Source organism: Furipterus horrens, unplaced genomic scaffold, assembly GCF_987537825.1.
Source record: "Furipterus horrens unplaced genomic scaffold, mFurHor1.1.pri manual_scaffold_16, whole genome shotgun sequence".
Classification (NCBI taxonomy): Eukaryota; Metazoa; Chordata; class Mammalia; order Chiroptera; family Furipteridae; genus Furipterus; species Furipterus horrens.
This window is the reverse complement of record NW_028327186.1, coordinates 11,019,453-11,141,348: the sequence shown is the minus strand read 5'-3', so window position 1 is coordinate 11,141,348 and position 121,896 is coordinate 11,019,453. Positions and strand designations below refer to the sequence as shown.

General features: G+C 55.8%; 2 protein-coding genes and 1 pseudogene across 2 annotated transcripts; 2 read left to right on the top strand and 1 right to left on the bottom strand.

Moving 5' to 3' along the window:
• Positions 1–2,288: 2,288 nt before the first annotated feature.
• Positions 2,289–38,669, top strand: ALPK3 (alpha kinase 3). The gene is made up of 14 exons (XM_090263702.1): positions 2,289–2,433; positions 5,861–5,899; positions 9,281–9,402; positions 19,105–19,222; positions 19,802–21,005; positions 28,971–30,993; positions 31,651–31,798; positions 32,133–32,260; positions 32,387–32,422; positions 34,657–34,937; positions 35,387–35,475; positions 36,160–36,380; positions 37,170–37,218; positions 37,798–38,669. The coding sequence occupies exons 1-14, from the start codon at positions 2,291–2,293 to the stop codon at positions 38,141–38,143; spliced, it is 4,947 nt and encodes a 1,648-aa protein (XP_090119828.1). The 5' UTR covers positions 2,289–2,290; the 3' UTR covers positions 38,144–38,669.
• A 5,780-nt stretch (positions 38,670–44,449) lies between these two features.
• Positions 44,450–44,898, bottom strand: LOC149992119 (pantothenate kinase 3 pseudogene; annotated as a pseudogene).
• Positions 44,899–49,452: 4,554 nt separating this feature from the next.
• SLC28A1 (solute carrier family 28 member 1) lies at positions 49,453–72,966 on the top strand. The gene is made up of 17 exons (XM_090263563.1): positions 49,453–49,558; positions 50,385–50,473; positions 51,284–51,375; positions 51,946–52,129; positions 54,633–54,774; positions 55,393–55,506; positions 56,547–56,624; positions 61,056–61,136; positions 62,360–62,440; positions 63,468–63,593; positions 66,897–67,027; positions 67,982–68,150; positions 68,250–68,447; positions 69,222–69,303; positions 69,997–70,095; positions 70,224–70,335; positions 70,527–72,966. Exons 1-17 carry the CDS (start codon positions 49,463–49,465, stop codon positions 70,597–70,599), a joined length of 1,947 nt encoding a protein of 648 aa, XP_090119689.1. The 5' UTR covers positions 49,453–49,462; the 3' UTR covers positions 70,600–72,966.
• The last annotated feature ends 48,930 nt before the right edge of the window (positions 72,967–121,896 follow it).

Here is a 121,896-nt window from a genome sequence, read left to right as displayed (position 1 = left end):
GAGGGTGTTCCAAATTCACCCAGGGGGTCAGTCTAATTCTTTAGAAGTCCCTAGCACAGTTCCTCGCATTCAGCAGTGGTTCAGAGAGTGTTGGAGTAAGTGACTGAATGAATGCATGAATGGAAGAATCAGATTTTCTCAGGGTCTCATCTGAGCAAGACAGGATCTTCCAAATTCTAAGACATGCCCACGTGTCTTCTCTAAGGGATTCAGGTCATTGTTGACCTTTTCTACCATTTGACAGCAGCCTTAAGAACTGAGAGCAGGGATCCCAGGTTCTAAGTATGGGATCTCTTTGAGGTCCCTATTTAAAATTACTTTTTCCCATTTGAAATGATACAGAATCATTAGAGGAAATTTTTAAAACCATGCATGTTTATAATCCCATCTTTGCAGTTTTCATTTTTGCATATCCCTTTTCAATTCTTGTTCAAAGCTAAATTTATGATAGGATAATGACAGTAGCTAACATCAAACATCTGTATATGACACATTATTCTCACATTCATTCTCTTATTTAGTCTCATAATAATCTTATGAGACAGATACTATTATTATTCCTTTGGAGGCTGAGAGTGGTTGAATAATTCTCCTAAAGCCACAGAGCAAGTAAGGGGCAGAGCTGGGATTCACTCAGGTGTGAATGAAGTCCATTACACTTCACTGCCCCGGATTTTGTACCCCACTTTTTTCTATTTGACATCATATCTGGACATTTTCATGTTTCTCCACAGTCTTTTAATCATCATTTTTAATGATTGTAACCGTTTTCAAGCCAACATAATTTACTTACTCATTTCCTGTTTACATGGCAATGTCCCACTTCATCACTGCAGGGAATAGTGCGGCGCATATAGATGTTTTCCTTCTGCAGATGTAGCTCCTCAGTATTGGTTTCTATTTCTCTCCACTGAACTCACTGGCAGTGTGATGGAATGACGAAATCAGAAGCGAGGTTCCAGGCTGGGCTCTGTAACTGAGTCATTTGATCTCTCTTGGCCTCAGTTCTTGCATCTGTCAAATGGGGGGGAGGGTTGGTTTAAATCTCTGAGGATCTTGAGCCTGGCTAGATTTTATCTTATAGTTCTTGTATATGTTTATGTCAAAATAGAGGACACCGTCTCAAGGGCAAGGACTCTTACTGAACTTCCATTTTTTGCTTGCCTTATTTATTTATTGGCCTAGATATATATATATGTATTTTTAATGGGAACGATCCCTCTTTCTCTGCTCCCTCTCCCCAAGCCAGTATCACGTTTATTTGCATTTATTTATATTCCCAATTGCATGAGATGTATGCTTTTTCAGATCTAGCTTTTTATGAGCGCGTATTTCTTTGGGCATTTGGTCAAGCCTTTCCAAGTTTGAACTACCTGTTTACTGAAGATTCCCAAACATCTTCAAGAAGAAGACTTCTTATTTCGACCCTAGACCGGTTCTGGGGAGGGCTCTGAATATGATTTTTAAATGGTGACAAGGAGAGGACAGCTGGAGGGACGGGGAAGATTAGGGTTAGGAAAGGGTTGGAAAGTTGGGGGGAAACAGCACTTGGGTCCCTGCCTCAGACACCGGTGGACGCCTGTCTTTCTGGGCTTTTAGGCCTCAGCCCCGTTCCCCCTCGGGCGCAGGGAAGGGCGGGGGAAGGGGCCGAAGGAGGTTCAATGACTCCAGAAGCGTTTCGGGAGCCCCTCTCTGCTAGGTCACGGGGGGAAGACACCTACCCACTGTACTTGTGGCCTCCTAGGCGACTGAGGTCGTTCCCAGGGCTGCGGCGGGCTGGCCCAAGGGCAGAGCGGGCAGCGCCGAACAGGCGAGGGTCAGTCAGGGCTGCTGCCTGGAAGCGGGGTCGCGGGTGCTCCGACCGGCGTCCCGCCCCGCCCCGCTCTCCCGGCCTCCGGTCTCGCAGGGGTGCGCCTCGCACCTTCCACGCGGCCCGTGGACACTTGGGCCCATTCCGCGTCGCTCGGGCCCCGAGCCGCAGCCTCCGCGTCCGCGAGGCGGGCCGGCAGGGCCGGGCATCCCCGCAGCGGCGCCCCTGGCCCTGGGGCCGTCTGCGCACGGGGCGTCCCGGCGTCGGGGCAGGGGCGCGGACGTCGCGCGCACGTCGGGCGTCGCTGGCGGCCCCTCAGGCAGCGCCCGGCGCACAGGCCGGCCGGGGGAGGGACAGCAGCAGGTGACAGCCGCCGCAGGCTATAAATAGGGGCGCGCGTCAGCCGCGGGCGGGAGCGGCGACCGGCGCGGGGCCGGAGGGCGCGCGGGGCCAGGGCCGGGCAGCGGCGGCGGCGGCGGCATGGGCTCGAGGAGGGCCCCCAGCCGGGCCTGGGGCGTCGGCGGGCGGGCCGGGGTCCGCGGCGACCGCGAGGACGAGGGCCCCGTGTGGACCCCCAGCCCCACCAGCCGCAGCTACCTGCTCAGCGTGCGGCCCGAGACCAGGTGAGTCGCGCCCTGGGGGTCGGCGGGCCGTGCGCGAGGCCTTTGGGTGGGGTCCCGGCCTCTGAGGGCCCGAGCCTGGGGACAGGGCCGGGCCGCAGTGGCCTTCACGGCCCCTCGCGGCCCCTCGCGGCCCTCACGTCCCTCACGGAGTCCCACGGCCCCGTCCGCCTCGCGCTCGCCCCTCGAGGCTGCTCACGGGGAGAAAGGGCCGCCATGGGGCGAGGTCTCCGAAGGGCCCGGAGCCCCCTCATCTGTCCCGCCGCGGCCCCTCACCCCATACCGGCGGCTCCGTGGCCCCGGATTCCACAGCGAGCGATAAGGAAGCCGAGCGCCTGAAATTCCTCCGGGCTGCGAGGGAGGGGGGGCGGGCGGACACCGGGTGGGGGCCGGGGCCGCGGCTGCGGGGCTGCGGGGGGGGGGGGGGCGTCCCGGGAACAACCAAACCTCCGCCGGGGAGGCCCTTCCCCGGCCCCAGGACCCGGGCTCGCTGGGGCCTTTGAGGGGCCGCTGAGGCGACGGCTGGGCGGGGGCGCTGGCCGCAGGTTCCCAGCGCGTGGCTCCCACGGGGCCAGCCGCCCTGCCCAGTGTTTGGGGGCGCGGGCTGCCAAGGGAGCGGCTGAACTGACGTGCCCTTTGCTCCTTCCTCTTCCGAGAGTTCCCGAGGCCGCGGGGGCTTTGTTTTAGGCCCCGGGTTTTCCCAAATAGAGAGACACGCAGACGGACGGGAGGGAGAGAGGCAGACAGGCCCCGGGAGGCGCACGGACGCGCGGGGACGCGCGCAGGGCCCTGGCGAGGGACCCTTCCCGGCCGCTCCCCAGCCTGTTGTTCCCAAAGCCACCGGCGAGGCTTGGCTGCCGGGACCGAGGTTGGCGTCCCAGCCCCGGAGCCTGGCTTGTCGCAGCGCAGAAAACAGCCCCTCGGAGACGCTGTCTGGACACCTCTTGTCCTCAGTTCCTAAAACGGCACAAAAATAGGCATCAAGGGCATGGAGGAAAAGTCCCAGGCACTTCCTCGTGAATTGGCTGAGTTCTGTTGACCTTGCAGTCGGAAAAGTTCAAATGTAACCGGAACCTGTTTCTGCATAAAACTCGTCAAATGGTGTCACGTGTCTGGGGCCGGACTGAGGGCTTGTGTTAGTGACTGAGTCAGACTGGACAAGGCCCCCGGCTGCCAGGGCAGGAGGCCCCTTGCTCCCAATGACCGGCTCTGCGAAAAAAGCCGGAATGGAGTTGGGCCCTTTATTCTGTCCCGGCCGCAGCGCAGCTGGTGGCCTCGTAGGGGGGACCTCACACTTGTCTCACGCTTATCACGGCGACTTCTCCAAGCTTGGCCTCCCACGTCTGGCCTTTGTCAGTACCAGTGGGACCCGCAGGAGAGAGAGAGAAGCAGGGCCTTTCTTGGAGACTGTGGCAATGGAGGGAGGGAGGAAAGGGGGGCTTGGAAACCAGGCTGAATGGGGAGGTTCACTCCCCAGCTACCTGGCCGAGCAGGGGTCTTGGCCCAGGGCTAGTGCCTTGCCCACTTGCAGGTGGAAGCTGCGAACCTGTCCCTTTCCTCTCTGAATTAGCTGATTCTCTCCCTCTACTTCCCAGGGAAGAAACCCAGACCCAACAAAGGAGAAATCTCTCGATTCTGAGGAGAAAGGCAAAGGCAAAGGAAGTTCATGGTCAGGAAAGGATGGAGTTGGCCAGTGCTGTGGGACCGTGGGAGGTTCCACCCAGGCTGCCGCGAGAGGACTGTTAAAGCTCTGAGCAAAGGCAGCCGTGTTCTCGCTTTCTTCTTTGCATCTTTTCTGGAGCAGCCGTTCCTTCTGGGGGCGGGCGGGACCCTTCCTGTTTGAAAGATGCACTTCCCTTCCTTCCCTCGCTCCTTTTCCTTCTTTCTGTCTCTTTATCCTTTCCGTGAAGCAGCCATTGAACGCCCACTGTATGCCCAGCACTGTGCTGGGGGCTGTAGGGGCTATGAAAAGAGCAAGATTTGAAGGCTGGGTGGACAGGATCTCGTTGAGCAGAAGGAAGGAGAGAGGGCTCAGAGGCCAGGAACGGATGCGTCGTGCCACTTAGGGACACGCCTGGCTCCGGTTGAACTTGAATGTTGGGAAGCAGGGAACCATGGTTGTAAGGCGAGTGTGAATAGATCGAGGGCCTTGCGTGCCCAGCCAAGGAGTAGAAACTCAGTACAATATATGGTGGGGGGACGGTAACATTTTTTTCAGAGGAGGGGTGTGATGTGAGGGGTGAAGGAGAAGGGGTTGGAGTTGGTCATCAGCTGTGGAGCCATGAGGGTCTAGATCAGAACACGATAGCGGGAATAGACGGAAAGGCAGAAAGAAGGGCCAGGAAGTGTTGATCAGCTGATCCTGGGGGCTGGAGAGAGGGTGGAGTCCAGAATGGCAGGGAGACCTTCAGAGTTCCGGCGAGGGCTGGTGGTATCCACAGAGCCACTGGGGCAGAAGCCACGTTTTGGGGTAGAGGAGGAGTTTGGGCTTTTTGGTTATAGAGAGAGAGGCTGTCAGTGGAGCTTTCTCGTGGTTAGACGTGTAGACCGTGGGTGCCCCTGAGCTAGTCCCAGGGTGGGGACAGTGCAAGGAGTGAGTGTGGAGGGGCTGGCGCCTGACGTCTCCCAAAGGGCTGTGGGAGATGGTGGCCCTAGACCCCACTGAGGTATTTGTGTTAGGAAGGTGGAGTGAAAGGTGGGCTGGGTCTCCACTACGGGGCCGCCCTAGGTGGTCCTCTCACCCCCAGTGGCCTACACAGCCCTGGCCGGTGCCCACTCTCAGCCGCCCGGGGCAGGAGGGGTGATCAGGGCTCTAGGCGTAACGGGCCTTGTGCGGGTCTGACCAAGCTGGGCGCCTCCTGGCTCCTGCTGAATTAACTGCTTCAGTTTCCCCCTCTTCTCCTCTGTCCCAGCTGGTGTGTCTCGTGTGGCCGCTTTAACCGAACTTTAACACATTAATGGGTGTTCTTCAAGTCACCCGTCTCCTTCCCAGCCTCCTAGGGGATTTCCAGGAATGGGGGGCTCCTTCCCCGCAAAGGGCTGAGGGTGGAAGCAGGATCTGCCCCCAGGCTGGTGTGCTGCGGGCTCGGGAACCGTGCCAGGCAGCCCTAAGCCCCCCTCGTGGGGGTGGGGACTGCATTGCCTGGGACACACCTTTCTCAAAGTGCAGCCCCAACGGGCCTCCTTTCTGCCTAACCGTTTCCCTGGACTCCGCTGCATGTAACAAGCTCCCGGTTTCCGATGGTCTGGTGTGCAGGGGTGAGGCCACTTGCTAACCGGAGTAGGCCAGTAAGACAGCTGGTCCCTTTTAATAGCAAGGCCTCTGGGCCCCAGATGATGGCCGGTTAATACTTTGCAGACTGTTGTTGATTTCACCGCCTCCTCTCCTTGCTTTTCTGGCCTAATGGTTCCATTTGCTGTTTTTGCTTAGCTTATCAAGCAGCCGGTTGTCTCACCCCAGCTCTGGAAGGTAAATGCACTTTGCATTACGTTTCTCTGACTGCCTTTGTGTCGGGTGTGGACACGGAGGGGCCTTTGGGGGACTGCTTGTGCACTAACCAGGCTGCATGGGGCGGGGGGAGGCTGGAGGGCGGGTGGCAGAGGGCGTGAGAGGCACTCACAGGAGCATGGGTATCATGGGGGCCACACCTGATGCTTGCATGGACCACTTGAAAGGGGTGCAGGCACCCAGAGATAGGCAGGGGTTCTGAGATGCCTGCGCTCTATCTCTGTGCCCCTGGGAGAGGCATCAGGGGACCGGAAGAGGGGACCCATGGTGTTTGTAACCACATGTCCAGGTGTGATACCTTACTGTCTTATCTTTTAATCAGGGTTACTGCCTTCACTTTTTTTTCTTCAGTCCCCTAAGTTCTGCTCCCACCTCTCACTCTGACTTTCCCTTTCCTTTGGCTCCTCTGCACCCCTGCAGACTGATCTCTGAGGTCAGGGGCCGCCGTGTTCATGGATTCCTGCATTTGCTTGTCCTCTGAATCTGCTGCAGGGCCACGGCAGGGCCTGAGCCGGCCACAGGGGAGTGTGACGGTTAGGGTTAGGGTTATGGCCACGGCAGGTCCTGAGCCGGCCACAGAGGAAGTTCGCCCATCGAAGGACTGTCCCTTTGCATCTTGAGCTGGGGACAGCTCTCTATGCCTGGCTGAACTGACTATTATAATCAAAGTTGGGAGCATTTCCTGTTTGCTCCTCACCTCAGACTGGTCGATTTGGGGAGAGTTGGCTATAGTTTCTTTACACAGAGAACGATTTCTAAGTGGCTAACTGGTCTCAATAGCTAATAACATCTACAGACGGGAGTAGCACCTACCATGCAGGTTTCCTCTGACGGGGAGAACAGCAAGGAACCTTGTTCTGCATGGGAGAGAGGCTGTTACAACTCGTTCAAAGTGGAACATGGTCAGTGCTGAAAGAGATGATCTTGGAAGTTCATTTAAAGCAAGGTAAAAATAACCAAAGCCAAGGGCAAGGTTGGGTTCCTTGGAGCATCATGTAAACCAGCGACTCTGGTGCTTTCTAGAGGACACGTGACGAGGCTGTGATAGCCCTATGAGCTCACGGAGCTGGAAGGACTTGGAGGTGTCGGGGTGGGAACAGACCATTTCCAGATGTGAGGACTTCCTGACTTTCCTGGGGACTGGAAGCAAGCAGCACACTGGCTCTGTCCCATGTCCAAGTGGCTTGGAGGATGGCGACAGGAAGCATGTGGCATTCAGTGGAACATGACAGTGTAGGCAGTTACTGTCCCCTGACATGCACCCCAGGCCCACTCCTCCTAGAGGATTCTCGTCCAGGCCTGGCGTTCAGCAGCTACCATGATTTTCTAATGTAAACGTTCTTTTATGGTACAGCTTAGGACCTAGTGTGGACAGTTTGAGAAGATAAGGGTTCTTTCCCATTCAAAACAGGTAATGAAATAAAATAACTACCTGTTATTGAACATGTAGCCTGAGCACTTACCTCTGCAAATTTTCTTGAAGCTTGATTTCCATGTTTTCTTGCTTACCCAGTAGTTTAAATTATTTTCATAGAATTGCTCAAGCAGCTTAGTCCCTAAGAGCCCAAGATGAGTATTAGATCCGGGCTCGTGTTCACGAGTAAGGTAGGACTCAAACTAAGGAGGGAGGGCATAATCAGGAATGTTTTGCAGTCATTGCAAAATTACAGAAGTTTGATTGCTTTTGGCATGGCGGTTTCCGCTGGAAACTGTGGGTTGGGATTCAGCATTCCCCAACGTGAGAAACTGCTGATGGCGTGAGAGCAGCGAGAAATGTTTTCAGCTGCTGTATGTCCTGAGTGTCAGGGGTTGATAGTCTCGGTCCCGAAGGACCCTCTGTTTCTGAGTGGATTAAAGGGAAAGGAAAAGACGCTTATGGACAGATGAGTTGTCGGTGCGAGGGTTTCCCGGAGCGTCCTGGAAGTCTTAACTGCAGACCTCGCTCAAATATTCAGTTATGGGAGAGGTCAGGATCCCCTTTGCAGGTCGTCCTTGTCCTCCCCGAAGGCCCAGGCATCAGCATTCCTGCACAGAAGCCATGGCTGCACCCCTCTCAGTCCAGAAGTCTTTCTTGCTTCCAGATACTCTTCCTGGGGTGCGGCTTTTCTCCTCAAACTCAAGTCCAGAACGAGACCCACGACGATGCCACATTGAATGTGGACTGTGTAGAGCTGTAGTTCCCATCTGCTTGTCCCACTGACTCTTGCCCTGCTCGTTCCTGGTGGAGCAGCCTTGGAGAGACATGCACAGCCCGTGGGCGACCACCCCCTCCCCCGAGGCACAGAGAAAGGCAGCCTTGAACGACCTGTCTTTCTCCTCACGGTTGCCCCTGCTTCTCTTCACTTCACCCCCTCAGTCCTCCCTGCTGCCCGTAACAGCGTGTGTGAGTTGGGAGTGGGAGGAGGGCTGGGCACGGCTTATGCACCACACGCTTCACGCCTGGGGACGCACCGAGTCTCTGCTGGCCCCTGAAAACGTTTGGCACTGGTTTATCTCCTGTGCCCAGGAAGGAGAAGACTGTAAAGGCTGAGCAGTGTTGCTGAGTCTCTGCTGGACTCAGTGTGCCCACAAGTGCCTCTGAATTCTGGGAGATGGACTGTCACAGGGAACTAAAAGTCCCGTTTGTAGTTTGGCAGTCCTGTGCTCACTTGAGCATGTGGTTTCCAGGGGTGGAGCAGGGGGCCGTGGCCGGCTTCCCACAGCAGGTCCACAGCCCTGCTTAGGGTCAGAATTTGAGTCTCCTTTCCAATACCCCCGGGACCTTGAGTCTAGAGCCCTGGCATTGGCTGGCTTATTCTTTATCTGCTATGGGTCTGTGCTCGCAAATGCAGGGTTCTTTTTTGTTTGTTTTTGTTTTTTTTCTGAGCCTGAGGGTTAGGCGAGGCTCCTGAGCTCCTAGACCTATGTATCCTGAAGGGTGGACCCGCTTTTCCCTCTTTGGCATGAATGGAGGCTCTGCTATGCTGAAGTCTCCCTCTCTGAGGCCGGGTCTCTCCATGCACGAGCTTCCCTGGTGCTGAAAGGGGGAGGGTGAAGCGAGGCCCCTAATGAGGCTGGGATCGGGCCACCAGGCTGGCCTCTGGCATACCCAGGAGCCTGGCCTGTGGTCAGAAGCCTTCCTGCTGTAAAGGGTCTGGGTCAGGGTTCCAGTCAGCTCCTCCGTGCCACAGCTGTCAACACCTGGCCAAGGGGCCTGGGCTTCCTTGAAGAAAGACTTGATCAGGTGCCAGCCATGGCCCCAGGGTGACTGATGGACTCGGTAAGATTTAAGCTGCCTTGGACAGCACCAGGCTCTGGTGTACGGAGGGAAGGCTGCCCTGACTCGTTCTTTGCCTTTCCTAGGAGCACCTTCTGCTCCATCATTGCCCAGCTAACAGAGGAGACCCAGCCACTATTCGAAACCACGCTCAAGTCCCAGGCTGTGTCCGAGAACAGCGACGTCAGGTTCACCTGCGTCATCACAGGTAATGAGGCCGCCTCTGGGGTCCATCCGTGGGACAGGGTCCAAGGCAGCCGTGCACGTGGGCACAGAGCGGGGCGGGCTGTGGACGCACCGCTGCTCTCTCAGCTTTCTCTCTCACTCACGCTCACTTGTACCTCCCATTCTGGAGCCACAGACCCACCCTGCTCTTCCTCAGAACCGGTCTTCAGTAAAGGTTCCTCCCCCTCAGGCACACACTCGTGACTGAGGAATCTTCATTCCAAGATAAGGAACAGTTCTGTTGAAAGACGTTGGGGACGCCATCTCCCCAAACATCCCCTTTTTACAAGTCGAGGAGTTGGAGGCTTGGGAGTCTCAAGCCTGGAGACAGTGAGGCACAGTGATTCTGACTGCCCACCCTGGGGACGGGCTGCCTGGCTTGGAATGCTGGCTTGTCCCCTTTCCAATTCTGTGATACTGAGCAGGTTAAATCACCTCTCAGCGCCTCATCTGTAAAGTGAGGATGACAGTAGCATGAACTTCATAGGTTTATTGTGAAGCTGGATGCATTAATATCTGCAGAGCATCTGGAATAGTCCCCAGCATACAGTATGGGCCATGTAAATGTCAGCAAAGAAGCCAGTAGTATTTGCATCTCACGGAGCCCCGTGGCAGAACTGGGAGCAACAGTCTGGCAGAGCAGGAAGCAGAGCCCTGCTCCTTGGAAGGAGAAGGTAGAGGAGTGAGCGTCCTGGAAAGCGGGGCCCAGGCGTTGCCCCTCCCCCAAGCCTCCCCGCAGCCTCCCTTCACACCAGCCCAACCCGACTGGCTTCAGTCCTTGCAGGACTCCCCAGTGGGTTCCTGCGCCTCCCAGCTGTTTCACGGGCTCCAGGTCACAAGTGCCCTTCACAAGCCCGTATTTTATATCCAGGGCCTTGGTGGTTCCCAGCTGTGCCATGCCCTGGTTCTGGGGGACTTGTCTGCTCCAGCGAGCTCTACCACTCCTCTGGGATTGGGTTCCTCTGGGCGGTTCTCACCCTTATCCAGGGCCCTCTGAGCTCGTCTGAGATCACGGTCTGGTCCAGGGGATACAGAGATGTGCCTGCGTCCCTTACCTTTGTACAGCATCCCACATTTTGCAACATTCATCTGTTTCCGTAGTCATTGAATTTTTACAAAACCTCGCGAAATAAGTGCTACCATTAGTTGAATTTTACAGAGAAGGGAACTAGAACGTTGCCACGAAGCTGGTGAGGAAGAGAGCCAGCTCTTGCTCTGCAGCCTCGGATGCTGCCTGCGTACCCCCGCATCTCCTGCCGCACTTAGCCGTGGCGCTGGCAGCGACGTGTGGCTGTGGCACAGCTCCATGCGTTTGCATATGCTGCTCTCCCTACATAGGAAGTCCTTAATCCTTCTTTTTAGAGGAAATTAAATTTTATTTTACCAAAATAAAACTAACACATGCACATCATTTAACACTTCAAATTATACTAAAAAGCATATATCAAAATAGAGCACTTCACCCCTTCCCAGAAGCAACTGTCGTCAGCTTTCAGCTGCTGCTTCTGGTGTGCATGCATTTCCGTAATATGTGAATGCGGCTAACTTCTTTCTTTTAATCCTCACCCGAGGATATGTCCATTGGTTTTTAGGGAGACAGACAGACAGACATTGATGTGAGAGAGAAATATCGGTCATTGCCTTCCCTATACTCCCTGACCAGGGATCGAACCTGTGACCTTTCAATGTGGGACAGTGCTCTAACCAGCTGAGCCGCACTAGCCAGGGCAATACTGCTCACTTTTGAGTCTTCAAGTTTAGATGCTATTTAGTCTTCCTTTTTATGGTGGGTGGGGAAATCCGTTCTCGCTGCCATAATTTTCTCTGCTACCCATATTTATTTTCTTAATATAGTTGTGTCATAATTTTTGCTTAAATCAATATTTATTGTTTACCTTATTATGCTTGCGTCGTTCATAACTGACATTGTAGTATACTGTGATTGTGTTTTTTCTGTTTCTCCTGAAGTGAGTACTTTATAGAAAATACTAACTGGTTTAATACTAACTAAAACAGTTTTTCTTTTAATTAGTTTCTGGTATTTATTGCTGATTTTTCTTATACGTTCTAACAGTCTTTTAATACAATTTTTTTGCTAGGTCATTGCCATTGTTACTCCACCACTTACTTCCTTGGAGACATTCCTCCTGCAGACTTCTAGTCTTCTGCCTGAACTGGTGACCTCTTAGGCCTGATCCACAGCTATTCTCCTGGGTCTGCCCTTTGCCTTTTTCCTGGGCTGATTCAGTTTTCCGGATCTCGTGTCTCCCTGTTTCTCGGTTTACTGTACAGCTTTATGGAGTAACATCCTCCGGTAGTTTCGGCAGGTCCTGGAGGTGGTACAGCAGCAAGAGGCATTGTAACGACCAGCTCTCAACCTGTCTTCCTCTGAGTCATTCTGCTCTAATACGAGTTAGCTGCTCGGTGCCTGGTGCACGGTTGACATCCTAGGATCTCCCTTCCCCGTCATCTGGTAGATTACCTTTATTTCTCTCTCGTAATGGATTTTATGTGTTTTGTATTCCACATTTTTCTCTTCCTTGATTTACATTTTTGTTTCGATAGCTTCCTAGGAAGTATATATGGGAAGTAGATGTTATGACAACTTGTGTCTAAAAATGTTGTTTTGTCTGTTTTGCTCTTGGTAGACAGTTTGGCTGGGTATAGAAGTTGAAACTGAAATTAATTTTTTCTTCAGAATTTTGAAGAGATTGTTCCATTGCCTTCTTGCTCCTAATGTCACTGTTTGGAGCAGGAGGAGCATTTGGTTCCAAATTCTTTGCATGAGACAAATCTCCCCCCCACCCCCAACCCCCCTGGTAGCTTGTCAGAATGTTCTGCTGTTGCATAATGGTGTATCTTGATATGGGTCTCTTTTCATCCTGGGGCATGCTTGGGCACTTCCATTCGGGAAACTGAATGCCCTCAGTTCTGGGAAATTTGAGATTATTTTGATGTTGGTTCTTCCTCCCCTCTTCTCTGTTCTTTCTTCCTGGAACTCCTTCCATGTAGACGTCTGCTCCCAAGGACTTAATCTCTTATTTTCTGATTCTTTTTTCCCCTTTCATCTCTTGGTCTTTCTGCTCTACTTTTTGGGACATTTCCTCACAGTTATCTTTCAACTCTTCTAATTTTTAATGTCTAAGATTTCTATTTACATCCTTCTCTATAGTATCCTGTTCTTTTCACAAAAGTACTATCTTCTCTTTACTCCCCGAGACTAGTAATGATAGTTTTCTAAAAACTTTCCTTCTCCCTGTATAGCTTGTGTTTTGTTGTTTTTTTACAGTTGGATTTCTTCTATTTATTTTGGTCCATAATCTATTTACAAGCTTTCCTTAGATAGCTAGGAAATGATGGGCAGGCAATGACTGAAAGGCTGATTGGAAGTTCTAAGCAAGTTGGAGGGGCCTAAACACTTGGGTCTTCCCTGTGGGGTGACTTGGGCGGCCGTGGAGGGAGGCCACCATGGAGGGGGGCCACCGTGGAGGGCGGCCAGCATTTCTGTAGTCCTTTCCTCTCAGACCAGCAAGATTCCCTAGCGAGTAGCCCCCCCACCCCCGCCATATCTTGTCTGGAGGGTAAAGGTTTTATGGGAAATACATAGATTAAAGGGTTGGGAGGCTCTCTGCACAAAGCACCTATTTTATATGTATGGTTCTTGCGTTTTTCTGTTTTCTATAGAATAGTCATACCCTCAACTGGCTTACCCTCAGGGCAGTTGTCTCTTTCTGGCTATAAACCTCACCCTTGGCCCTGACGGGGAAGGAGCTGTCACCCAGTGGCATGGAGCGGGTAAGGGGATCCAGAGGTCTGGTTGCTTTTCAAGCAACTTTTTACCTTTTTCCTCCTTCTCCTTGACCCCGAGTCCCAGAGGCCCCCAGTCGCCAGTTCTTAGGCCCTTTTGGGGGTTTCTTGGTGTCCGAAGCGGGGTCCTCAGTTTTCCTCGCTGCTGGTGTGGGGTCAGGCTGCCGTGGGTCTGCCGGGTAGTTTCTCCTTGTCCTTCTGCTTCCCAGCTCTCACGCGCTGTTGCTCCTGTCGCCGTCCTTGCCTGTCCTCCCCTTCCTTGTGGTTTTTGGTCTTTAAGAAGACATTTCATTAGGACAGTCCTAGTGGCTTTGGGCAGAGAGTGAGAAATAGATGGTCTGCTTATTCGGCTTTTTCCGTAGCAGCCTGCTCCCCCTTTGCAGGTTCCTTCTCCTCTTGTAAGGCCCAGCTCGGCCGGCTCACCCTGCAGGGGCCGCCGTCAGTATTTGATCTCGGCTCAGCCTGTTTCTGTGTCTCCCTCTCTCCCCGGTGAGACTGTGAGGTCTGAGAGGTTAGAGCACACGCTTGACCCTTTGTGTCTCTCGGGAGCAGGCACAGAGAAGGCGCTCGGTACATATTTGCCAAGAGACCATGCTGTGAACAAAATCCGTATCTTTTCCACATTGCATGTTGCCTGTTCGTTTCAGCTGCAGCTTCGGTGCCTTGGCAACAGCACCTGTTGTGGGGGCCTCGGGCCCCATGAGAGGTGCAGGCCTTGGGGGTGGTTCTCCCTTCTTTCCTTCTGCCGTCCACCCTCTGTAGCCACGGATTCTTTGAGGACACGGAGAATCTGACATGAGTCTGACTCACAGAATCTCGGGGTATTTTATCTAATACTTCCAGGGTCATCACGGGAGCAGTAAGCTTTCCCATTTCCAGCTCCAACCCAAAGGAGCAAGCTCGTCTCCTCTCAGTTGCCGTGACACCCGTGTCTCATGCTGACCAGCCAGGACCAGGAGCCCCTCCCAGGCTGAGATCTGCCACCGGATCCCGAGCCTCAGGGGTCCAGGGCTGCGTCTGCCGCTACCCTCATCTCCTCGTCCATTGCTGTGCCCAGATCCCTCTTCCCCTCCTCGTCTCCACACGTAGAAAAAATCTCGGGTCCAGTTAGCAAGGAGAAAGGAGAGGATGTAGACTGGTCAGGAGGGGTGGGAGGCGGAGGGGGAGGTGGAAAGATCAGAGAGCGAAAGAAACCAGGTTGGTAGCAGGCCGTCTGCAGCGGGCAGCTAGGAGAGGGTGCAGAGGCGATGAACGGAAGGACAGTTGGCTTGGAGTGGTGAACACACAACACAATATACAGATAATGTGTTATAGAATTATACCCCTGAGAATTACATAATTTTATTCACCAAGGTCACCCTGATAAATTCAGTAAAAATAAAAAAATAATTGGTTCTCCACAGTCTGAACGGTGGGTGGTGGCTGGGAGTATGGGTGAGACCGGTCTTTGTGTGGGACTGGTATAGTCATCCTGGCTCGTCTCCATGGAGACAACAACCACACTTGCCTCCCTTCCTCCCTCCCTGCAGAGCTAGGCTGTGACGCATCAGCCAGGAGCAGGTGCTGCTTTCCTGGTGGGTCAGGACGTAGTCCAGGTGAGGGAGAGGCCTCTGTGTTAGCTCCATGCTGGTTCCATGCTCGCCGAGCTGTGAGGGGTCCCCTTAGGGGCTCAGTACCACCCTGGGGTTCTTCTCTCTGAGTTGACACGTGGGGGGACATTGGGTCTTGACTTGCTTTCTGGCTCCTGTCCTCTGCCAGGGCCCCTCAAACCCAGATCCTCGTTGAGGCTGCCCATCGCTGTCTAGCGTGGCGGCCCCTCCCCTTGCTGGGAGGAGGAAACCAGGGCGTTGCCATGGGCAGCTGTGTGACCCTGGGTAAGTTCCTCACTTCCTCTGAGCCTCACCTTCCTTTTGTGTGAGGTGGGGCTTAAAACACCTGCCCCATCTGTTTTCGAGAAGAAGGATTTGAATTTTGGTTCTTCCCCCTACCAGCTGGATGACTCTGGGTGGGAGCCTGAATTTCATGGGCATTGATCCCCTCTTCCTCAAATTGGGAATTAATAACAAACTTCACAGGACTTTTTAGGGTTAGATGAGATAATACATGAAAAATGTTCAGCTCAGTGTGTGGCACATAGTAAGTCTTCAGTAAATGTTAGCAATTGTTCACACACGATTGTCACGAGGGCCACATGAAATTCTGTATTTAAAAGCTCTTTGAAAACTCAGGATTTCCGTTCATCATGATTCTTCTCTTGAATCTCAAGCTCCCCCAAACTGGGAATGGTTGGACGAGGCTGCAAGTCTCCAAGTTGGGTTCTAGACTCGGGCCTGCTGGCTGTGTAGCCGAGGGCACGGAGGGTGACAGGGAAGGGAAGGCCACAGGCTCCGGCATCGCAGGGGGCTCTCCTGGCCAGGCTGGGTGTGTGCGTGAGCAAGCCTGCCTACGGGCACGCACTGGGGCAGGCGCGCGTGTGGAGCAGGGAGCGGAACACCTCTCCCGCTTTTCTGTATTTTAGAATATAGTTCATATTATCCAGGGACAAGACCATGTTTTCTCCCCAAATAAAGTTGTTTCTAGAACTCACTGTTGACATGGAGCCCTACGCTGTCAGGTTGGCCCCCACTTTGTGAAGAGGCACCCGTGGGTGGCATGGGGGCTGAGGGATTCACTCAGTGTCCCTCTCCTTTCCCCATCCCTGCCCCCTCACTCCAGCCAGCTAGGCTCAGATGCCCTGGGGGCCGAGGCCCTCCTCGGCTGGTCACGGGGCAGGGAGGCTCTGAGCTGGGCCCTGGAGGGATGAGATCATCCCACAGGATGGTGAGGACACCTGTGCTGGTCCTGGCCGCAAACACGGTGATGTCACCAGAGGCTTTAGCTCACAGTGGAAACATGGGGTTCGCTTTACAGCCAGGGCTGCCCAGAGTTTGTTCCTGGCTGACACGGCTGCAGCCTTGACTCTCTTGCTCCCTGCTCCTGTGCACAGCTCCCCGGGCGGCCCTTTGTCTTCCACTGCCACGCTCCTCTGGGTGCTCCTCTGTCGGGCAGGCCCTTCCCGTCACCTCTGGCGGGCCTGCTCACGCGCTCCCTGACTTACTCACGTGCTCACTTGCCCAACAGGTTTTATTAAGCAACCGCTCTGTGCCGGGCACTGTGTTAGGCGGTGGGGGTGTAGCAGTGAGGAAGACAAGATTCCTGCCCACATAGGACATACGTCAGGGAGGGGAGACAGACAAGGAAATAGTCAGTTACAGTGCTGCAAGGGGAAGTGCAGGCCCTGACCCCGCATTTTCTGGCCAGTTCAGAAGCCACTCCTGCCATGAAGCCTTCCCTGATTCCCCAGCCAGGGGTGCTTGCTCCCTTCTCTGCACCCTGTGCACCCTGTGCACAGCTTCATTCATTCGTCTATAAATATTCGGTGAGTGTTGATTCCATACCAGGCACTATTCTAGGACCTGGCACCACAGGGGTGAAGAACGCAGAGAAGTCATGCAGCCGATATTTCCACGGGCAGCTGGAGAGGACGGGCATGAGCTGACAACCTCACAGCCTGTAACCTGCCAGGTAGCCATGCAGTCCACGAAGATAAACATGGCAGAGGATTAAGACATGCAGGGAGGGAAGGCTTCTCTGAGGAGGTGATTTGAGGACAAAGAATGGCAGCGTGATGTTCACATGGCGGGTGAGAGATGAGCCCGCAGGACTGTGTGGTAGAAGGCAAGAGGCCAGGGTGCTGATGGGGCCCCCAGATCATGAGGCCCCAATGAAATGGGAGCTACCGGGATGTTTTGAGCAGAGGAGCCCCACGGCCTGACTTCAGAAGGGCTCCCTCTGGCTGCAGTGCTGAGAACAGGCGGAAAGAGGCCCGGACGGGGACAGTGAGACCGGAGAGGAGGTTCCTGCAGAAATCCAGGTGCGAGATGATGGTGGGAATGGCCAGAAGTGAGCACCTCTGCACATATTCTGAAGGGAGGGCCCTCAGGATTGTGATGGAGGGGACTTGAGAAAAGGAAGGAATAAAGGATTACCTCCAGGCTTTGGCCTGAGCCAGCGCAGAGGGACGAAGTTGCCATTGCCTGAGCTGTGTGAGAACTGGCTTGGGAGAGAGAAAAGGAGCTTGGTCTGGGCCCCGTGAACCGCAGTACCCATTAGACCTGCAAGTGGATGTCAGGTCTGTAGTCAGAAACAAGAACCAGGTGTTCAGGGGAGCGGGCTGGGCTACAGACATAAATATGGGAGCCCCGAGCATGTAGATATTTAAAGGCCACAGCGTGGGATCACGTCCCCGAGCTCACATGGGGAGAGAATGAGAAGTGGTTCTCAGGCCTGAGCCCTGGGACATCTCCCGTTCACAGGCCTTGGTGGTGGCGAAGAGAGAGATTAGGAAAATCGCCCACTGAAGCAGGAGGAGCCCCCAGAAGGACTGGTGTCCAGGAGCGAGGGCAGGGAGGGTCCATGCTGATGGACTGGGTAGGTAAGACGTCAGGACTGGCAGTGACTTGGCACTGTCTGGGGCACAGGTGACCGGACAAGAGCAGTTCTGGTGCAGTGGTGGGTACAAAAGCCTGCTTGGAGGAGAGGAACTGGGACAAGCTAGTACACTAGTCTAAGTTTATGCTGTAAAGGGGAGAACACAGGAATGGGAGCCGGAGCTAGAAGAGGATCGGGGTCAAGCGAAGTTGTTTTTAAAGAAGAGAGATGACCCACGCAGCAGGCCTGTGTGCTCACGGCAGTGACATAGTAGAGAGGGAAAGCCTGCTGATGCCGGAGAGGGCAGGCACAGTTGTGGGAGCGACGTCCCTGATGAGGCGGGAGGAGGGGGGTGGTTCAGTGTGGGCAGGTTACCCACAGATGGCAGGGAAGGTCGGGCAGGTGTGCACAGGTGCAGGTGTGTCCTGCTTCATGCAGGGACCTGTCCCGCCTTTTCTGCTGTCTGACAGGCTGCCTGAGAGCCGAGACTGTCCATCAGGCTTTTCTCCCTTAGCTGTCAGCACATACTTTATGTTTGAGGGGATGTATGTCAGGAGTCTTGGATTTCTAATAAATGTTCCAAGTCTGTTGGCGTTAGCTGAATTCACTGTGGAGGCCGGACAGGTGTGTGGCTGTGCCGGGCCAGGAATGGGCCCAGTGTTCGGAAGGATGTCGGGAGAGCCTCTGGCTTTGAGCTCTTTTTCTATCCTGAACAGCAACCTTATTTTTCCATCTTCCTACAGACCAGCTTTGTCTGCCTCTCAGTCCATGTGGCAGAACATGGTTGTGCCCCTTCACGTTTATATTCACAGATGCAAGGCTAGACTGTCTCCAGGTCCCTGTTCCCAAATCCTAGGTCCATGGACCAGTCAGCTTTGGGGCCAGGGAGGCAGGGAGCCAGTGATCCAGTGGTGAGAATCTCGCCTTGCGGGTAGGGCTGGGTGTCCCCAGAGAGAGGGGGCTGGGGAGACACTTCAGTCAGCCTTGTGGACGGGTGGGTGGGTGTGTTAGCTGTGTCATCAAATAATAGCTCAGGACCCGGGCGTGGAAGAAGGGAGGCTCCTGGCAATGGTGTTGGTGTTGAGGACATCTCAGAGGATGGAGCCGTCACTGCAGTTGAGGATCAGAACAGGCCCCGGAAGAAAGGAAGCTTATTACTACCAGCCAAGGCTTTCTAGAAACTTCTCGCTTCTCTTCTTACCTGGAAGCGAGGAAGCTTCTCCTCCATATTCGCCCTCCAGCTGCTGAGGAGAAGCCATATCATGGCCCTGCTCTTGCAGCCAGCCTAGGGCAGGTGGGCCAATCCAGGCTCTTCGGGCGGTTTTTGGCGAGCCATGGCATCCTGCCCTCTCCTGTCACTCTTCTGAAACTGGACTTCCTGCAACCCGATCTCCTGCTTCCGCCTTAGGATACCCAGAGCCAGAGGTGACCTGGTACAAGGATGACACGGAGCTGGACCGCTACTGTGGCTTGCCAAAATACGAGATCACTCACCAGGGCAACCGCCACACCCTGCAGCTCTACAGGTGAGGCGGGGGGAGGGGGGCCCCACACTCTCTGCCCTCCTGAGGGTCCTTGGCCCAAGCCTGCCTCAGGGCTGGAGTCGTCTGGGTGAAGGTGCCCAGGCAGGATCCAGGCGGGGGTGGGGGTGGGGGTTCTTTGCTGAGTTGAGCCACCTGGTGACCGTGCCTGCCTGCCAGCGTCTGGGATCTCCTAAGGCCAGGGTGGGGATGTTTGTGACAGCCAGAGAGCCCAGTGCTACCACAGGAGGTCCTGACCCACGGAAACATTCTCCGTGAGGTCAGCTGCCAAAAAAAGCTCCTGTGTCATCCTTCCCAAGGGGCTGTGTGGGTCACCTGCTTCTGAAGGGAGCTCTCCTGTGCCCAAGTCTAATCCCCTGGAGCAGCATGATCGTGGTCAGCTCCCACCCTGTCGCTGGCCTCAGTTTCCTCAACTGTAATGCAGAGTGTGGGGTGTGGTGCTCTCCAAGCGGGGCGTGGCGCTCAGGGCAGGACAGGTCGGGCCTGCGAGGCTCTGGCTGCGGGGAGAGGGGGCCGCTCACCCCCCAGGAGGGCAGGGCTGGCAACTAATGCTCCTGCCCCCAGGTGTCAGGAGGAGGATGCTGCCATCTACCAGGCCTCCGCCCGGAACACCAAGGGCATTGTGTCCTGCTCGGGGGTCCTGGAGGTGGGCACCATGACTGAGTACAAGATCCACCAGCGCTGGTTCGCCAAGCTGAAGTGCAAGGCGGCAGCCAAGATGCGTGAGATCGAGCAGAGCTGGAAGCACGGGAAGGAGGCGGCGGGAGAGGCCGACACCCTGCGCAAGCTCAGCCCCGACCGCTTCCAGCGAAAGCGGCGGCTGAGCAGGGCTGAGGTGCCGGTCCCTTCGGCCCCCACCAGGGAGGCTGAGGACAAGGCCTCGGCAGCTTGGCAGGAGAGGGAGACTGAGCCTGGGCAGCACCCAGGTTTGGGCCTGATCAACAGTTTGGCCCCCGGAGAGGTGACCACCAATGGGGATGCTGCCCCTGAGAACGGGGAGGACAGGGATCATGGCCTGTTGACCTACATCTGTGAGGCCATGGAGCTGGGGCCTCAGAGAGCCCCCCAGAAGGAGTCTGGGGCCAAGAAGAAAAAGAAGGCTGAGGAGCCTAAGCCCGGCCTGCGGAAGCCCGAGTTAGAGAAGGCAGCTCAAGGCCACCATTCTGAAAGCTGTGTCCCCAGTTCAGACAAGCCGGTCTCCTGTGGAACACAGGGGCCCATGGATGCGGCGCCAGTTCCGACCTGGCCCAGAGGCGGGGGGCCTGGGTCTTCAGGAGGAGACAGCGCCAGGGAGCCAGCGTCTGCCGTGGGCTCTCCAGACCAGTCCCAGGATGGCCCCGAGCAGGAAGTGTACTTCTCCCTGAGGGACATGTATCTGGAGAGCACCCGCGCAGCCGGGCCTCGGGTGGAAGAGGACTGCCACACACAGGGTGGCAGGGCCCCCGGGGAGGTGCCCTCAGGGGCGGTGTCCAGCGAAACGAAAGGCGAGATGGGGCCCGCGGCCCCTGGCCAGCACGCGCCCTCAGCCCCTCAGCCGACAAGGCTTTTCAACAGGAAGAGGTTTGCCCCTCCGAAGCCCAAAGGAGAGCCCACCACCAACGGCAAGCCTGAGCCTTCCCTGAGTCCAGCTCCGGAACCCAGAGCCCAGAGCTCAGGAAAGGCTCCACCTCCGGCTTCTGCTCTGGTGCCTACACCCCCCGCCCGGCGGAAACACAGCTCACGGGACAGCCCCTTGCAGGGACAGGCAGGCCGCAGGACCCCGGCAGAGGTGAGTGTGGGTGCTGGCTGCCTGGGGTCGCTCTGGGAAACTGACTTCATGGAAAGTCTTGCTGCAGCGGCTCCACAGCCAGTAAGCAGTGGGACATTAATAGCAGGGGTGGGGTGGGGTGGGGTGCCAGGCTCCAGATTCAAGGCGTGCGAGCGGCACAGCCTGACGGCGACCTTCGCCCCTGACAGTGGGGGGGCTCCCAGCCCAGGGGCCCGTGCCCTAGAGGGAGGTGGAGGAAGACGGTGTGCTTTGGGGAGCTCACAGCCGCTGGGGGGTTTCTGTGAGCTTTGCTAAGGCATCGGTTCCGTGGGGGGAGAGGGGTGTGCAGCAGAGTCCCGAGACAGGAGCATCTCGGCCTGGATGCTCCTTAGACGATTTAAGAACTGTCAAATGTCCGAGAAGTTCTGGTTTACTGCGGGTTTTTACTTAAGATTCGTACATGAGTGCAAATCGGACTATCCTTACCGTTGTGTGATCTTGGGCAAGTTGTAAAATCAGAGCAACAGTGAAAGCTACCTCCTAGAGCTGTCGCAAGGATTGGGGTGCTAGCACAGCGCCTGGCGCGTCAGGGACGGAATAGATGGCAGCAGGCATGAGGCAGGGCTGTGGTGGCAGGCGGAGGTGGGCTGCTTTACCTGGGAGCAGGAGTGTCACTGCTTTCTGGGGATCAGGTAGCCCACAGGGAAAAGGGGACGTTTTGTGTGGAGTTGGGTAGGGAGTCTCCCCTCGTCAAAGAGAGCGGCAGGTGGGTGACAGCGTTGAGGAGTCTGATGGCGGTGGGCAGAGAGGGTGGGAGTGGAACTGAGAGGATGGACGGGACAGCAGTCACTGCTCCCTGTGTCAGGGGCAGAGGACACCGTGTTTGTGGGGGTTTGGGGAGACAGAGTGTTTCACAGTGGGGCAGGAAGAAGGCAGTAGTATTTTTTATGAGCGGCAGAAAGAAGTGTTTCAAGCGGGGGTGGGTGAGAGAGATGGGATTCACGGATACTGAGACGTCACTGGTGGTTTATCTGAAATTCTGATTTAACCGGGTCTCCTGTGTTTCTTTTTGCCGAATCTGGCAGCCCTAGTGGAGATAGCATTTTGGCAGGAACTAAGCTAAGACTGTTTCTTGATGGGAGTAGGAGTCTGGGCCCCAGGAAACGCGAGGAGCAGCTGAAAGCAGTGCTTCCCGGGGCTCAGGCGGAGGACTGGTGGCCTCTTGGAGCTGCGAGGGACTCACGTGAGGGACGAGCTGCTCCAGCCCCTCGTGGAGGGCAGAGGGAAAGGGACGCGCCTGGAGAACGGCGAGGGGCTGCCTCTGCCTGGGAGAAACTTTCCCGGGGGCAGGACGGAGAGGCCGGGTTCACGGGTGAGCAGGGAAGTGGTTTCATTTCAGTCAGTGGGTGCAGAAGTAGGTCCGTGTGGACGGTGGTTCAGCGGGCTTTCGAGTGGGTGAACCTCCAGCCGGGGTCTCTGGGCTCGCGCGCCGCCTCGGGCCTGGTCTCGGGAGGTGTCAGCAGCTGGGGTGAGCCCCAGCCGCCCAGACAGGGCTGCCTTGTGGGCCTGCCAGCCGCAGACTGGACAGGGCTTCCTCCTTGCTGCAGGGACGGCTCTTGGGGCCCCCAGGGAGCCCACTGGGGGCGTGGCCAGGCTGGCGGCCAGGCCTGGGAGCACAGCTGGCTTCTCTGCCCACAGGGACAAGGGGCGCCCTGGCAGCGGCCTCCGTGCCCCTCAAAGGTGAGAGGTGAGTGCTCGGGCCGTGCGGGCACGGGAGAGGCTGGCTGCGGCGGTTCTGCTGTTCCCGCCACCACCACATGCGACTTCTATTTTATTTTTTTTTATACTTAAAAAGTGAAATATACATGTGAAAAAATGCATTTAACATCTGTGTATATTTTGAAGCTGTCACTTTAGTGGCTGAATTTGAATTTTTCATATTCTCATAGTACCAAATCTTTTCTTTTTAATTAAAAATTTTTTATTAAAAAATTTTCAAAATTTCATTACCATTTATCCCTCTTGTACCCCCTCCTTCCCTCAATCACTACACTGCTGTCCGTGCCCACGAGTCCTTTTCCGTTCTGCCCCACCCTTCCCCCTCCAACTACCACCCCCACCCCTGCCCCGGGCTGTCCGCCTGCTCTTTGTCTGTGAGTCTGTCTCTGGCTTGTTAGTTCACTTTGTTCGTCAGACACCACGTGTAAGAAAGTTACATGATATTTGTCTTTCTCTGACTGGCTTACGTCACTTAGCATCATGTTCTCCAGGCCCATCGATGCAAGAGGGTAACATTTTCTCCTTTTTTGCAGCCGAGTAGAATTCCACTGTGCAAATGTCCCACGGTGGTTTTTATGCCCTCATCGCCTGCTGGACACTTGGACTGCTTCCATATCTTGGAGACTGTAAATAATGCTGCAGTGAACAGAGGGGTGCTTGTGTTCCCAAATCTTTTAAAAAACATCTTATATTTGGTGATGAAAGAAACACATGGTCATAGTAGAAAATATGGGTCAACGCCCTAAAAATTCAAGGAGAAAATTAAAGTTCACTTATAATTCCACCACACAGAAGAGACTTCTTGGCCTACCAGTCTTGTGCGTATGCAATTTTATTAGTTTTACAGTTTAATTTGTGCTCTTAATTCTGATTCAGTTTTACATCCTGCTTGCTCTGCTTCTCATTTCATGAGCATTTTCTTATGGTTTCTAAAAATTATCTGAAACACTTTATTTTTAATGGTTGTATATGAGCACAGTATGCATATTTTAACCATTTCTTCCATAGTGTTTATCCTTTCCTTCCTTATTCTAAGGTTAGTTAAAATCTATATTTTAAGATAATTTTTATTGTTTGAATGACTTCATTTGACTTTTTAATTAACCTGGAATTGATTTGGGTGTATTGTAAGGATTCAAAGGTGAATCAGACCAGGTCCTTAATCTCTGCAAATTTATGGGTGAGACAGAAAGACAGGATGGCAAATTCAACTACTAACATATTCTTTGTAATGAGGAAGCTCACAGAGAACCAACTAAGCTCACCCCAGCACACGTAACTTTTAAGAAATACATGGCATTCCTATTCATGTCTCCACACAGTTCCAAATGTAGACACACCCACACACCCGAGTCTCAGCAGTTGTAGAGGCACAGGAAGTGTTCAGACATGCACCGTGGAGGTGCTGAACACCAGCTCTAACCCTGGGCCCTCATGGGCCCTCTTCACGGGGGAAGAGTTCATGGGTTAGCAGGCGGCACATATGTGAAACAGGAACTGCTACACAGAATGAGGCTATCATGATGGGATTAGGTACATTTGCTTTGGGTGCGTGGGGTAGGAAGCCGCTAATGTTTTTCGGGCGTAGAGGAGTGAACTAATCAGTCTTCATAGAGGAAAGGAAACTTGAATGAGGTGTTCAGTGGAGCGCAGGAGTCCTCTAGGTGGGCGAGAAGGGTGAGAATGTCCAGTAGAGAAAAAGCAAAGTGTAGACAGACACGCTGCATCTCTCTCCACAACTAAGAAGGAATACAACTACCTCAAAACTAGAGACAACCAGACGTTCCAAAAAATCGAGCTGCATGGAAGTCCAACAAACAAAGAAATAAAGAAGAAATACTCACCCAGACAGGTAGGAGGGGCGGAGCTGGGGAGGAGAGGACGTGGTATGGTGGCAGCATCAGTGGTGGCAGTGGCAGGCTGCCGGAAAGCACAGTCACACATTTAAAAAAGTCAGGAGGGACACCTGGGGAGCACTCCCAGCACCAGACCAGATCACGCAGCTCACTGTCCCAGTGCCGGGGAAAATAAAGCATCATTGCTTCTGACTGTGCAGACCAGTGGGGGTTGAGGCAGAGGAAGAAACAGCTGGTCTCTTAGCAGAGTCCGCTTGTTTAAAGGGCCCCCAAGGTCCTAGAACATCCGCAGACCCACTCACTCTGGGAACTACAGCCAGGGCAGCAACTAGAGAGGCGCCAGTCCCATACAAAGTGGGAGAGGTGCCTGGAAAAGGCTCGAGTGCTGAGTAAGCGACATTGTTCCCTCTCAGATCACTCCCCCACACACAGCGCCACAACGTGGTAACAGGTCGCCCTGTACTGACGAATCCCTAAGGCTCCGCCTCTTACAACGTAACAGGAGCGACAGCTCTACGTAAGACACAGAGGAAAACTAACACAGGAGCCTGTCAAGATGAGAAGACAGAAGTATGGCCCAAAAGGGGGAATGGATCAAGGTTCCAGTGGGAGAACTAAGTGATGAGGAGATAGCCAACCTAACAGACGCAGTTTAAATCACTGGTGATAAAGATGCTCACAGGCTTGACAGACATGCCTGAGTATGGCAGATGCATAAGGGAAGCAGTGAAGGCTATGCTGAGTGAAACCAAGGAAAATCCACACAAAACCAATGGTGAAGGGAAGGAAAATGGGGTTCAAACCAATGATTTGGGACATAAGGAAGGAAAAAACAGTCAACCAGTACAGAAGGAAGAAACAAGAATAGAAAAAAATGAGAAGAGGCATAGAACCTCTGGGACAACTTTAAACGTGCCAACATCCGAATCATAGGGTTGCCAGAAAGAGAAGAGGAAGAGCCAGAAATTGAAAGCTCATGTGAAAAAATAATGAAGGAAAACTTCCCAAATTTGGTGAAGGAAACAGACATACAAGTCCAGGAAGCACAGAGAGTCCCAAACAAGCCAGACCCAAGGAGGACCACACCAAGATACATCATAATTAAAATGCTCAAGGTTAAAAATAAAGAGAGAATCTTAAAAGCAGCAAGAGAGTTACCTACAAAGGAGGTCCCATAAGACTAGCAGCTGATTTCTCAAAAGAAACTTTGCAGGCAAGAAGGGACTGGCAAGAAGTATTCAAGGTGATGAAAAGCAAGGACCTACAGCCAAGATTACTCTATCCAGCAAAGCTGTCACTTAGAATGGAAGGGCAGATGCAGTGCTTCCCAGACGAGGTGAAGCTAAAGGAGCTCATCATCGCCAAGCCCTTATTATATGAAATCTCAAAGGGACTTATTTAAGAAAAAGAAGATCAAAACTATGCACACTAAAATGACAACAAACTCACAACTATCAACCACTGAATCTAAAAAATAAAAACAAAATCCAACTAAGCAAACCAGAATAGGAACAGAATCATAGGTACGGGGATCATTTGGAGGATTATCAGCTGCGAGGGGAGGCGGGGAGAAATGGGGAAATGGTGCAGGGACTAAGAAGCATAACTGGTTGGTACAAACTAGACAGGGGGAAGTTGAGAATAATACAGGAAAGGGTGAAGCCAAAGAACTTATATGCACGACCCATGGACAGGAACTGAGGGGGGTGGGGTTGCTGGAGGGAAGGGGGGTACTAGGTGGAGGGAAGCAAAGGGAAAAAAATTGGAACTACTGTAACAACGTAATCAATAAAATATACTTTAAAGAAGAAAAGAGAAAGCAAAGTGGTTATAACATCGCGTGGGGCGGAGGTGAACCTGGAGAGGGACCTGGGACTTGGCTGAAGGGCAGGCCTCGTGGGCCATAGAACGGTTGGCTTATTTATTTTCATTTTCAATTGAATTTCATTGAGTGTGTGTCATGTGCATGTGGTATAAAACTCAAAAAGTATAGAAGATATTAGAGAACATTAAATCCTCCCTCCTTTCCTACCCCCACACCCAGGTCCCTTCCTGAAGTCAGTTTCTATAGCTGGTATCCCTGGGCTTCCTTCCAGAACGATTTTCTGTGCATTTACAAGTATGTTGTGTTTCTATGTATTTTCGACGTAAGAGCGGCATATGATACTTTCTATCTCGTACCTTGCTTTTTTATCTTTATGTTTATTTAATTTATTTACTTGAAAAAGGGTTGTGTCACAGCTTACTGGGTCAGTCCTGTGTTGATGGAATTTAGGTAATTTCTAGACTTTTGCTATTGCAAACTATGTGCAACGAATATCCTTGTACATAAGTCCACTTGAAGATGTATCTGTAGGGTAAGTGCCTGGGAATGGAGTTGTTGGTCAGAGAGCAGCCGTGTGCTTGGGTTCACTGACTTTGATGATGCCACAGTGCTGTGCTTGGAGGCCGGTCGGTGCGGGCTCTCCATCCCCGGGCCCCCGGAGAGTGCTCTGGAACCACCTGCTCTCCCAGGGGAGGGCTTCTGTGCCCCGTCCTGTAAGGGATGATAAGCCACAAGGAGGTCTTTTAGCCGGGGAGCGTCACCATCAGATCCGTGTTTTGGAAGGGTCACCTGGGCTGCAGCGAGGATGCGAGCGTAGCCAAGGCAGCGAGTAGAGCCCTGGGTACCAACTAGGGGGCCTCGCGGTAGTCCGGGCAAGAAAGGGCTGCCGGCTTTGTGGAGCAGGGAGTGGGCAGCGGGGGCATGGAGGGGGAACGGGTGCTGGCATGCGGGGGAAGCGGGTTCAGCAGCGCTCAGGGGTGGTCCAGGCTGGGGAGCCGGGACTGAGGACCGCTGTGGCCCAGAGCTCTGTCGTCATGGGCCTTCTGCGCGCAGTCAGAATTCCCTTCGAAACTGTGTACATTTCATGGCCATGTCCATATGTCCTCGTCCTGGAATATCAGGAGTTAAAAGAGGGTTCTGATACATTACCAATTGCCATTTGTTGGCTCCAAGGCTTTTTTGTCTGTTAATACCTTGCTGGTTGTAAGAGAAGAGAAGCATTTTTATTCAGATTCTTCGGCACCTGGACTTACATCTGATGGCTCCTAACAGTGACCAGACTCTTCTATCTTTCCCTGCTTGTATCATTCATTTAAAAGTCCACGTTCAGTAACTTTAAATTCCCTAACTAATGCAAATATATTTTAATTATATATTTTTAAAAGTCATTGTATGATCTCTTTGCTTCGGTTTTGTGTATGGTTCCTCTGATACTTAGACGTATTTGTGTATAGTAATTTACAGTTTAAATGTTATACAATATTAATTTATCTGTTCACCCAGTGTCTTTTAATGTTTTTTGATGAGCACCTCCCTTGTATGTCTTCTGCCTGACTTCCTCCCAGCCCTCCAGGACCCTGTGGCTTTTGTAGGTGGGGTTTGGGGGCTTGTCACCCTCGGATGAGCCCTTTATGTACAGAACCTGTCCTGCTGGCCTATTCTGAGGCCTGCTGAGGTGCTTTCACTGTTCCCCTGCCACTGTGGCGCTTGTTCCGGCGCAGCCCCAGTGTCGCATCTGTCTGCTTTAGTCGGCCCTGACCCTTTCTGTTTATTTTCGAGACTGTGAGTTTTCCTTGCCTCTAGTTTCAACAGCAGTGGCGTTTGCTTTTTTCTTGTTTCTTCTGTTGGTTTTGATTACATCCAGGAGGAAGGAGGCAAATTACTGTCTTATGCCACTAGGTCTAGGTATTAAGGGCTTCCAGTTAGACAGGTGGCGTGGTAGTGTAGCCGCAAGGACTGCGGGAGCTGGCGCGGGACACCCCTGGCTTCTAAGCTGGGCTCTGCCGCTTGCTACCTGGCAACAAGCAAGTCAGAGCACCGCTGTTTTTGTCTCTGAGGTGGAGATGTTCTCATCACCAGTTTGCATCGCTGCGAAGAGTGAGGTTATACACATCTCCCCACCGTCACCCCATCCGTAGTGCTCTCCGGGCAGTCGGTGCCGCAGAGAGGGACAGAGCGGTCACCTGGAGACTCCGCTCCACGAGGCCGGGCTGGCGGGCGGGACGGCGTGTGAGCAGCGCCCTCCAAGAGGGGCAGGGGTTCTTCAGGGAGAGGGGGGACGGGCCGGAGCTGGACCTGGCGGCTGGGTACTTCCTGGTCTAGATTCTGGGGTCAGGGGTCGGGGTGGGCAGCTTTGGCACTCTGTCACATGTCCTTTGCCTCCCAAACCCCTGACAGCCCCAGAAACCAGGTGGCAGGACTCCATCCAGGTAGTTCTGGGCGAGGTCAGGAGAGGCGGGGATGCCGGACTGCAGACAGACACTGAGGCGTGTGAGTTAAGTTCCTGCTTTTGTCCCGTGTTCTCAGGTCCTCGAGTCCCAGGTGACCATGGCTCCCACCGTGTCGGCCGGCAGCCCCAGATGTCAGGGCGCCGTGGAGCCCATGGACACAGAAACCCCAGAGAGTGGCAGTCACGCTGACCACACGCACGGCGGCCAGGCAAACGCAGAGGCCGACGGGAGGACACCGGGCGTCGCAACACAGGCGACCGCGAGGGCCCAGGCAGACGGGAAGGCGCAGACGGGCGTGGTGGCCCAGGGAAGTGAGCGAGAAGAGCATGGGGCACCCCAGGGAGGGGCAGGGACTCCGGTGGGAAGGTCGCAGGAAGAGAGGAAGACGTGGCCAGGTGAGAAGACACAGGAAACCAGAAGGACACGGGAAGACGAGGGGACGCAGCCCGAGGGGCGCATACCCACAGCCGTTCAAGTTCCGTCAGCGAGGAAGTCGGTGAGCAGCCTGCGCCCTCAGTCCCGAACCCCTGAACTCGCACCATCAGAGGGTCCCAGGTCTCCTCAGATTACTGAATGTTCTGAGCAGACCCCAGAAGGGTCCTCTGTCCGAGAAGAAGCCAGTTTCGCGCTCAGCTCTGAGGAGGCAGCAGTAACAGCCTCTGGTGACCAAGAGGACACTGTGCTGGGCCCCACGTCCGGGGGCCGCCCGCTGCCGGCACAGCTGCTTCCTGAGGCGGGAGGAGAGAGGGGCTGGGGGCCGGAGTGGTCCGGCCTGGCCAAGGACAAGCCAGCGGGTAGCCCATTCCAGGGCCCCAAGCGCGCGCAGCCATCCCCTGTGGGTCCCGGCAGCTGTCCTCCCGCTGGCCGGAGCCCGGAGGTGCCCACTCTGCCTTCTCCCAGGACTGGCCTGACTGACAGCTCACAGCAGGGGCTGCCCAGCACCCCCTGTTCTCAGCACATGAGTGCAATTGCCTTCTTGCCCTCCGGGGACCAGGCCGTGCTGAGTTCTGCCCCCGCATTGCAGCTGGGGCCAGGAACGCCCACCCAGAGTCACCCACCAGACAGCCTGGCAGCCAGCACCGAGGGGGCCTGCGCCAAGATGCCAGATGAGGAAGGGGTGCCCTCCGGCCCCCGGAGCTGTGACCCTGGCCTCATAGATTCCCTGAAGAACTACCTGCTTCTGCTGCTGAAGCTGTCCAGCACGGGGGCGAGTGCAGGGGGCCCGGAGCCCCAGGGGGGAGCTGCCCCCGGGGGTCTGGAACTGTCACCCACCCTGGCCCCCACGGCGGGAGTGGCCGGGCTGACCCCGCGGACGTCCCGGCGCCTCCTGGAGCGCGTGGAGAACAACCACCTGCTGCAGAGCGCGCAGAGTCTGCTCCTCAGCCCCTGCACCACCCGCCGCATCACGGGCCTCCTGGACCGCGAGGTGGAGGCGGGCCGGCAGGCCCTGGCAGCTGCTCGGAGCCACGGCCCCAGCCCCCTCAGCGTCCCCACCATCGTGGTGGGCGAGGAAGAGGGCCCCGGGCTGACCTCACGTGGGCCCAGGACGGGTGAGGGAGAGGTGCCCCCTGAGGGGCCTGGCCTCCTGGGAACCTCCCAGCAGAGCAGTGTGGGGGGTCAGCGCGGAGAGGCAGGTGGGCAGGCAGCCTCTGGTCAGGGACCTGGGTCGGCAGAGAGCAGAGCCCAGGAACCCCTCCGCGAGGAGCCGCTCCCCCAGGAGGCACCAGCAGGTCTCCCCGCAGCTACCCCCGAGGAACTGGCCCTGGGGGCCCGGAGGAAGCGGTTCCTCCCCCCTGTCAGGGCAGCAGGGGATGGGGAGGCAAGCAAGCCTGAAGGAGGGGAGAGCCCCACGGTTTCTCCCCAGGGGCCCAGAAAAGGCCTTTTGCCAGGGTCCCTGGGGACCCCAGGGCGGGAGAAACGCTCTCCTCTCCAGGGCCGAAGGGCAGGCCTGCTGGAGGTGCCGCGGGCAGAGGAGGAGCAGGCAGCGGGAGACCTGGGCTCCAGCCCCAAGGCCAGCGGGCTGGACGCGGAGCTGGCCCTGGACGAAGGCAAGCAGGACACGGTGGCCAAGTCGAGGAAAGCCACGGACCTCCTGAAAGGTGAGCGGGGCTGAGGATGGGCGGCGGCTGCCCGGAGGGGCCTCCCCGCATAGGGCTTCGCTGCAGCGGCCGGGGCGCCCGTGCCTGCTAGGGACTTACAGATCAGGGCGCTCTTACGCCGTGACCCCACCTGCTCTGCAGTCAGGGAGGCCCGCTTCTCGCGAGTGATGGTACCAACTTCGTACCATCGCGAGGGTTAAATAAGACGGATAAATCAAGTACGCAGCACAGGCGTTGGCTTCAGCAGCACCCTGCTCTCCCTGTTATTGTCGTCCCCGTAACCCTCCCTTTGCATACATGTCGCATGAGTGCAGGGCGGTGCAGATGGGGTCAGACGCAGGCTCCGAGAGGCGGGGGCCTGGAATGCAAACAGAAGTTGCTCTGTGTCCGCAGCTGGAAGGCTCTCCCTGGCCTGGGGAGGGGGTTACTGCGGTGGGCCCTTTGTAGCCGGGATGTGTGCTCCAGGGGTCAGGGCAGACGCTTCAGAGATACAGGGGGGGCCCAGCGGGGGCCGAGACGGAATGGATTGGTGTGGCGGCCCGAGTCCTGTTGTCTCTCAGCCTGTTCCCCCAGGGACGCCCAGGGAAGCAGGGGCAGGGCCTGCGAGGGCACAGGGGAGAGGAAGAACTATCCTCTCACCTAGGCCCCGGTTCCCAGCCCCACAGGTGATTCGCAAGATTCGAGTGGAACAGTTTCCTGATGCCTCGGGCAGCCTGAAGCTCTGGTGCCAGTTTTTCAACATTCTTAGTGACTCAGTTTTGACATGGGCCAAGGATCAGCACCCAGTGGGCGAGGTCAGCAGGAGGTAAGCCACCTGGAGGCCACCTGCCCCGACCTGGCCCCCTAGGGCATTGTCCTAGCACTTGGGGTCTGTCATCCATTTAATCCTCGCAGTCACCCTGTGAGAGAGATGCTAGCATTTCCTCGTAGAGTGGAGAAGGCCGGACTCCGAGGTACTGCGTCCCGTGCCCACAGTCACACGGCTACTGAGTGTCAGGGCTGCATCCGCCCCGTGTGGTCCAGCCCCAGCTCGCGACGTGCGGTCTGCCCCAGAGCTCCCAGCAGCCCCTCGAGACCCCGTGCTGGCCCTGGCTGTGCCGCGGTGACGGCCCTCACAGGAAGGGTCTCCCTCTCTGCAGCGCAGGGGACGAGGGGCCGGCAGCCTTGGCCATCGTGCAGGCGTCCGCCGTGGACTGTGGCGTGTACCGATGCACCATCCAGAACGAGCACGGCTCGGCCTCCACCGACTTCTGCCTGAGCCCCGAGGGTGAGTTTGCCCCCCACGCCCCGGCCTGGGCTCGCTCCCGAGGGAGGACAACAGCCGTCTGCAGAGATGGCGCTCATCCTGGGCCGACCAGCCCGAGGCAGCTGCTTTCTCTCTTTCCCTCCACAGTGTTGTCAGGATTCGTATCCAGAGAAGAAGGTGAAGGTATGGAGCCCCTTGGGCGAGGAGTGGGTGGCCCGCATCCCTGCCCAGCTGTCTGCTGAGGGACCTTCTCAAGGACTTGGACGCTGTTCCCAATGCCATGTTCACCTCCGCAGACAGCTGCCCTTTGCCTCCCTGTCCAGGGCTGTTTCAGAGGCTGGTGGGGCGAGGGGTGGCTACGGGGGCCCATTCCACAAGGAGTTAGTTCAGCTCTGTGCCCTTGGCCTGTGTCGGAGCGCTCCACCAAGGCCAGGCCAGGCCTCCAGGACACACCCTGCCCTGCCAGCTCCCTCCCAGCGCTTCTCACAGGGCCTTGGATTCACACGGGGGCTGCTGGAGGTGCAGTTTCTTAGGCCCAACTGCAGACTCCATGCTCTGGGGAAGGACCTGGGGAGGTGGCACTGCCAGGAGGCTCCCTGGTGATGGTGATGCCCCGGCATTCGATAAGCACTGTAAAGGCCCAAACGCTACAGGAGGAGTCTGTGTTGCTCCTGAGGACTAGGACTCCGATGACAGCTGGTGATGGAAAGATTCCTAGAGTCTCACTGGCCAGCAGATTCATTAATTCCTCTCTTCTCACACTCATTTAATCACACATCACTTAGCCAGTACTTTTTGCTGAGTTATCAAGTCAAATTTAAGCAATATTAACCCTAACCTCACACCTAAAAACTCAGTACAGGCATACCTTCCTTTATTGCGCTTCAAAGATGTTGCGTTTTTCACAAATTGAAGGCAAGCCTCTCCGCCAGCAAAAAGATGACGACTCCCTTTGTTGCGATACTCGCTTCATTGCAGTGGTCTCTCGTGTGCCTGTAGTAATCCCTTAATGTTACCAAACACCCAGTCCGAGTTTCCCGGTTGTCTGGTCAGCTTCCGTTGACTTGGGTTAGAAACCGCTCGCTGCGTCCGGCTGCCCAAGCTCCTGTGTCTCTCTGACGCACGGGTTCTTCCTGCCTCCTTTGTTCGCCCTCCTCGCCATCTATTTGTTGAAGTCGCTTGCTGTGTAGAGTTTCTTACATTCTAGGTTTTGTTGATCATATGACCATTTAACGTGTTTCTCTGTCCCTGTGCTTCCTCTAAAACTGGTAATCAGATCGAGAGGCCTGGTCAGATTCAGGTACATTTTCTTGGGCAAGGCCACCTCACCTGTGTGCTGTGTGTTTGCTTTTGCATCCTACCTGGGGTCACATAGCATCTGATTGTTTCACTTCTAGTAACATGAAGCTTGGTCACCAGGTCCCTTCAGGTGTTTTCTGCCTGACTCATCCCTTTTAAAAGTTAAAAATACTGTATCTGATTCACCCGTGTTGTTACTAGATTATTATCTAAATCTATGACTTCATTTGTGTTTGCAACATGAAGTATTTTCATTCCATCTTTCCTTCTTCATTCCTTCGCTGGATTTCTTCTGCAAAGGAGCAGCGGTGGGCTGGTTGCCCTGTGTTGGTGCCCTGGTGCCCTCCAGAGGTCACTGAGGGGGTCTGGGTTTTTTTGTGGGGGTGGGGTTCAGTTACAATTATGAGCATAGGATTTTTGACATATTTGATATGTTTAATACGTTGCAGAGATCATTATTTTTGTTGGTAAGGTGGTCTGGTTTCGGCCAACAGAAGCCCCTCCGGAAGGCTGGCCCCTGTGTCTTTCTGACAAACCTGCACTTGCTTTTAGTCGCTTCTTCCCTTTCTGGTCTGACAAGGTGCCTCCAGCCCGTCCGGTGGGCGTTGTGCCCGAGGCCTGGAATCAGACGTTTCTTCAGGGCACTGAGGTTCCTTTTAGTAGGAAACGATCCGTAGCGACCATGGTCTGAGCACCCGCGGGGCTCACTGCTACTGGGCTGATCCTGCCCACGTTTTGTTTGAGTCAGACATGTTGGCCATTTATTCATTTGCTCAAAACACCTAATTCTAAAACAGGGCGATCCTGGTGTTCTGTATTGATGGCCACTCCCACAGAAAACCCCTGCCTCCCACAGACACCAACCACACTCTTTCTGTGCGAGGGGCACTCCCGAGCTCTGTTACACATCAGGCATGTGTCAGATACAGTTTCTGCCCCTGGGCACTCACGGCCTGGTAGGGGACCCGCTGTGTACACCAAAGAGCAATAATGGACAGAGAGTGAGCGCACCGGGGTGGGGGGTGGGACCTTCCCAGCCCCTTCCTTCCTGCCCTGTAGACCCCCCATCAGGGAGGCAGGAGCTTCTAGTTCTCCACGTTTTCCCCGTTTCCCTTCAGTCGGAGAGGAGATTGAGATGACTCCCATGGTGTTTGCTAAGGGCCTGGCGGACTCTGGCTGCTGGGGGGACAAGCTCTTTGGGCGCCTGGTGAGCGAGGAGCTGCGAGGAGGTGGACGTGGGTACAGCCTCCGGAAGGCCTCTCAGGCCAAGGTCATCTACGGGCTGGAGCCCATCTTTGAGTCGGGCCGCACGTGCGTCATCAAGGTGTCCAGCCTGCTGGTGTTCGGGCCCAGCAGCGAGACCTCCCTCCTGGGCAGAAACTACGACGTCACCATTCAGGTGCCAGGCCCCATACCCACCTCCACTCTTGCCCTCTCTCACCCCCTCCCCTCTCCGGGCCCGGACTCTGTTGGGAAGCCCGTACAGAGGCAGAAGCCGTCAGCCTCGGCCTTGTGGGGGTCCTGGGGGCAGTCCCTGAGGGGAGCCTGAGTTTGGGACCATAGTTTCCAAACTAGAGCTTTGCAGCAGTGCCCGTTCCCACTGCCCTCAAGCATATTTTGCACAGAAGCCTTCTGTGCGCGATGAGGGGAGTGAGGAAGGGGGTGGTCTTGCCCCTTGCCTTGCCCCTTCAGTGGCCCCCTTGCTGTCTGCAGCATGGCCCTGGGACACTGCGCACTTATCCCAGGTCCCTGTCATCCTCTGGCACAGGGTCCCCTTCCCCAGCCTGGACCAGAGAGAGGACGAGGGTGCTTCCTTGCTGATCAGGTTCGGGTCTCTGTAATCCACAGGGTTGCAAGATCCAGAACATGAGTCGCGAGTACTGCAAGATCTTTGCAGCTGAAGCCCGGGCGGTGCCTGGCTTTGGGGAGGTGCCTGAGTAAGTGCACGGGTGAGGGGCAAGCAGCGATTTCAGAGGCCCTCGGGGGCGTCCTAGCCGCATGAAGAGGGGCTCACAGCTGACTCTGTGCTCAACTCGATGGTCCTACAAAACCCAGATATAAGGAACCCAAGATTCCATGCCTGTGTCAGGAAGGCATCCACCCTGGTCCTCAGTCTCCTCTTACCCACCCCAGGCCCCCGCCCCTTAGCCCAGTCTCTGCTGATTGCAGAGGGCGGGCACAGCAGGCCCTGGGCCTCTCTGAAGGTGGCGGGCTAGGCTTGGCTCCGAGACACACTGGGCAGGACTCTTCTATGGTCAGTGTGGGGTTTGTAGCTGTCCCTTTCAACACCTGAATGCCTACTCTTGAACGTTGGGGTCTGGCTGGCATTGAGCCACAGTCTGGTTAAATCCTCTCCAGAGGGGTTCCTTTCTGTCCCTCCCCCAAGCACAGAGTCCTCCTGGGTCCATAGCATGGTTCAGGTCTGCTCCCGCTGACCTCAGAATGGACCAGGCTCTGAAGCCAGTGGCCTCATTTCCTCTCCCTTGCCATCCTTTGGCCTCAGAGCTCGGACTTTTTTTCTTGGAAGGGCCCTCCTTTTAGATCCAAGAGGGTAGAACTGAGATGGAGGGGGTCTCTCTGCCACCCCAGCCCCGCTCACTGCAGGGTGAAACTGTGTTTAGGATCCTCCCGCTGTACCTGATTTACCGGCCTGCGAACACGATCCCGTACGCGACGCTGGAGGAGGACCTGGGCAAGCCCCTGGAGCCTCACTGCTCCCGGGAGTGGGGCTGTGCCGCGGCGCCCGCACCGGGCCGCTCGGAGGCCGTGCAGAAGTGCCAGACCTTCCAGCACTGGCTGTACCTGTGGACGAATGGCAGCTTCCTGGTCACAGATCTGGCAGGTATGAGGGCGCGCGTGCGCGCGTGTTTGTGTGTGTGTGTGTGTACGCACGTGTAAGGGCAGACACGGGGCAGAGCACGGCCTGTGCGCTGGTGTCCAGCCGCTTTCGTGCTTCCTCTCCTTGGCTGCCCACGATCACCTCGTGGAGTAAGTAGCTGGACAGGCACCGTTTTGTGTGCAGCCCTCCATGTACCAGGGCCTCTTGTGGCCTGGTCTGTAACCACACGTGCACTTCCAGGCTGCGCTCCAGGGTCCGCTTGGCTTCCTGCGGGGCCTGCTGCCTGCCTCTGTGCGTGCGCGGAAGCCCCTCTCACCCGCTGTGCGGTCTCTGCTAGTCCAGCCCTGACTCCCCTCACTTTCCATCTTCTCTCCCTTTTGCCCAAATAGCCTGACGTGTGTAGAGGAAGGAGAAAGTTTTAGCTCCGAGCCGGAGGCCAGCCCCATCTGTAACCCCTCTGCCCAGTGGAGGCAGGGCTGCGCGGCCGCAGGAGTTTGGGATTTAGGAGTAAGGAAAGGGGAACTGTGGCCAGTGCTCCGTCACTTGAGTGAGCGAGTACATGCGACTTTGCTCAAGTCCCTGAAGCCCGAGCACAGCTCCTCACCTGTAAAGAGGGGGATGTTGTTACTACTAGTAGTACAGGAGTCCCCACGCTCTTGTGGGAGGAGGCCCGGAGACGTGCCCTTACACCTGGCAAGTTCCCATCCAGAGGGCTCTCCGTCTTGGGGGCACAGGGCCCCAGAACCAGCCCAGGCTGCCAGCAGCTCAACTGCCACCTTTCTGCCTTGTCAGGGGCTGACTGGAAGATGACTGACGTGCAGATCGCCACCAAGCTGCGAGGGTAAGTACTTCTCAAGGACAGAAAGCCTTCTCAGGGTCTCTTGAGGGCCTACTATGTGAATGTGCTTCTGGTTCTCCTCCCTGAGGTGCTGGGCCTGTGGTCAAATGGTCCCAGGTGCACCGTGGGGCTGCTGACCGCCCCCCCAACGCTGCGCCCCTGCCCAGACCGGGGCCAATAGCTGCTGGCACCCACGCACAGGGTCACCTGCAGTTCTGGGCTCTGACGGCACCTGCTCCTCCTCCTCCTCACTTGAGAGAGCTCATCCCAATGCCGATGAGCCTGGGCCCCGTGAGCAGAGTGAGGCCCTGGAGTCTGCTCTAATTTATACGAAAAAGGCAGATTGTCCTCACACCGATCAGTGCCCCCACATGATGGCTTCCATGTGCCGGGGCGTGCGTAATGAGACCTCAGTTTAGGATTGAGGTTTTAGACCCTGCCACCAGAGGTAGCACCAGGGAGCCTCACCAACACTCTCGGGTGGGGTAGTATGTACCCTGGCCATGGCCACCCCGACCCTGGCCCCCCAAGGACCCTCAGCCTGGGTGGGACTCCCACTCAGCTCTTACTGTTTGGCTGCAGATACCAAGGCCTCAAGGAGAGCTGTTTCCCTGCCCTGCTGGACCAGTTTGCTTCCTCCCACCAGTGCAACACCTTCTGTGAGATGCTGGGGCTGAAACCCCTCAAGGGCCTCATGGCTGCCCACTCCCAAGCCAAGGCCAAAGGCTCCAAGAGTCCATCTGCCGGCAGGAAGGGCCCCCAGCTGAGTCCTCAGCCCCAGAAGAAAGCCCTCCCCAGTCCCCAGGGCACCCGGAAGAGCGCCCCCAGCTCCAAGGCCACTCCTCAGGCCTCGGGGGCAGTCGCCACCCAGTTATTGGGACAGCCTCCTATCCAAGAGGGGGGCTCGAAGGCCCAGGGCACGCGGTAGCCCCTGCAAGAGGCTGGGGGCCTTCACCCAGCAGCAGACCAACAAGGAAGCAGCTTGAACAGACGGAGACTTTCCCAGTAGAGACTAAGCAGGATGGGGCGCCGAGCAGGCACCACTTGGGGGCCTCTCTGCGCAGCCTCTGCTCAGTCAGCTCCTCATCGGGTGGCTCTGGTGTGTGGCACACAGCCCAGGGGCCCCTTGTGGTGCCATGTCCCCCAGGGCTCCCAGGCCCTGCTCCGAATGCCCCGGGGCTGAGGCCCTCCTTGAAGTTTACACTGGCCTCTGCTGGAGGCTCCCTGAGTCCTCTGCCTGAGTTCTGCGTCCCATCCCGGGCCCCAGGCAGATCCTGCCATGAACGGCATGCTCTGGGCCTGCCTTGGCTCCACCCCGACCTCTCCCTGACCGAGGGCTCCGGCTGCTCTGCTGTGTGACACTCAGGGTGTCTTCTCCCTCAGCTCACTTTGCCTCGTTCATCCCAGCTTACTCCGCAACTAACCTGCCCCTGAGCCCCACTTGGGCCTGTTCGTCCTTGTGCGGAGGTCTTTGGTGACACGTGCTCTTGCTTTTCCTTCCCCGTCGCTCAGGCTCTCGCTTGCCTGCTTCCCAGGCTGTCTTGCTCCCCATCCCCCACCCCTGGCTTGGAACCCAGTTGCAGCCTGCTGCCTGCCCTTCACTGACTCTGCTTGTCCCTCTTGCCTGATGGCTTTCCTAGCCTGAGCCACCACCCTCCCCACCACGACCCCGGTGGGGAGCAGGCCCTCTGGCCTCTAGTCCACCCCAGTCTACCCCTCCCTACTTTTCCCAAGCCCTCCTCCCGTGAGGTGAGAGCCGGCGTGAGGGCTGTCAGCAGCTGCGGCTGGAGGGAGAGTCTGGCCTTTGAGGGACTGCGCTCCATGCGGAAGAGGGCGGGCTCGTGGGCGTGCACCTCTCCTCCTGGCTGGGACTCTTCTCCACAGGGGAGTGGCCTGGGGGTTCTGGGAGGGGTTGCAAACCATCTGCCCGCTGGGGTGTAGGGGGGTCTCTGTGCCTGGGACTTAGGACCCCTGCCTCCAAGCATTGACTCTTGATCCTGAATCTCCAGCTCTGGGACCTCATACGTGGGGTCCCCAGGAATCGCTGTGCTTGACCCAGGGCCCTGTGTCCTTCCTGGGAGCCCGTCCTGGAGGTGCTGGGTGGGGCGGGTCTGGAGCTAGCCTGCTCCCCTCGGAACGCAATAAAGGCAGCAACTCGCCTCCTGCTCACCCTCACCTGGTGTGGTTGTAGGTGTGTCGGCTCAGGGCCCCCCCTTCCCAGGTGGGTTTGCTGAGGCAGCCTGCAGTCCCTGGGTGCGCTGGAAAAACGAACCCGTGCTTTGGCTTCTGCACCGACGTTCAGCCTCAGCCTTCTGCGGCCTCAGCTGGACAGTCTGTGCCGCCTGTACAGCTGGGCCGGTGGCTGTGCCCCTTAGCAGGGTGTCTGTGGGCTTGGGGCAGGACTGGCATGGCTCCTTCATTTGGGAGAGGAACACAAAGGAGCCGGGAAGGTAACGCGGAGCTGGGGCCTCTGGGGAAACGCCAGTGTCTCTGGCTTGTTCCACGGCAGCCAGCGCAGCCCAGGGACAGCCAGCGCCTGCCTCTCAGCCACTCACCAGCCACTCTGCCTCCCACGCAGTGGAGCGGCTTCTCATTCCCAGTCCCCACCCACCCCCCACCCCCGTCCCCCGTCCCCCGCCGTGGCCCAGGCTTTCCTTGCCTGGCGTTTACCCCTCTGGGTTGACACTTCTGAGTTCTCGATGTCCTCTTGTGACTTCTCCACTTTGTCCCCTTGCTCTAGTGGCCCCCCCCCCCCCCAGCCTGCCTGCCCCGATGGCCTTGGTGAGCTAGAGCTGGAATATCTCCCACTCGTTCGTTCGTTCATCTGTTCACCCACCAGACGTATAGTGAGCACCTGCCTACTTGACGCCAGGCTCTGAGCTGACAGCTTTTGGGGGTCGAAGACGTAGGATGTAGTCTCAAAGGAGAGCCTTCCTGTTAGGTTTTTTAGGTTTCTTGGGTTTTGGACCAATAGAAATGGACTCAGCCCCACTTAAGGAGGAAGGGTGTTCACGGGAAGAGCACCGGGGTAGCTCACAGAGGCACAGCTGGGCGGTTGGCCCACCCTTGCAAGGTCTTGTTTCTCAGCTGGGGCCATCGCTGAGTTTTTGATGAACCATTTCATTCTAGTCCCAAGCTAACTGCTTCTGGGCTGTGGGGACCCTGACGAGATGAGTGACTGCCTGGGGCATCAGCCCCTCAGCCTACTTGTGCTGTAAGGGCGTTCTGTGGGGATGTTGCAGCGTTTCATAATTCCGCGGGCATTGGTAGCGGGATGGGTGCGATGGGTAAGGAAAGCAAATCCAAGTCCTGAAGGGACCGTGATGGTCAAGACAGGTATCAACTTAACTAAAGCTGTGGCTGTAGATGGAGGGGTGCTCAGCAGTAGGGCGGGGGGCAGAGTGCGTGGTGGGAGAGGCGTGAGCAGCCCGTGTGCACGGCTCTCCTGGGCCTTCAGAGCCTCCTCCGGAGTACCCACCGGGGGGGGGGGGGGTTGCCGCCCCATGGCCGGGCGGCTCGGACCACCCCAGTGCGCAAGGGGCAGCATGGCTGCCTGCTGTGCTGTAGTTGCGCCTTTGGGCTCTCCCGGAGCCCCGGGGCAATCCGGGGGGCCACGTCTCACAAGGGTCATCATTTTCAGCCAAAGCATCTCTTGGTTCCAAACCCTGGCGTGCCCCGCGGTAGTTTTCTAGTCTGCACTTGCCGCAAGCTTCGTGTAGCACTCAGCTCTACCCTGGCCCTAAGTGGCTCCCCGCTGTGCCTCAGGCAGACAGGTACCTCGAATCTGCCCCACCGCGGGGCCTGCTGGCAGAACCATTTCTGCTGAAGGCTTTCCCGGCTGGAGAGCCTTCATTTGCTCTACGCCCAACCCAAAGCTGGTGGCCTTTCTAGGTCACTCAGTAAATGGGTTGGAGCAAGATACTCCAGGGTGACATTTTTTACTAGAATTGGGCCGTAGTGGTAAGGGATTCAAAATGCAATAATTTGTTCTACGTTATGGAGAAAATGTTCTGGCCTCAACAGACCCCTTGATCCCCAGGACCTTTATCAAGGGGCTAATAAGCCTTTGCATTTGAATCCGATTGCTCTCCTACCTCGGACTCACATATGCCTTGCCAAGGCATCTCAGGAAGCTGGTGACCTCCAGGCCCTGTTGGCATGATGCTGTCGTGTGCTGGAACGTTGTGGTGCGGAGGTCAAGGCCCCTGTGGGCCTGGCTGTGGCCCGGAGCTGGACAGCTAAGGTAGTCTGTATGTTTAGGCCAGGACAGCAGCGGAGTACTGCTGCCCTGCCAGGTGAAGACGAAATGCTTCTGTTGTTCTTTGTTCATCAAAATAGAAAAAGGAAAAAAAAAAAAATGAATTCACTAGGTCAGAGGATTTATACCAAATGCCAGGAGCCGGATGAATTCGCTTTGGCCAGAAGACCATCTCTGGAATAGCACCTGTGACTGGAGTCGCCACTTTTGAACGTTTGCATCCGTCCAAACTGGCGAAGCTGGACTGTGGTAGGAATCGCTGCGGCCTCAACACTGCTGCCTGCACTTCCCCCAGGAATACGCTCTTGCTTTGGACTCGCCATTTTGCTCAAGGGGGAGCTCCGATGGCTTGTACTCCTGTCCTGCTCTCGTCCCGCTGACCCACACGTCAGAGCCGTGGTGGGGCTTAGGCCTATCTCAAGGTATATCTGTTCCAACTAGACCCTCCCAAGTGACCCCTGGTGGCCTGAGATCCCACGTCGACTGTAGCATAAAATTGGTCTGTGAAGCCTCCTCCCTGCTGGGTAGACCGCATGCTTTTCTGTTGTTCCGTGAAACTGGATTTAGCTTGCAGCTGGCATGCCACAGAGGGCGCCCCTCTCCCCCGGGGTGGGCATGCACCCTTGGCTCCCAGAGTTCCCAGGTAAATGCCCAAACAGATCCCTTTGGGGGAGAAGGCTGCAAGGAAGGTTTACAGTAAGCATCTACGTGTTAAAATGTGGTTTATCTTCAAAGATGCTTGACTTCCTCTCCGATGAATGGAAATTAAGTGGGAGATTCTGGCCCTTCCTCGGCATCCTGAGACCTGTTTGCCCACCCAAAAGCCTTTAGTCATGGGAATAACTGGGTACTATCTTAAGGGATGTCTGGTCGTTTTCATCCCTGGGACCCAGTGGTTGATTCCTCACAGCTGGAGGTCCGGTTTTCATGCCTGTGAGCGTTATGATGACTCCCCCACTTTGTTCCTTCTCTCTGTCTCGCCACTGAGGTCAGGGGGCTCGTTTACATAGTGGCTCTCCCAGCCAGCACTCCAGGCCTGGGGAGGAAGGCCAGCGGAGCCTCGCCAGTTTGTTTCTCACGGCGAGGAGCGAGCCCAGGGGGTCCCCCCGCAGGACAGTGAGGGGGTGGACGGACTGCGTGCCAAGGACCCAGGGAACCATTCTTGTCTCATGAACCTGTGAGTTCCTGCCTTTCTTGGATTTTTGGTCTTTTGATATCATTTAGCATGGTGGCCATTTGGTTCAGATTTGTAGTATTCAACTGCCCCTTCCCAAAAAATTAAAAAACAAATGAATCTGGCTGTTTGAGCCTCTACTTTGAATGTAGAGTCTCTGGTGAATGAATATATCAACAAATTATGTTCTGCTACTTGGGTCAAATACCTTAAAAGAGTTTCTGTAAGTTTTCCCTATATTTCCTGAAAATGTACCTAGTTCATACCGTTTCTTCTGGGTGTGCCTCTTATTTTTCCTGCTCTGGTCCTGCCTCTCGTCTCCTGGGCCCTAAGAGCAGCGGTACAGCAGTTGGCATCAGCTGCGCTGGCAGTACTAGCGAGCCCTCAGGTGGCAGCGGTCTTACCCAAGAGGAGGTTACTTTGTTCTCGGAAGGAAGCCTGTAGGCAGTAGGAGAGCCGGATAGGCTCCATCTAGGGTGGGCATGGAAGCTCTAGGATGTCGTTGGAACCAAGGCTCCTCTCTGCTCTGTCCGCCAACCCAAACGAGATGAATGATCGATCCCAAGTGCAACGTCATGAGTAGAAGAACTAAGACAATGAACTGCTGTCAGACATTGGACTGCTAAATTCTCATTGTATGTAGTGGAGTCAACAGAAGTGTCTAAAGTTGAAAATAAAAAATGGTATATATGTGTCATCTGTCTGTCCATCTGTCCATTTACTTATCCATCCCCCCATTCACCTATCCATCTACCTATCACTCATCTATTTATTTGTGGAGGTTACTACCAGGCGTGAAGAACAAGAACTGCTTGTTTGTGGTTGTCGGGAGTGGGGGTTGGGGTTGGGGGGATGGGGCTGGTCCCTGGCTTTGCCAGCTCTGGTCTCCCTGAGACTTCCAGGAGAGCTTCCTAGAACTTTCCATTGCTGGTCACTCATTTGGATTTTACCTGAAATGGGCCTACAGAGAGACCCAACTCCTTTGGCTTCAGGAACTGCCTATCGGAGATTAAGTTGTATCCCATTCAACCAGGCAATTTGAGCTCCACTGTTCAGTTGCAAAGGCAAATATGGGATTGAGGGAACTCAGCCAGATGGGAGTGTCTGGCATCAGGGGGCTGTGCTTATACGGCTCTGGGTGGGGGGCGCCCACTGACACCCAAAGGTCCTGGAATCCATGAGGCACTGTCCTCTCTCTTCCGAACTGATGTGGTTCAGAGATGGCTCTTTCCTGTTATTTCCAAAGGACTTCGAGGGGCAGCAGCTACCAGACCCTGAGCCTCAGGGGACACACTACACACGAGGATGGCCCTGGCACTGGCAGCACACACCTGGATGGTAGAGTTACAGCAGGACAGGAGTGTATGGATTCCCGGGCTGAGGTAATGGTCTAGTCAACTCCTCTGGCTACGGGTTTTCAATGGTTGGAGTAATGCATCCAGGCCCAGGATGGGGCATGTCCTCGTGGATTCAGACCAACGGGCATGTCTTTCTTTTCCTTTCTTCTTCTTCTTCTTCTTCTTCTTCTTTTTTTTTTTTTTGCCAGAAAGCTCAATAATCTGAGGCTATATTCCATTTAAGGGTTTAACACTGGCTGTATACAGAAAGGAAAGCGTTTCAATCAGAACTACTCCTGTTAACATGGCAACATCGAGCCGTTCACCATTTCCACATTTAAAAATCAACAGAAATAGTGCGACTCTTGTCCCCTTTGGTTCCCAGAGACAAATAATGCCGTAATAACACCTCTGGTTTCAGTTCCTCTTGGATGACATGTATTAGCAGGGAGATACCTGATGCTTTTAGCTGAAATTTGGCAGCCCAGAAAGTGCACCAGGCGCTCCCAGGTACTCCTCACGCTCTAGAAACAATGCTTTCGGTTGACCTTTTGACCAATAATTCTGTGCCTGTGCCAAACGTTTCACTGAGAGAGTAGCCTTAAAAAATTTCCAACAAAGACAACTCTTATTTTCTCGTTAACAACACATATTTGTGTCACCGACCCCATGTTGCTGGTGACAGTAACCAAAGTAGGTCTTGCTAGGTCTTTGTTACTGACTGATCCTTACTTCTTACAAATCATATTGCCAAAACGAGATGCTACAGCCCAACCTCGCAGACCAGGTGTCTCCCCATCTCCCCCACGAACATCACGGGCCAGCTGGTCCGCTTGGGTGCTGTCACCCAAGCTCTCAACTTCTTGTCCTTCCTCTGCTGTGATGTCAGTAGGTTCAAAATACGAGAGCCTTGCTTAAGTTCCCCCGATGTCCATGCCAAAGCGCAGGAGGGGCGTGTCCTTGATCTTCACCGCGACAGTCTGAGCAGGGAGGGCAGCCTGGGGTTCGGTGTACAGAGGGTGGTGGCAGCTCTGGAGGGGGCTGGGCCTGGCCGGGAGGGGCAGGCCTAGGGCAGGGCAGTGGCATCGGAGGCAAGGCCGGCCCAGGGGGAGCCCCCGCCAGAAGGGGCGGCCAGGCCCAAGTGCGCTAGGGCAGGCGGGTGGCCTTGCTGCTGTCATCCCTCGCTCTCCCCACCCCCCGCCGCAGCTGTTCCAAACATAAGGCCTGGGTCCCCCAGCTACTGCTGCAGCCCTGACGGACGTTTCTGATCAAAGTAAATGCCCTGGTTTCACGTGAAACCTCTTTGGCTCCACCAACCCCCCAGGAGAACTGTCATTGGAACCGGCTGTGGGCAAATGCAGGGCTCTCTCGCACATTCCCCGGAGCTAGGCAGAGTCATAGTCCCCATGACATCACGGAGTCCGAGGATACAGTTCCCAGCCATCGCGTCGAAGTGTGGGCCCAGAATCCATGCCGCTTGCCAAGCTGCCGGTAAAGCGGACGCGGGGGGCGGGGGGGGCAGGTGTCAGCTCCGACCTCCCAAATATGAACACGCAGCACAGTGGCCTGTGCTCCAACCTCAGCCTGCTCACCTTCTCAGTAGCCGCTCCATTTACGAGGCTGCCGCCCCAAGTACACAGCCCTGGAGGACAGGGGGGCAGAAATGGTTATTAGGAGGGTTACCTAGGAAACTGCGGGTAAAGCTCTTACTTAGCACCACCTGGCGTGTACCAAGCTCTCAGCCGGTGCCACTGTCACTGCGTCCTGGAATTACAGGACTTGTCTCAGGGCCCATTCACACACTGCTGCTCTCCAGTTGGGAGGCCCTGGTCTTTCTCCCCTCGCTCGAGATGAAGTGGTTAATGAAGAGGCTGCTCTTCAAACCTGTCCCAAACCTGTTCCCTGCTTCCCCGACCCCCCCGAAAATCATCTTTCCAGCTCCCCTCCTGTGTGAGGCAGCAGGCTGGCCAATGTTTGCCTCCCGTGTTGGGCCAGGTTCTCCGCAAACCACCACTGTCCTGGAATGGAAGGGAATTGGATGCAACCTTTGGAATAATGGAGCTTGCTTCTACAGGCGCAGTGCAGTGGAAGGGAGTGTTTCAGAATGAGTCACGGTCTATGCGGGCAGGTCCACACAGGAAGGGCACTTGGCACTCGTCAGAGGAGAGTCAGAGGTGAGCCCAGGCCCCTCAGTCTGTGGCACAGCACTATCGGTGGGATTCCACCTGCGAGGAGGGAGGCAGGATAGGCCTGGAAGGTGTCAGTGTCTAGAGGTGCCCCTCAGAGTTGCCATTTTGTTCTTCCTAGCAATCGCATTGAATCTGTGATGCCCCACCTGTCAGCACCTTCCGCACAGCCGCAGTGGGGGCCACGCCAGACCACTTCTCTGACACGGAGAGAAGACGGAACAATCAAGGAATTATTTTTGTTTCTATAAATAACCAGCTTATCATTGAGCCGTGACTCAATGTCAGACTCTGGGCCCACAAGGCTGTGGAAATCCAAAGTATTATAATAGCCCTACTGCCCTTGCCAATGGCTGGAGGAAAACAGCCTCAGACAGAGGATGTAACTTTTGGTCCGAAAGCCACAAATGATATCTTTGAACCCAACGGGATGACGTGACCCAGTGGGGGCAGGCAATAATAGTACCTACCTTGTAAATAAACATTCATGAGCATTGAATGAGCTAAATCTGGCAGGTGTTTGGCAGGCAGCCTGGCACCGTCCGGGTGACAGGTGTCATCGCTGTCACACGTCCCATCTCGGGACTGTCTTGACACACACTTCCTCCTCCAGGCCAGGAGAGCCTGTGTTTCTCCCCTGCTCCAGAAGGGCTGACCAGCAGAGACCCTGGGGGCATTCGGCTGCCCACAGAGGCAGGTGTCCTGCTCAGGGTAAACCAGGTGACATTGTTGACCTGAAGCAAATAGGCAGTCAGGTATTTCGCCAGCAAAATGGACTTATTTGGGAACAACGAAGAACTGTAACTCAGGACATGTGGCCTAACAGCGGCCACAGCAAGTCCAACCAAGAAGAGGAAACTTTTATAGGGGAAGAGGAATTCCCAAGAGCTAAAATAAAAAAAGTACACAAAGAGTTTTTCCTGTGAGGCTCCAGGATGGATGTGAGCACCCGAGAGCTGTCCCTCCTCGCCGGCCACGTTCATTGTAAACCAGCGCAGGCAAGATCGTGGGAAGAAAATAGATCCTTGAACAGCCCTTCGGACGATGGTTGCCCCTCAGCATCCTGAACGTTTTTCACGGACCACTTATAAAAGTGTCCTTTTTATTATATCAAAGCCTGGCAAGGAGAAGGGTTCTTTCCCCCTTTTTGGCCAAGAATTCCCCTGAAACAGGAGTTGACCCCCAAAGAACTAAAACCAGAGACAGGAAAGTGGTCGCCTCTGAAAAATGGAACAGGGATGGGGCAGGTGGAGCAGCCTCTTCATTATAAATCTTTTTAAGTACTGTTTTGTTTGGATTGGAAGACCAGTATATATAAAAACACACACACACACACACTCTCACACACACACAGTTTTCACCTCCTTCTGCCCCTCCGTGGAGTGAGCACAGCGAGGTGTGGATCTCTGCCAGAGAAAGCGAATGGCAGAAAAGCCGGTATAGCCCAGGCCCATTTTGTAACTTACAGAGAGGGAAAGGAGTCTGGACGAAAGTCCGTGGCAGGCATCTCTAGGAGGTTCGGATTAGAGGAATTTTTAACTTCCTGTGTTTTGTATATTTCTGTAACATTTAAATGTTTAACAAAGCACGTGTAATGTTTTGGTAATCAGAATGTCAGACAAAATAGTTTTTAAAAAGAGGGGGTACCCCGTCACCCCCCGCTCTCCAACCATCATTCTCTAATTTTTTGAAACGAGCACGTGCAGGTGACTCTGTACCGTGTTACCAGGAAGCACTTATGCATCATAAAGGATTTTGTCCTGAGTGTGTATGTTTAATTATTAAAGAGATATTGTCAGTCCTGTCAGGTAAGTTTAATGTTTAGTTTGAGAGCGGAGACACTAAACACTTGACTTCGCACATGGCTGCTTAGGTGTCAGTTAAAGAAAAAAAATGGAGCAAAAGGGCAAATTGTGTGATTTTGTTTTGTTTGCAGGACTTGTAGTGATGCTTAGACCGGAAAGGCTTTTACTATTGGTGGCAGCTGCACTGGTTCCATTCTCTTCAAGCTGTGAGAAATAGACTCAGTGGGAAAGCGAGACTGGATGCGAGGTGAAGTGAAAGATAAAGTACATGGTCCAAAAACTGAGTAGCCCTGATGGCAGAGGAAAAGGAGGCCACGCTGGAGGGGCTGTGGGAAGGGTGAGGGTAATCAGGGTGGGCTTCCTGGAAGAGGCGGGTATGTTTGGGAGTAGAGGAGAGTGGAGAGGAGGGCATCTCAGAGGAGGAAGACAGTTTTAAATCAGAGGGTAGGAACTCATTGACTTAGGCCTAGAGTGGGGCCCACTTGCCCTATTCCCCTTTCCACTGAGAGAGGTTAGGGTCCCCACCTGGGCTGTGACTGAGCTGCTTGGGAGGCCCAACCTACTCCAACTCTGAACTCTGCCCAGGAAGTTCCACTTAAATGAGAAGACAGGCCAAAGTGCACTCAGGTCGGATCCAGCTTGTCTTCCCAGAAATACACGGTTCCTCCTGTCCCCGAGGGTGGCTTGCTTTCCGCAAATACGTGAGTAGGAAGGGGATCCTGCCTCCCTCGGTGTGTCTGTGTTTGTGTGCGCGTGGGTAGCTGGGCTTCCCCAGGGTCCACCTGTGTGTACGCTTCCACGTATGCTCCTGCTCTTGTGTGCACACGTGTGCACGCCTCTGGGGATGGGAGCTCCGCCAGGCTGGTGTTTAGATAGTGCAGGTTGCTCCCCGAGGGGAAGAAAAAGAGAGGGAGTGAGAATGGAGAGAGATGGGGTCTTAGGGCTCTTATTTTGCATCAACAACAAAATTATTGGCTCTTGTGATTCAAAAGCCCAGGGGTATGGCTGATTTCAGCTCATTGGATGCGGGCACTGGAACGAAGCCTTGAGGATATTGTCTCCATCTTTCAGAGATGGGACAGTGCCATACAATGAAGATAGCATTTAATGGCAATGGCTCTAATGTGTTGTGGGGAGCACTGAAGCTAGGGCGTCTCTTTGGAAAAATAACTGTGATAGGTACACATCTGTGCTGCTCAGAATTCCGCCCCTGCCTTCCCTGTGAAGTGGGTGGAATGTCCCCGTTTCTGCCTGGCCTCACACACTTAGAAGGCCTTACTGTCACAGGCCCAGAAGTGAGTGCTGTCACTGGGGAGTCACGCCATGGCCCGCCAGACACGGTGGCAGTTGAGCTCTAGGGTCGTATAAGCTGAGCCAGGTGTCTGGTCCCCCCCCCCCCCCGCCAGCCTCTGCCTTCTCCAGGCTGCCTGGCCTTCCCCTTTCAGCATCGGGCCCCGACTTTGTCTTTCAGCTGGGAGGTGTGGCGCATGGAGGACGGCACGCCAAGACCAAAAGAGTCCATCTCTCTCGCAACCGTGGCCAATGGTCTGGACAACGTAGGGGCTGAGATCTTGGAAAGCCTGGTGTGTCCCCTTCCCATGTTAGCCCCCCAGTGGGAGGGGCCTTTGTTCACCAACCACTCTCCCTCCACCACCACCCCCGCTTCACTCAACCATTCGGGACTGACACCCCCTCCCCCTCCATGTGGTGACCTCCTCAGCACAGAGCAGCCCCTTATTTCGCTCATCAAATGCTTTTTGTGCCCCCACAATGTGCCAGTACAGCCTGCCCTAGTCTGTAAGGCCCTCTGCGCTATGATTTGGATGAGAAGGAGAAGCCCCTGGGGGTGGGGGTGGGGGTCTTTGTGAAAGTGTCCGCCTGTGAGGAGCTGGTAAGCCTGTCCTTGCTCTGGCATGGCCAGGGGGGCCTGCCCGCCAGAACTCTTGAGCCTAATGGGACACCCTCTTGCCTCCCAACACCCTCTGACAGAACCCACTCCTCTTCACCCCACTGTGCGCCGTAGGGTGAGCACTTCCCGTTGTAATTTGCACAGCAGAACACAGCGCCACAGCCTGGGACCGCTGGTGTCCCGGAGCTGTGTGTGACCAGGTGGCCCTGCCTGGGACTTCCCGCCAGCCACAGCTCAGGCACGGCTGTTTCATCCCTCTCTCATGCAGACCATGAGCTCCTCGAGGGCAGGATGTGTCTGTCACAGAGCCCAGCACACAGTAGGTGCTCAATGCATGCTCTGCAGAATTTAAGTTGCCCTCTGATTACTTCTTGTGCGAAAGCCCAGCCCCCCCGCCCCCAGCCCACTCCTGGCAGCCAGGGCCTCTCCCCACTGCAGGCCCCAGCTCTGTTCTCACTTGGAGTGTCAGATACATGGTGGTCTTTCTCTGGTGGATTTAGGAGGAAGGCCGGGCCCCTGGCAGCGACGTGAGCCCTGCTGAGGGCGGGAACGGTTGGAGCACAGCTGGCCAGGAACCCCTGTCAGGATGGTAGGTGGCCTCCAGGAGGGGACGTGGCTGGCTCGGGGAGAAGGCCGGCACAGGAGCCGGCGTGTCGAGGGAAGGAGAACATGCTTTCGCCAGTGCATGCCCTCTGCTGGCCTCGTCCTCAGGGTGAGCCAGGCCAGAGGCCCCCCAACCTGCTTTGAAGGGTGGGAGTGGGTGGGGACTCCATCTGCCTGCCTTGGGGGGCAGATTGAGGAAGATGCACTTGGGAGGTGGGAGCAGCGAGAAGGAAGAGAGGGTCCTTAAAACAGTAGCTGACGCCTGATGAGCTCTGATGGGGCATTTCCTATGTGTTCAGCCTGTGGGACCCCAGAGGCTTTTCAGAGTCCAGCCTTTACTGCAAGGATAAGCAAGTGACCAAATGACCATTTGCCCTGGGCCTGGGAGGCAGTGGGGCCACCGCTGCTGGGCATAGGGTGGGCTGTTCACGCATCCTCTCGGGGAGGGGCTGCTGACTCAGTGACAAGCGTCCCGGGTTCCAAGGGAGTAAATACAGAGCTGGGAGCCTCTCCACCTTGCTCCGTGGGCAGGTGGAAATGGGACAGGGGCAGGAGGCAGCTAGCATGGCTTGTGTGTGTCAGGCAGAGGTGCACAGAGGCAGGAAGGCAGGGGTGGCCAGAGCCTGTCCTCAGTTTGCTCTGGGCTGGGGTTGCTCTTCAGCCCTATGGGACATCACGGCCAGTGCCTGCCTGGCTCACCCCATGCTGCCATTTTCCTGGGGTGGCTTCCACCTGGAGGGTCCCCACGGGGACGGGAGTCTGGAGGCTGCTCGTGCACCCACTGGTCTTGTCCCAGGAGGAGCCTGCAGCCAGGCCTGAGAGTGAGACACTTCTGCAAGGAGCACACACAGCTGTTTGGTTGGATCTGCACAGGCCTGCTCTGCTCTGGTGAGCCTGGGGCCCCACCCCGCCAGGGACGTTCCTGCCTTGGCCCCTCCCGCCCCACCACCCATTTTAGTCCCCTCCACCCCAGCCATCCATGTCTCGGGGCAGCGTCATCAGAATTAAGGTCGAACAGATCTGCACAAGTGCTGTGACCAGTAAGGGAGAGGGCAACAACTATTACCGCATAGTCCGGCAAGTCATCTGGGAGCACCAAGGAGGGATGGGGTGATCCTGGAGGACTTCCAGGAGGAGGTGGCATTTGAGTCTCACAGGTTGAGCAAGAGTTAGCCAGGTAGAGGGGAAGGACAATAAGGAGTGAGAAAGCACTCCATGCAGAGGAACCCCAGGAGCAAAGGTAAAAACGGGGAGGTTATGGACAGGGAGCTGATGAACAGTCTAGCATGGCTGGAGGGTAATAAGAGTTCCAGAGGACGAGGCTGGATGATTGGGAAAGAACTCCTGCCCTCCCAGTTCTGGCGGGGAGTAGGGGGAGCCCAAGGGTGGGGCCACAGGGGCCTGCAGAGGCCGGTGTGGTCGCCATTGACCCCTTCTCTGTCCCTCCCCGACTCCCAGCATTCGGTGCCTTCCTGCTGATTGCCTGCCTCCTGGATTTCCAGAGGGCCCTAGCCCTGCTCGTCCTCACCTGTGTGGTCCTGGTCGTAAGGGCTCACAGCCTGGGGAAGAGGCTGCTGGGGCCGAGGCTGCTGGCGGGTGTCAGGCTTCCGGGGCATTCCCGCCTGAACCTCTGGTTTAAGAGGTGAGGAGCTCACAGCCCCCAGCTGGATGGGGTGGGGCACTTTGGCTGAGGGCCTCTGAGTCAGCTCTAGGGTCACAGCCAGCGCTGAGGGACAGGGGGGAGGGTGCCTCGGTCTACCCCACCAGATAATTCCTGTTCTGTGGGGAACATACCCCACGCCACTTGCTCTCAGGGCAGGGGTTGCAGGATGACTTCATAAGGGGCGGCAGCCTTTGTAGAGATTAGCCCAGTCCTGTCTGGTTCTCTGCCCCAGTTAGCACAGGTCACTATGACAACAGCAGCAGGACTCGCAGTTCCCAGCAGGGAGGGCCCATCTCAGTGCCGCCTGCCCCTCAGGTCACCTGGGATGTGCGTGAGGCATCCATCTGCTGCCGGGGCCACCCCTGGAGTCTGATTCAGCAGGCTGGATCGGGGTTCAGGTGTCATTATATAAGGATATCCATTGTCACTACTTTTAGTCAACATTTTACTGGAGGTTCTAGCTTGTACACTAAGGCAAAAAAGAGAACTTAAAAGACGTGGATTTGAGAAGAAGAAATAAAGCTGTCTTCACTCACAGACAGCATGATTGTCTACATAGAAAACTCTGTGGACAGCTAATAAGTGAGTTTAGCAAGGCTGCAGGATACAAGATCAACATATAAAAACAATTGTATTTCTACATGCCAACAACGAACAGTCGTAAGTTTAAATTATAAATGCTGTTTAGAATAGCATAAAATATGAAATACTTAAGGATAAATCTGACGAAAGACCTGCTACAAAACATTGCTGAGAGAAATTAAAGAAAACGTACAGAAATGGAGCAAATTGCCAAGTTCACGGATCAAAAGACCAGTATTGTCAATATATCAATTCTCATCAAATTGACCTGTAGATTCTAACATATCTCATCAACATTGTAGCAGGCTTTTTGGGCAGAAGTCTAAAAATCATAGATTGGCTAGAATTGCAAAGCCCCTAGAATAGTTGAAACAAGTTTGGAAAAGATGAACAAAGCTGATGATGAACCTGCATTATCTGTCTTTGAGACTTATGATAAAGCTACAGCAATCAAGGCACTGTGGTATTGGCATCCAAACAGACAAATGGATCAATGGAACAGCATGAAGAGTCTAGAAGTAGACCCATATATCTATGGTTAATTGATTTTTGGCAAGGATGCTAAGGCAATTCAGTGGAAGAATAATTATCATCGCAGCAGAATCTGCTAGAATAATGGGATATCTACATGCAGAAGGAGCAGGAAGTGGAGGCCGGGAAGGACACCAAAGAACTTTGATCCATGACTCATGTTATAGAAAAAAAATTAGCTGAAAATGAATCATAAACCTAAACGTAATACCTAAAACTATAAAATTTCTCTAAGAAAACACAGGAGAAAAGTTTTTATGACCTTAAATTTCTTAAATACAAAACCAAAACCACAATTTATTAAAAAAAATTGATAAATTGAACTTCATCGGAATTAAGAACTTCTGTTCTTCCAAAGACATGGTTAAGAGAATTAAAAAAAAAAAAAAAAAAAACCATGACTAGGAGAAGAGTTTTGCAAATCATATATCTGACAAAGGACTTGTATCCAGAAGACTATAAATACCTCTTCAAGCTCAATAATAAGAAAAACCAATATAAGAATGGGATTAAGATTTGGACAGACATTTAGTGAAAGAAGATATATAAGTGTAAATAAACCTATGGGAAGATGCTCAACATCATTAGTCATTAGGGAATGCAAATTAAAACCCGAAGAGACACAACCATGTCCTCCCTCGATGGCTAGGATTCAGAAGACTGACCACATCAGGTGTTGGCAAAGATGGGGAGGAACTGAAACTCTTACCGACAGCTGGTGGGAATGTAAAATTATACAATCGCTTTGGAAAACAGCCTGGCACTCTCCTAAAAAGTTAGACCTACCATCTGATTCACCCACTTCGTTTACGGTATTTGCTCAGGAGAAATGAATCCATACATCCCTACCAAGACCTGCACACGAATGTCTGTAGCAGTCAAAAACTGGAAACAGCCTCAATGTCCATGAACAGGTGAATGGAATACGACTCAGCAATGAAAAGGAATGAGCTAGCAATACGTGCAAGATTGTAGATGAATCTCAAAACAATTACGTTGAGTCAAGGAAGTCAGGCAAAAAGAACTGTGCTGTGTGATTCCATTTATATAAAGTTCTAGAGGACACAGACTGCTCTGACGACAGAAAACAGCTCAGCCGTTGCCTGGGGACAAGGAGGGAGGCGAGGTGCTAAGCTCTGTTCACGCTCCCTCTCCTTTAGTCCTCTCCCAACCTTGAGAAACGGGGCGTCTTTGGCTTCCTTTTCTCAGGGAGGAAATCAGACTCAGAGAGGCTTGGGCGTTTGCCTGAAGTTACACAGCTCTCTCACCTCCCGCTGGCCCTGCGTGTGCTTTCCCTGGGGCCCCGGGGGTCATTGTGTGGGGTGGGGGGTACTGAGGGCGCTGTCTTTCTTCTGCCTTTGCCCTGCAGGGGCCTGGCCCTCGCCGCTGTCCTGGGCCTGGGCCTGTGGCTGATTCTGGACACCGCCCGGCGGCCTGAGCAGCTGGTGTCCTTCGCAGGGATCTGTGTGTTCGTCGGCGTCCTCTTTGCCTGTTCAAAGCATCATCGCGCGGTTAGTGCTCAGTTGTCAGGCCCAGAGTGGGTCGCAGCCCCTTCCCTCCCTCTCCCTCCTCAGGGGGACAGCCGCCCCAATGTGAGGACCTCCTGGTTCCATCGTGTGGCAGGTGCACACTTGAGTTGGGGGGTCGCCACTAAGGAGGCATTAAATGCTGAGAGGAGTCCAGCCTCCCTATGCTGGGGTGGGGGCATTCACAGAGAGGGGTTAGGACAGCTGGGGGCCCTGCCTACGGAGGAGGTGTATGCGGGGAGGGTCCAGGCAGACGGAGGTTCCCCCAAGGCCAGACCTGGAGGCCGCAACTCTGCCCACCCAGGGATGACCCAGGACGGAGTGTCATCGCGTGCCCACGGCTGGTCAAATCTTACACGGGTCCCCAGTTAGATCTCACCCACCCTGCCTACTGCCCTCGGCTCATTGCTCTGAACTCCAGGGAGGATGTGACCACCGTCAACAGGTCCAGACCTCTGGCTAGGTCCAGCCCCCATCCTGTGGGCACACCAAAGCTCCTGCAGCCCCTCAGAGCAGCCCCATGCCCTCCACTCTCACCCCACCCTGTTCCCCATGGGTCCCCCCCGAGCTGAGCTCACCGGGACCTCTCTGTATCGGTGGCAGGTGTCTTGGCGGGCCGTGTCCTGGGGCCTGGGGCTACAGTTCGCACTTGGGCTTCTCGTCATCAGAACAGAACCTGGATTTATTGCGTTCCAGTGGCTGGGCGAGCAAATCCAGGTGTGTACGTGGGGCCCGGCTGCCCGGCGCATCGTGGGTGGCCAGGGAATGGAGGAGAAGCCGCTGTGTCGGGGGGCGGGCCAGTGGGCGGCGAGGGGTCGGGACCAGGATGGTCAGTGCGTGGTGGGCACCAGACCGGGTGGGCAGCCGGGGGCTGGGCTGTGCAGCTGCCGCGTCCCTCAGTCCGGCTGCCACCTGCCCAGACGGGGCCCTCTTGGAGGCTGGGTCTGCCACGGTCGAAGACACACTTTTCTGATTCCATCTTGTATTGCCTAAGCACACAGAACACAGCAGCTACTATTGTAACCGTTTTCCGGAGTCCTCGGGGCATTCCCGTTGTGGTGCAGCCATCAGGGTTTACTCTTTAACATGTAAACTGTGGGAGGCAGACGGTCACTCCTGTCTGTGCTCGGCCCCTCTCGTCACGCCCGGCCATGTGCTCTCAGAGGGGATGGTCCTGTGCGTCCGCGCTGCGGCACCGCTGTGACCGTCGGGGCGGAGAAGGCAGGGTTGCTGCTCTGGTCACGTCCCCCATTTTACAGACAGAAGTGACTTGCCCCTGCGGTCACAGTGCAAGTGCAGGGCCTCAGTCCGTCTCCTGCAGACGTGGGGCCAGGAGCCTGGCCTGGGGACAAGGCGGGGCTGTGCACTTGGTTGGATGGCCGGAGCAGGCGGGCACAGCACGCCCCCCCCGACAGCCTTCCCGCCCCCCACTGTCTCGCTCCCTCCGTGGTTTCTTTATTGTCCACACAGCTCCCATCCCCGAGGATTTCTTTCGGATTTATCCAGAGGGTGTGCCTTCTGGAGACGGTGGTTAGAGGGGAGAGCGGCCACAGAGGGGGCTCTCACTCCGCGCACCGCGCCCCCGCCCCCCGCCCCCCGTAAGGCCCGCCTCTTCTTTCCGGCCTGCCTGGGGCAGGAGGGCCCCCCGCGGGTCCCTCTCTCCCCGATGCCCCTCCAGCTCCCTCTCCTGCCCATGTTCCCGCCCTCCTTCCTCCGTGGCCTCATCCCAGTGTTTTATTTTGTTTTGTTTCTTCCAGGTCTTCCTGAGCTACACCGAGGCCGGCTCCAGCTTCGTGTTCGGGGAGGCTCTGGTCAAGGACGTCTTCGCCTTTCAGGTCAGCTGACTCTTGACCCCGAGGCCGTTAGCCGCTGCAGCCAGGCGCCTCCAGCTAGGGCGGAGCCTGAGCACGCTGTGTGTGGGCCAGGCCGGGGTGCGGAGTCCCAGGAGCTCCCGGAGCCTGAGCCCCGGGTCCTGGGAGGGGCCTGGCAATGTGACGGGCTGGCCTGGCGGGATGTTTCTGCTTCTGTGAGCTGCGTCCTTCATCTTCTCTGTCTTTCTGGAAGAACGTGCACACAGCTGCTGCGTGCGTCTCTCCCCTAACCACCCTTTAGAACCATGAATCCATACTGTCAGGCTGGCAGGATGCTCAGGGATCTTGGGTCTCCCTTTGTATTACAGACGGCCACACCAGCCCAGAGAGTTAGGGGGAGCCAGGCCCAGAGCCGCGGCATCGGACTTCCAGTCCAGTGCTGTTTCTTCCTCGTACTCTAAGTAGAAGTCAGTGGCACCTTGCCTCCCTCCCAAAGGGCCTCCCCAGTAACAGCAGTGACACATTTAAGTCATGTGGACGGTTGCTGAAGATTCTGAGGTTGGACATTCTGTCCAGAGAGAAAAACTGAGGGAGGTGGGTTTATCATTAATCAGCCTCCGCGTTTCCCTGTCAAACACTGACCTGTCTCCCGGCCCCTGGGAGGCCCTGTCCCGTGGGCGAGCTCCTGGTCGGTGGGCTTGCCCGCGGCTTCCCGAGCAAAGCCGGGTCAGGTGAGGGAGGACTTAAAACAGATGCTCCACAGCCACAGAGTTCCCTCCCTCACGACATTCACTAACCACAGATGTGCACTCACAGCATTGTGCACACTCACAGACGCATGCACACATCCGCACGCACGCACACGCGTGGGTGCCGGGATTGGGACTGGTCCTCGGTGCAGGAGTGGCGTGGTGCTGAGTTGAATAGAAGGCTCAGAAGCTTTCCTTCCGTTCTTTCCGTGAATCACGTGGACCTAGGCCAAGGCCTCTGGCCCCTGTCTGCCTGGGAAGTCTTCTCTGGGCTGGCTGCTCAGATTTTCAGAATCAAGCTGCTTCCTGCTGGCCACAGCCCAGCTTGTCTCCCCTCCAGGAAGCTGAGTTCCCGCGGAGGCTTCTTCAGCCCCCCCACCTCCCCTGGCTGGCAGTCCAGCCCGGTTGCCGTGGCAGCCACCTCCTGGCTGTATCATTTTGATTAGTCACTCCACCTTGGCTCACTCTCCCTTCTGGTAACTTTCCACCCACATGATGGCCTCCCTGCCGCCCCCTCCCCCCCCCCCGGCCCCCACCAGGCTCCCGCATTCTTCCTGGGCCTGGTCACCTGCAGCGCGGTCACTCACTGGCTCGCGGACACTCCGGCCTGCGCTGCACGCGCCGCGTCCTAGGCTCAGCAGTGCTGCTCACGCGGTCTTCCCGGCAGCCCCTGGGGGAAGGGACATGTTCTCTTCTCCCTAGGGGTTCAGGGCATCTGCCTGATGCAACCCCTGCACTACCCAAGGGTCAACAGTGCTGTGTTTTGCCCCCTCCCCAAAAAATCAAATAAGATAAGAACAAAAAAAAAGTAAGATAAGGCCTGAAAGATGCCATTGGATTTAGTTATTAAGGGGTCCCTGGTCACCTTGGTGGTACATTTTCAGAGGTCAGACTGGAGAATACTCGGAGACCGAGTCAGGATGCCAAGGGAGGGAGACGGGACAATTAATCAGGAGAGGCCCCTAGGAGGTCTCCGAGGGCACCTGGGCCGGCAGGGACCGGCAGAGGCCCTGGGCAGAGGGGTGGCGTGTCCAGTGTCCCTGTTTTGCTGTGGTGGTGGTGGTGCCGCGGTCACCTCTGAGGAATCTCCTAGCTTTGGGGCTTGGTGTTCATGGTCACCTGGGCCGGTGACCAGGCTGGGTCTGCAGGGCTCGGGCCTTGGGGCTCAGCTCCCTACAGGGACGGGAAGCAGCTGGGCCTTGTCCAAGCAGCTTTAGTCCTGCCTTTGGAACCTGTTTCCTGGTGACAGCGGCTGGAGAGGCCAGACCCCCAGACCCACCCCAGCCATGCTGAACTGGAGGTGCTGGGGGCGGGCTCCACATGAGCATGCCTCGTGAATTCTCAGGGGATCCTGCTGGTGCAGGGACCACGCTTTGAGACCCCCCGGCTGAGGGGAGCTAGACGTTATGTCTCCCTTGAGTTACAGGGGAACATTGGTGCTGGCAGGCCCAGCCTGCTCTGAGTTCCCACAAAGCAGCAGTCAGGACGTGCGGGCGCAGCAGCGCCCTGGTCTCATGCTGCCTCTGGAGACAGAGAAGCAAAGCCCCAGGGCTGGCGCAGAGCTGAGCTCCCGAGGACCCTGGCAGGGGCTCGGCAGCTGGCTCTGACGGGCCTGCCCTGTCTGTTGCGGGTGTGTGACCTTGGGCAGGTAACCAGCATCTCCCAGCCTCAGTGGCCCCATTGGTGAAGTGAAGTTTCCTGGCTGGGAGATCACTTTGGCCTTAGGGACCTTATTTAGTCTTAAACATCCCACCTTGGAAAATCGGGGCCACCTCTCTTCTGCTCCCTTCACCTTGCCTGCCGAGACAGTCACCATTTAATCCAAAACTCAGCTTCCCTTCCAACAGGGATCCCCCATCTCCCAGATAGAAAATGTCTCCGGGCTGCTGCCGGGAGAAAGTCTAATGTGCAGTTGGGTCCAAGGCCCTGGGTGCGCTCCCTCCTGGCTCCGGCCTTCGCTGCCGCCCTGCCAGCCTTCGAGCAGGGCCCTCGCAGGACAGACCCGACCGGCCGTCTAGACAGTACGTGATCTCCTATGCGTTTCCCTCCGAGGGACAGCAGAGTGACGTCAGCAGCCCTTGTGTTGCGGGTGTGTCCGGCACCGGGCAGGCAGGGGCAGTCACAGGACAGGAAAGGGTCCCTCCAGTCCCGGCCCGTGTTCCCTGTCAGGTGACGCCCCTCTCACCCCCCGCATTGAAGCAGGTGACAGATGTCAGTGCAGAAGGTCCAGATGATCCCTGCACCTTTCAGCCTGCGTCTGGGAAGGAAAGGAAAAGCCACCGCTCATCTTGTCCCTCACCTCCAGGGGGGTTCCCCGGGGCAGGCTGTTCCGTCAGCCCCCTGCGTTTGAACTAGAGCCTAAATTCGATTGCTCAAGAGTCTCTTCTTAAAAACAATGACAGCCCTTCCTCCACCCCACGCTGCTCCCGCCCCTCGTCCTTCCCACACAGCCGGGCTCCCACCCTTGCCGCCTCTGCTTCTTCGTGTCCCGCTCCTCCTCGGCTCACTGCCGCCTGGCGTCTGACACCTCTCACCTGGGCCGCCAGGGACCTGAATCACTGGGTGCCAAGGGTCCCTCTCAGTCCGTATTCTTCTAGAGTTCTCTGATGCATCTGGCCCAGGTGACCGGGTGTGCCTTCTGAAGAGCTGCCCTCGTGCCCTGGGCCCCTCTGTTTCTTCTCCGTCTGCTCCACGCCCCCTCCTTGCCCTCTCCCCATTTAATGAGCATGACCCCAGGCCCTGCCTGCCTCCCCGCTCTTCTCCCTCAGGGCAGCTGCCTCTGAATTGCATCTGCCCCTGAGCATGGAGGGCTGGCCCAGGCCCCTCCTCCGAGCCCCTGACCCCTGTCCGACTTGGATGTTCTGCAGGCGTCTCACACCCAGCGGTTTCAAAACCGAGCCGACAAGCTTCCCCAGACCTCTCCTCTGCCCACGCTCCCTGCTCTGAAAGTGTCCACCTGTTATGGACGATCAGAGGAGCAGAGGAGAAACTGGCCGTGGGAAAAGAAGAAAACAAAACGCCCACGGCCCCAGCACACAGGAGCGCGGCCCTGGCTGTCCGGGTGCGCTGCTTTCAGTGTTCTTTCAGCGGCGTGACGGTCCAGTGTCCCCACTGAACGTGTTAGCCTGAGAATGCTCCCACGTTGTTACCAGCTCTGCATCACTTGTTATTTTAAAACTGGAGCAGATAACGCATTCCGACACAACAAAAGGGAGTATGGCCCCATGTCACCCAGTTCCCTCTCCACTGGCAGATACCTAGTGATTCTGTGGGCCCACACAAGGGCGCTCTGTACGCACGGAGCAGCACCCGTTCTACACCTGCCCTCTTCCACTTAACAACCTATCATGGAAATCATTCCCGATCTGCCCAGAGAGAGCTGCCCCGTGCTCATTTCTGGACTTCACTGCCCCTCTGTGTGGCCATTCGTCAGGTCATGAACGCGCCCTGCCCTGAGACCCATTTCTGTCCTCATTGCGGTCCTGGTGATTGTAAACCAGCCTGCAGGGAGGCAGCCGGGGGTGGGGCAGTAGATGCGAGAGAAGTTTTGAAAGGCCACACGCGTGGTTCCGTGCACCAATTTCCTGAGCTGCTTCCCAGACCGTACACCAGGCCGTTGAGTGGCCAGGCCTGGGATGGCGTGGGCCCTACCCGGCCGCCGCCCCCTGCCCGCCTCTGACCCGGGGCCTCTGCTCTCTCCCCGCAGGTTCTGCCCATCATTGTTTTCTTCAGCTGCGTCATGTCTGTTCTCTATCACGTGGGCCTCATGCAGTGGGTGATCCTGAAGGTGAGTCCCAGTGTCCCAGCCCGGGCTCTCCCAGGGTCACCTGCTCCCTGGGCCCATACTCCCCCAGAATGCCTTGCTCCCAGGGTCTGCACTTTCCCAAATCTACATCTGACCGCACATCTTTTCACAGAGTCTTGTCATGATACTAAGGAGAAATCACGCCAAAATACAAGGTGACGTTTGTAGAATTGAGGCTACATTGAGAAGAAATGTTAGGGAAAAATAATAATTTATACCAAAAAGGTCTTGTGAGGTTGGAGCAGGGGCTACACGGGCCAGGCTTAGCTGCTGTAAATGCCAAGCCCTGTGCTCATGGTCATAAAACCTGCGGCACAAAACCAGGATGCAGGAGGCAGCACTGGGCCCGGCAGAAGAGGCTGAGGTTTTGGCTGAGGGAGCTCAGAATAAACCTGCACCATCGCGGGCTGCCAGGAATGCAGGAGCCATCCGTGGTCATGCTAGGAGGCCACAGTGTGTAGCATGAGGGAGGCGGTGACGCCCACATCTGGAGGACTGGCTTAACCAAGGGGCTATGACAAACTGAACCATCAACAGGAGAGCAACGGGGCCCAACACCATACCCTCCAGAGAGCAGCTGGAGGGAGCAGGGGTGATGGGCCCGGGGGGGACAAGGCCAGGCTGAAGGCTACGGGTAGGACAACTGCCTGCAGACACATCAAGAAAATTAGGGAAGGGCAGCCTGAGAGTTCCCAGCAGTGAGGAGGAATTCCAGGACAGACTTCATTGTGATCGAAAGGAAGAATTTTTTAATACAGTCTTTCTCAAAGTCTTTTTCTTTTCTTTTTTTTTTTTTTCTTTTTCTTTTGTGAAACTCTAGTTCCATAGCAGGTTAATAAATGCTACTAGGTAAAGGATCCCATGGTCAGATGATTTTGTGAAGCTGACAAATTTAAACACGTTTTTTGCAGGACTTATCAGAGCCTTTACTAAGATAATATGGGTGTGTTATCTCCAGGGTGTGTGTGTACAGTGACTCTCAAATTTATTTGACCAAGGAATCCTGCCCACCCCCCATGGATGATAAACCCCCATCAGTGGAGGTTTGGAACGGGAGGATGAATGGACCTTTGGGGGGAAATGTAGGTGAGGGGGTCCTACCTGGGTTGGGAGTTGGAAGGAAGATGTGTAAGGTCCTTCCACCCCGGTTCTGTCTGCTTCTGGGCTCGCAGATGCCAGCCCCCAAGTGCCCTGCTCCCTTCTAGATCGCCTGGCTGATGCAGGTCACCATGGGCACCAGCGCCACGGAGACCCTGAGTGTGGCTGGAAACATCTTTGTGAGCCAGGTGGGTCCTGCAGCCTACTGCTGCCCTCATGCTCGTCCGCAGCCTCCCCAGAAGGCCAGGCACCCTGGTCCCCAGAGCTTGGACTCAGGCCGCGGAAGAGCCATGTGAACCTTTCCCAAAGGTGTCCGCCCCACGGACACACTTTGCCTGGGTCATGCCAGGGAGGGTGGTATCTGTCTGGCACCTCCTACCGCTCTGGGCCTAGGCTGCCTTCTGCAGCTCAGAGACTCACGCGTCCTAGAGAGGGAGCCTGACTTTCTCCTTTTGTCCATGAGGAAGCAGAGGCTTGGGGGTGGAATGCCTGGCTAAGGCCCCGCAAGATAAGTCAGGGCTTAGAGTCCCAGGTTTCTTTCTTCCTGACCTTCGTTCTTTCCATGACATCATTTTGTCTTTTTTTTTTCTATCTTCCTCTTTCTGAAGATGTGTTTTTCAAAGTCAATGTGACTCTGAAAGCACTATGAGTCCCCAGTCCCTTTCAAAAGGCCTGGCCCTCCTGACGGGGGTCTCTGCAGACCGTTCCAGGACCCTGGCCCATCTGTCCAACATCGGAGTCATCAGGAGACGTACTTGCCTTTCTTTCTGGCAACGCCCAGTCTTCATTAAAAGTTCCAGCCTGGAGTTACATCTGCTCAGGGCCCTTTGCATGAAACGAGGTCATTCTCTGAACCCCTCTTATCCTCTGTTTGCTCTCCTGAAAAATGGAGATGATCTCTTTTTTCTCAGAAGGTTAGGAATACAAATGTGAGGCGTTTAGTGGGGTGCTTGGCTGTGGTAGGCACGTGACATGGGAGCGTTATCAGGCCAAGTGGAAGGGCCAGGGGTGCTTGCACAGAGCCAGGCCGATGCTGTTGTTCAGAAAGGTTCAGTTGAGTGCAGACCACAGACCTCACCCCACCTGCTGTCTCTTTCCCTGGGACCCCCAGCACTCACTGTGACCTGCCCACTCCGGGGGGCGGGGGAGGGAAGTCCTCAGGTGCCTGTGCCGGCCTGGCCAGTTCTGTTCGCCTGATTTCTTTCTTGTTTGTAGACCGAGGCTCCTCTACTCATCCGGCCCTACTTAGCAGACATGACCCTCTCCGAGGTCCACGTGGTCATGACCGGAGGCTACGCCACCATTGCCGGCTCCCTGCTGGGGGCCTACATCTCCTTTGGGGTATGAACCCACTCTTGCAGCCACGTGCACTCATCCTCTTGGAGAACACCTATCAGTCAGTTTTAAAATAACTTCCATTGGATCCACTTAGGAATGTTACGATACAGAAATATTTTCACACATAGTCAAAAAATGCAAAATTCCATTATCATTTACAATAGGAAAACCAAACAAGAAGCAACCCAGATGTCAAGCGCTGAGGGAGTAAGTTGGGTAAATTCATTTGTACAATGAATGCCGTTTAGTCCTGGAGTGAGGTGGGCCATGGTCTGCCGTTCACAGTCCCTGATGTCGTGTGTATGTGGGTCAGGGGATGACAGAGTGAGCCCCGCTGTCCCCTCTTCTTGTCCCAAATTCCACCTGTCTCTCTCATCTCTCTCCTTGGGGGTGGCCGAGGGGTGGGCTTGAGGACACGCCCTCCTGCCCCTCAGTCCCTCCACTCGGAACACGCGGGCGGCACTGGGTAGCTCGGCTCCACATCCCACGGAGCTCCCCTGTCAGAGAGGCAGCTGTGTGGCTTTTCAAGGAGGCCTCTTCTCTGTGTCCCCCGGCCTCGCACCCTCCCCTCTAGAACTTTAGAGGTCTCCTGTTCTCACCTGCCTCACAGAGCCTCAGGAAAGGCCCATCAGCGCTGGCACACCCCCACCCACTCACCACCAACTGGTGGAGGAAGGGGTTTCATACTTCCACACTGTTCCTGAAGCTTTTCTCCGTGGTGGCATATCAGGGGAGGGAGTACCGTAATATTTTTAGGACTTAGGGGCCTTGACTGTCTTAACCTTGTTCTCGGTCTCACCGTTTAAGGAACGGTATCCTTTCTACTGCATGCACGTGGCTGCCATTACTCAAGACTAAAATCCTGGAACAACTCTGTCCCTTTTCCACAATCTCCTTACAATGCATCCTGCTTTTCTTTCCTTTCTCGGGTGGGAGTCCAGGCCCAGCCCCAGGCAGAAGGGCTGCCCCACTGAAGGGGCCTGGGTGCCCACTTCTCTCTAGCTCTACAGAGTGTGCGCAGGCTGCCAGGACCAGCCAGGTGGCCCTGGGTCTCCATTCAGTCTGTGGTCTGGCAGGTGAGCAGCTCCCAGCCGAATGGTGTTGGAGAAGCTCTCTTCTGCTCCCTCCTGGCTTCTGGCCGCCACTGCAGCAGCCTGCCCCCCCGCCCCCCCCCCCACCTTCTTCCCACCCTCTCCCCTTGCCTTCCACTCCCTCCTCAAGGCGCATCCTCGCTGTGTAGCTGGCTCTGCCCTCAGCCCCGAATTCCAGGGAGATGCCTCTTGCTTTCTGCTCCTTTTGCGTCGTGGCTCAGCGGCTGCCCCCTTTGCCCTGCACCCCTCCCGTTGCTAAAGTCTGGGTGTTCCTAGACCTGTACTCTCCAATGCAGCAGCCGCTGGCCACAGGCGGCTGCGGAGCTCACGAAACGTGGCTGTTCTGAAATGAGATCCGCTCTGAGGCTTAGAGTGGAAAAAATTAACCCACTTTATTAATAAGTTTAATATTGACCACCTGCAGGGAAAGATAATATTTTGGGTATGCTGGGTTAAATATATTATTTAAATTAATTTGAGCTGCTTCTTTTTACTGCTGTAGTTGGCTACCAGAAACTTTAAAATCACGGATGTGGGTCACATCCTGTCTGCCTTGGACAGCGCTGATCTAGACCTTCTCTCTGGCCTGAGGTCCCAGCAGCCACTTGGCTGAGTCCTTCCATGGCAGCCACACACACCTGTCTCCCTTTTCACTGCATCTCCCCCCAAAAGTGCTCAAGCAGGCGCCCCCCCCAAGAGTGGTCTCTCTGCCCAGCCGTCTGGTTCAGGAGCGGCTGTGAGAGGAGACTGGACGTGTACCTGGAGCTGTGGACACAGCTGGGCAGGGAGACATCACGGGGGCCGGCCACTGGTGCTCCTCAGTCCGTTGTGCAGGAGCGGGAGCTCCCGGGACAGAGTCTGTGGGTCCTGAGTAGGTCCGCGGGAACGTCTGCCGTGCAGTCCCCAACTCTGTGCAACAGGCGAGGTGGCTGCCGCCTCACAGCAGCGTAAGAATTAGATGCAGGAATAGACAGAAGGCACTTGGCAGGGCGTCGAGGACGTGGTACTCATCTCTGTGATGTGTTAGGGCCAGAAATCCGTCCTCGGACACAGGCCCATTTCACGCTGTGTAGTTGTTGCTCTGGAGGTATTTCCTTTCTTAGTAAAGACCTTGTTGGTGACTGAGAGAGCTCACGCCCTGTGTCCCACTCTAACCCAGGTCCTGGGAGGCTGGAGCAGAATGCATTCCTGACCGGGTGTCCCGGCTGGGGGAGCAGCTGGCAGCGGGAGGCGGTCTGTGGGCGGACCCGGGGGGCCGGCAGCCCTGCCAGCGCAGGAGAGGGGCAGGGGGTGGCCAGCAGGGGGCGCTTGAGGCTGTGACCACGACTGGCTCACGGGTCCAGGAATGGAACAAGGGGACGATGTGTTCCCTGCTGGAGCTCAAGGTGACAAACCAGAGGTCACGTCAAGCTGGAGGGAGGGGAAGGGTCATGGCTGGTGGAGGGAAATTCCCAAGATTCCAGGCGTAGTGCTGTCTCCACTGGAGCTGAGCAGCTGAGCGGGAGGCCAGCAAAGTCTCAAAACCCAGCCTGAAAGTCCTTTTATAAAAAATATTTTATTTATTTTTAGACAGAGGGGAAGGGAGGGAGAGAGAGAGGGAGAGAAACATGCGTGTGTGGTTGCCTCTCACATATACCCAACTGGGGACCTGACCCGAAACCCAGGCTTGTGCCCCGACCGGGAATTGAACTGGCAACCCCTTGGTTCACAGGCCGGTGCCCGATCCACTGAGCCACACCAGCCAGGGCTGAAAGTCCCTTTTTTATGATTTTATTGATATTTTCTCTTCTGTAGCTTAATTTATTGTAAGAATACAGTATATAATGTATACAACATACAAAAATATGTGTTAATTGACTGTGTTATTGGTTAGGCTTCTGGTCAGCAGTAGGCTATTGGTAGTTCAGTTTTGGGGGAGTCCACAGTTACATGCAGATGTCTGACTATGCAGGGGGTTGGTGCCCCTAATCCCTGCTGGTTCAAGGGTCAACTGTACCCATCCCACCTGACTTAACAGACGTGCTGGGGAAAACACGAGGTTCTGCATGTCATAGCCTGTGACCCTACGCATGTAAAAGGTGTTGTAATTGATGACGATGGTTGAAGTTCTGGTGATGATGACATACCAGTGGGGCTGGTGGCACAGCCCCTGCTGTTCTGGGCTGCATGCTTGCCCCCCCCCAAGTCCCCGTAATCCCCACGGTCACTCTTGCAGATCGACGCCGCCTCCTTGATTGCTGCCTCTGTGATGGCTGCCCCTTGTGCTCTGGCCCTGTCCAAGCTGGTCTACCCCGAGGTGGAGGAGTCCAAGTTCAGGAGTGAGGAAGGAGTGAAGCTGAGCTCCGGGTGAGCACAGTAGGGGGCCTGTGGGGGGGGCTGGTGGTGGCGGGGAGGTGGGGACAGGAGCGAGGGGGGAACAGCAGGGGATCCCGGGTCCTGGTTGCTCTGCCCTTCCACCACGCCCAGGCCTACCGCTCCCCTTCGATGTCCTCGTCACAGCTTTGCTTAGACAAACGCAGACTCCAGTCCTTACATCTTAATTTCTGTTCTCAGACCGGCAGGAAACAGTGGTCTGGTGAAGGCATGGGACAGTGGCCTGGGTCCTGGGGGTGTGGCCTGGTGTGCGTGCAGTGGGGGGTCATGGAAGGGCTCCACGCCACCTCCTCCATGTGCCGGAGCTCTGACTGCCAGTGTGTCCGTCACATACTCACATCATGAGCATGGTTCTGTGTTTCACTCACTTCCTAGCGTCCCCTCGTCATAGTCTTAGCAGCAGTTGTGTGACATTTAAGCCTTTAAACACGTTGACCAGGCACCACTTGGACAAATGTGCTTGGGGATACAGTACCCAGCACAACCTCACAGCTTCCTGCAGGCCCAGACCAGCGCGACCATAAAGAAATATAACGTGAGCCACGCCTGTCATTTTAAATTGTCTAGTTGCTGTCTCAAAAACAGTAAAAAGAAATGGATAACCCAGTCTACCCAAAATACTATGATTTCCGCATGTAAAAACATATAATCACTTTATTTTTACATTGATCTTATCTTGTATTAAACCTGCAAAGTCTGGTGTGTGACTTACCCTTATAACACGTCTCAGTCCTGAGCAGCCTCCTTTCATGGGCTCAAAAGCCCCACGTGGCTAATGGCTCCCATCTTGGACAGCATGTCAGAGAGAAACAAGGACCTTTGGCTCTGAAATGCACTGTCCAGGGTTCTTCTCTGACCCCTGTCGGACGAGGGGCCCTGCTGTTTGTGGGGACAGACCAGTAAGATGGTTCTCGACCCCAACAACAGAGATGCACAGAACCTCTTAGAAGCCGCCAGCACTGGGGCCGCCATGTCCGTGAGCGTCGTCGCCAACATTGCAGCCAACCTGATCGCCTTCCTGGCGGTGCTGGCCTTCATCAACGCCGCCCTCACCTGGCTGGGGGGCCTGGTGGACGTCCAGGGGCTCAGCTTCCAGGTGCGGTTCTGGGCGGAACGGGCCCTGGGTGGTGGGTGGGCGCCCAGCAGAGCCCAGGCCAGCCCAGGACTGAGCGGCTCCCCTTGTCTTGCTCCTCAGCTCCTCTGCTCCTACATCCTGCGGCCCGTGGCCTTCCTGATGGGCGTGGCCTGGGAGGACTGCCCGGTGGTGGCCGAGCTGCTGGGGATCAAGCTGTTCCTGAATGAGTTCGTGGCCTACCAGGAGCTCTCCCAGTACAAGCAGCGCCGCCTCGCAGGGGTTGAGGAGTGGGTCGGCGGCAAGAAGCAGTGGATCTCCGTGAGTGTCCCAGTCCCCTCCTGAGGCAGGGGCAGGACACAGCCACCTGCCCTGCTCCCTGGCCGGGCTGAGACACACTGCCGTGGCCTTCGACCTCCCATATCCCGCTGCCCTGGGCTGAAGATGGCTCCAGCCTCCACTGCCACCACCTTAGACCCCTTAGGAGGCTGAGGAGGCTGGGAAGGGGCCTTGCTGGAGATACCCAAGATCCGGCTGTAGATGGACCACCAGCCTGTGTGGCCTTGGGCCAGCTGCCACTCCTTCCCCTCCTGTAGGAAAACTGGTGGAACCCTGCCGTGCGTACCCCAAGGGAATGGAGGCGAGCCTCCAGGGAGCCCCGAGAGCAAAGTAGAGAGACCTCACCACTGTAGTCATTGTCCGTGTATGGCACTCAGTTCAGGGGTTGTCTCTTTCTGTTAAAATTCATTTTAAAAACTAAAACAGCCCTGCAAAGTGAGCCTTTCTAAGAGAATGAAAGCTCTATATGTAACATCAGGAGTGGGCCCATCACCGCTGTCACCACCCTAAAGTAACGGCTGTTGTTTCCTGCTTTCTCTTCTATTCTTTCAAAGAGCTTCCCTAGTGCTCGGTTTTGTTCCCACACTTTATCGGAGCCAGGCTTTCCCCACCTGCTCCTGTGAGAGAGGCACCACTTCTGAGTCTGTCTCCTCCCTACTGAAGCAGCCCCCTGCTGTCGGGCCACTCAGGTTAAATCCACCAGTGGATGATGCTAAGGCCAGGGAGCCCCTCCCCACTCATCCTCTGTAATTCCAGGTCAGAGCAGAAGTCCTCACGACATACGCCCTCTGTGGATTTGCCAACGTCAGCTCCCTTGGGATCATGCTGGGAGGCCTGAGTGAGTGGGGACATCTGAGCATCCTGGACGCTCAGGGACCTGGGCTCACGTCCTGGCTGTGACACATCTTCTGGGATCTGTAGGCCTCGGTCCCCCCTTTGTCTAAGGCGAGGTCTGAGCGAGGTGGCCATGGCGGTTCCTCCCAGCTTGGGAGTTCCAGGATGCCCCTGCTTCTGGGTGCAGCCCATGCCAAGCCTGGCCCTGGGGTCTGGGATGGGCAGGAGGTGCGGTGCCGACCGGTGCCCAAGACTGGCCGGCCCTTTCCCGCACCCACCGCGGACAGGCAGGCCTGCGGCGCGTGGGGAGGGATACTCTGCCCAGCGCTCAGCTCTCCACTCTTTGTAGCCCCCTGCCTAGGGCTGTAGCCGCCCCATTTTATAGCCGGACACTGAGTCACAGAGAAGTGAAGTGAGGGCCTAAGTCACCCCGCTAGCAAGTGGCTAAGCCTGTATTTAACCCCAGGTCTGCCTGACTCCAGACTGAGGTCCTTTTCCGACCTCTGCCGCTGATGCCGTGTGTCGGGATGTGTGGGTGCTACCTAGTTGTCCCAGGCAGGCCAAGGCGGTGACCCTGGACTCCCAGACTCAGCCAGTGTCGGGACAGGAAGGGGAGCCACTAGGTGCAGCCAGAGGTGCAGGGTGCGGGCAGGGAGGCCCACGCGTGCCTGCCCTGAGCATCCCTGTCCCTGTGCAGTCTCCATGGCCCCCCAGCGGAAGAGCGACTTCTCCCAGATCGTGCTGCGGGCGCTCTGCACAGGGGCCTGCGTGTCCCTGGTGAATGCGTGTGTCGCCGGTGAGTCCCGCCTGGCCGAGCCCTGGTTTTCTAGCTGGGCTGGGCACTGGAGCTCTGGTCACAGTGGAAGTCTCTGGGGGTGGGAAGTGGGGTGAGAGGCACTGCTCACTGACTGCTGCCCTGCATAGGGATCCTCTATGTGCCCAGGGGGGCTGAGGTCACCTGTGCGACCCTCCTGAACACGACCCTCAGCAGCAGCAGCTTCGAGGTGTACCAGTGTTGCCGCGAGGCCTTCCAGAGGTGAGGGCCTGGGACAAGGGGTGGAGATGCCATGGCTGTGGTTCCTGTGGCCAGGGAGGAGGAAGTGGGGCTTGAACCTGGTGGGGAAAGATGGACCAGAGACATGGAGTGAGTTTCCCAGGGTGGTCCGGCCTTTTGCAGCCAGCAGAACCAGTCCTGGCGCCCAGACTGCAGCCTTTGCTCTTTTTCAGCACCAGCCCAGAGTTCAGCCCGGGGGCCCTGGACAACTGCTGTCGCTTTTACAACCACACAGTCTGTACCTAGCGAGGACAGCGTGCCTTTGTGCCTTCCGGGGGCGGTTACTCCCTGGGAAGCAGCCGACCCCATCTGTACCTCTCTGGGCCTCTCCTTGGGGAAGCCACAGGGCTGAGACCCACCACGGTCCCACCCTGGGAAGGTGTGGAGGGGTGAGGGGGCAGAGGCTGAGAGGGTGTGTAAGAGAATGAAGGGTGCTCCCCACTCCTCACCCCTGTGCAGCTGCCCCATTTCTGGCCTCCCAAATGCGAATTCTCAAGGTCACCTCTGCCTCTTTTTCTATCCCCTCCACATCCATGAGCACCCTGGTCTTCTCTAGCCCCTCCCCCACTGTGGGTCTCTCCCAGGCACCCTTCCCCTCCATTACCTCTGGTGTTCCGGCCCCTCCTTCCCTCCTCTGGGCACGAGGGGCTTACCCCTGCCCATGGTTTCTCCTGGGGACCTCTCCCCGGCTTCCGGAGACTCCCCCACCGCCTTCCCCCATATCACTTCCCAATCTGGTGTCCCGTGGAACGCTGGCCCGCAAGGTGTCCACCAGGGAAGCACTGGGCTAAGTGAAGTTAGGTTTCCTTCCTTCTTTTAAAACTACAGACATGTCAGAGCTCCTGTGGGGGTGATGGGAGACGTTTCCCAAACTTAAGTGCCTAAGAGCCCTTGTGAGGGAAGTTAGTGAGGGTTCCATGGAACACAATTGGGGAAATGCTGATTCATGTTCCGACTGTCGTATTTCATAGGATTGCACTGCTCACCAGCATGTATGTAGCACATATGCCAGGTACGGTTGTTCTCAGTATTTCACACGTTCTAACTCAGTCTCCTCAACAGCCCTATGAAGGCGGGGACTGTGATGATCCCCAGGTGAGGCCCAGAGAGGTTACGTAACTTGCCCAAAGTGACGCAGCTGGGGAAGTAAAGAGGCAGGATTTGAACCCAGGCCTTCCAATTTTGCAGGCTGCAGTGTTTAATGTCTTTGCTGGGCTGCTAGCAGTTGAGGAACTCTGTTGTACCCTTGCCCTCACCTGCTTCCCCTGCCTTCCGCCCCACCTGAGTCCAGTCCCTCTGGCCAGCAGGTCGGGCTTCTGATGTGTGCTCCTGCCCCGAGCCTTTGTTCCTGGGGTCCCGTCATGCATCACAGTCCCTCCCTCTCCCTTTTGTCTCTCTGCTGCTCTCACCTCAGTTCTCAGCTCCCCAGCAGCCTGGGCTGCAGTGACCTGCACCGTCCCTGTCCCTGTGGTCAGTGGACCCTGTTCCCTCACCCGCTCCGTCAGGTCAGGCTTACCAGGTGGGGCCTGAGGCAGAGGGATTGTGGAGCCTGGTGAGCATTTGCCCTGCTCGGTCCCCGTCAGCCAGGTGCTGCCCTCACGGATTTGGGTTTTACTGGACACTGGCCTTGCTCCTTGCAAGCCCCAGAGGCGAGCTTGGGGTCCCTGTCCTTGGGGTCCCTTCCCCTTAGCTCTGAGGAGAAGACTCTTGGTCTGATTCCCACACCCCACGGCCAGGCCCTTGCCTTGCCCTCTGCAGCCCCCCGTGTAGCCCCTGTCCCTGCCCCAACTCCCCGTGGGCTGTCACAGGACGTCCTGCTGCTGTGGGCAGCACAGCTGTCTCCCAGTATTGGGCCCTGGCCCCTTCCTGGCCGACTGTCGGGTCACAAGCTGCCTGAGGGCCCCCTACCCGCCTTCCCTGGTCGCCCTGCTTCCTCAGCCTATGGCCAGTGTCCTGCCTTCACAGCACCTGGCACAGTCCTGGGCCCTGAAACGTGCTAGGTAAGCGCCCAGGGAATTGAGTTGCACCCTCTCTCATAGCCACCAGTGTGTACCCCACGATCGAAGACTGCATGCAATGTGTTGTCACGGTGGGTCACAACATGTCCCCAAGATATGTCCAAGTCCTGACCCCAGTACTTGTGGATGTGAACTTATTTGGAAATGGGGTCTTACAGGTGTAATTCAGCAAAGTATCTTGAGATGAGATTACCCTGCATGTCGGGTGGGCCCTAAATTTTATGATTTATAAGAGAGAGCAGAGGGCGATTTGAGACCCAGGCACAGAGGCATGCAGTGAAGGCCATAAAAGGGTACAGAAGTAGAGATCGGCGTCCTCAGCTCCAGGACGTGGCCCCTCCTGGTGACCAGCCAAGGGCCACCTGGAGCCACGGGCAGCAGGAAGAGACATGGAAGGATTCAGACGCAGCCACCCTATGGGTTTCGGACTCTGGCCTCCAGACTGTGAGAGAACCAATTTCCGTTGTTTTAAGCCACTGCGTCTGTGGTAGTTTGTTACAGCAGCCCTGGGGAACTAACACGGGCGCTTGGAATGGGATCCTGGTGTGGGGAAAATGGCACTAGGGGGAAACTAATAAAGTCCAAATAAAGTGTGGCTTTTAGTTAATAACACATTAATATTCGTTCGCTAATGGTAAGAATGTAGTGTAGTAACGGAAGGTGTGAGCGACAGGAAAGTGGGAGTGGGCATGTGGGAACTGTGTACTATTTGTGCAGCCTCTTCGTCAGCCTAAAACTATTCTAACATTTAAATGTTAATTTCAGAACTGTGGGGGGAAACCTGCACTGACACAGGTGGGGTGTAACTTGTCATTCAGCCCATGCGTGGTCCTGCCCTAGTCAACCCATGTCTCAGCAGACAGCCCACCAGGGTCCATGAGTCACCCAGTGGGCTCCCTCTGCTCCCTCCCACCACCTCTTCCCGTGGCCCTGCTGTCTCCTCTCCCGTCCCCTCGCTTGAATTCAAGTGCACGCCTTCAGCTGAATGGGAGTGAGTCCTAAACAACAGCATCTGCCTGGAATTACTTTTGGCTCAGAATGAGTGAGCCCCGACTTTAGTCAGGACCATAACCATCATTTTGAGGGTGTCGGCTCCTCCCAACTTCTCTGAGAACTTTTACACCCACTGCATGGATGTCTCTGTCGCAAGACTCCACCCCCATGACCACCAGGGACTGAACCAGGACAGAACGCCTGACTCGGAGGAAGCCAGATCCAGATATTTGGGAAAGAATTTGAACTAAAAGAACCGAGACCCAGAGCTGGGAGCTGAGTCACCACCGTGGGGCTGGCCTGGCACTGGTCTCAGTCCCTCCCTTCCTGCAGCTGTTACGGCCGCATAAGTGAGATTGAACACTCCGGAGCAGTGGATTAAAGCAAGTAAAATTTATTAAGCCGGCTGTCGGGCAGAGACCCTGTCTCAACAGTGCATTGATGGGGGCTGGGGTTTCGGGCAGGGGCTTATATAGGATTTGGCTTTCTCTCTCTAGTGAGATGCAGCTTGTTGGGAAGGGGGTCGCGGGACAGGACTGCAGGGGTGTCAAACAGAAATAAAGTTCTCAGGGCCAGAGGTTCGCAGGGCCAAAAGTTCGCAGGGCCATAAAGTTATCTCCGGCAGCATAACTCTTCAGCCAAGGACAAATTCTCTGCGAAGCAATTTATGTTCAAAGGGCTGGATATTCTGTAAAATATAACTTTCACAAACGTTATAAACAAGACACGAGCAAATGGAAGGTGATAGAGGCTGAGGTGCTTTTAGCTTGTAAATCACTAATTGCTACTCCCCCCCTACATTCCTCTCTCCAAGGCTTTTTAGCAAATCCTTGCTACCTCTTACAAAGAACATCTGAAGCCCCTACATATTTACACATTTAGCAAACCTCTGCGACTTTCTACAGGGAATAGCTGATGCCTCTACACAGCCACGGTGATAAGGTCTTCCATGGATTCGATGAGAGCTGAATGCTCCCCAGAGACCCTGTCTACCCTGACCCACTGCAAGAAGGTTGCTCTTACTTTGTAACCGAAAGTGTACTGAGTAGGAGATCCCCTCTGTTCAGCTCCCCACTCCTCTTGGGATCAAGTTCTCATTCATCATTTGCCTGAAAATCAAAGCAAGAATCTCAGTGTCGCGCCGCACATCCCTTTCGGTATTAGTCGGCTCCGCTCCTTAGACGATTCTTCTTGATTTTGCATCAAAGAGTGTTTGTTCCCTTTCATCCCAGTTTTGCCATTCTGGGCCATCTTTATTGCTCTTTTTTAATTTACCAAAGCAATGCTTGCTTATGATTTTTAAAAAGTCAAATTTCTTCCTTGTAGAAATGTCGAAGAAAATTCCCCTGGCAACCCATGTAGCTCCTACAAATGTCACCACCGAGGACCTTTTTCCCTCTGAAATGCCACCGTTAGACTTGGGTAAGAAGCCGGCGCGCTTGGGGCCCGCGCCTGCGCAGTCCCCGCCCGGCCCGGAGGCCGCAGGTGTCGGACCACGCCTCAGCGGCGCGGCTGGCGGGGGCGCGTGGACGCAGGGGCGGGGCAGGGGGCGGGGCAGGGGCGTGCGGAGGCCGCGGGGCCAGTGCGCAGGCGCGACGGCGCAGGCACGGGCTCTGGAGCGCCGGCGCACCCGTGGAGAGTCCGGGCGCGACGCGGGGCGGCAGCACCGGGAGAGCGGGGTCCGGAGGCAGAGGAGTGTCGCCGTCGCCAGCGGGCAGGGCCGCCGCCTCCTCACTCGGGGTCGGAGCACTAGGCGCTGTGTCGCCGCCTCACGTGAAGCCCGGGGTCGTGTTGCGTCCTCACGAGGGGCCGAGGGTCTTGTCGCCTCCTCACGGGGGGCCGCCGGGCCAGCGGTCGTGCCGCTGCCTCAAGTGGGACCGGGGGATGGGGTGTCGGGCTGACCTTCATCCCCGCGGGCCGGGTGCTTGTGGCCGCCTGGGACTCGGCTCCAGCGGGGACCTGCCCGCCGCCCGCTGGGCTCGGGTCCGGGTCCGGCCGGGCTGCCACCCGGCGGAGCCCCAAGGGTGCCTCCGGGCGCCCTGTGACCTGAGACCTGCGGCCAGAGGGTTGGCCACAGCGCTTCGCGTCCACAGACGCCGGCCCCCGTTTCTGCTAAGCGGCGCCGTCTGAGCCGGGGTCAGAGCCCAGAGTTAGGACTCAGCCTGGGGCCGGGGCCGGGGCCGGGGCTCAGGCCGCAGCTCTGGGTTCGGGCCGGGGTCGGTGTGCGGCTGCAGCAGAGTCCGTCCTCGGAGGCGACTGAGCCTCTGCAGCGGCCCAGGGGAAGCGGCAGGAATGAGGAAAAGCCCTTTTCTTTAGGGGGACCCCCTGCCCCGTCTCCTGTCCTGCTCCCGGCACTGAGGCGGCCAGGAGTGTCCCTGGGCAGCAGCTGACGCACCCGCTGGGCCCCCGCGGTCCCAGGGAAGCTGCTGCCACCCTAGTGTCAGTGAGTGCTGTACTGGAGCCTTGCGCTATGAAGAGAAAACTACAACGTGACAATAAAGAAAAATATCAGCAGGTGCGAAGGGCTATGCAGAGAATTCTACCAGGCTGACGGAACCGACGGCCTGGGTGGCCACCGGAGGTGGGCGGCCCGGCCATGTGAGCTGGACGCAGAGGCCACGGGAGAGGCCAGTAGAGGCTGATGTGGGAACCAGGGGAGCCTGTGCTGCTGCGCACCGGGGGCCACATCGTAGCCGCGAGTGAGGGGCTTGGGTGTCTCCCAACGGAGGTGAGAGGACAGGGGGGTGGGAGGCACCAGAGAGCCCTCACGGCTGTTGGGGGTCCAGGTGAGAGCTGGCAGCCGGGTGGGACAGAGCAGGTGGGGGGGCGGGGCAGCCTGGAGCAAGGCAGGCGGTGTCGTGTTTGGCTGCAGCAAGAACGAGTGAGAGCCCCGACAAATGGGGTTTGGGTCTGAGGGAGGGACTCAGCCCTGCAAGGACACCCCACCTGCTCCTGGCGTTTGGGGGTTACGGGAGTTTGTAAGAGCCTGCAGTGTGTATCTGTGCTGCTGAGCCGCAGACACCGGGGCAGCCCCAAGTGTGAGCAGCCATCTTGGCCTCCGGTCCCCATGGGCTGAATCGCCATCGATGTGTCAGATGCGGAAACGAGGCCACATGCCAGCTGTCCAGTGTCCTGCAGGAGGCTCTTACGTTGTGGGGGGCTTTAAGGGGCGCCAGTACAGCCTCTGGGTGCTCAGCACGCCCACAAGCACAGCGCCACCGACAGCTGCCTGAACCCCACCTGCACCCGCCCTCACCCACAACCTCCTCTTGCAGTTCGAGATCCGGCAGCTGCGGGCACATCTGGCGCAGCAGGACCTGGACCTGGCGGCGGAGCGGGAGGAGGTGCTGAGGGCCCCGCATGTGCTCTGCCGGCCTCGCGGTCGCTGCCATGCGGTGGAGGAGCTGCAGCTGTCGCCGGGTAGGGCCTTCGCCTGCGCCATCCCAGGTTGCACCCAGCCTGTCACCTTTGGGAGGTGACTTCAGAGGACGAACCCATTTAGCCCAAAGTGATCTCACTGTGTCATCACTCCTGTGGGCTCTGAGCTATGGCCCCCTACCCTCATATGGCCCCCGAAGGAGGTGGGACTTCCTGCCTTATGTGATGACCCTGAGCCCCAGGAAAGTCATCCTACTTTCCTATTGGGCTGCCCCAGGGCCCAGAGCGCAGAAGGCCAGCTGTGTCACCTTGTACAGGGCCGTAACCTGTCTGGGCCTTGTGGCTATTAAATGGGAATGGCTGAGCGTCCAGGGGATGCTCAGGGCAGGGGGCCTCTAAAGCCACTGTCATATTGTCATCTGGTGACATAGCCATGTGAGGTTTGGGCCTTGGCTGTTCTCAGGGCTCAGGGGCCCCACCCACTAGCGTCTGGACAGCATCCTGGGAACCTCGACGCAGGTCCCTCTCCTGCCTTGACTCACACCTGAAAATGTTATGGGTTGGCAAAAGGTCCATATGGTTTTTTCCGTAGAGTAAAAGAGACATTTTGTTTTAAAGATTTTCTTTATTTTTAGAGAGGGAGAGAAACACTGATTGGCTGCCTCTTGCACATCCCTAAGTGGGGACCTAGCCTGCAACCCAGGCCTGTGCCCTGACTGGGCATCGAACCGGTGACCCTTTGGTTTGCAGACTGACGCCCAATCCTGAGCCACACCAGCCAGGGCTAAAAGACACATTCTTCATTTTCACCAAGAACTTTTATTGATCTGGATATTTTGAGTATGTTGGCTATCTCTCACATTGGCTTCTAATGGGCAGAGGCCAGGGGGTTGCTAAACCTCTTTCAATGCATAAGGCAGCCCACAGCAAAGAATTATTTGGCCAACATGTCAATAGTGCCAAGAGACTTTGCAAACCACTTTTGACACATTTGGTCAGTCACAGCACAAACCTTTTTTTGCATTTCAGTTGCATTTTTACCTTTCTTGAAATAATAAAGCATAAGCACCAAAAATGTGCATCTTCCATCTTTCATATTAAAATGGCTGCCCCCAAATTCACCCATTTTGATAACTTTTTTGAAAATGCAGGTGATGTGATAGCTGTCACAATACAATCTAACAAAATTATTTCAAATGAAGTTAGAAGTAGGCGCTACTAGAGCCATCTTACGGAAAAATTGTAACAGACCTTTGGCCAGCCCACCCTGTGCAGAACTTTTCATTGCTCTGTGTTCAGCTGTAGCCTGGGGTGTTTTTTTGTTTTTTTGTTTTTTTTGCCTGGGGTGTTTTAAACGTTATTTTTCATTACAGTGGGCATACAGTGTTAGTTTCAGGTTACAACATAATGATTCGATGTCTGTGTTCCTTGCAAAGGGATCGCCACAATAAGCCTAGTAACCTCTGTCCCCGTCCGTGTTATTACATGGACTCTAGCTCCTGTGCTGCCCATGACACCCCTGGTACCTGGAGGTTTGTGCCTCTTGCTCCTTTCCCCGTGCGTTCTCCCCTCTGGGTCGCCAGTTCAGACACGTGTTGGAAGCATGTCGTTCGCCCTCTATATTTCACCTTTGCTCACACTTCCCACTTTGTGTCTCTCTGTGCTGCTGCTGGGGGACCGTCCTGCGCCTCCAATTGACTTAGTTAATGCACCAGTCACATTGGGCCTCTGTTGCACCTGCACAGAAGTTGGTTTCGGTAAATGTCTTTTCATTGAACATCCTTTTGTATTAGTTTTAGGTGTGTAACCATGTGCTTTGCAGTGTTTCCTGCTATTTCAAGTATTCTGGAGGTTTGTTCTGTTCTTTCATTTGGGACCTTTTCCTCCTCATTTTGGCTCCTCCCTGGGTTTGCCTCTGTGTGTTAGGTGGAGCCGCTACGTCTCGCAGGCTTGGTACAGTGACCTGATGTAGTCGGTGTCTTGTAGGGCCCCGTGGTGCGGTCTCCCTGGTTGCCTGAGCTCGGCTTTCCAGCGGTGTCTTTGTGGGTGGTGTGTGCCCTCCTGTTGTAGTGGAGTCTGCTTTTGGCATGTCAGAGGCAGGGTTGGACCCTCACGTGAGGACTGGCTGGGACAGCAGTGGAAGGACTGTTCTGCAGGGGCTCACACTATGGAGCGGGGGTGGCTTCGGCGGGGCCCTGGTGCCAGGGGAATCTCATGTGTGTTTTTGTGGAGGTGGTTTGGTTGCTCTGCTGTGGTCTGAAACTGGCCTCTAGGTGTGCTGAGGTAGAGGCCAAGGTTAGCTGCTGCCAGTGCCCTGCCCAGGGCCAGTTGTGTGAGCTACAAAGTGACCTGCAGATGGGCTTGGCAGTGCCCGGGGGAGGCTGCGCTGCGCACCGAGGCTGCATCTGCCTCAAATGTTGCCAGATGCTGCTCGCTGGGGCTTTGTGAACCTTTGAGAGATTTTAGGGAAGTTGCAGTGTGACCAAATACGGCTGTTGGTGTGGAAAGGCCATGAAGTGGCTCAGGTCGGTCCCCACATTTGGTTGGACAGGGCCTCAAGGAATCACCAAGGCAGGGTGAGCACTTAGCCAGGGTGATGGAGGAGCAGTGGCCTCTGCGAGAAGGCCACCCTGCAGCCCTGCTCTGAAGCTACACAATTCAGTTCCTCCCCGTGTGTCCCGCTGCCTTTGAGCTGCCGCCCCAGCGAATAAGCTCGTGTGTAGCTTCTTTCTGAGACGTACCTGGGACTCCAGCAATCTTTTGTCCTCAGCCCGTCCCCGCTGGTGGTCACGGTCAGAAGTTACGGGACTTCTGCTTCCAGCACTGGAACCTGTGGCTGAAGAGCCCAGATGTGGCTGATATTCCTTGCTTTTCAGGAGGAACCTCTGCAGCCGAGAGCCCTACTGACAGGTTTCTGACCACCACACGTGGGTGTGGGGCCAGCCCGGTCCATGAGTCTGCCCTCCTAACAGCCTGTGCGGCCTTTTCTGTGTGTCCTTAGTTACAGGAGTTCTGTTCAGGTAGTCCAGGTGGTTCTCAGGGATGGTGGTTCTGTAGTTAAGTTGTAGTTTTGATGTGGTCGTGGCAGGTATAGTGTTTACCTGCTCAGCCATTGTGACTGGGAGCCCCCGTGCCCCCACTTTTAAAACCCCAAATTCAGGCGAGCATTTCTGGCATAGCACAGGTTCCGTAACACCTCTCTGTCTCTCCCTGGGTCCTCGGCTCTTGAGATAACAGTGTGGCCAGTGTTGTCCCTCAGCCAGTGACCGCTAGACCCTGGATGTCTGATGCCACATTGAGGTCCAGGGAGTCAAGGTCTGAGCTTGGATGGTCTGCAAAGCAAGCAAGGTTTTAAAATAATTGTACACATTCGAGGAGCGTGGTGAAGCCTTGCGTCCTTCCCTCTCTTTTCTGCTCCCCTCCTCTCTGCAGCCCCCTTAGCGGGCACTTCCCGGACAAGGAGGGAGGCAGAGTCAGAAGGGCCAGCTGGGTCAGACTTGAAGCTGTGTCATCAGCTAGGATGTCATGGGGTCTGTGCCGAGCCTCCCGGAGACCAGGGGGTGTCTGAACACACACTCAGGTCCAACACGCACCCTGGAAGCAGCTGTAGGCAGCCCTCCAGTCACCCTGGGACCCCACCCCTGCTCTCTAGAGGCACAGCTGCCCCAGCGCAGGCATGTAGGGGCCTCCGTGACTCACAGCCTTGAATGGGCCAGGGTGACAGGGCTGGTCTCTCTGACCAGGAGCTGTGCCAAAGGAGAGAGATTTACATGAAATCAGAGATTACGGCGGCCATGCTGGGGGTGCTCTGGGCTACTCTGGAGATGGAGAAAGGGCAGCGTGTGTTGCTGTTGGTGACCTTCAGGCCAGCGAGGGCTCTGAGGCCCAGCCTGTCACACAGTCCACACACAGTCCAGGGATGGCCCTGCAGACGTGAGCGGCCAGTCCCAGCAGCGTGGCGTGCCGGCCCCGGCCCAGGCAGGAGCAGGCCCGGCCCGCAGCCACAGCCGTCGCCAGCGGGTCACAGTCACGAATGCCAACCAGCGCGTTTAGACTCCGCTGGCACAAATCACTTTTATAACCTGGACCACAGAGTTAGAGGCGTGGGGCCTGCCAAGTTCACAGTATAGTCAATAAAACTTTCTTCCCAAGTTTATTGGTCTTTCAGCTTCCTCGTAACTCACGAGTTACAGCCCCTGGTAGCACCGCCACGGTCTCACGCGTCTGTCCCAGCGAAGCTCAGCATCCCCCCCTAGAGCTGCACCCGGCTGGCAGGTCTGGGCCTTCCCTGTGCCCAGAAGAGCTCCGCTTGGCAGAGAGGACTGTGCCAGTGAAGGCAAGTCTGGCTAGAGGGGGAGCTGGGGTTCAGCTGTGGGGGTGAGCCTAGGGGCAAACTAGATGGGGGGGGGGGTGAGCTGGTGTGTATGGCCGGGGAAGCGAGCAGGAAGGACTGCGTGTGGCGAGCAGGCGGGGGCAGGTCAGAGGGGCTGCTAGAGGGGTGAGCTACAGGGTCAAGCTAGGGTGCTGAGTTATGGGTGTGAGCTAGAATGGGGAGCTATATTGCAGAGTTGAGACTGGGGCGTTCGGGAGGAAAGCTAGAGCGCGACTGGGGTGAACTAGCGTGGGAGCTACGGACCCAGCTAGGGGGCAAGATTTAGGGCTGAGTTCAAGTGGGGAGTTAGTGAAGTGAACCTTGGTGGAGAGGTAGGGTGTGAAGGGAGACGGGGGAGCTGGGGAACTAAGGGGTGAGCTAGAGGGGCGAGCTGAAGTGGGGAGCCGTGGGGGCAGCTAGACTGGGGAGTAAGAGAGAAGCTAGTGGGTGAGCTGGAGTGAGGAGCTAGAGTGGGGAGATAGAGAGGGAGCTTGGAGCAAGTTCGGGGTTGAGCTGGGATGGGGAGCTGGAGCGTGGAGAGAGCGGAGAGGGTGGACAGAGGGGCCAGAAAGAGCGGGGAGCTGAGGGGAGAGCTGGTGTGGGAGCTCTCGGGAGTGAGGTAAGGGGAAGCTACAGTGGGTGTTGGGTGGGGAGACAGACTGGGGGTCTAGGCATTCAAGCCAGAGTGGGTAGGAGGAGGGCGAAAGAGTAAGGAGCTGCGGGGGGCGGGGGGCAAGCTAGGGTGGAGAGCTAGAATGGGGAGCTGGGGGCAGAACAAGGCTACGAGCTAGAGTGGGGACACACTGTTGTGGGCCGGCAGTGAGATAGAGGGGCTGTCCCACGTCCTACATTGCTGTTTGTCATCATAGAATGTGGAAATGAAACCATGCAGACAGAAACCTCAGTAGACTTGATTTATTCGTAACAATGATGTGCAGATAAGGAAACTGGGTACACATCTTCTAGAGACAGAGAACTTCTTTTAAGAACAAACTTTGGTTGGTATGAGAAACTGTACCATTCACCTATGGGCGGTGGTACAAGAGAACAAAATGGTTTTGTTATGGTCCCTCCATGTCCCGAAACTGAGAGAAATTTCTTCTTCACGTTCCTAGTGGTGGCTTGCACGCATGGTCAGGTCACAGATGTTTGTTGTCTAACGTGTGTCCCTGTGGCGGGGTAGACATGGGTTTGAGAAGCGATGAACTCCAAGCCATCAGTCTGAAAGAGAGAAGTCAGTCTGTCAGGTCCCTGATGGACTGATGACCGAGAGATCCTCCGTGGGTCCCGAAGTTCGACAGGGACACCAGAAATCATGTCGGTGTCGTCCTGCAAGGGTGGTGTGAGGTCATTTTTGGGCCACTCTCCTTGTGAGTGTGTCACTCCATACCTGTGGCAGTGGTGTGTTGTCGGAGTCCTAGCTGTGTGTGTGGCGGCAGAGTCATCGTTCCCATCAGTGCTCTGACTGTTGTCCCCATGGGTTCCCTTGGCCCGCCTGCACCCGGTGCCCCCTTCCATGCAGCAAGGTGCCCCTCAGGTCATACCCTCAATGTCTGGGGGCTCCCGTGTCCTTGACTCTTGGGATCATGGCCCTTTCTAGGGGGGTCCCAGCCAGGAGGCTTGTGGAGCTGAGCAGCCCTTGGCCGCCTGCCATCCTCACCTGTCGTAGCTCCCCTCACTTCAGAAGGAGGACCCCCGTTTCTGCACTGAACACGTGTTGACACACAGGAGGTTCTCGGCAGGTACCTACCGGTGTGGGTGAACCAACGTCTGCACATAACTCCCAGTGTCTCCTGCCTCTCCTCCGTTCCTACTTAGTGACATTTCTGTCCTTCAGAGGCCGCCTAAAAAGATGTCTCGTCACGAAACTTCTGTATTTTACATAAAGTAACCTTGCCCCCGGGTTTTTTGTCTGCTTAAGTTTTTAGTTGAATTATGGAACTTTCCACCCTGTTAGTTATAAAGACGCGTGTCCCTGCACTGGTGTATGAAGTTCTTAAGGTTCAAGGCCATCGGTGATGGGCACAGTGCTTTGCACACAGCAGTGTAATAGGTGTGTTGCGGGATGAGGGAGTGAGGAGGGAGGTCAGAGAAGTAACGAGGGTTTAGATCTTGCACAGCCCGGTGGGTCATTGTAAAGATCTTTGCTTTAGTTTTTGTGAAATAGAAAAGCAGGGGCGGACGTAGAGACCAGTTGGAACTCGGCCACAGGTGAGCAAAGCTGGCAGCATCTGGTGTCAGTGCCTTGAGGGGCTGGTGCAGGGACTGGCGGGCGGGGTCTGCCGGTATTTCAGAGGGTGTTCCGGGGCGCTGGGCTCGTATTGGGAAGGGGGTGTCCCGCAGTCGGTCCCCACCCCCAAAGGCAGCCGCTTTGGAAGGCCTGGTTTGCAGAACAGCGTGGTCTGCCGTGCCGGGAGGGGCCTCGAGGACAGAAGGTGGGCGGGCCACGTCCCAATGTGCACAGGCACTCCCTGTGGCACGCGTTCCTGAAGCCATTTGAGGGGCCCCCGATCCTCAGCTTCCTGTGAGAATCAGGTGGCAGTCGAGGGTCATTCCTGCCGCCGGCCACCAACGGCGGCACCGTGTGCGTGTGTCCTGGGCCCTGGCCCCTGGAGCAGAGGGGCGTGGCGGTGGAAGCGTGGGCGCGGCCGTGGGGGAGGGAAGGCAGTGCGCAGGGAGAGAGGAGGCCCGTGGCTCCGGCGCGGTGGGTCGGGCCTGCCGAGTGAGAGGGGGCGGACCACGGAGCCCTCGTACCTCGCACCTCGGAGGTGCGGGCCCTGGAGGGACATTGACGACTCGGAGGGCGGGGGCAGCGGTGCTGGGGTGGAGAATGCCGTAGCCTTTTGGGGCAGCTTTGGGGGTTGTGCGGGTCGCTCTGAGCTGCGGGGCAGCAGGGAGCCCCCCTGACCCCCCGTACTTGCAGAGGTCAAGGCATCTCTGCGCAAGGGCCGGCTGCCGAGCCTCCGTCAGGGGTGAAGGAAGGTATGTAGGTAAGGACGGGGCGGCCTGCCAGAGCCTCGCTGCACCCGCTGGGCCCCCAGACCCCGGCCTTAGCTCCGTCTCCCACTCTGCTGGGCCTCTGGCACCGGCCCAGTGTCCGAGCGACGTAAAGATGCAGATCCGTCCCCTCCCCGCCCTGTACTTGCAGGGCGGTCAAGGCGTCCGAGCCTCCGGAGGAGGATTGATCATTGGGAGCGTGGGGAGAGCAGTGCCGGGGCTGGGGAACGCCATTGCCTTTGGGGGGCGCTCCAGGCTGTGGGGCAGTGGGAAGCCAGGGGGGCTCATGGGGGTCCCGGGCCCGGAGGGAAAGCGGGCCCCTGCGCTAGAGCTCACGTCTGCCCCAGCACAGTATGTATGAATACTCACATTACAGGATAAAAACACAGCTTTATTATTCCCCTGAACTTATACATGTCACCCACGTGTCGGTGTGCCGTCTGTGCGCCTGGTACAGCCCCCCCGGTGTGAGACATGACGGTGGCACCATCAGGGCACCTCTCCTAAGGAACGTGTGCGTGACCTGGGGGCCTAGGAGGCTTGGGCACCTGCCTCGCAGCTGCCAGCCCTCCCAAGGAGGAGTGATGGCCACACAGAGACGGGCTCCGAGGGGGGACACAGTGGCTGACGGCCATGACCCGGCCCCTCAACAGCGAGACCCAAGCCCCACACGCAGGTGAGACCCATCGACGGCCATCTCCCTTTTTCCTCTGTCCCTCCTCTCCTGTCTCTGCTCTCCTGTCCTCTGTCCCTCCTGTCAATCTTCTTCCTCTGTCCCTCCTCTCCTGTCCTCTGTCCCTCCTCTACTGTCTCTGTTCTCCTGTCCCTCCTCTTCTCTCTGTCCCACCTCTCCTCTCTGTCCCTCCTCTCCTGTCCTCTGTCTCTCCTGTCCCTCCTCTCCTCTCTGTCTCTGCTCTCCTGTCCTCTGTCTCTCCTGTCCCTCTTCTTACTCTGTCCTTCCTCTCCTCTCTGTCCCTGCTCTCCTGTCCTCTGTCCCTCCTCTCCTCTCTGTCCCTGCTCTGCTGTCCTCTGTCTCTCCTGTCCCTCCTCTCCTCTCTGTCTCTGCTGTCCTGTCGTCTGTCTCTCCTGTCCCTCTTCTTCCTCTGTCCTTCCTCTCCTCTCTGTCCCTGCTCTGCTGTCCTCTGTCTCTCCTGTCCCTCCTCTCCTCTCTGTCTCTGCTGTCCTGTCGTCTGTTTCTCCTGTCCCTCTTCTTCCTCTGTCCCTCCTCTCCTCTCTGTCTCTGCTCTCCTGTCCGTCTTCTTGCTCTGTCCCTCCTCTTCTCTCTGTCCCACGTCTCCTCTCTGTCCCTGCTCTCCTGTCCTCTGTCCCTCCTCTCCTGTCTCTGCTCTCCTGTCCCTCTTCTTCCTCTGTCCTTCCTCTCCTGTCTCTGTCTCTCCTGTCCCTCTTCTTCCTCTGTCTCAGCTCTCCTGTCCCTCTTCTTCCTCTGTCCCTCCTCTCCTCTCTGTCTCTGCTGTCCTGTCATCTGTTTCTCCTGTCCCTCTTCTTCCTCTGTCCTTCCTCTCCTCTCTGTCTCTGCTGTCCTGTCGTCTGTTTCTCCTGTCCCTCTTCTTCCTCTGTCCTTCCTCTCCTGTCCTCTTTCTCTCCTGTCCCTCTTTCCTCTGTCCCTCCTCTCCCTCTTCTTCCTCTGTCCTTCCTCTCCTGTCCCTGCTCTCCTGTCCTCTTTCTCTCCTGTCCCTCTTCTTCCTCTGTCCCTCCTCTCCTCGCTGTCCCTTCTCTCCTGTCCTGTCTCTCCTGTCGCTCTTCTTCCTCTGTCCTTCCTCTCCTGTCCCTCTTCTTCCTCTGATCCTCCTCTGTCCTTCCTCTCCTCTCTGTCCCTCCTCTCCTCTCTGTCTGTGCTCTCCTGTCCCTCTTATTCCTCTGTCCTTCCTCTCCTGTCTCTCCTGTCCCTCTTCTTCCTCTGTCCCTCCTCTCCCCTCTGTCCCTCCTCTCCTCTCTGTCCCTGCTCTCCTGTCCGTCTTCTTCCTCTGTCTCTCCTGTCCCTCTTCTTCCTCTGTCCCTCCCCTCGTCTCTGTCTCTATTCTCTTGTGACTCTTCTTCCTCTGTCCTTCCTCTCCTCTCTGTCTCTGCTCTCCTGTCTTCTGTCTCTCCTGTCCCTCTTCTTCCTCTGTCCTTCCTCTCCTCTCTATCCCTGCTCTCCTGTCCTCTGTCTCCTTCCTCTGTCCCTGCTCTCCTGTCCTCTGTCTCTCCTGCCCCTCTTCTTCCTCTGTCCTTCCTCTCCTGTCCTCTGTCTCTCCTGTCCCTCTTCTTCCTCTGTCCTTCCTCTCCTCTCTGTCTCTGCTCTCCTGTCCCTCTTCTTCCTCTGTCCCTCCTCTTTGCTCTCCTGTCGCTCTTCTTCCTCTGTCCTTCCTCTCCTGTCCCTCCTCTCCTCTCTGTTTCTGCTCTCCTGTCCTCTGTCTCTCCTGTCCCTCTTCTTCCGCTGTCCCTGCTCTCCTGTCCTCTGTCCTGTCTCTCTTCCTCTCTGCTCTCCTGTCGCTCTTCTTCCTCTGTCCTTCCTCTCCTGTCCCTCCTCTCCTCTCTGTTTCTGCTCTCCTGTCCTCTGTCTCTCCTGTCCCTCTTCTTCCGCTGTCCCTGCTCTCCTGTCCTCTGTCCTGTCTCTCTTCCTCCTCTGTCCCTCCTCTCCTGTCTCTGTCTCTCCTGTCCCTCTTCTTCCTCTGTCCCTCCTCTCCTGTCCCTCTTCTTCCTCTGTCCCTCCTCTCCTCTCCTGACCTGTCTCTCCTGTCTTCTTCCTCTGTCCCTCCTCTAGTCTGTGCTCTCCTGTCCCTCTTCTTCCTCTGTCTCTTCTTCCTCTCCTCTTTGTCTCTGCTCTCCTGTCCTCTGTCTCTCCTGTCCCTCTTCTTCCTCTGTCCCTCCTCTCATGTCGTCTATCTCTCCTCTCCTCTCTCTCTCTGCTGTCCTGTCGTCTGTCTCTCCTGTCCTTCTTCTTCCTCTGTCCTTCCTCTCCTCTCTTTCCCTCCTCTCCTCTCTGTCTCTGCTGTCCTGTCCTCTGTCTCTCCTGTCCCTCTTCTTCCTCTGTCCTTCCTCTCCTGTCCCTCCTCTGCTCTCTGCTCTCCTGTCCTCTGTCTCTCCTGTCCCTCTTCTTCCTCTGTCCCTCCTCTGCTCTCCTGACCTGTCTCTCCTGTCTTCTTCCTCTGTCCCTCCTCTAGTCTCTGCTCTCCTGTCCCTCTTCTTCCTCTGTCCTTCCTCTCCTGTCTCTGCTCTCCTGTCCCTCTTCATCCTCTGTCCCTCCTCTTTGTCCCTCCTCTCCTGTTCTCTGTCTCTCCTGTCCCTCTTCATCCTCTGTCCCTTCTCTCCTGTCTCTGATCTCCTGTCCCTCTTCTTCCTCTCCTCTCTCTCTCTGCTGTCCCGTCGTCTGTCTCTCCTGTCCTTCCTCTCCTCTCTGTCTCTGTTCTCCTGTCCCTCTTCTTCCTCTTTGTCTCTGCTCTCCTGTCCTCTGTCTCTCCTCTCCTCTCTCTCTCTGCTGTCCTGTCGTCTGTCTCTCCTGTCCTTCTTCTTCCTCTGTCCTTCCTCTCCTCTCTCTCTGCTCTCATGTCCCTCTTCTTCCTCTGTGCCTCCTCTCCTGTCCTCTGTCTCTCCTACCCCTCTTCTCCTCTCTGTCCCTGCTCTCCTGTCCTCTGTCTCTCCTGACCTTCTTCTTCCTCTGTCCCTGCTCTCCTGTCTTCTGTCTCTCCTGTCCCTCTTCTTCCTCTGTCCCTCCTCTCCTGTCTCTGCTCTCCTGTCCCTCTTCTTCCTCTATCCTTCCTCTCCTCTCTGTCCCTGCTCTCCTGTCCTCTGTCCCTCCTCTCCTGTCTCTGCTCTCCTGTCCCTCTTCTTCCTCTCCTCTCTGTCTCTGCTCTCCTGTCGTCTGTCTCTCCTGTCCCTCTTCTTCCTCTGTTCTTCCTCTCCTCTCTGTCCCTGCTCTTCCTCTGTGTCTCCTGTCCCTCTGTCCCTCCTCTCCTGTCTCTGCTCTCCTGTCCTCTTCTTCCTCTGTCCTTCCTCTCCTCTCTGTCCCTGCTCTCCTTCCTCTGTCTCTCCTGTCCCTCTTCTCCCTCTGTCCCTCCTCTCCTCTCTGTCCCTCCTCTCCTGTCGTCTGTCTCTACTGTCCCTCTTCTTCCACTGTCCCTCCTCTCCTGTCTCTGCTCTCCTGTCCCTCTTCTTCCTCTGTCCTTCCTCTCCTCTCTGTCTCTGCTGTCCTGTCCTCTGTCTCTCCTGTCCCTCTTCTTCCTCTGTCCTTCCTCTCCTCTCTGTCTCTGCTCTCCTGTCCCTCTTCTTCCTCTGTCCCTCCTCTCCTCTCTGTCTCTGCTGTCCTGTCGTCTGTCTCTCCTGTCCCTCTTCTTCCTCTCCTCTCTGTCTCTGCTGTCCTGTCGTCTGTCTCTCCTGTCCCTCTTCTTCCTCTCCTCTCTGTCTCTGCTGTCCTGTCGTCTGTCTCTCCTGTCCCTCTTCTTCCTCTGTCCTTCCTGTCCTCTCTGTCCCCGCTCTCCTTCCTCTGTCTCTCCTGTCCCTCTTCTTCCTCTGTCCTTCCTCTCCTGTCCCTCTTCTTCCTCTGTCCCTCCTCTCCTGTCGCTCTTCTTCCTCTGTCCAACCTCTCCTCTCTGTCCCTCCTCTCCTGTCCTCTGCCTCTCCTGTCCCTCTTCTTCCTCTGTCCTTCCTCTCCTGTCTCTGCTCTCCTGTCCCTCTTCTTCCTCTGTCCCTCCTCTCCTCTCTGTCCCTGCTCTCCTGTCCTCTGCCTCTCCTGTCCCTCTTCTCCTTTCTGTCTCTGCTGTCCTGTCGTCTGTCTCTCCTGTCCTTCTTCTTCCTCTGTCCTTCCTCTCCTCTCTATACTCTCCTGTCCCTCTTCTTCCTCTGTCCTTCCTCTCCTGTCCTCTGTCTCTCCTGTCCCTCTTCTTCCTCTATCCTTCCTCTCCTCTCTGTCCCTGCTCTCCTGTCTTCTGTCTCTCCTGTCCCTCTTCTTCCTCTGTCCCTGCTCTCCTGTCCTTCTTCTTCCTCTGTCCCTGCTCTCCTCTCTGTCCCTGCTCTCCTGTCTTCTGTCTCTCCTGTCCCTCTTCTTCCTCTGTCCTTCCTCTCCTCTCTATCCCTGCTCTCCTGTCCTCTGTCTCCTTCCTCTGTCCCTGCTCTCCTGTCCTCTGTCTCTCCTGCCCCTCTTCTTCCTCTGTCCTTCCTCTCCTGTCCCTCTTCTTCCTCTGTCCTTCCTCTCCTCTCTGTCTCTGCTCTCCTGTCCTCTGTCTCTCCTGTCCGTCTTCTTCCTCTGTCCCTCCTCTCTGCTCTCCTGTCGCTCTTCTTCCTCTGTCCTTCCTCTCCTGTCCCTCCTCTCTGTTTCTGCTCTACTGTCCTCTGTCTCTCCTGTCCCTCTTCTTCCGCTGTCCCTGCTCTCCTGTCCTCTGTCCTGTCTCTCTTCCTCCTCTGTCCCTCCTCTCCTGTCTCTGTCTCTCCTATCCCTCTTCTTCCTCTGTCCCTCCTCTCCTGTCCCTCTTCTTCCTCTGTCCCTCCTCTCCTCTCCTGACCTGTCTCTCCTGTCTTCTTCCTCTGTCCCTCCTCTAGTCTCTGCTCTCCTGTCCCTCTTCTTCCTCTGTCTCTTCTTCCTCTCCTCTTTGTCTCTGCTCTCCTGTTCTCTGTCTCTCCTGTCCCTCTTCTTCCTCTGTCCCTCCTCTCCTCTCTCTCTCTGCTGTCCTTTCGTCTGTCTCTCCTGTCCTTCTTCCTCTGTCCTTCCTCTCCTCTCTGTCTCTGCTCTCCTGTCCCTCTTCTTCCTCTGTCCTTCCTCTCCTCTCTTTCCCTCCTCTCCTTTCTGTCTCTGCTGTCCTGTCCTGTCTATCCTATCCCTCTTCTTCCTCTGTCCTTCCTCTCCTGTCTCTCCTGTCCCTCCTCTGCTCTCCTGACCTGTCTCCCCTGTCTTCTTCCTCTGTCCCTCCTCTAGTCTCTGCTCTCCTGTCCCTCTTCTTCCTCTGTCCTTCCTCTCCTGTCTCTGCTCTCCTGTCCCTCTTCATCCTCTGTCCCTCCTCTTTGTCTCTGCTCTCCTGTCCTCTGTCTCTCCTGTCCCTCTTCTTCCTCTGTCCCTCCTCTCATGTCGTCTGTCTCTCCTCTCCTCTCTCTCTCTGCTGTCCTGTCGTCTGTCTCTCCTGTCCTTCTTCTTCCTCTGTCCTTCCTCTCCTCTCTGTCTCTGCTCTCCTGTCCCTCTTCTTCCTCTGTCCTTCCTCTCCTCTTTCCCTCCTCTCCTCTCTGTCCCTGCTCTCCTGTCCTCTGTCTCTCCTGTCCCGCTTCTTCCTCTGTCCCTCCTCTAGTCTCTGCTCTCCTGTCCCTCTTCTTCCTCTGTCCTTCCTCTCCTCTTTCCCTCCTCTCCTCTTTGTCTCTGCTCTCCTGTCCTCTGTCTCTCCTGTCCCTCCCCTCCTCTCTGTCTCTCCTGTCCCTCTTCTTCCTCTGTCCCTCTCCTCCTGTCTCTGCTCCCCTGTCCCTCTTCTTCCTCTGTCCCTCCTGTCCTCTCTGTCTCTGCTCTCCTGTCCCTCTTCTTCCTCTGTCCCTCCCCTCCTCTCTGTCTCTGTCTCTCCTGTCACTCTTCTTCCTCTGTCTCTGTCTCTCCTGTCACTCTTCTTCCTCTGTCTCTGTCTCTCCTGTCCCTCTTCTTCCTCTGTCCCTCCCCTCCTCTCTGTCTCTGCTCCCCTGTCCCTCTTCTTCCTCTGTCCCTCCCCTCCTCTCTGTCTCTGGTCCCCTGTCCCTCTTCTTCCTCTGTCCCTCCTCTCCTGTCGCTGCTCTCCTGTCCCTCTTCTTCCTCTGTCCTTCCTCTACTCTCTGTCTCTGCTCTCCTGTCCTCTGTCTCTCCTGTCCCTCTTCTTCCTCTGTCCTTCCTCTCCTCTCTCTCTGCTCTCCTGTCCTGTCTCTCCTGTCGCTCTTCTTCCTCTGTCCTTCCTCTCCTGTCCCTCTTCTTCCTCTGTCCCTCCTCTCCCCTCTGTCCCTCCTCTCCTGTCCCTCCTCTCCTGTCTCTGCTCTCCTGTCCCTCTTCTTCCTCTGTCCCTCCTCTCCTCTCTGTCTCTGCTGTCCTGTTGTCTGTCTCTCCTGTCCCTCTTCTTCCTCTGTCCTTCCTCTCCTCTCTGTCCCTGCTCTCCTTCCTGTCTCTCCTGTCCCTCCTCTCCCCTCCGTCCCTTCTCTCCTGTCCTGTCTCTCCTGTCCCTCTTCTTCCTCTGTCCTTCCTCTCCTCTCTGTCTCTGCTCTCCTGTCCCTCTTTTTCCTCTGTCCCTACTCTCCTCTCTGTCCCTCCTCTTTGTCTCTGCTCTCCTGTCCTCTCTCTCCTGTCCCTCCTCTTCCTCTGTCCTTCCTCTCCTCTCTGTCCCTGCTCTCCTGTCCTCTGTCCCTCCTCTCCTGTCCCTCTTCTTCCTCTGCCTCTTCTTCCTCTCCTCTCTGTCTCTGCTCTCCTGTCCTCTGTCTCTCTTGTCCCTCTTCTTCCTCTGTCCCTCCTCTCCTCTCTGTCCCTCCTCTCCTGTCGTCTGTATCTACTGTCCCTCGTCTTCCACTGTCCCTCCTCTCCTGTCTCTGCTCTCCTGTCCCTCTTCTTCCTCTGTCCCTCCTGTCCCTGCTCTCCTGTCACTCTTCTTCCTCTGTCCCTCCTCTCCTGTCCTCTGTCTCTCCTGTCCCTCTTCTTCCTCTGTCCCTCCTCTCCTCTCTGTCCCTCCTCTCCTGTCCTCTGCCTCTCCTGTCCCTCTTCTTCCTCTGTCCTTCCTCTCCTCTCTGTCTCTGCTGTCCTGTCCTCTGTCTCTCCTGTCCCTCTTCTTCTTCTGTCCTTCCTCTCCTCTCTGTCTCTGCTCTCCTGTCCCTCTTCTTCCTCTGTCCCTCCTCTCCTCTCTGTCTCTGCTGTCCTGTCGTCTGTCTCTCCTGTCCCTCTTCTTCCTCTCCTCTCTGTCTCTGCTGTCCTGTCGTCTGTCTCTCCTGTCCCTCTTCTTCCTCTGTCCTTCCTGTCCTCTCTGTCCCTGCTCTCCTTCCTCTGTCTCTCCTGTCCCTCTTCTTCCTCTGTCCTTCCTCTCCTGTCCCTCTTCTTCCTCTGTCCCTCCTCTCCTGTCGCTCTTCTTCCTCTGTCCAACCTCTCCTCTCTGTCCCTCCTCTCCTGTCCTCTGCCTCTCCTGTCCCTCTTCTTCCTCTGTCCTTCCTCTCCTGTCTCTGCTCTCCTGTCCCTCTTCTTCCTCTGTCCTTCCTCTCCTGTCCCTCCTCTCCTCTCTGTTTCTGCTCTCCTGTCCTCTGTCTCTCCTGTCCCTCTTCTTCCGCTGTCCCTGCTCTCCTGTCCTCTGTCCTGTCTCTCTTCCTCCTCTGTCCCTCCTCTCCTGTCTCTGTCTCTCCTGTCCCTCTTCTTCCTCTGTCCCTCCTCTCCTGTCCCTCTTCTTCCTCTGTCCCTCCTCTCCTCTCCTGACCTGTCTCTCCTGTCTTCTTCCTCTGTCCCTCCTCTAGTCTGTGCTCTCCTGTCCCTCTTCTTCCTCTGTCTCTTCTTCCTCTCCTCTTTGTCTCTGCTCTCCTGTCCTCTGTCTCTCCTGTCCCTCTTCTTCCTCTGTCCCTCCTCTCATGTCGTCTATCTCTCCTCTCCTCTCTCTCTCTGCTGTCCTGTCGTCTGTCTCTCCTGTCCTTCTTCTTCCTCTGTCCTTCCTCTCCTCTCTTTCCCTCCTCTCCTCTCTGTCTCTGCTGTCCTGTCCTCTGTCTCTCCTGTCCCTCTTCTTCCTCTGTCCTTCCTCTCCTGTCCCTCCTCTGCTCTCTGCTCTCCTGTCCTCTGTCTCTCCTGTCCCTCTTCTTCCTCTGTCCCTCCTCTGCTCTCCTGACCTGTCTCTCCTGTCTTCTTCCTCTGTCCCTCCTCTAGTCTCTGCTCTCCTGTCCCTCTTCTTCCTCTGTCCTTCCTCTCCTGTCTCTGCTCTCCTGTCCCTCTTCATCCTCTGTCCCTCCTCTTTGTCCCTCCTCTCCTGTTCTCTGTCTCTCCTGTCCCTCTTCATCCTCTGTCCCTTCTCTCCTGTCTCTGATCTCCTGTCCCTCTTCTTCCTCTGTCCCTCCTCTCCTCTCTGTCCCTCCTCTCCTGTCCTCTGCCTCTCCTGTCCCTCTTCTTCCTCTGTCCTTCCTCTCCTCTCTGTCTCTGCTGTCCTGTCCTCTGTCTCTCCTGTCCCTCTTCTTCTTCTGTCCTTCCTCTCCTCTCTGTCTCTGCTCTCCTGTCCCTCTTCTTCCTCTGTCCCTCCTCTCCTCTCTGTCTCTGCTGTCCTGTCGTCTGTCTCTCCTGTCCCTCTTCTTCCTCTCCTCTCTGTCTCTGCTGTCCTGTCGTCTTTCTCTCCTGTCCCTCTTCTTCCTCTGTCCTTCCTGTCCTCTCTGTCCCTGCTCTCCTTCCTCTGTCTCTCCTGTCCCTCTTCTTCCTCTGTCCTTCCTCTCCTGTCCCTCTTCTTCCTCTGTCCCTCCTCTCCTGTCGCTCTTCTTCCTCTGTCCAACCTCTCCTCTCTGTCCCTCCTCTCCTGTCCTCTGCCTCTCCTGTCCCTCTTCTTCCTCTGTCCTTCCTCTCCTGTCTCTGCTCTCCTGTCCCTCTTCTTCCTCTGTCCCTCCTCTCCTCTCTGTCCCTGCTCTCCTGTCCTCTGTCTCTCCTGTCCCTCTTCTCCTTTCTGTCTCTGCTGTCCTGTCGTCTGTCTCTCCTGTCCTTCTTCTTCCTCTGTCCTTCCTCTCCTCTCTATACTCTCCTGTCCCTCTTCTTCCTCTGTCCTTCCTCTCCTGTCCTCTGTCTCTCCTGTCCCTCTTCTTCCTCTATCCTTCCTCTCCTCTCTGTCCCTGCTCTCCTGTCTTCTGTCTCTCCTGTCCCTCTTCTTCCTCTGTCCTTCCTCTCCTCTCTATCCCTGCTCTCCTGTCCTCTGTCTCTCCTGCCCCTCTTCTTCCTCTGTCCTTCCTCTCCTGTCCTCTGTCTCTCCTGTCCCTCTTCTTCCTCTGTCCTTCCTCTCCTCTCTGTCTCTGCTCTCCTGTCCTCTGTCTCTCCTGTCCGTCTTCTTCCTCTGTCCCTGCTCTCCTGTCTTCTGTCTCTCCTGTCCCTCTTCTTCCTCTGTCCCTCCTCTCTGCTCTCCTGTCGCTCTTCTTCCTCTGTCCCTCCTCTCCTGTTTCTGCTCTCCTGTCCTCTGTCTCTCCTGTCCCTCTTCTTCCGCTGTCCCTGCTCTCCTGTCCTCTGTCCTGTCTCTCTTCCTCTCTGCTCTCCTGTCGCTCTTCTTCCTCTGTCCTTCCTCTCCTGTCCCTCCTCTCCTCTCTGTTTCTGCTCTCCTGTCCTCTGTCTCTCCTGTCCCTCTTCTTCCGCTGTCCCTGCTCTCCTGTCCTCTGTCCTGTCTCTCTTCCTCCTCTGTCCCTCCTCTCCTGTCTCTGTCTCTCCTGTCCCTCTTCTTCCTCTGTCCCTCCTCTCCTGTCCCTCTTCTTCCTCTGTCCCTCCTCTCCTCTCCTGACCTGTCTCTCCTGTCTTCTTCCTCTGTCCCTCCTCTAGTCTCTGCTCTCCTGTCCCTCTTCTTCCTCTGTCTCTTCTTCCTCTCCTCTCCTGACCTGTCTCTCCTGTCCTCTGTCTCTCCTGTCCCTCTTCTTCCTCTGTCCCTCCTCTCATGTCTGTCTCTCCTCTCCTCTCTCTCTCTGCTGTCCTGTCGTCTGTCTCTCCTGTCCTTCTTCTTCCTCTGTCCTTCCTCTCCTCTCTGTCTCTGCTCTCCTGTCCCTCTTCTTCCTCTGTCCTTCCTCTTCTCTCTTTCCCTCCTCTCCTCTCTGTCTCTGCTGTCCTGTCCTCTGTCTCTCCTGTCCCTCTTCTTCCTCTGTCCTTCCTCTCCTGTCTCTCCTGTCCCTCCTCTGCTCTCCTGTCCTCTGTCTCTCCTGTCCCTCTTCTTCCTCTGTCCCTCCTCTGTTCTCCTGACCTGTCTCTCCTGTCTTCTTCCTCTGTCCCTCCTCTAGTCTCTGCTCTCCTGTCCCTCTTCTTCCTCTGTCCTTCCTCTCCTGTCCCTCTTGATCCTCTGTCCCTCCTCTTTGTCTCTGCTCTCCTGTCCTCTGTCTCTCCTGTCCCTCCTCTCCTCTCTGTCTCTGCTGTCCTGTCGTCTTTCTCTCCTGTCCGTCTTCTTCCTCTGTCCCTCCTCTCCCTATGTCCCTCCTCTCCTGTTCTCTGTCTCTCCTGTCCCTCTTCATCCTCTGTCCCTTCTCTCCTGTCTCTGATCTCCTGTCCCTCTTCTTCCTCTCCTCTCTCTCTCTGCTGTCCCGTCGTCTGTCTCTCCTGTCCTTCCTCTCCTCTCTGTCTCTGTTCTCCTGTCCCTCTTCTTCCTCTTTGTCTCTGCTCTCCTCTCCTCTCTCTCTCTGCTGTCCTGTCGTCTGTCTCTCCTGTCCTTCTTCTTCCTCTGTCCTTCCTCTCCTCTCTCTCTGCTCTCATGTCCCTCTTCTTCCTCTGTCCCTCCTCTCCTGTCCTCTGTCTCTCCTACCCCTCTTCTCCTCTCTGTCCCTGCTCTCCTGTCCTCTGTCTCTCCTGACCTTCTTCTTCCTCTGTCCCTGCTCTGCTGTCTTCTGTCTCTCCTGTCCCTCTTCTTCCTCTGTCCCTCCTCTCCTGTCTCTGTTCTCCTGTCCCTCTTCTTCCTCTATCCTTCCTCTCCTCTCTGTCCCTGCTCTCCTGTCCTCTGTCCCTCCTCTCCTGTCTCTGCTCTCCTGTCCCTCTTCTTCCTCTCCTGTCTCTGCTCTCCTGTCGTCTGTCTCTCCTGTCCCTCTTCTTCCTCTGTCCTTCCTCTCCTCTCTGTCCCTGCTCTTCCTCTGTGTCTCCTGTCCCTCTGTCCCTCCTCTCCTGTCCTCTTCTTCCTCTGTCCCTCCTCTCCTCTCTGTCCCTGCTCTCCTTCCTCTGTCTCTCCTGTCCCTCTTCTTCCTCTGTCCCTCCTCTCCTGTCCTCTGCCTCTCCTGTCCCTCCTCTGCTCTCTGTCCCTGCTCTCCTGTCCCTCTTCTCCCTCTGTCCCTCCTCTCCTCTCTGTCCCTGCTTTCCTTCCTCTGTCTTTCCTGTCCCTCTTCTTCCTCTGTCCCTCCTCTCCTGTCCTCTGTCTCTCCTGTCGCTCTTCTTCCTCTGTCCCTACTCTCTTCTCTGTCCCTCCTCTTTGTCTCTGTTCTCCTGTCCTCTGTCCCTCCTGTCCTCTCTGTCCCTGCTCTCCTGTCCTCTGTCTCTCTTCCTTCCTCTGTTGAGAGCAGAGGAGGGACAGAGGAAGGAAGAGAGACAGGAGAACAGAGATTAGAGGAGAAGATGAAACAGGAGAGGAGGAAGAGGGACAGAGGATAGGAGAGCACAGACAGAGAGGAGAGGAAGGACAGAGGAAGAAGAGGGACAGGAGAGACAGAGGACAGGCGAGCAGGGACAGAGAGGAGAGGAGGGACAGGAGAGCACAGACAGAGAGGAGAGGAAGGACAGAGGAAGAAGAGCGATAGGAGAGCACAGACAGAGAGGAGAGGAAGGACAGAGGAAGAAGAGGGACAGGAGGGACTGAGGACAGGAGAGCAGGGACAGAGAGGAGAGGAAGGACAGAGGAAGAAGAGCGATAGGAGAGCACAGACAGAGAGGAGAGGAAGGACAGAGGAAGAAGAGGGACAGAGGACAGGAGAGCAGGGACAGAGAGGAGAGGAAGGACAGAGGAAGAAGAGGGACAGGAGAGAGAGAGGAGAGGAAGGACAGGAAGATGAGGGACAGGAGAGCAGAGACAGGAGAGGAGGGACTGAGGAAATAGAGGGACAGGTGAACAGAGACAGGAGAGAAGGGACAGAGGAAGAAGAGGGACAGGAGAGAGAGAGGAGAGGAAGGACAGGAAGATGAGGGACAGGAGAGCAGGGACAGAGAGGAGGGACTGAGGAAGAAGAGGGACAGGAGAGCAGAGACAGAGAGGAGGGGAGGGACTGAGGAAGAAGAGGGACAGGAGAGCAGAGACAGAGAGGAGGGGAGGGACAGAGGAAGAAGAGGGACAGGAGAGTAGAGACAGAGGAAGAAGAGTGACAGGAGAGACAGAGAGGAGAGGAGGGACAGAGGAAGAAGAGGGACAGGAGAGCAGAGACAGAGAGGAGAGGAGGGACAGAGGAAGAAGAGGGACAGGAGAGTAGAGACAGGAGAGCAGGGACAGAGAGGAGGGACAGAGGAAGAAGAGGGACAGAAGAGCAGAGACAGGAGAGCAGGGACAGAGAGGAGGGACAGAGAAAGAAGAGGGACAGGGGAGACAGAGACAGAGAGGAGGGGAGAGACCGAGGAAGAAGAGGGAAAGGAGAGCAGAGACAGAGGGGAGAGGAGGGACAGAGGAAGAAGAGGGACAGGAGAGACAGAGGACAGGAGAGCAGAGACAGAGAGGAGAGGAAGGACAGAGGAAGAAGAGGGACAGGAGGGACAGAGGACAGGAGAGCAGGGACAGAGAGGAGAGGAAGGACAGAGGAAGATGAGGGACAGGAGAGCAGAGACAGGAGAGGAGGGACTGAGGAAGAAGAGGGACAGGAGAGTAGAGACAGAGAGGAGGGGAGGGACTGAGGAAGAAGAGTGACAGGAGAGGCAGAGACAGAGAGGAGAGGAGGGACAGAGGAAGAAGAGGGATAGGAGAGTAGAGACAGGAGAGCAGGGACAGAGAGGAGGGGAGAGACCGAGGAAGAAGAGGGACAGGAGAGCAGAGACAGAGAGGAGGGGAGGGACAGAGGAAGAAGAGGGACAGGAGAGTAGAGACAGAGGAAGAAGAGTGATAGGAGAGAGAGAGACAGAGAGGAGAGGAGGGACAGAGGAAGAAGAGGGACAGGAGAGCAGAGACAGAGAGGAGAGGAGGGACAGAGGAAGAAGAGGGACAGGAGAGTAGAGACAGGAGAGCAGGGACAGAGAGGAGGGACAGAGGAAGAAGAGGGACAGAAGAGCAGAGACAGGAGAGCAGGGACAGAGGGGAGGGACAGAGAAAGAAGAGGGACAGGGGAGACAGAGACAGAGAGGAGGGGAGAGACCGAGGAAGAAGAGGGAAAGGAGAGCAGAGACAGAGGGGAGAGGAGGGACAGAGGAAGAAGAGGGACAGGAGAGACAGAGGACAGGAGAGGAGGGACTGAGGAAGAAGAGGGACAGGTGAACAGAGACAGAGAGGAAGGGAGGGACAGAGGAAAAAGAGGGACAGGAGAGCAGAGACAGAGAGGAGGGGGGGGGACAGAGGAAGAAGAGGGACAGGAGAGTAGAGACAGGACAGCAGGGACAGAGAGGATGGACAGAGGAAGAAGAGGGACAGAAGAGCAGAGACAGGAGAGCAGGGACAGAGAGGAGGGACAGAGGAAGAAGAGGGACAGGAGAGTAGAGACAGAGAGGAAGGGAGGGACAGAGGAAGAAGAGGGACAGGAGAGTAGAGACAGGAGAGCAGGGACAGAGAGGAGGGACAGAGGAAGAAGAGGGACAGAAGAGCAGAGACAGGAGAGCAGGGACAGAGAGGAGGGGAGGGACAGAGGAAGAAGAGGGACAGGAGAGTAGAGACAGGAGAGCAGGGACAGAGAGGAGGGACAGAGGAAGAAGAGGGACAGAAGAGCAGAGACAGGAGAGCAGGGACAGAGAGGAGGGACAGAGGAAGAAGAGGGACATGGGAGCAGAGACAGAGGAGAGGAGGGACTGAGGAAGAAGAGGGACAGGAGAGTAGAGACAGGAGAGCAGGGACAGAGAGGAGGGACAGAGGAAGAAGAGGGACAGGAGAGTAGAGACAGAAGAAGAAGAGTGACAGGAGAGACAGAGGACAGGAGAGCAGGGACAGAGGAAGAAGAGGGACAGGAGAGACAGAGTACAGGAGAGGAAGGACAGAGGAAGAAGCGGGACAGGAGAGACAGAGGACAGGAGAGCAGAGACAGGAGAGGAGAGGAAGGACAGAGGAAGAAGATCGACAGGAGAGCAGGGACAGAGAGGAGAGGAAGGACAGAGGAAGAAGAGCGACAGGAGAGCAGGGACAGAGAGGAGAGGAAGGACTGAGGAAGAATAGGGACAGGGGAGACAGAGACAGAGATGAGGGGAGAGACCGAGGAAGAAGAGGGACAGGGGAGACAGAGACAGAGAGGAGAGGAGAGACCGAGGAAGAAGAGGGACAGGGGAGACAGAGACAGAGAGGAGAGGAGGGACTGAGGAAGAAGAGGGACAGAAGAGCAGAGACAGAGAGGAGGGGAGAGACAGAGGAAGAAGAGGGACAGGGGAGCAGAGACAGAGAGGAGAGGAGGAACAGAAGAAGAATAGGGACAAGAGAGCAGAGACAGGAGGGGGGGGACAGAGGAAGAAGAGGGACAGGAGAGCAGAGACAGAGAGGAGGGGAGGGACAGAGGAAGAAGAGGGACAGGAGAGCAGAGACAGAGAGGAGGGGAGGGACAGAGGAAGAAAAGGGACAGGAGAGACAGAGACAGAGAGGAGGGGGGGGACAGAGGAAGAAGAGGGACAGGAGAGACAGAGGACAGGAGAGGAAGGACAGAGGAAGAAGAGGGACAGGAGAGACAGAGGACAGGAGAGGAAGGACAGAGGAAGAAGAGGGACAGGAGAGACAGAGGACAGGCGAGCAGGGACAGAGAGGAGAGGAGGGACAGAGGAAGAAGAGGGACAGAAGAGACAGAGGACAGGAGAGCAGAGAGAGAGAGGAGAGGAAGGACAGGAAGATGAGGGACAGGAGAGCAGAGACAGGAGAGGAGGGACTGAGGAAGAAGAGGGACAGGAGAGCAGAGACAGGAGAGCAGGGACAGAGAGGAGGGACAGAGGAAGAAGAGGGACAGGAGAGCAGAGACAGGAGGGGAGGGACAGAGGAAGAAGAGGGACAGGAGAGCAGAGAGAGAGAGGAGGGGAGGGACAGAGGAAGAAGAGTGACAGGAGAGACAGAGAGGAGGGGAGGGACAGAGGAAGAAGAGGGACAGGAGAGTAGAGACAGAGGAAGAAGAGTGACAGGAGAGACAGAGACAGAGAGGAGGGGGGGACAGAGGAAGAAGAGGGACAGGAGAGCAGAGACAGAGGAAGAAGAGTGACAGGAGAGACAGAGACAGAGAGGAAGGGAGGGACAGAGGAAGAAGAGGGACAGGGGAGCAGAGACAGAGGAAGAAGAGTGACAGGAGAGACAGAGACAGAGAGGAGGGGGGGACAGAGGAAGAAGAGGGACAGGAGAGCAGAGACAGAGGAAGAAGAGTGACAGGAGAGACAGAGACAGAGAGGAAGGGAGGGACAGAGGAAGAAGAGGGACAGGGGAGCAGAGACAGAGGAAGAAGAGTGACAGGAGAGACAGAGACAGAGAGGAGGGGAGGGACAGAGGAAGAAGAGGGACAGGAGAGTAGAGACAGAGAGGAGGGGAGAGACCGAGGAAGAAGAGGGACAGGTGAACAGAGACAGAGAGGAGGGGAGGGACTGAGGAAGAAGAGGGACAGGAGAGCAGGGACAGGGGAGAGGAGGGACAGAAGAAGAAGAGGGACAGGAGAGCAGGGACAGAGAGGAGGGGAGGGACTGAGGAAGAAGAGGGACAGGAGAGTAGAGAAAGAGGAAGAAGAGTGATAGGAGAGACAGAGACAGAGAGGAGGGGAGGGACAGAGGAAGAAGAGGGACAGGAGAGCAGAGACAGAGAGGAGGGGGGGACAGAGGAAGAAGAGGGACAGGAGAGACAGAGACAGAGAGGAGGGGAGGGACTGAGGAAGAAGAGGGACAGGAGAGCAGAGACAGAGAGGACAGGAGGGACAGAGGAAGAAGAGGGACAGGGGAGCAGAGACAGAGGAAGAAGAGTGACAGGAGAGACAGAGGACAGGAGAGGAAGGACAGAGGAAGAAGAGGGACAGGAGAGACAGAGGACAGGAGAGCAGAGAGAGAGAGGAGAGGAAGGACAGGAAGATGAGGGACAGGAGAGCAGAGACAGGAGAGGAGGGACTGAGGAAGAAGAGGGACAGGAGAGTAGAGACAGAGAGGAGGGGAGGGACAGAGGAAGAAGAAGGACAGGAGAGCAGAGACAGAGAGGAGAGGAGGGACAGAGGAAGAAGAGGGACAGGAGAGACAGAGACAGAGAGGAGGGGAGAGACCGAGGAAGAAGAGGGAAAGGAGAGCACAGACAGAGAGGAGAGGAGGGACTGAGGAAGAAGAGGGACAGGAGAGTAGAGACAGAGGAAGAAGAGTGACAGGAGAGACAGAGACAGAGAGGAGAGGAGGGACAGAAGAAGAAGAGTGACAGAAGAGCAGAGACAGAGAGGAGAGGAGGGACAGAGGAAGAAGAGGGACAGGAGAGACAGAGACAGAGAGGAGGGGAGAGACCGAGGAAGAAGAGGGAAAGGAGAGCACAGACAGAGAGGAGAGGAGGGACTGAGGAAGAAGAGGGACAGGAGAGTAGAGACAGAGAGTACGGGAGGGACAGAGGAAGAAGAGGGACAGGAGAGTAGAGACAGGAGAGCAGGGACAGAGAGGAGGGGAGGGACAGAGGAAGAAGAGGGACATGGGAGCAGAGACAGAGGAGAGGAGGGACTGAGGAAGAAGAGGGACAGGAGAGTAGAGACAGAAGAAGAAGAGTGACAGCAGAGACAGAGACAGAGAGGAGGGGAGGGACAGAGGAAGAAGAGGGACATGGAAGCAGAGACAGAGGAGAGGAGGGACTGAGGAAGAAGAGGGACAGGAGAGTAGAGACAGGAGAGCAGGGACAGAGAGGAGGGGAGGGACAGAGGAAGAAGAGGGACAGAAGAGCAGAGACAGGAGAGCAGGGACAGAGAGGAGGGGAGGGACAGAGGAAGAAGAGGGACATGGGAGCAGAGACAGAGGAGAGGAGGGACTGAGGAAGAAGAGGGACAGGGGAGACAGAGACAGAGAGGAGGGGAGGGACAGAGGAAGAAGAGGGACAGGAGAGCAGAGACAGAGAGGACAGGAGGGACAGAGGAAGAAGAGGGACAGGAGAGTAGAGACAGAGAGGAGGGGAGGGACAGAGGAAGAAGAAGGACAGGAGAGCAGAGACAGAGAGGAGAGGAGGGACAGAGGAAGAAGAGGGACAGGAGAGTAGAGACAGAGGAAGAAGAGTGACAGGAGAGACAGAGACAGAGAGGAGAGGAGGGACAGAAGAAGAAGAGTGACAGAAGAGCAGAGACAGAGAGGAGAGGAGGGACAGAGGAAGAAGAGGGACAGGAGAGACAGAGACAGAGAGGAGGGGAGAGACCGAGGAAGAAGAGGGAAAGGAGAGCACAGACAGAGAGGAGAGGAGGGACTGAGGAAGAAGAGGGACAGGAGAGTAGAGACAGAGAGTACGGGAGGGACAGAGGAAGAAGAGGGACAGGAGAGTAGAGACAGGAGAGCAGGGACAGAGAGGAGGGGAGGGACTGAGGAAGAAGAGGGACAGGAGAGGCAGAGGACAGGAGAGCAGAGACAGAGAGGAGAGGAAGGACAGAGGGGAGAGGAGGGACAGGAGAGACAGACGACAGGAGAGGAGGGACTGAGGAAGAAGAGGGACAGGTGAACAGAGACAGGAGGGGAGGGACTGAGGAAGAAGAGGGACAGGAGAGCAGAGACAGAGGAGAGGAGGGACTGAAGAAGAAGAGGGACAGGAGAGTAGAGACAGGACAGCAGGGACAGAGAGGAGGGACAGAGGAAGAAGAGGGACAGGAGAGCAGAGACAGGAGAGCAGGGACAGAGAGGAGGGACAGAGGAAGAAGAGGGACAGGAGAGTAGAGACAGGAGAGCAGGGACAGAGAGGAGGGACAGAGGAAGAAGAGGGACAGGAGAGTAGAGACAGAAGAAGAAGAGTGACAGGAGAGACAGAGACAGAGAGGAGGGGAGGGACAGAGGAAGAAGAGGGACAGGAGAGTAGACACAGAGGAAGAAGAGTGACAGGAGAGACAGAGACAGAGAGGAAGGGAGGGACAGAGGAAAAAGAGGGACAGGGGAGCAGAGACAGAGGAAGAAGAGTGACAGGAGAGACAGAGACAGAGAGGAGGGGAGGGACAGAGGAAGAAGAGGGACAGGAGAGTAGAGACAGAGAGGAGGGGAGAGACCGAGGAAGAAGAGGAACAGGTGAACAGAGACAGAGAGGAGGGGAGGGACTGAGGAAGAAGAGGGACAGGAGAGCAGGGACAGGGGAGAGGAGGGACAGAAGAAGAAGAGGGACAGGAGAGCAGGGACAGAGAGGAGGGGAGGGACTGAGGAAGAAGAGGGACAGGAGAGTAGAGAAAGAGGAAGAAGAGTGACAGGAGAGACAGAGACAGAGAGGAGGGGAGGGACAGAGGAAGAAGAGGGACAGGAGAGCAGAGACAGAGAGGAGGGGGGGGACAGAGGAAGAAGAGGGACAAGAGAGACAGAGACAGAGAGGAGGGGAGGGACTGAGGAAGAAGAGGGACAGGAGGGACAGAGGAAGAAGAGGGACAGGGGAGCAGAGACAGAGGAAGAAGAGTGACAGGAGAGACAAAGGACAGGAGAGGAAGGACAGAGGAAGAAGAGGGACAGGAGAGACAGAGGACAGGAGAGCAGAGAGAGAGAGGAGAGGAAGGACAGGAAGATGAGGGACAGGAAAGCAGAGACAGGAGAGGAGGGACTGAGGAAGAAGAGGGACAGGAGAGCAGAGACAGGAGAGCAGGGACAGAGAGGAGGGACAGAGGAAGAAGAGGGACAGGAGAGTAGAGACAGAGAGGAGGGGAGGGACAGAGGAAGAAGAGGGACAGGAGAGCAGAGACAGAGAGGAGGGGAGGGACAGAGGAAGAAGAGGGACAGGAGAGTAGAGACAGAGGAAGAAGAGTGACAGGAGAGACAGAGACAGAGAGGAGAGGAGGGACAGAAGAAGAAGAGTGACAGAAGAGCAGAGACAGAGAGGAGAGGAGGGACAGAGGAAGAAGAGGGACAGGAGAGACAGAGACAGAGAGGAGGGGAGAGACCGAGGAAGAAGAGGGAAAGGAGAGCACAGACAGAGAGGAGAGGAGGGACTGAGGAAGAAGAGGGACAGGAGAGTAGAGACAGAGAGTACGGGAGGGACAGAGGAAGAAGAGGGACAGGAGAGTAGAGACAGGAGAGCAGGGACAGAGAGGAGGGGAGGGACAGAGGAAGAAGAGGGACATGGGAGCAGAGACAGAGGAGAGGAGGGACTGAGGAAGAAGAGGGACAGGAGAGTAGAGACAGAAGAAGAAGAGTGACAGCAGAGACAGAGACAGAGAGGAGGGGAGGGACAGAGGAAGAAGAGGGACATGGGAGCAGAGACAGAGGAGAGGAGGGACTGAGGAAGAAGAGGGACAGGAGAGTAGAGACAGGAGAGCAGGGACAGAGAGGAGGGGAGGGACAGAGGAAGAAGAGGGACAGAAGAGCAGAGACAGGAGAGCAGGGACAGAGAGGAGGGGAGGGACAGAGGAAGAAGAGGGACATGGGAGCAGAGACAGAGGAGAGGAGGGACTGAGGAAGAAGAGGGACAGGGGAGACAGAGAGAGGAGGGGAGGGACAGAGGAAGAAGAGGGACAGGAGAGCAGAGACAGAGAGGACAGGAGGGACAGAGGAAGAAGAGGGACAGGGGAGACAGAGACAGAGAGGAGGGGAGAGACCGAGGAAGAAGAGGGACAGGAGAGCAGAGACAGAGAGGAGGGGAGGGACTGAGGAAGAAGAGGGACAGGAGAGGCAGAGGACAGGAGAGCAGAGACAGAGAGGAGAGGAAGGACAGAGGGGAGAGGAGGGACAGGAGAGACAGACGACAGGAGAGGAGGGACTGAGGAAGAAGAGGGACAGGTGAACAGAGACAGGAGGGGAGGGACTGAGGAAGAAGAGGGACAGGAGAGCAGAGACAGAGGAGAGGAGGGACTGAAGAAGAAGAGGGACAGGAGAGTAGAGACAGGACAGCAGGGACAGAGAGGAGGGACAGAGGAAGAAGAGGGACAGGAGAGCAGAGACAGGAGAGCAGGGACAGAGAGGAGGGACAGAGGAAGAAGAGGGACAGGAGAGTAGAGACAGGAGAGCAGGGACAGAGAGGAGGGACAGAGGAAGAAGAGGGACAGGAGAGTAGAGACAGAAGAAGAAGAGTGACAGGAGAGACAGAGACAGAGAGGAGGGGAGGGACAGAGGAAGAAGAGGGACAGGAGAGTAGACACAGAGGAAGAAGAGTGACAGGAGAGACAGAGACAGAGAGGAAGGGAGGGACAGAGGAAAAAGAGGGACAGGGGAGCAGAGACAGAGGAAGAAGAGTGACAGGAGAGGACAGAGACAGAGAGGAGGGGAGGGACAGAGGAAGAAGAGGGACAGGAGAGTAGAGACAGAGAGGAGGGGAGAGACCGAGGAAGAAGAGGGACAGGAGAGCAGGGACAGGGGAGAGGAGGGACAGAAGAAGAAGAGGGACAGGAGAGCAGGGACAGAGAGGAGGGGAGGGACTGAGGAAGAAGAGGGACAGGAGAGTAGAGAAAGAGGAAGAAGAGTGACAGGAGAGACAGAGACAGAGAGGAGGGGAGGGACAGAGGAAGAAGAGGGACAGGAGAGCAGAGACAGAGAGGAGGGGGGGGACAGAGGAAGAAGAGGGACAAGAGAGACAGAGACAGAGAGGAGGGGAGGGACTGAGGAAGAAGAGGGACAGGAGGGACAGAGGAAGAAGAGGGACAGGGGAGCAGAGACAGAGGAAGAAGAGTGACAGGAGAGACAAAGGACAGGAGAGGAAGGACAGAGGAAGAAGAGGGACAGGAGAGACAGAGGACAGGAGAGCAGAGAGAGAGAGGAGAGGAAGGACAGGAAGATGAGGGACAGGAGAGCAGAGACAGGAGAGGAGGGACTGAGGAAGAAGAGGGACAGGAGAGCAGAGACAGGAGAGCAGGGACAGAGAGGAGGGACAGATGAAGAAGAGGGACAGGAGAGTAGAGACAGAGAGGAGGGGAGGGACAGAGGAAGAAGAGGGACAGGAGAGCAGAGACAGAGAGGAGGGGAGGGACAGAGGAAGAAGAGGGACAGGAGAGTAGAGACAGAGGAAGAAGAGTGACAGGAGAGACAGAGACAGAGAGGAGAGGAGGGACAGAAGAAGAAGAGTGACAGAAGAGCAGAGACAGAGAGGAGAGGAGGGACAGAGGAAGAAGAGGGACAGGAGAGACAGAGACAGAGAGGAGGGGAGAGACCGAGGAAGAAGAGGGAAAGGAGAGCACAGACAGAGAGGAGAGGAGGGACTGAGGAAGAAGAGGGACAGGAGAGTAGAGACAGAGAGTACGGGAGGGACAGAGGAAGAAGAGGGACAGGAGAGTAGAGACAGGAGAGCAGGGACAGAGAGGAGGGACAGAGGAAGAAGAGGGACAGAAGAGCAGAGACAGGAGAGCAGGGACAGAGAGGAGGGGAGGGACAGAGGAAGAAGAGGGACATGGGAGCAGAGACAGAGGAGAGGAGGGACTGAGGAAGAAGAGGGACAGGAGAGTAGAGACAGAAGAAGAAGAGTGACAGGAGAGACAGAGACAGAGAGGAGGGGAGGGACAGAGGAAGAAGAGGGACAGGAGAGCAGAGACAGAGAGGACAGGAGGGACAGAGGAAGAAGAGGGACAGGGGAGACAGAGACAGAGAGGAGGGGAGAGACCGAGGAAGAAGAGGGACAGGAGAGCAGAGACAGAGAGGAGGGGAGGGACAGAGGAAGAAGAGGGACAGGGGAGACAGAGACAGAGAGGAGGGGAGAGACCGAGGAAGAAGAGGGACAGGAGAGCAGAGACAGAGAGGAGGGGAGGGACTGAGGAAGAAGAGGGACAGGAGAGACAGAGGACAGGAGAGCAGAGACAGAGAGGAGAGGAAGGACAGAGGGGAGAGGAGGGACAGGAGAGACAGACGACAGGACAGCAGAGACAGGAGAGGAGGGACAGGGGAAGAAGAGGGACAGGAGAGACAGAGGACAGGAGAGGAGGGACTGAGGAAGAAGAGGGACAGGTGAACAGAGACAGGAGGGGAGGGACTGAGGAAGAAGAGGGACAGGAGAGCAGAGACAGAGGAGAGGAGGGACTGAAGAAGAAGAGGGACAGGAGAGTAGAGACAGGACAGCAGGGACAGAGAGGAGGGACAGAGGAAGAAGAGGGACAGGAGAGCAGAGACAGGAGAGCAGGGACAGAGAGGAGGGACAGAGGAAGAAGAGGGACAGGAGAGTAGAGACAGGAGAGCAGGGACAGAGAGGAGGGACAGAGGAAGAAGAGGGACAGGAGAGTAGAGACAGAAGAAGAAGAGTGACAGGAGAGACAGAGACAGAGAGGAGGGACAGAGGAAGAAGAGTGACAGGAGAGACAGAGACAGATAGGACAGGAGGGACAGAGGAAGAAGTGGGACAGGAGGGACAGAGAGGAGAGGAAGGACAGAGGAAGAAGAGGGACAGGAGAGACAGAGGACAGGAGAGGAAGGACAGAGGAAGAAGAGGGACAGGAGAGACAGAGGACAGGAGAGGAAGGACAGAGGAAGAAGAGGGACAGGAGAGACAGAGGACAGGAGAGGAAGGACAGAGGAAGAAGAGGGACAGGAGAGACAGAGGACAGGCGAGCAGGGACAGAGAGGAGAGGAGGGACAGAGGAAGAAGAGGGACAGGAGAGCACAGACAGAGAGGAGAGGAAGGACAGAGGAAGAAGAGCGACAGGAGAGCACAGACAGAGAGGAGAGGAAGGTCAGAGGAAGAAGAGGGACAGGAGGGACAGAGGACAGGAGAGCAGGGACAGAGAGGAGAGGAAGGACAGAGGAAGAAGAGGGACAGAAGAGACAGAGGACAGGAGAGCAGAGAGAGAGAGGAGAGGAAGGACAGGAAGATGAGGGACAGGAGAGTAGAGACAGAGAGGAGGGGAGGGACAGAGGAAGAAGAGGGACAGGGGAGACAGAGACAGAGAGGAGGGGAGAGACCGAGGAAGAAGAGGGACAGGGGAGACAGAGACAGAGAGGAGAGGAGAGACTGAGGAAGAAGAGGGACAGGGGAGACAGAGACAGAGAGGAGGGGAGGGACTGAGGAAGAAGAGGGACAGGAGAGCAGAGACAGAGAGGAGGGGGGGGACAGAGGAAGAAGAGGGACAGGAGAGCAGAGACAGGAGAGCAGGGACAGAGAGGAGGGACAGAGGAAGAAGAGGGACAGGAGAGCAGAGACAGAGAGGAGGGGAGGGACTGAGGAAGAAGAGGGACAGGAGAGCAGAGACAGAGAGGAGGGGAGGGACAGAGGAAGAAGAGTGACAGGAGAGACAGAGACAGAGAGGAGGGGGGGAGACAGAGGAAGAAGAGGGACAGGAGAGCAGAGACAGGAGAGCAGGGACAGAGAGGAGGGACTGAGGAAGAAGAGGGACAGGAGAGCAGAGACAGAGGAGGGGAGGGACTGAGGAAGAAGAGGGACAGGAGAGTAGAGACAGAGGAAGAAGAGTGACAGGAGAGACAGAGACAGAGAGGAGGGGAGAGAACGAGGAAGAAGAGGGAAAGGAGAGTAGACACAGAGGAGAGGAGGGACTGAGGAAGAAGAGGGACAGGAGAGTAGAGACAGGACAGCAGGGACAGAGAGGAGGGACAGAGGAAGAAGAGGGACAGAAGAGCAGAGACAGGAGAGCAGGGACAGAGAGGAGGGACAGAGGAAGAAGAGGGACAGGAGAGCAGAGACAGGAGAGCAGGGACAGAGAGGAGGGACAGAGGAAGAAGAGGGACAGGAGAGCAGAGACAGAGAGGAGGGGAGGGACTGAGGAAGAAGAGGGACAGGAGAGGAGAGACAGGAGAGGAGGGACTGAGGAAGAAGAGGGACAGGAGAGCAAAGACAGAGAGGATGGGAGGGACAGAGGAAGAAGAGGGACAGGAGAGACAGAGGACAGGACAGCAGAGACAGAGAGGAGAGGTGGGACAGAGGAAGAAGAGGGACAGGAGAGCAGGGACAGAGGAGAGGAAGAAGAGAGAGGAGGGACAGAAAGGAGAGCAGGGACAGCAGAAGAAGAGTGACAGGTGAGAAAGAGGACAGTAGAGCAGAGACAGAGAGGAGAGGTGGGACAGAGGGAGGAAGAGAGACGGAGGACAGGAGAGCAAGCCCCCGGGCTCCCTGCCACTCCACAGCCCCGAGCGGCCCCCTTGACACCCAAAGCTTACCTCTGAAGTAATGGCGCTCTCCACCCGGGCACTGCTACCCTTACCCTCCCAGTCATCACTCTTCTCGGGAGGGTTCGCAGCTGCCAGGTAGGTGGCCAGCAGCCAAGGGCTCGTCGGCTCCACAAGCCTCCTCACTAAGACGCACCTAGAGAGGGCCAGGTTCCCAAGAGTCAAGGACAGGAGAGGCTAGACCTTCAAGGATATGACCTGAGGGGCACCTAGCTGCGCAGAAGCGGGCACTGGGTGCAGGGGGGACAATGTAGGAGGAGCAGGGCCAGAGCTCTATAGCGACAGCCACGTACAGGCTCCTCATCAGGCAGGCCGGTGCCGCAATGCCCCGTCCCCGGATTGCCTGCGTACCTTGGCTCCCAGAGTCCCCGTCGAGTCAGAGATGGAGCTCAGGCCAGAGTCAAGGGGCCTATTGGGCAGAGCAAGGCTCAGCAGCTGGCCATCAGAGGTGTCCTGACCTCTGCACGTACAGGGGAGGGTAAAGGTGTATTTTTATCCCCACTACTACTCACACAGTGTGCTGGGACAGACGCGGAGTCCAGCACAGGGGCCTGCACCTTCCTGGGTCAGGTCCCTCCAGAGACACAGGGCTCCCCGCCTCCCTGCAGATCGGAGCAGCCCCTTTGATCCCCAAAAGCTGCTTCCAAAGACAATGGGGCTGTCCGCCCTAGCAATCCTTCCTTCTCCAGAGGGCTCGCAGCTGCGTGGTAGGTGTCCGGCAGCCAATGAATGCTCATGTGCCTTCTAGCTGCTAAAGGCACCCACGGCCGCTCCACACCCACTGATGAGCTAGGGTGGGGAGCTGGGGGCTAATTGGGTGACAAGCTAGGGTGGGGAGCTGGGGGGGCTAATCAGGGGGACAAGCTAGAGTAGAGGAGCTGGGGGGCTAAGTCAGGACGAGCCATAGTGGGAAGGTTGGGGGCTAATCAGGGCGACGAGCTACAGTGGCAGCTAGAGGCGACCAGTGTGGCTAAGGGGAGGTGTGTCAGCTCTCGTGTCCCTCTTCCACTCAACTGTTTGTGTTTGAAGATCCCATGTGCAGGTGTACCCATACGTGTATACACGTTTCCCTGAACATGTACTGTCACTGTCCAGGCCAAGAGCTGGTTCAGCTCAGAGCTGCCCTCACTCACCGGGACCCACAGGTGGGGTTGAGGGCAGTGTGTCATCTGCTCCCCTCCTCTCTCGCAGATGTCAGAGTCCCCAAGGCAGCCCCATGCCTGGTCACCACTGCGGCCATGGACATCCACCAGCCCCACGTCTCCTCTACCCTCTTCTCCGTGGACATGCCCCTGAGGCTCAGTGGCAAGGGCACCTGCACGCGCTCCACCTCTGAGAGCACGTCCTGCCCCACTGGCAGCTCAGTCCCCGGGAACCAGAGCGACAGCAGCACCCTGTGGTCCTCCAGGCCCAGCCCCTCTCTGCTGCCACCACCCCCACCCCCGCAGCAGCAAATGACAGAGACCACAGTCAAGAACCTGCTGTCCTCCCTGTCGGAGGACCCCTGCCCCTCCCAGAGGGCCTTGGACCCAGCCCCCTCGGCCCGGCCCAGCCCAGCCGGCTCCGCCCCGGCCAGCCCAGAGCCGGAGCACAGGCTCAGTCTGTTCAACCAGAAGAATCAGGAGGGCTTTCCCGTCTTCCACGTCCAGCCTGTCACCCACTTCCAGCCCGCAGCGCCCACACTGCAGAAGTTCAGATCTTCGGAATCCAAAGAGCAGACACTGCACACGGTCCCTGAAGCCTAGATCCGCCAGGTGGCCAGGCTGGGAGAAGGGCACACAGTTAGGAGCCACACGAGGGACCCAGGAGCCCACCTGGCCTCTCAGGGAGCTGCCTGCCCCCAGGGAAGGGGGACACACGCCTCAGACCTCAGAGCCCGGAGCCGGTGCCTTCGCTGGCCCTGACCACGGGAAGGTGGTGCTCACGGCTGGGTTTTTAACCATTTTTACAAAACCAGCCCGAGGCCCAGCTTCACCAGGGCAGGTTCAGGCCCAGCTCCGCTTCTGCCGTTGCCTTCATTCCTGACGCCCACCCTGGACCCCGGCACTGTGAGCAGGGGCTGTGCAGCCCCACCCACCCCCCAACCCTCCTGGCCAGGGATCCTGGGTGGAGCCCACAGTCTCACCCAGACCACCACCTGAGTCTGTCCGTTCCTCCTCATTCTCTCACTTCCGCATGAGCCTTTCTGGATCTTTTCAAGACAAACCTAGTTTTCAGCTTCACAGGACACAGAGGAATGGATTTGGAGGGACCTGGGAGTGTCCTGGGCGTAGAGGGGCAGCCATTTTGCAAACTCGGCTTTAATAATAAAAACCAGTTGCACTGAGACTCTGGGCTGGAGGGCATTTTGTGATTTACAGTCTCTGGGGCCAGAACCTGCTGCGTCCTTGATCAGTGTCTGCAGGGCTCACTGGAAACAGCCACCGCCCTCAGTGCCCGAGCTGGCACGTGCCGGCCGCCCCGACGGGTAGCGGGGCCTGCCCTGAGCCAGAGGTGAGGCCCAGCTGCCGGCCAGCACGCGCCTCTGCTGTGGCCTCTGCTCTAGAGGAACCACAGGACCGAAAGCACAGCAATGCGGGGACCAGCCTGGGAAGCCTCTCCTGCCCTTTGCCTCAGCTTTCCCATCTAGAAACGGGGTCTGCAGGAGAGCTTCAGTGTTCAAAGCTGATTTCTGAGGTGAAATCCTGCCCGCACACCCGCTGTGGGCTTCACGCCGGAACAGGCGGCACCCGTGTTAGGTCGGCCGCATGACCAGAGGAAGACCGAGGAGAGAGAAGATGCCAGGAGGTGGTCAGTGCCGCTGCAAGGACAGCTCACTGTCGCAGCTTCAGCAGGTGATGCCTCACAGGCCAGGGCACAGGCATGGGTGGCGTCTGCGGGCGTGGAGCGCAGCGGGTGCGAGCTGTGGCTCCCATGGCCTCCCTGGGAGCTGGTGGAGAAGGGGCCCCTGGGAGGCCTGCCGCTCTGGGATGTGGCTCCCCCTGCTCATCCACCCTTTCTGAGAGCCCCTCCTGCTGCCCTCCCAGAACAAGGGGGCTCCAGGGAACAGCAGCCGTGTCCTGGGGGCCAGCAAGAGGGTGAGGACAGGATGGCTCCCGTTCACGCCCTCCCTGCTCTGACGGGCTCTTTGCCGTCCCCTCTTTACCACAGCCCTTCGGGCGGGTGCCCTTTGCCCTGCTCTAGAGGAAAGAACAGGCACAGGATGAGCCACTAAGTGACCTGCCCACGGGCACAGAGCTAACGAGTAAAATCCTGGGAGGATTCAGATCTAGGTCTGTGGGTCCGGCGCCATCCCGGACATGGAGAAACACGGATTGAAACCAGGCGGCATCAAGACGGCTGGGGACAGAAGTCAGGCCCCCGGCCCCCCGGCAGTTGTGTCCCTCAGCCTCCAGCTCAGCCTCCCCACTGCAGCTGGAGAGGAGCCAATCTTGCGGCCAGGGTGCCACCCGGACACCCCAACCCTGGCAGCGGGGCAAGGCTCAGAGCCAGCGGTGCCGGTGGCCAGCCCCCAGGAGAGCTGGGCCAGAGCGCGACAGGCCCACAGCCCGCCTTCCCTGAATGAGGCAACGGCCCCTCTCCAGTTAGCCCTGGGCAAGGCCTCTGCCCCAAACGTGGCTTTTTCAGACCAAGTCACACAGAACGGGGCTTTCCCTGACCTTGCACGTTGGAGGCGCGGCAGTTCCTTTCAGGACCCTCAGCTCAGGAACGCCTTTCTCACTCCAAGGCAGCTCAACGGAAGCTCTTGTCCTGGAGCTGCTTCCTCACCACCGTGGTGCACTCTCCTCATCTGCAAAGAGAAGGACTAAGAACAGGGCTGTGGAAAGCTCACCCGAGACAAGGCCGAGAAGGAAAGTATCTCACCAGACCAGCACTAAGACACTGTGCTTAGCAAGGACACCCGGCAACAGCTCCGGGGGTGACACAGACAAGCCCAGGTTTTAAAGGGCTTCTCAGGGCTGGAGAGACATCGGGCCTCTCCCCTCCCCATCGTCCGTGCTGGGCACGCAGGACGTGTCAACGCCCAGGCACCTGCACCCTCAGCCCAGCCCTGTTTCTGGCTCGCTGTACGGCCCCGCTCCCCCCACCAAGAGGACTAACAACCCCTGGGCCCCCCACCCTTGTGAGGGCTGCTCGGACGGTTAATGACATAATGGAGGGAAAGCCCTTTGACAGTGTGTTTCAAGGGAGACACAGCGAAAACCACCCTCATCAATAGTAGGTGCCTGGGCTGTGTCACTGCCCGCCCTCGTCCGGCGTTTCCGTAGAAGGCTGCCCAGGAGATGCTCAGTTATTTACCAGCTGCTGCTGATAGTTTGGGGTGGGGAGGGTGCTGGTGGGGTGCACGTGGGCTGAGAGGACGAGAGGACGGGCCCTGTCCCCAGCCCAGGCTCTGCCTGCTCCCCGCAAGCTCGCCCCTGCCCACACATCGCCCTTGGCTCCCCTACAGATGTCGTCCCGGACCCCTCGGTGCGGTGAGCGCACTGCTCTCCCACAGACAGGGGGCGCCTCAGCTGTCTTCCTTTGCCTTTCCCAGAATAAGCCAAAAACGTATGTTTCCCTGACATAAGCTGAGCAACGCATTCATAGCGACTCTGGATTTCTTTTTCTCCTCTAGTGCTGAGAAGTCTGGTATTGTCTACTGGCAAATAATTTAATTATCCAAAGAAAACAATGGGACGTTTGCTGCTGAATTTATTACAGGCTACTGAAGAGATGCGCCAGCCTCGTGTCATGCAGAGCCGTGGACTGCAGCACAGGGGGCAGGCTGCCTACTCAGCCTGGGACAATTAAATTCACTACCCTGGAGAGCAATCAGGACATTAAACACTGATGAATGTGGCAGAACTCTCGTGTCTGAGATTTACAGGGTACCTTTCACCAAGTGCTCTAGGAGACACCCCAATATCAATTAGGCCTCATAACTAGGTAGACTCCCCTCTGCCTCCACTACATAAAGAAGGGGCATGGGTTGTGGGTCCGGGGTTTGCTAAATGCCACCGGAAACAGCCAGTGTGCAGAGCAGACCCCGAGTGCAGCACAGAGCAGGGTGGCCCAGGACGGAGGGCTGACAGGCTAGAACAGACTTGGGATCAGGGACCAGAGTCTGTCATGTTCCTGGTGCGTCTGGAGTTCGTTCACACTGGCCTTCTGCCTGGGACACACTTCCTCACTGGATGGCTGAGCTGCCCCGTCTGAATTCAGCTCAGCGGTCTCATCTCGCTCCCTCCACTGTGCCCGCCCCGGCCAGGCGAGACTGGGTGCTGCCCCTGTTCTCCCAAAGAGGGGCTCGAGTCCAGCTCAGGCTCCACCTCTCACTGCCTCTCTGGCCAGTGCCCCCCTCACCCAATTTGTTCATCCAGAGTAGGGGTAACGACACCCACTTTGCGGATCACTGTATTACAGAAGGCTATATAATGCACCTAGTAGGTTCTCAGTAAGTAATATTGGCCAGAAGTTCTGGTTTGTGTTCCAGTTCTTCCACGGGCTTTGTGACGGGCAAATCACCTTCTCTCCCAAGAGCCTGATTTCTTCACGGTTTCCTACCCTTTCCACCTCTGATGCAGGACCTTACATGAAACTACTTCATAAACCAAGAATCATCAGCAACTCTTCTTCACTTGGGTTTCCCACAAGATATTTTTTAAAACCTAGCAGTATACTAAACTGTGGCAGTTTATCACCCTAATGAGCTTTCTCCAAGGTTATAGGTCAGGTCAGGTCTGGGTGACCAAATCCATCTGTTATCATCAAGAGCGCCCTCTCGGTTTCCCAGACTCTTAAGCCCACTTTTATGCAGATCAAAACCACCGCCCTTCAGGAGACAGTGTGAGATGCAACCTAGGCAACCATCCTTTTCAGAAAGACAGCAGAGAGCACTCAGGGCTGGGCTTTCGAACCCCCAGCCCAGCACAGACACGCCCGGGCTCTGCTGGCTCCCAAGTGGCGGGAAAGAAGAGCCCCACTCTCCACCAGCCTCGCCTACTGGATCCATTTCCAGTCTCCAGGGCCCCATCCTGTAACCAAAGGGCTTTCAGCCAAACCTACCCAGGGCACAAGGCCACAGACGTCCTGCAACAGCCGGCCAGTCAGTCCATCTCCCTCCCTCCCTCCATCCTGAACGCATTGCCAGGTTTGGTCACTCCTTGAGGTTAGGTCACAGGCCGTCTTCACAAAATGTCAACGCCCCTGTTGCTAGGATTGTGGCGAGGACCCAGGAAGTCCCGCAGCTCTTTGTGGAACATTCTTGACATACTGAGTATGTCACGTTTCATTCTAACATATACACAAGGAACAATTACCAACTAACAGTGTTTTTAAGTATTCAACACATGACCACTGAACAAGCTGTGGAGGGTCTGTGGCTGCCGACCACCTCAGTCAATAATACCCATCTGCTACTTGCCCACTCACTTTGCAATCTGCTTGCAATCCAAAGAAGGGATAGCAGCAACCAAAGTTTTAGGAAAAAGTTCGTAAGAGCCACAATTGGAAAAATTCTATTTTTTTCTGCAAATCAGGAAAAGACACACACCTTTCACGGTACCACCCAGGTCCAGCTGCCAAAGTGGCAGTATTACTGGAGGGCAAGCTTGAGAACCACTGACCCATGAGGAAAAGGCCAGACTCCTCAGCCCATCAGCCAAACCCCTTTCCCGACACGCACACCCCCACGTTCCTGACCCTCGGTGCCTAAGCGTCTGTGTGAGCTCTGATCTCAGCTTCCTCTTCTGCCACAACAGGCTGATACCGAAGTCTCCACCCCGGGGTGAGAGCAGGCTCACGCAGGGAGCCCTCTCTGATCCGCCCCCTCTGACCTGCTGTTTGTGCTGACTTCGTGCCATCTGCTTTTCTAGTTCCCGCTCTCACCTTGTCTTTCCTGGTAGCTGCAAAATCTTGAGGGGAGCTTGTATTCTCAGAGCCCGGTGGGGAGCTGTTCTCCTTCAGGACCACAGGCTCTCCCTTCAGGGCAGAGCCTAGGCCAGACTCTCCTGGGGACGGGCTGCCCCCTGTACCTCCTCAACCCCTGAAAAGCTGAGTGAGGGGTCATCCTCCTGATCCGCATGCCCTTGTAGGTTTCTGCCCTCGTAATCAGGCCACCAAATTCCCAGGGCCTGTATGAGTCTGACCACAGACCTCAGAACACTCAGGAGAGAGGCAGGAAAAGCACACACACCAAAGAAAGCTGCCCCATCCCCTTTTGCCCCCCAGCTCCCAGAGCCAGAGCTCTGGACCCTCAAGTCAGATGCAGGGCAGAGTCATTAGGAACTGACTGCTCCTTTCCAGTAAAACACATGGATAGAAAGGGCACACCAAGCCACACCTTCTGACATAAACAACTTTTTAAACAATTTGCCCCGAGGTCACACAGCTGTCTCCCGAAGGTAAGGTCTAAGGGGCACGCAGAGGGGCTTCTGAGTTGAATAAAATGCTGCTGGAAAGACAGGCCCAGAAGACCCTCTCCGCACCTCAATGAGTACCCTGCGTGTGAGCCCCGAGCACCCTGCACCCAAGGGTGCTGTGCAGCGAGTCTTGGTGCTCCCACAGCTAGTGGCTCTGGTTATAAGCTACTTTGGCAACTTATATTACCCCCCTGTGCCTCGGCTTCCTCATCTGTAAAATGGGGCTATTAACAGCATCTTACAGGGTGTCTGAGGACCGTTAACACATGAACTGTCAGCATAGTGCCTGGCACATGATCAGCACCATATTTATGGTGTTATGATGGTGATGAGTCACACTCAGTCAACGGTAAGTGAACAGCTGTGTGGGGCTGGGGCCGGCATGACAGGAGGAGCCAAAGGGAGAAGACCCAGCAGTCCACCTTGGAGGCTAGAACCGTGCCGGGTACCACTTGAGACAGTGCTCCCTTTGCTACCTCTCCTGTCCCCAGTCACATGTCCAACGGGGATGAGGGGTACATGGAGACGGCCCTGAGCAAGGTCAGCTCCTTTGGGAAGAGCCTCGAAGCCATGTGGCCTTGGACAGGTCACTTTACCTTTTCCACTTCTTCCTCTAGATCCCCATCTGGACAGGCGCCGGACCAGACGACTGCGCAGCTCGGCCGTGCTGGGGCAATGGCTCTGACACAGAGCCTCACGCCTCTCTTCTAAAAGTGTTTCACAGCAAATGATGTGACACAAACCAAAAAGGTTCAGCCCATGAGCTCGAGCCCGACCCTTCCCGCCTCCCTGCCATTGCCCTTTTCCTTAACCCCTGTAACTGCTGCAGACCTGCTTCAGGGTGGCAGCTCTTGTCACAACTTTCCTGCAGCCCAGACACGTGTCCACATCTCCATGCAGGCTGAGCAAGCGGCACTGTTCCCTCTCAGATCCCTCCCCCACATACAACACCACAAAGTGGTGAAACCGGTTACCCATACTGACAGATACCTAAGGCTTCACCCCTTACAATGGAACAGGCATGACAGCTCTACCTAAGACAGAGGCAAACAAACACAGGAGCCTGTCAAGATGAGGAGACAGAAAAGTATGGCCCAAAATGGGGAACAGATCAAGGTTTCAGTGAGAGAACTAAGCGACAAGGAGATAGCCAAACCCTGGTGATAAAGATGCTCACAGGCTCAACAGACATGCCTGAGTACGGCAAACACACAAGGAAAGAAGTGAAGGCTATGCTAAGTGAAATGAAGGAAAATCCACACAAAAGCAATGGTGAAGGGAAGGAAACCGGGGTTCAAATCAATTATTTGGGACAGAAGGAAGAAATAAACAGTCAAACGGTACAGAATGAGGAAACAAGAATTGAAAAAAAAATGAGGAGAGGCTTAGGAACCTCTGGGACAACATTAAACATAACAATATCCAAACCATAGGGGTGCCAGAAGGAAAAGAGGAAGAGCAAGAAGTAGAAAACTTATTTGAAAAAATGATGAAGGAAAACTTCCCAAATTTGGCGAAGGAAATCAACATACAAGTCCAGGAAGCAGACGGAGTCCCAAACAAACAAGCTAGACCCAAAGAGGACCACATCAAGATACATCATAATTAAAATGCCAAAGGTTAAAGTCAAGAGAGAATCTTAAAAGCAGCAAGAGAAAAGAAGAGAGTTACCTACAAAGAGGTCCGTATAAGACTATCAGCTGATTTCTCAAAAGAAACTCTGCAGGCAGGAAGGGACTGGCAAGAAGCATTCAAAGTGATGAAAAGCAAGGACCTACAGCCAAGATTACTCTATCCAGCAAAGCTATCATTTAGAATGGAAGGGCAAATGAAGTGCTTCCCAGACAAGGTAAAGCTAAAGGAGTTCATCATCACCAAGCCATTATTATATGAAATGTCAAAGGGACTTATTTAAGAAAAATAAGATCAAAACTATGAACACTAAAATGACAACAGACTCACAACTATCAACAACTGAATCTAAAAAATAAAAACAAAAGTCAACTAAGCAAACCAGAACAGGAACAGAATCCTAGGTATGGGGATCATTTGGAGGGTTATCAGCTGGGAGGGGGAAGGGGGAGAAATGGGGAAAAGTGGTGCAGGGATTAAGAAGCATAATTGTTAGGAACAAAATAGACAGGGGGATGTTAAGAAAAGTACAGGAAAGGGAGAAGCCAAAGAACTTATATGCACACCCATGGGCATGAACTAAAGGCGAGGGGTTGGGAGATTGCTGGAGGAAAGGAGAGTACCGGGAGGAGGGGGACAAGGGGAGAACAACTGGGACAACTTAACAGCGTAATCAATAAAATATACTTAAAAGAAACTAAGTGGGGTAAGGGTATAAAGGGGGTGGGTCTTTCTGCTTCTTCACTAGAAAATTTAAAAGCAGGAATAACCTATAAATTACCTTCAAGTTCTACCAAAAAAAGGATTAAAGTCACCTATCCCAATTGTAACATACATTTTGTAATGAAATGCATATTACATTTCGGTGCTTAAATTAAATAACTTACTTTAACCTCTTTAGTAACAAAATATGGTAACTTTTAACCATGAGTAGACATGTCATATGACATTGATTATAATATTAAAAATACAGTCAATTTACTTCACTTTAAACAGATTGGACCCCAAGGGTACAGGAGTATAAAATGGAGTAAAAATAGCTTCTTCAACAAATGGTGTTGGGAGAACTGGACAGGGACATACAAAAAACCAAAAAAAGAAAACGAAACTGAGCCCTGGCTGCTGTGGTTCAGTCAATTGAGTGTCGGCCTGCAAACCAAGTGTCGCTGGTTCGATTCCCAGTCAGGACACATGACTAGGTTGCACGTCGGGTCCCCAGTTGGGAGTGCCAGTGAGAGGCAACCACACAGTGATGTTTCTCTCCCTCTCTTTCTCCTTTCCCCTCTCTCTAAAAATAAAAAAATAAAATAAAAAAATGAAACTGGATCACCAACTTACACCACACACCAGAATAAACTCAAGATGGATAGAAGATATAAATGTAAGCCATGACACCACAAAGTCCTAGAGGAAAAAAAAGGCAGTTAAATCTCAGATATTCCACATGGCAATATTTTCGCTGATCTATCTCCCAGGGCAAGGGAAATAAAGGAAAGAATAAACAAATGGGATTACATCAAACTAAAAACTTGCTGCTCAGCGAAAGAAAACATCAGCAAGATGAAAAGGGAACCAACCGTATGGGAAATATATTTGCCAACGACACCTCAGACAAGGGTTTGATATAAAAATATATATAAAGAACTTCTACGGCTCAACACCAGGAAGACAATCCAATTAAAAATGGACAAAGGCCCTGAACAGACACTTCTCCAAGGAGGACATGACAGAGGGCCCATAGGCACATGAAAGGATGCTCAACATCACTAGCCATCAGGAAGATGCAAATAAAAACCACAATGAGATGCCACCTCACACCGGTCAGAATGGCCGTCATCAACAAATCCACAAACAAGCGCTGGCGAGGACGTGGAGAAAAGGGAGCCCTGGTGCACCGTTGGTGGGAATGCAGACTGGCCCAGCCACTGTGGGAAACAGTGTGGAATTTCCTCAAAAAACTAAAATGGAACTGCCTTTTGATACAGCAATTCCACCACAGGGATTATACCCGAAGAATCCTGAAACCCCAATTCAGAAGAACCTGTGCACCCCTATGTTCATAGCAGCGCTGTTACAATAGGCAAGTGCTGGAGACGGCCTAAGTGCCCATCGGCGGGGGAGTGGATAAAACACTGAGGTGCGTTTACACCGTGGAGGACCACGCAGCAGCAGGAAGTCAGCCCTGCCCTTTGCGACAGCAGGGAAGCCAGGCGGCGAAGGACAAACACCATGTGATCTCACCTGATACAGGAAGCTAATGCACCAAACAAACGAGCGAAATAGAACCAGAGGCGCGGAAACAAGGAGAGACTGACAGTGACGAGAGGGGAGAGGGGAGGGCGGCGGGGAGAAGGGGGACAGAAGGGAAGGGTCTCGCCAAGGAACTAGTACGAATAATCGTGGACGCGGACGCCTAAATGGGGACTGACTGGGAGACGGCGGGGGTGGGCGGGGCAGGGAGAGACAGGTGCGCGCACAACTGTAATATAACCGCAATTAAAAAAACACTAAATATGAAAGGAAAAATAAAAACAAACTTCTTAAAAAAAACAATAGACAGGACCCTTAGTGCACACATTGGCAGGCAGCAAATTTTACATAGTTTACCCCGTGCAGTAAATCTTACAGACCCGCATCAAAACCGGCTCTAGTTCTTCCTTCACAGGAAATGAAAACCCGCACGTGAGTTACAGTCCAGGCTCCTTCACCCACACCGAACCGTGGACTCTGAACAACGCCCTGTTCCTCCAGAGCAGGCTCGTCGCTTCTGAGTCGTGACACAGGCCTTTCTGTCTGACGATGACGCGGTGACAGGGACGCGCAAACGACCCGGAGAAGTGTCGCCGCGCTTTCCTCTCGGCGTGTCCTCTCGCTCTTCACTGTGCACGGAAACACCACCTTTGTTCGTCGACGACACTCGGGAGCCCCCCGAAGATGAAGGACTTCGCTCAAGGGCACAAATAAGTCAAAACTGAAAATGAACTTAAGACACCAAACGCAAGTCATGTAACTTACATTCTAACGGTTCAAGGTGCTTCCTTTTTTTCTCACTAACGGTGGTGAAAAAAAACCAAAAAGATATATATATATCTCATCCTAACTTTTTAAGTGTACGGTTGAGTAGTGTTAAATTTCAAGAGTGGGGATTTCAGATAAGCTATTTTGACTTTAAAACATCATAAACATAAGTTAAGCAGGAGCCTGAGTGAAGGGCCTCCCACTTTAGAAATATGGGAATACCTGAGCATCAAAAAACTTAAGAGTAATAATGGATTATAATCTAGTAAATAAAATGAGGATCCGTAAGCCCAGAAATAAATACCTAAATAAGCACGGAGGAAATGTCCTTCCATATAATAGAAAGCTAATAAAAATAGAAGAAATGATGGAATTAGAAAAAAGCCACCATTTCCCCTGACAGGAGTCATTACTCGGGCGGGAACGAGCCCCCGTCAGCGGACGCTAAGGGCGGCGCACGGAGTCCGACGGGTCACACGGTCTCAGCACAAATTACTCAACAATCACATGGAACTTGACAGCGAACACTTGAGTCAATTAAAGTTAACACCGCCACAGGCTTGAAACTAACACAAAACAATATTGAATGTAAACTGTATTGAAAAATAAAAATTTAAAAAGCTTATATCAGGCCGGGAACTACAAATACAAAATGGTAATATTAATATAAATAATAAATAATATCACCAATAATGTTAGCTCTACAGAACGCCTCCTAAGTTCTCCCCGCCACAATTATCTGTTTCACCTGTGACGGACGTCCGATCTGCCCGCCAG

Coding starts and splice junctions, on each gene's coding strand:
- ALPK3 (XM_090263702.1), top strand. CDS start 2,291: ATGGGCTCGAGGAGGGCCCCCAGCCGGGCCTGGGGCGTCGGCGGGCGG. Junction 2,434..5,860: donor AGCGTGCGGCCCGAGACCAG/GTGAGTCGCGCC, acceptor GTTTTTGCTTAG/CTTATCAAGCAGCCGGTTGT. Junction 9,403..19,104: donor GTTCACCTGCGTCATCACAG/GTAATGAGGCCG, acceptor CTTCCGCCTTAG/GATACCCAGAGCCAGAGGTG.
- SLC28A1 (XM_090263563.1), top strand. CDS start 49,463: ATGGAGGACGGCACGCCAAGACCAAAAGAGTCCATCTCTCTCGCAACC. Junction 51,376..51,945: donor CACAGGCCTGCTCTGCTCTG/GTGAGCCTGGGG, acceptor CCCGACTCCCAG/CATTCGGTGCCTTCCTGCTG. Junction 70,096..70,223: donor GGTGAATGCGTGTGTCGCCG/GTGAGTCCCGCC, acceptor TGCCCTGCATAG/GGATCCTCTATGTGCCCAGG.